Below are 121,896 nucleotides of genomic sequence, written 5' to 3'. Positions count from 1 at the left end.
AAGTTGCACATCACTGAGCCATCAGAAGAGGGTGGAGCAAATGTTCTGGAGGAAAGCATGGATTCAGGACCCGGAAATACCTGATGCAGATCAGGATTCATCCAGTGCTGTTTATTCCAGGTATATACCAGGAAGCCCATTTCCAAATATTTTTAAATTTTTTTTTAAAAAAATATTTTTATTTTATAATTAATTTAATTTTACCTATCAGCCAAGGATTCCCCTGTCCTCCCTCCTCCCATCCCCCAGCCTTTCTTCCCAATCCATCCCCCATTCCCACCTCCTCCAAGGCAAGGTCTCCCCTGGGGAGTCAGCCCAGCCTGGTAGATTCAGTTGAGGCAGGTCCAGTCCCCTCCTTCCTACACCAAGACTGAGCAAAGTGTCTCAGCATAGGCCCTAGATTCCAAAAAAGCCAGCTAATGCACCAAGGACAGGTCCCAGTCCCACTGCCTGGGGGGTCCAATCAGTGAGGGGGGGGGAGGCAGGCAGGGAGGGAGGGAGGGAGGGAGGGAGGATTATATGAGCAAGAGACATTGATTGGAAAAAGCACAGGGACAAATAGCCAACCTAGTGGAAACACATAAAATGTGAACCGATAGCTGAGGAGCCCCCATGGAACTGGACCAGGCCCTCTGTGTAAGTGAGACAGTTGGTTAGCATTTCCAAGTTTTTAAACGCAGGGACAAGGCTGGAGAGAGGACCCAGCTGGTAAGAACCCTTGCCGTTCTTCCGGAGAACCTAAGTTTGGATATAGACCTTTCTGTGGTAGCATGGCATGCCATGTCTCCAGTGTCTAGGACCTGGGAATGTAATACACTTGGTACTTTTTCTAAGACCCCTTTATGTCTCCTTTCATGTTGTCGTCTGCCTGACGATCGTATAGGAGAACCCAGAATGATATTTGTGAAATGATTTCTGTGGTGCCTCGTCGCGCTGCGTGGTGCCTGCCTGGGGCCAATGGAAAGCAAGCTTATCCTATCTAATCTCATCTGCCCTGTATCACACGCCGAGAGGGTGTTACTCCGAAACTATAACCACTCACCTGTGTTGTGAAACTGAGGTCATGATGTTGTCATAAAGGAAAGGGCTGTTTGGAATCTAGAAAAAGTATTGACAGAGGGGAACACTATCGTGTGGCAGTTACTAAGTGTCCTACAAATGGTGACATATAATTCATTTGCTACTCAGAGCTGGCCTGTGAGGTTTGCATGATGAAAGTCTTTTTTTGTGGAAATGGGGAGACTGAGAGGCAAAGATGGGATTCCCAACTGAAAGTTCCATACCTACTAAATGGTAGAAGAGAAATAGAAACCCAAGGTCCTTGACTCTGGGGTTTTCAAGCTCAACCATGACCTCTAATCTCTCTCAAGAATAAGAAATAGGTTTCCATCATTGCTTGCCTTGAGTGCCAAGTCATGACCAGGGAACTGGTTCCTTCTGTGGGTAGGTCCCGGAAGTCAACACAGGTACCTCAATCAAGCCAATGTCTGCATTTCCCCCAAAAACAAGGTGATGAGGGGGAGGATATTGGGCTTTGAGTACAAAAAGTTTCTTGGTTACATATGTAAAGGCATAGGAACTGCCAAGATTGATCTGGAAGACAAGTGTGAGGACCAGGACCATCTAAAGCAAGAGCAGACACATGGGGTGAAAACCTGATTGAGGAAAGGGGATATGAAATGGAGTCCCAAGATGGAAGGCATCAACTTTGGGAAGATGTATCTAGAACCAGGAAGGAGAAGCCACGGTATAGAATATGAAGTAATTCATTTTTGAGGGGAGTAGCCTTTAGGTAGAAGAAGTTTGGTTATGGGGTTTTGAGGAACTGATAAAGGCACCAGTTCTCGGTTCCAGACTGTGTTTTCTAAGATTCCTCCACTGTAGGATTCCCTGCCCAGGAGGCATGCACACGTGCCAGCAGGAGCGAAACAACCACCCTTCACTGTAAACTAAAGAGGAGGCATTTGCTTAGAAGCCAGAGTGAACTTGGAATGTGAGTCATCTTCCAGGACCTTTGTTTTCTTCCTCCCTTCTTCCTCCTCCTCTTCTCTTCTCTCCTCTCCTCTCTCTTCCCTTCAGTTCCCTCCCTTCCCCCTTTTCCTATTTTTACTTTGAGTCAGGGTCTCACTGTGGTCCCCAAGCTGTCTTGGAACTTAATCTGTAACCTGAGTTGGCCTTGACTTTTCATTACCTTCTTTAGATGGGCCTGTCTCAGACTTTTGAGAGTCAGAATTACTGATGTGCCATCTTCTCAAGCATGAAGACAACCTATTGAGTCTCAACCAATTCTCCTTGATCACAAACTTACTTTCAGAGAAGAGTCATTTTTAGTATTCTTTTCTTTTTTATTTTCTTTTGAAAAATCTTTTTATTTATTTTTTTCGAGACAAGGTTTCTCTGTGTAGCTTTGCGCCTTTCCTGGAACTCACTTTGTAGCCCAGGCTGGCCTCGAACTGACAGAGATCCACCTGCCTCTGCCTCCCAAGTGCTGGGATTAAAGGTGTGCGCCACCACTGCCTGGCGTATACAATAGTTCTATTTATTCTTTGATGTCAGTTTAATTTTGTTTGATGTAAATGTAAATTCCATACACTTTGATCACATCCAACCTTTCCCATCCTTCCCCCAAACCCTCCCCTACCAATCCCCTCAACTTCATCTCTCCACACACACCCCTCCTTTTCCACCCACTGAATCTGGGTAGTGCAGCTTGTATGTGAATAGTTGAGGGGCCATCCACTGGAACCTGGGCAACCTACTAGTGGCCACACCCCGACTCTCCCTTCCCCAGGAGCCATCAACTAGCACTAGGTCCTCAGGTGGGGTTGGGACCTTCTGAGCCCCTCTCCATCCATGCTGGAATACTGACTGGCTTGATGGTGCTCAGGTAACCACAGCTGTTGTGAGTTAATGGTGCAATGGCCACGTCATGTGCAGAAGTCCGAATTTCATGCAATACTCCTCTCCATCCTTCGTCTCTTACATTCTTTCTGCCCCCTCTTTCCTGAGGTTTCCTTAGCCTTGAGTATATGTGATGACATAGATGTCCTACTCAGGGCTGAGAGCTGATTGTCACTTCTTCCATAAGACTTAAGACTTTAGACTTTCATTACCATCTTTATATGAGCCCAACGTTGCAGGACTTCTGTATACTAAGACTTACTTTACTCACTCATAACTTAATAATATTATATTCCTTAACATTCTAGAAATCTTCTAATCTTCGCTTTCTTCAAGTCTCCCCAAGTTTCACTACTATTTTTGATGTAAGATATCCTGACAAAACACTTTGTTCTATTTTTCTTTATCATATGTACAAATACAAAAGCCACCTTCCAGCTCTTCTTCCAACTAGACCTTTGGCCCTGACCTGCCTACTGTACTTCAATGAAACCAACAGACAAGCACATCCAAGAGGGGAGAGAGAGAGCAGGGATTTGTGTTCAGGCCTTGACCTCACCACAAGATGACTGGGAGGCACTGGGGCTTTCATGCCTTATTATGGCCAAGCAGGTAGGTTATATATACACAGAACCACCACCTTTCCCACACCCAATTCTGTGACCCTATTTATCTATAAGAAAAATGGGAGTGTTACTAAGTTAATTTCTTTGACAACAGCTTGCCAAATGAAGCGATTGGTACTTAGCTAGTCCTCAGCTCTGCTTCAATTTCACCCTAAGCTACTTGATAATACAGACCTTGTGTGCATTCACCAAATTTGCCAAGACTATGTTCAGGAAAATGCTAAGTGGTAGAAGAGAAATATGTGTCTTGGGTTCCAGGGCTGTTTTTCTTTAATCTTCCTGTGTCCAGGACCAAGTGCTAAGTACATAGTCACTCAAAAACGTTTAGTAAGTCCAATGTGGTGGCACACATCTGTAATCTTAGTACTAGGGAAGCTGAGACAGAAGGATTTTTAAATTTAAGACCATGTAATTAAACTGTACTTTGAAATGTTTATCAAATGTTAGCTAAACTGAACAAAATCAATGGAAAAAAACAAAAAGAATAAATCACACTCTATAAGCAACATAGGCAATATATCCAGTCAATATGTTTCAAGAAAGCAGGTCAGACCACTTTCAAGGTATTCTTTACAATTTTCCATGTACCAAATATAAAACATATTTAAAGTTACAGAAAAATGCTCATATGAGGGTATTTTGGTTACCATTTTGAAGCAAATCAATTATGTTTTTCTTATTGTCCTTCAAAAACATGCCAAATGTCAACAGTCAAGAAGGCTTTGATATCATGGAACAAACATGCACTGGAGAGCCTTGCTTCATTTGGTCAACACACTTTCCCTTAAACAAATTCTCTCTGAGCAAATGTTTATCATCTTTGGACCCACAAGATCAATGACTAAAGCTTGGGGGAGGACATGAAAGGCCTGGGTCCAAGGATGCCCTGTCAGTACATACACAGTAGCTCTGACTGTGTTCCATTCAGATGCCTCAGTCAAAGTGAGCTGACCAAATAACTTCCTACCTGCTTATGTGATCATTGATTGATGACTTTTCTTTTCACCATTCCGGCTAGGAAAGCTACTTAGCTAAGTGAGGGTTTGATTAATCATTTAGAAATAAATCTATCTGGGGTCAGCAGATTAAAAATTCCAGCAGCTGAAATCCTCAAGCCTGAGATCTGAGTCCAATCCCCAAGACCCACATGGAAAGAACTGATGCTTGAAAGTTGTCCTCTGGGGCTGGAGAGGTGGCTCAGTGGTTAAGAGCACTGGCTGCTCTTCCAGAGGACCCAGGTTCAATTCCCAGCACCCACATGACAACTCACAACTGTCTGTAACTCCTGTTCCAAGGGATCTGATTCCCACATACAGACATACTTGCAGCCAAAACACCAGTTTATAAAAAGTAAAAAATAAATAAATTATTTAAAAAAAATAAAGGTGTCCTCTGACCTCCACATGAGCATCATGGCACGTGCACATGTACTCACATGCACATGCACACCAAACAAATGTTTAAAGAAAAGAAAGAATGAAAAAAAACTGTATGAGTAGACAGAGCTGGAATCTCCAGAGTCTGTGGACTAAATGGGAAGACATGCAGAGGTGCTTTACACGACGTGTCCATCAGAAATACAGCGTTTGAAGACACACCTTTGGCTCAGAGACAAAGGTTTTGCTGTGGTGTGCTGTGCACTGACTTTCTGTGTCATGGTCCATTCAAAACTACATTTTGTTTTAGGTTCCTAGAGGCCATTGAACTGTACTTTCCACTCACTAGTTAAGTTAATGTTTTGATTTGTCAAATCACCCTCTGGAATTTCAGAAGATGAGTAACACTTGCCTGCATTTGTATCTCAGTGTCTTCTGGAAGGCAATGGAGAGCCTCAGAATGGTCCTCAGGAGAAAAGATGCCAGGTCTTCTCTGAGGACAAAGTAAGGAGTCACCTACCTGAGAAATAAGTGGGTGATCTCTACTGCTTGCTTCTGTCCATGATTTCACAACAAATAAGCCATTAGGAGAAGAGCTCTAAACACTGGTCCTCTGTGTGTAATGGCCCCACAAGAATTATGATTTGTGTAGAAACTTCTAGAAGAAATGTATTCCACTGTGGCACTTTTATTGGCCTGATTGGTGATATATATGATTGATGGAAGGACTGGAAAGATAGCCCAGGGGTTAAAACCACTTCCCGCTCTTGCAGAAGACCTGGATTCTGTTTCCAGCACCCATATGGTAGCTCACAACTACCCATAAATTCAAGTCTAGAAGATCTGATGCCCTTTTCTGGCCTCTGAGAGTGCTGCATGCATATGTACATACACTCAACACACTCAAATATACACATAAAGACATAAATAAAAATAATAAAGAATTTAAAAAATGATTGGCCAGGTGGCAGTTACTTACTAGAACAAGGAGTTCCCAGGCTCTTGCGCTTGGATGGAGGGTAACTAACACACAATAGCCAGCAGAGATTGAGGGGGGATCTCCCCATTGGCAGAGCTCAGAAAGCAAGCAATGAACTCATGTTCCATTTGCTGAGCAATCAGGAATGCTGTGTTCAGCTTCCTTGCTAGTGAGAGGCATTGGGCTGGGAGATACATGGAAATACTGGGGAACAAAAGTCTTACTCAGATCCTGTCTAGTTCACTGTTAAAATGTGGGGCACGTGCACTCTATCTTGTCTCTCCAACCTAGTAAATAATTTGGGCTCCTGTCATAACAACATCACAATCACAGTACTAACTGCCTTGCCACTAACATTGACTGCTGTTGGCAGGGCACCATGGTCCAGCCATGTGCCTTTGTTATTTTGGAGATGGGATGCAATGGTTCACTCCTGGCCGGTGTGACCAGCTGCATGTCATGTGGAGAAGCACGTGATTGGGACTGTGGAATCAATCCAGGTCCGGTGGCATGTACGGGACAAGTCTGTGACCACAGTCTTTCTCTCACAGTAAACTTCAACTCTACTCATGGACTCTTTCCCCAATTGTGCGCATTTATTCTACAAATAGCATATTTATAAAGAAACTCTGAAAGCCCGAGCTAAACTCCATTTATAATCCCAAATTTCCTTTCAGTTTTTGCTAAGTGGGATTTCCTCATGTGCTTGAGCAACAAATAGTAGTAAGTTATTGGGACCCGGGGTCCGAAGGTTGACATTGGGATCCTCACTTATTCATTTGCCTATAGCAAATGTCCTTGGGCAGGCCACTGCTCATGCCTGATGGTCAGTTTCCTCACCCTTGAATAGAGGGGTCTCTTCTCTAACTCAGCACATACTTGTGGAACTCCTGTGTACCATGGGTATACTCGATCCCAATGCAGATTCTAACCTTCAGACACTGCAGTATAGCAGGAGACGTGGACAAATAAGTCATTGCCACTTTTGCATGCCTTTTGTACTTTAGAGGGTTGTTTTGGAGTCTTAACAAGATACTTCTTGCAAATGTATGAACTATTTTGTGTGTGCATGCATATGTATGTGTGCCTATGTGTGCATATTTATGTGAGTGCATGAGTGTGGTGGAGTATGTGAGGCCAGAGAACAACTTCTGATGCCTAACTTGTGTGTGTGTGCGTGTGTGTGTGTGTGTGTGTGTGTGTGTGTGTGTGTGTGTGTGTGTCTTTTTTGAGGCAAGGACTCTGACTGGCCTAGAGCTCACCAATTAGTCTAGACTGACTGGACAGTGAGCCCGAGGGATTCACTCCATGTCTCCCTCCCCAAGGCTGATTAAAAGCTTATACTACTGGGGCTGGGGATTTAGCTCAGTGGTAGAGTGCTTGCCTAGCAAGCGCAAGGCCCTGGGTTTAGTCCTCAGCTCTGGAAAAAAAAAAAAAAAAAGCTTATACTACCATATGTGGCTTATTTTTTTAGATGTAGGTTTGGGGAATTGAATTCATATTTTCATGCTTGTGTGTCAAGTACTTTATCCATGGAGCTGTTACCCCACTGATGAAGAGCTATTTTTAGAAAAATACTTTCAAATTCGTCTTCTATGAGATAATTTCCTTGTGAGATGGCCTGTGTCTTTCCTATAGAGAAAAGATCTGTAGTTCTTTTTTTTTTAGTGTATAGTTTATGGGCTTACAGTAAAGTGAGGTAGTATTCCTGATGCAGAATATTTGGCATAGCTCTGTAGAAATGTTCAGTGTTCTGTCTTTTGCCTCTTCTCAAAGGCATGCCCATCTCTCATCTGTGGTGAAATTTTGTATATGCTCTAACAAATAAAGCTTGTCTGAAGATCAGAGGGCTAACTTACCCAGAAGATCACTGGTTAGACATAGAGGCCAGGTAGTGGTGGCACACACCTTTAATCCAAGCACTTGGGAAGCAGAGGCAGATCACTATGAGTTCAAGGCCAGCCTGGACTACATGAGATTAATCTAGTCTAAAAGAGAAACAGAGCCAGGTGGTGATGGCTCACACCTTTAATCCCAACACTTGGGAGCCTTTAATCCCAGTACTTGAGATCTCATGCCTTTAATCCCAGCACTAGGAAGGTTGAGATAGGAAGTGTTATGGCTGGGCGGGAGGAAATAGGAGTTCACCCCCTTTTTGGCTGAGGACTCAGGAGCATTCAGTCTGAGGATTTTTGGAGACAGAATCTTCCCCTTTCGGCTAAGGAGTTGGCAAGATGAGAAGTGGCTGTGGCTTGTTTCCTCTGATCTTTTAGCATTTACCCCAATATCTGACTCTAGGTTTTTATTATAAGACCAATTAGGATTCAGCCTCAAAGGGACACCATTCCTCATCTTGTGCCTAAATTCCTGACCAGAAGTATAGACAGGAGGGCCTCAGGACAAAGAAAGGATGGGATATTGTTGACAAAATTCCTCCCTGGAGCAGATGTGAACAATCCCCTCCTCCTAAGGTCACAGTGACAAACCAACACACCAAAGTCCACTCTAGGGAACCAGTCAGTTCATTGGCTTTCTTACAAAGCATGGTGTGAGGGGTTACATACAGAAGTGTGGGCAATCCCAGAGGAGAGACTCAGCATGGACAATGGCTTCCCTATAGTTGCACAGCTGGAAACATCTGCCTCTGCTCTTCCCCATGTACACTCTAGCCTTTCCCCAAGACACCAGGGCTTTGTACAATTAGGAAAGAATTGCATACAGTTGATTGAGAGGAGAGGCCAGATACTCAGATGAGGGTCCCATGACCCTCCTCACGCCCCTCTGCTAGAAGGGAATTCCATAGTCAACAAACTCAACTGAGAGGATCTTTTACAAGCAGGCACAGCTGAATTCATGGTGTAGCTTTGTCTGTGAGTACAGTGCTGGGCAGCAAGTCTCTGCTGTCAGTGTTATTGATGTGTTTTGTTTTGTTTTGTTTTGTTTAACCCAAGCTAATATCTAAACGCTTATTTCTGGGATCTTATAAATATGCCTGTGCCAGGGTTCTTGGGTAAAATAGGCTGCATCAGACTACCCCACAGCTGAGGAGATCTTGAAGAGGGACAGTCTCTGGAAAATGTCACAGCACCTGTCATAAGCCACATTCACACCAAAATCTTATCAAAAGTTGACTTCAAAAACCATTCCCAAGACTGAGAGTTCTCCTGAAGGAAAGCTGAGTGACATGGGGGACCTGGTTGTGGTAACAATGGGTTTTCTTGGAGGCTTTTTTGGTCCTATTTGTGAGATTGATGTTGCCCGTAATGATGGGGAAACCAGGAGATGGCAGAAATGAAAATTGAAGCTGGCCAAACAGAACAGCACTGTCTCCTCTTTAATGGAAACTGTTTCAGGGAAGATACACCTAGTCTTTAAGCAGCCCACAAAGAGGCTAGAGCATCAAGGAATTATAATTGAATTTGTAGGTCAAATTGAACTTTTCAATGACAAGAGGAATACTCATGAATCTGTAAACCTCCTGAAAGAACTAGACTTACCCAGAAAACTGACTCGGGACAGAAGTTAGGATTTTGAATTTATGCAAGCTGAAAAGCCATGTGAGTCATACATCACATCTGTGCCCATGTCAGCCTGGAGTTTTTTCTTTTCTTTTTTTTTCTTTATTAAGAAATTTTCTGGCCGCCCGCCGCGCGGACCAGCGAGCCGGGTAGCAGCCGTGAGCCTGCCCGCCCGCCCGCCCGCCCGCCCGCGTGCTGGGGCTGCGGTGGGCCAGGATGTCGGTCTTCCTAGAGGAGCTGCTGGGCGACAAGCTGGTGACGGGCGGCGGCGAGGAGGTGGACGTGCACTCGCTGGGAGCCCGCGGCATCGCGCTGCTGGGGCTCTACTTCGGGTGCAGCCTGAGCGCCCCCTGCGCTCAGCTCAGCGCCAGCCTGGCCGCCTTCTACGGCCGCCTGCGAGGGGACACGGCCGCCGGGCCGGGGGCCGGGGCAGGGGCGGGCGCGGCCGCTGAGCCAGAGCCCCCGCACCGCCTGGAGATCGTCTTCGTGTCCTCGGACCAGGACCAGCGGCAGTGGCAGGACTTCGTGCGGGACATGCCATGGCTGGCGCTGCCCTACAAGGAGAAGCACCGGAAGATCAGAACATTTCACACGCAAGCATCCGTTGTCCTGCCTCACACAACACATCCTGGCTGCTGTGCTGTTTAAGCAGGTGAGACAGACCACGGACCACCAATTTGCATGCCGATGTTTTGATGGCGTGTCACAAGCATCCCTAACGTCTGCTCGCCATTTCGGTACTTTACCTCTTTGTGGACCAGTGGCAAACAACACTCGGAGAAGTGAGTGCTAGAACTCTGCTACCGCCCTGAGCAGGACTTCTCTACGGCCTTCCAGAATGGAGTGATAAGTTCAGAAATACAGTTCTGGGCTGGAGCTGTGTAGCTTACCTGATGACATTCACGAGGCTCTGGGCTCAACCCCCAGGACCCTCACATTCCCTGAAGAAAGAAACAGCTTCACAACTCCTAATCACCCTCCTGATGAAGAAGAACTCTTCGGTTCTTGGACGCTTTTGCAGTCAAGTCCAAAGTCCGGCTGCTCGCCTCTCACTGTGGTACCACAGGACTCTATCACTTGCATTTCTGGGCTGTGCCATGTTTTTCTCCGACCTGCCTGGTTTGGAGCTTCCTGCAGTCCCTCTTTTAGAAGCTTTCCTATCTCTATCAAGTTGTTTTAATTAATTAATATCTTTGGGTGCACTGTGTGGCATGTGGAAGACAACTTGTACCAGTTGGCTCTTGCCATCCACCATGTGGGCCCTGGGGATGGGGCTCAGGTCGTCAGGCTTGATGGTGATGGCCGTTACCCAGGGAGACAGCCTGCCAACCTTTGTTGTGTTTTATAAGGTTTTCTCAGTTCGGTTGATTTAGGAAATGACTTTTACAGGTTTCCCCTTCACTTCACTCAGAATTTCACTTAAGGTTCCACGTGAAAGGCTATCATCTTGAATGGACTCCAGCCTTCACAAGATGGACTGCAAGTCCTGGGTTTTCTGTGAGTGTCTCCAGAGACCTGTGGTAGCAGCACACATCTATAGGTGTGGTACACGGTTTCCTGTCACTTTTCCCTCTAGGTAGACTGTTCTCCTGGAACTCCCTAGACCAGGCTGGCTTCGAACTCACAGAGATTCACCTGCCTCTGCCTCCTGAGTGCTGTGAGTCAAGGCGTGCGCCACCACACTGAGGCTCCCATAGATCTTGTGCATGGACTTTTGGAAGATTTCCTAGTGTTTTCCATCGGACTATAAGCTCCGTGAAGACAGAATCCAAATGATGGAAGGGGAAAGTGATCTGTGCCAGGTGCTGGGAAACAGGATGATGTCACAGAAAGCAGGTCTGTGACTTTCAGATTGACAACTCTCGGTGCTTTCCAGATCACGTGGATTGAAATATGCACTTTCTCCAGGTGTGGTGGCGCATACCTTTAGTCCCAGTACTCTGGATGCAGAGACATATGAATCTCTGTGAGTTTGAGGCCTGTCTGGTCTACAGAGCAAGTTCCAGGACAGCCAAAACAAAAACAGCAAAACAAGAACAAAAAAAAAAATGCATTTTTGCTATTATGTAGCTTAATTTTTAGTATTTGATGTTAGCAACTGGGCCTTAACTGAACAAAAGTAAATTGTATATACCCTGAAAAAAAAAAAAAAAAAAAAAAGAAATTTTCTACTCACTCCTCATGCTATCCACAGACCCCCCCTCCTTCCTTCTTCCATCCCCCAGTCCTCTTTCCCAAGCCACCCCACATCCCCCAAATCAAGGTCTCCCATGGGGAGTCAGCAGAGCCCAGCTCACTGAGCCTAGGCAGGTCCAAGCCCCTTCCCACTGCACCAAGGCTGTGCAAGGTGTCACACCACAGGCACCAGATTCCCAGAAGCCTGCCCATGCACCAGGGACAGATTCCGATCCCCCTGCCTGGGTGCCCCCCAAACAGTTTGAGCCAAACAACCATCTTCCGTGTCCAGAGGGCCTAGTCTGGGGTATTATTTTAAGGTGATGGTTGTGAGAAGGCTGACAGACTTAGTGAAGGAGTATTATCTTATTGTTGACCGGCTTGCTGCCTATCCTGATGTCAACAACTCTATTAAAATGGGAGTGGGCATTGAAGACTGTCTGCACATAGAGTCTGAATATAATAAGTCAAAGTAGCATTTAAAGGATGTGACTATCAGAAAATTTACTTCTTATTAGCAAGAATAAAGCACAACACACGGAGTTACAACTGATCAAGAAAGATCACAGGAATTGGACCCAGCACCGCAACAGAAACATTCGCTAAGTATGAAATCATGGATGGTGCGCTAGCAGAAGGGAGAATCTATTCCCATAAGGCTGTTCTTAGCAGGGCATGACCCAACTCCCACCATGAGGGACCTGAACAAGAAGTTTTCGGTAAGGTCCTCTTTGCATCTGCTTGCTGATGAGGAAGACAGAAGGGACTTCAAGCAGCAGGAGGTCATCATGTGGAGAAAAAAAAACCAAGAAAGCAGAGGACAAACTCTTCACCAGCAATTTGAATCTCTGGGATCCCGGCCTGAGATGTAAGCAGACTAGGACAAAGGAGCAAGACCAAGACTGTAGCCCAGAGGTGAAGCTCAGCAGGTCAGAGATGGCCACAGCCTGGGGAAAGGCCACCTCCATGTCTGCCAGCCTTCCTCACCCCAAAGTGCTGCATCTATTTTACAGTATGATCAAAGGGACTCTGTGTGTGCGTGGAGGGAAACCTTCCCGAATCTGATTTGGGTCCCAGTTATTATCAAAGTATCTCCTGCTGGGAAAGAGTTGTGGTCAAGTTCATGAACCCACAGAGTACAGGTTCGCCTGAGCCCATTGGGCCACACTAAAAAATATGAAACAGCACTGTTAGTTCTGAAGGAACTGTGACCTGAGTACACTATACACAGTGCCTGTATGAACATGTGCACGCATGGGGAAGATAAGAAGCTGGACCTAAGGGCTACATGAGTCATTCTACTCAAATGAGACTCGGGTCTCAGCATCCATGTCAGGTAGCTCCTGACCCTCTGTCCCTCTAGCTCCAGGGCATCAGACCCTCTCTTTTGTCCTCCATGGGCCCTGCACACACATCCCAACACACACAGAGACATACTTAAAAATAACCAAATTTTAAAAAGGAAGAAAAGGGCGTTCGTTATCAAAAGGCAAGGTGAATAGCGTTTAGACAGGAAGACTACACAAAAATAACGTTCTAGATGAAAAGATACAGCACAGGCAGGAGCTTGCAGGCAGAAGTGAGCAAGGCATGTTGTGAAATCCATATGAGTCCCCTCAAGGGAAGTAAAATTTCATGCCGAGAATATTGAGGTGCATATTTGGGCAGTTACGGAGAACTCACACTTGTTGGCTGCCTCGGTCCATTTTCTGCTGCTGTAACAAAGTCTCTGAGAATGGACAGTATATAACGAAAAGAGGTGTATTTAGCTCTGCTCACAGGGGCTGTGTCTTGCATGATAAAACAAAGCAGGTATGCCACTCTCACCATAGCCCCTTAATCTACAGATTCATTCATTCAGTCATAGATTCATTCATCGTCCATAGATGGATCCGTTCATTCACCAGGGAAGCTCTTCCATGAACCAGATGCCAGACCCAGCTCTCAGCACTGCTGCACTGGGGACCAAGTTCCCAGTGAATGAACCTTTTAGGGACCATACCAGTGGAAAACCCTAAGTATGGATGTAGGAATTCTAGTCTTTACCTTATAGACAATGGGGAACCACTGATTTTTTGCTAAAGGAAAAGGTATAAAACAATGTCCTTTCAAGCGATATGATCTACAAGGTGACTCTGAGTGGGGGTGGGGGCTCATTTAGACCAACTCAATATTGTTTTTTCTTTTCAATTCAAAACTAAGAGGCTAGAGAGATGACTCGGTTTTTTGTTTTGTTTTGTTTTGTTTTTTCGAGACAGGGTTTCTCTGTGTAGCTTTGCACCTTTCCTGGAACTCACTTTGGAGACCAGGCTGGCCTCGAACTCCCAGAGATCCGCCTACCTCTGCCTCCCGAGTGCTGGGATTAAAGGCATGCGCCACCACTGCCCAGTGATGACTCAGTTTTTAAGAGCACTTGCTGTCCTTGCCGAGGATCAGAGTTCTCTCCCAGCTCCCAGCCACCTGGAACTCTAGCTATAAGGAAATCTGATGCCCTTTGCTGACCTCCATGGGCACCTGCATGACTGTGCACATACCCACACACTGACATGCACACATGTACATAAATTAAGTTTTAAAAGTAAATCCTAAAAGTTTTTTTATTATTCAAATAAATACTGACATTTCAAAAGTTGACTTTGTTTACTAAAAAGAACAAAACCTTTCTTGTAATGTTGAGAAGCCACTTAACTTTCAAGATCTGTTGGCTTGTTACATTGACAACATGAATCATTATGAAAAGGTAAGAATTTACTAAAATATTTGTGTGTGCATGTGTGCGTGTGTGCATGTGTGTGCAAACCTGTCCTTACCAATTAAAGCTGTAAATTATAATGGCAACAAGAGGGTCTTATTTACTGTGTGCTGGTTAATCTGCTTACCAGAACTCATACACCTACCTCTATTCAAACTTAGCCTGAGGCACAGATTCACTGAGAGTATGGAACATCCCAAATGCATCTGTGCTTGTCAAATGACCTTGTACTGGTAAAATAAATAACTCTACAAGACTGACCACAAGCATATAATGTCGATCTAATTTTGTTGTTGTTGTTGTTGTTGTTGTTGTTTTCGAGACAGGGTTTCTCTTGTGTAGCTTTGCGCCTTTCCTGGAACTCACTTGGTAGCCCAGGCTGGCCTCGAACTCATAGAGATCCACCTGGCTCTGCCTCCCGAGTGCTGGGATTAAAGGCATGTGCCACCACCGCCCGGCTAATCTTTGTCGATCTAATTTTTATTCAACAGATTGAAAACTGAGGGGCAAGCAAAAATAGTGAACAAACACAAAAATGGGAGTGATGATTATTATTTAAATTAGAAGACATAAACTATTTAATGTTCAAAGGGAAAATTTTACTTCGACAAAAAGCATAGCTCACTGGGAAAGCTGTAATGCTGGTGAAAATTCATACAAAAACTGCTTAGGGTGCAGAGAAGCAAAACTACATACAGCAGTTGTATAATCACATATATATCTACACCATATATCTCTATGTATAATCTGCATAAATAATACATACACATAGACATGTGTATGTATTACCTATGTGTCTATATGAGGAAATATATTTCAGGAATCAGCCTTGTGCAGTTCTAGGAGCTGTTTGGCTGCCTCTGACAGATTTATTGCTTCATACCTGAAACTTGAAGTTCATAAGAAGATCAGGAAGAGAAGATGGTGGGCGGTCACCAAGAGAGGGACATCAAGAGTACTCAGGAACCTGCCATCGTCATCGGGGGTTTATGAGAACAAACTGATACTGAAATTCATCAGTTCCAATGACCTCTGACCTTGGATGACACGGATGGGCTGCAGAAGCTAGGAGGCTTCGTTGTGGAGTTCAATATGTTCACACCTCGTGTGGGAGTTGAAGGAGCTGAGGGAAGAGCCAGGCAAGGTGGAGAGGCTGCAGGTGTGGATGTGGCCTCATGCCAGCAAGGTGAGCCATCCGATGAGTGACAACATGTGGACTATAAACAGATGCTGTTTCAGTCCTGACCTCAGGAGCTGTCGCAAGAGTCTCTTCTTGGGACGCACCCTAACAAGAGAGACAGAGGAAGGAGAAATGTAGGAAACACACAGGGCTTACCAGTGTCGCAGGCAACACAGTGCTGATACAGAGAGCAAAACTTTCCACTGAAGCCGGAAGCACTTTACACAGCCGCCATCTTGGAGGCTTTGAGTAGTCTTTCCCCAGAATTGGGAAATACCAGATAGGTAAAGAGGAGCAAGCAGAATTCTAGGATGGCCTCTGGGTTTCCCACTCTAGTGCACATACATACTATAGTCCACCTGAGTATGAGCCAGATTTTCTTTGTGAATACAATGAGAGCTTGCCTATGCTGCGATCAAGTTATACTAGAAGGCATGGGGGGGGGGTATCCAGATGCAAGATCCCCAAATCAGTTGACTTTCACTTGATAAGAGGATAATTATTCCCAATGGCTATAGCTGATTAGGTGAGCCCTTAAAGTGTACTGAAATCCCCTTAAAGTAAATGATTTCAGTTTGAAAAGATCTGTGGAGGGGGTCGCATTATAAGAACCAAAGGACAGTGGCTAGCAACCTACAGCCAATTGCTGGCCACACAATGAAACCTTAGTCTTCCAACAAGGAAAGTCTGCCAACACCCTGAGGGTACCTACATACTGACCTTCTGCTGTCCAAGCCTCCAATTGATGATGTAGTGGCCAGCACCTTGATCTCAGCCTCATGAGGTCCTGAGCAGAGAAGCATCTACACTAGGCTGGATTATTGGTCCCTTGAATCTGTGCCACAACACATTTGTGTTGATTGGAATCAAGCTTGGGATAATGCCCATTGCTGGTAATTTGTTATGCAACATAAGAAACTACTACACTAATTATAATAAAGCAGCACAAGTTTAAATAATCATTAACCTTGACTACATGAATATATACGCAAAGATAGACTTTGGAAGTTTCCAGAACTTTAAAAGCTTTGATCATATATTGACCCCAATGACTTTTTAAAGATATTCCAAAGCTGAAATCTTAGATAACATATTCCCTAAATATTCAAAAATAAAGCTAGATACTAGCAATAAAACTTTCCTGAATGAATGTTCATGAAATCACATTATGGGGAGCCGTTTGGTCTTATCCATTTACATGTGTGATATACAAAGCTATTCAAGAGCGAAACATTTAACAATGTAATTAGCTAATAACATAAAAATGGAAGAACTTATTCAACATAAACTCATTCAGTATTCTAAAGCCATTTGATGAAATTCAATGACCATCCATGTTTAATATTGCCTCTTAGCAGGGCTGGAGCCATGGCTTGGAGGTTAAAAGTTCATTCTGGAAGAATAACAAAATAAGAGTTTTCTAAGAAAGCAGATGAGTTGTTACTTGTTTTTATAGCTGATTTCTCAACTTCTTTATGTGTTTTCTTTTTAGAATAATTTCAGAGGTTAAATGCTGCTTTAAACTATAATACTTTGATTTTGTTAGATTGACAAATATGTTAATGTAGTTAAATTAGTTTTTAAAATAAATATTTGTGCCTGGAGCTGAAAATGATTTAATGACCACATGTTGAGACTAGTTTGACATTTGAAATGAGCTTCTTACTTTACAATCATGTGCAGTGAAACAATGTTAGTTAGCTTTAAAATGTATATAGTGCTAATTAGTAAAATATTGTGGCCAATATTTTACTGCTAACTTGAAATTTTTTAAGTGTTTTTAAATAATAAAGTACATAAAATATGCTTTTTTTTAAAGGAAAGAATTTGTTCTGCTTTTTCAGAGGACCTGAGTTTGGTTTCCAAAACCGGTAACAAGCAGCTCACAACTGCTTATTAACTTCCTGACACTTTCTTCTGGCTTTTCAGGGCATCCTCATACATGTAGCAGAGAGAGAGAGAGAGAGAGAGAGAGAGAGAGAGAGAGAGAGAGAGAGAGAGAGAGAGAGAGAGAGAGAGAGAAATGGAAAATATATAAATATATTTATTTAAATGTCTTCGGTGTCTTCGGTTTCAAGCATGCTGGTGTACAACACACCCTTAATCCCAGTACTCAAGAGGCAGAGGCAGGCAGAGCTCTGTGAGTTCCCAACTATACTACATATTGAGATCCAGGTCAACCAGAGCTGAATAGTGAAACTTATCTGGATAAATAAATGAGTGTATGTCTTAGAAATTAACAAAAACTCTTAGCATGCTAATAGAAGTATGAATGGTGGATGTACCAGAGACATTGTGTTTAAACTAAGGAACCATATAAGGATGTTGGTTTAATTATTGATTTATTACTTCTGTAATGATTTCAAATAAAACAATAAGAAAAGGAAATAAGAAAAATGTTCATATTGTAAGATAAGAGATATAATGGGTATTGTTCAGACCATATTAATATGCTACATCAAAAACATCAGTAATTGTGTTTGCAATGAGCTGTGGCTACCTAAGTACTGCAGTCATCTGTTTTTATAAGTAGTCTTGTTCACTCTGTAGGGAAAAACAACACTACAATGAAATCCTATAATGCATTCCTATCTACCTTTACAGGACTCTGTAGAGGTTTGTATTATTGCTTAATATGCATATGTACAAAGTGTTTGTTTTTAAGTGTGTGTTTGCCTATACCCAAGGAGCGTACATGGAGGGCAGAAGAAAGCCTCAGATCTTCTGTCATATGTGTGTGTGTGTGAATATATAACATTTATATAAACACATATACATATGTATATATATGTATTATATTTATACATATACACCCACACATATACAACCCAGAATTTAAACTGTGATTTTAGATACACATTTTATATTTTTAATGTCTTTCCCAATATGATTTGTTTCTCATTATTATTATTTTTGTTTTTTGTTTTTCCAGACAAGGTTTGTGTAACCCTGGCTGTCCTGAAACTAGCTCTGTAGCCCAGGCTGGCCCAGACTCACAGAGATCACTTGCCTCTACCTCCCAGGTGCTGAGATTAAAGGTGTGTGCCACAAATGAACTTTAGAATTAAGTTCAGTCTTTTCCCAAGTATAACTAGTGAAACAGCATTAGCTTTATGATAAAGTAATGGTATGACATTTTCCTCATCAGAAGCTTGGTCTCTCCAACACTCAGGTCAACGCCTTTGCCTGTCTGGTGCACGGCTCAAGGCAGCATTATCTGGAGATAGAGGATTTGTTATTGTCGTGGCTTTTCTCCCGACAAAGATGAAAGGAAGATGGAGTCGCTGGAGTGAGGAGTCCACCAGAGCAGAGCCTTCTGCCACAGGATGACTGAATGACAGATGACTTCAGCAGTTTGCAGCTTCCCACATCTGGCCAAGTCCTGCAGCTGGAGCAGGGTGGTCTATATCCCACAGGGCATTTCACATGCCCAGCCGACACAGGTTCCGTTCAAAGAGCCAGCTGAGGCCTTCAGTGTTGTAGGTCAGTTGAGTTATTGTAGAGAGGATAGGGCATCTGGCCAAGGCAGTGGAAACGGAGACCAGTTGCTACGTGCAGGGCACCTGCGCCCAAATGTATCTTCTTTGGGATACAAGAAAGATGGCTGGAATCGTGCCCTTCCTATCCTGGCTGGTCAGGAGCCCACAGTCAGCATAGGTGGAGGGGGTGGAGAGGGTGGGAGAAGGTGATGTCACGTAGTAACTGTTAACAGCTCCTGTTCTTCCTAGCACCAGGGGCGCGGGAGGGGGATGGCACTGTGGGCACTTAGAAAACCACCCACCCATCCACTGCGGTTGCCTGGTAAGGGTCTGCTATTGACTTTTTACGGTGGTGATGTCCCAAATGGAGCTGGGAGGTCTGGGGCTCTGTTTGAATAGAAGTAGAAATAACCAACTTTCTGCTAAAAGGAGCTTGCTTAAATATGGCACATTTGTACAAGAGAATATTGCACAGTCATTAGACAGATGAATTATACATTGGCATAGAAAGGAACAGAATTGATTCTAAGGGAGCAAAGCCAGTTTGATCAAGTAAATGTCTCACTTTTTTAGGAGGAAAACTATTTATACATATCTACTAATGAGAATCCTATAGGGGTCCTATTCTAATTCTGGTTATTTCTGAGGCCAGGGGTTATGAGATTTTGATGTTTTACTTTAAATGTTTATAGCTTTTTTGAGTTAATATGATTTTATATTCAGAAAAGTTTATCTCTCCCTCAAAAAAAAAATGAGGGGGAAAAATGGAACAGCCAGATGAAATGGTAATTTGAAGTAAAACAACTTTGAAAGAATGTTTTCATCATAAGAGAAACTCGGGTTTGTTTTGGACCCTGGGATAAGAGCCAGTTTAGGAAATAAAGGAGGTGAGGGGAATATTAACTGGCCAGAGTCCCTGGAGGCTGGATCAGAGTGCCAAAAGGGGGTTCACTGCAAGAAGAAAGGGAGAGGACACAGAAACAGAACTGGGGCACATGTTGAAGAAGGAGGGACACGAAAAGAATCATAGCCGATGAGCCGCACCTGTTTTCCTATGGGATCCCGGGGAAGAAATCAGCTGTGCTGGAAGGCTGGCAGTGGGAGCTGGAGGGGCCTAGGGGGGCATGTGCCTGCTGTGGAGAAGGAATCATGGTGGGATCCAGATGATCAAGTGTATTCAGAGTCCTTGGGGGTCCAGCCCCAAAAAGATGGATGATTATAATTCATGGTAAAATCTGGAGCCAAGGACATGACCGGTTAACTGAGGCCACAATAGCAATGCTGATGCTGTGCCTTGATTACCTGCCATGGGGACAATCCATACATCATATGAGTTTCCTGAGTATCGTCCAGATGTCTGGGGAGAGCACACTTGAGAAAAAGCCACGGCCAAGCACACTCACAGTTGGGCTTGGGCAACGAGGATGTAGACGAGGGTCAACAGGTCAGTGGAACCCGAGATGCAGGTAAGTACATCATGAAGCCAGGCAAGCCCATGGTAAGGACTCGGTGGGAGGGGAGGCTGGCTTTCTGAGAATGATGCCAAGCAGATTTCAGAAAGAGTATGGATGAAAGAAAATGAGGAATGGACATTTCAATCAGTGAAATGAATCTTAGTGTTAAAGATTTTGAAGGAGGAACAGCCCTGGGATGGATTGACTGATGACTGCATGGATGGAGATTACCAGTAGTCTCGTGTATCCACTTAGAGCATGGAAGGGGAGGGTATTTCCACAAAGGTCCCTCCAAGGTGGAGAAAGGGCAGGGTGATGTTCTCTGCTTACTTTCTTAGGGTACTTGGGAGGTTTTGCTTGGTGTCTGGGGACAGAAGTGAGGCATTGTGTTTGATGATGAGTCACGGTGATAAATAGTCAACAGCAGATGCTAACCTTCACCTAAGCATAAACTACATTTGCTCAATCTCTATTTCTAGGATCTTCACACTCTCTCTCTCCTGATCAGTCCTAATGGCTTCATTTGTCACCTCCCTGAACACACCCTTTTCAAGTGGGCCCACATTGCTTCCCACGTCTTATCTCTCTATGCACCTGTGGTTCCTTTTCACATAGGTCCAGTTCACTGTCCTCACTACAGTTCTGGTCTTCTCCAGGGCTCTTCCCCAAAGACTTTGTGCGGCTTTCCCCAGTCAGCTAAGTACCCAGCAAAATACCTTGACGGGTCCTTTTGTTTGCCAGGTCCCACTAACCCTCTCCATTACAGAATGCAAAGGGCCCTTCAGCAGCTTCCACTTTTTCCTTGTGAAAGCTGCCACTCAGCTCTAGAATAATGTGACACCCCCACATGGATCTATGGATGGCTGTTTTAGGCTCCTTTTGATCCCTTCTCCAACTCACAGCTAGGCTTATCAGATTTTGTTTTGTTTTGTTTTTTGTTTTTCGAGACAGGGTTTCTTTGTGTAGCTTTGGAGCCTGTCCTGGAACTCTTTGTACTCCAGGTTGGCCTTGAACTCACAGAGATCCGCCTGCCTCTGCCTCCTGAGTGCTGGGATTAAAGGCGTGCGCCACCACCGCTGGCTTATCAGATTTTAATTGGCTAAATTTGTTCATTGATGTGTGCTTAGGGCATTCTGTTGACTTCCAGCCCCCACCCTTTGTTATCTCCCTCCCCCACCCTGTCATTCTTTCTCCTCCTCCCCAGAGGACCCCTTCTCACAAACATGTCTTTTTGTGTTGTTCTTTTCGAGCAAGGTTTCTCTGCCTAGTCCCGACTGTCCTGGAACTCGCTCTTGTAGACAGGGCTGGCCTTGAACTCATAGATCTTTCCTGCCTCTACTTCCTTCTGTGTGGGGATCAAAGGCACGCACCACCACCACTTGGCTTGTGACCCACTGATTTTATCCAGGACTGTCTGTGTGGCCAGGGGGTTGGAGATACTCCCTGGAGCCTGGTGGGCTCCCCACTTGTTACACTGGTCACAGAATTCATCAGTTACCAGTAGTTCATCAGGGCCGGTTAGCAGAGGGTGATCTTTTCATCCGCTTAAAGGTCTAATGATCTCATTTGCCTGCCTCATCTGCTCCAGTAATTTATGACACTTCTACCCCGACATACAGTTCCCAAGGCTCACTAGAGTCTGGTTCCCTGACTCTAGCTCGTCCTGCACCCTGCTCCTTCGTTCTCCCCGGAGGCTAACCGCACTGGGTGTGTCTCTCATTCTCTGATAGGCACCTTGCTGCCCCTACTCCACCCCTCAGAGCCTTTCACATCCACTTCCTTCCCCATTTCACGTGAGTAACCCTTGGCCTCCTGATCTCAGCTCAGACGTGGCTTCCTGGGAGACACTACAGAGATCTCTCCAACAAGGTGAACTTCCCTTGTACTTGCACATAGGAATACAGCCCCCCCCCCACCCGTGGGTCATGTGTCTCGGCTACATGTTGTCTATTTGTGCCCGTGTGAGTGTTTCCCTTATGTTGGTCTCCGTCATGTTCAGCCCTGTGACAGGCAAGGAAGACTGCCCTGCACTCTTTTGCTAAGGGCTGTGCTTGGCACACAGCAAGTATGCCATAAATATTTGTCAGGTGAGTGAATGAAGACTCCGAAGAACACCCTTTGTCTTGTTAGCTGAAGTCAGAACAATCAAGTCCTGTTCCTCTGGTCTAGCCACCAGGACTTGGGCATAGTGTGGTCACAGGAAACTCTCCAAGACTGTGCTATCCACGATCACCTAGCCAGGAGTTAAAGCAAATTTCTGGGTTCTATCCATCTTCTCCATGACCAGGTAATCAGGAGCTAAGGCCCAAATGCTAGGTTTTACCCTGGTTTTGTTATAATGTGACCTCTCTGGTCTGAACTATGAAATTTAGGTGCGGCTTAGGTGTGTTTGGTCCTGCCATTGGTCTCTCCCCAGCTGCCTTCCTCAGATCCTCTCCTCACTCCTTCCTGCCTGCCTCCTCAACTGGAAAAGATTGGAGGCCTCCCGCAAAGAAAGGGAGGGGAGAGCCCCAATGAGAAGCAAAACTGGGCTGGCTGCTCTGTGGGAGGGAGGGAGCCCAGTGTGGGTCTGAATTCAGTGGGACTGCCTGGGGTTATTGAGAGACAATAGCTGAATTTCCATCTTTTCAGACAAACCAGCTCTGGAAATCAGGGCTTGCTTATTGGGCAGGACAAGAAGCTATTTTCAAATGTAGTCTGTTGCCTGCAAGGATCTTAATTCATCAGATTTGAACTAGCCGCCTTAGTGGGCCAGAGTCACCCCTTTCTTTAACTGGGATGGCAGAGTTGGACTGCCCTCCCTGCTCAAGGGGCTGGAATCTCGGCTCTCTGGTGTGTATTGCTGCTTTCTCTGTCTTTCTGAGTCTTGAATCCTAAAGCTGCTCAGCAGATAGGGAGACCAGTTCTGTAAACAAGAGGGAGTTCCCATCTTGTCCCATAAACTCACACTGTGAAGCCTTCCAGCTGCCTGCCCATCCCCTTGTGTTAGTTTACCTGTCTTTAGAGCAGTCCTTAGCAGCTCTGGAGTGGTTTCCTGAAATCCAGGAGGCACTGCTAGATTGTGACAAGGAGGCTCCTTTCCCTTACACCCTCCAGTTTAAATGCAAACCTTCTGTAGAGAGTGTTCCCAGTGACGAGATCCATACCTGACTTGACAATTCTAAATTACACCCCAACTGCCCGCCCACTTCCGAATAGGAGAAAACAAATCATCAGAAGGCAGAAATTGTGTAACATAAATCTCTTCTGGACTAAGGCCCATCTCTGTGGTTTGGCAACACAACCCACACAAGCATCTCTTTTCTCATCTCCTGGAAAAAAAAAAAATTAAAAAGCCAACAAATAAAAGGAAGCCAGTGAATAAAGGTAATGATTAATCTGCCAGGATCATTTTGAGGATTTGGGGTTATAACTCACTAATTCAAGCAAATAGCAGCGGGCAGGGACGGACTGCCGGCCCGAAGCAGACAAGGATTAAGTCACAGCCTCCAATTGGGCCGGCCTTTGCATAGTCAGTATCTCCCCAGCCATCTCCAGGAATCCACCAGGAGCTAAGTGTTCCTCTCTTTATGTGGTAGTGAGGACAAGGACCAGAGCAAGCAGGCCTTGGTGGAAGGCGCACCTCTGGCAGAAACCCCGAGATGCCTTCTGAGAAGGAACGCACCAAGAGGAGCCTCACACAGAGGCTGGCCCTGAAAAGCCGGCTAGCTAAGGAGACAATCTCTGAGTTCCTGGGCACCTTTATAATGATTGTGAGTATTTCCCGATTTCCCCAGTTCTGATCCAACGCCGCCGCCACCTGCCTGGCTGCCAAGCCGCTGGAACAGGCATTTGTTTTTCTTTTGTCTTCTTTGATTATCAGATCCAGCCACTTCCAGGAAGCTGCAAGTGACTGTCTTGGTGGTTTGGCTGTTTGGTGACCATACCATGAGAATTTTGCTTGCTCTTAACGCTTCCCCCAGGCGGTGGATGGGAGTGGGGGTGGGGAGAGCGGAGTACTCTCTTCGTTTCAGTGTCTGAAACGGCTGTGTGATGAAAGAGTGAGTTGCTAGAAATTTCTTCTAGAGGAGGAACTGATCTGTGTGCTCTGCTTGCTCCCCATCAGGTGACAGAGTCACCTGGAATAAGCATTAATGGTCAATAAATATGAACAGCATATTTATTGGTTACCAAGAAAGGTGCCTGGCAAGGGCAGTGTTGTCAGATCATTTAACTTTAAAAACAAGGTTGGGGATTTAGCTTAGTGGTGGAACGTAAGGGCAAGGCCCTGGGTTTGATCCTCGGCTCTGGAAAAAAAAAAACAAAAACAAAACACTACACATCTATTTATTTATTTAGACTCTCTCTCTCTTTCTCACTGTGTGTGCGTGTGTGTGTGTGTGTGTGTGTGTGTGTGTGTGTGTGTGTGCGTGCGTGCGTGCGTGCGTGTGTGTGTGTGTGTGTGTGTGTGTAAACAACCTGCTGGGGTTGGCGCTCCTTCCACCATGTGGGCTCAAGGGATGGCAGTCAGGTCATCAGACTTGGTGCTTTCATCCACTGACCCATCTTACCATGTGGGGTGGGGTGGTGTATATGTCGTCCTGTGTGGGTTTCGTATCATTTTCCCCCTTTGATCTAACTTGGCCTCAGCAAATCTCTGAAGATCTTTAAGTAGACAGTTACAAGAACTTTGTAGATATAAACAAGGACTGGGTCTAAGAATATCTGCAAAGATTTGTTCAGCTATGAGAGAGAGAGGGTTGTGTAGTTGCTAATGTGGTGTGAGCCCTGGCCCCAGGCTCTTACTGCATCACAGAAGTCATCAGACACTAAATTGCTAGCTGGACTCCCACCCTTTGTAAAGAGAAAATTATTGTCATGGGACAACTATTTATTTTGTTTTAATTTTTCTTTAAGCACAAAAACCCTAATTCAGGCACAATTTCATTTTTTCAAGATTCTAGAAAATTGCCAGCAAGTTTTACACATTAGAAAGTTCTTGCCGGGCGGTGGTGGCGCACGCCTTTAATCCCAGCACTCGGGAGGCAGAGCCAGGTGGATCTCTGTGAGTTCGAGGCCAGCCTGGGCTACCAAGTGAGTTCCAGGAAAGGCGCAAAGCTACACAGAGAAACCCTGTCTCGAAAAACCAAAAAAAAAAAAAAAAAAAAAAAAAAAAAAAAAAAAAGAAAGTTCTTGGCTTTGGATTGTTAAGGATAGGGATAGAATGTCAAGACAGGGAGAGGTAAAAAGACCGGTTTTGACTTCTTACCTTTCCCTGGAGGGAAGCTCCTACTTATTCTCACCAAAGCCAAGCTCAGAACTTAGGTCAGGGCAGTTAGAGGAAAAAAGAGAAAAGAAAAAAGGCCCTGAGTCTTCTCATTCCAGCCAGAGCTTCGTGGAAAATTGCCCTCCACCAGATATAGAGATGCTTAGATTTTTTTTTTTGTTTGTTTTTTTTTGTTTTTTTAGAAAAGGTCTCGTTATGTAGCTCTAGCTGGCCTAAAACTCACTATATAGACCAAGCTGGCTTCAAACTCATAAAAATCTGCCTACCTCTGCTTCCAGAGTGCTGGGGTTAAAGGTGTAAGCCCCCATGTCCATCTTGGGTCATGATATCTGACAGTCTGACTCTAAAAAACCATTGTCACCACAGGCTGACTTCAGCCTCCGGTGACTTATGCAGAAAAATGAAGCAAGGCCTATATCAAGTCTTAAGGTAGAAAACAAAGAAGAAGTGAGCTCAACTTCCTTTTTGCAACTGAAGAAGTTTAAAGCCCTTCCTTGTTTCTTAAGATTTGGTTTCATAATTCCATTACACATCGAGGAGATGAAGTTGCATCCAGCCACTCACCATTGAGATCATGCAGCCATGTACCATCCTCTCCTATCCCGATATCCTCCTGCTTTCATCCCCGACGCCAGCCTTGAATTAGTAGGGCTTGCTGTCCCCAAGGCCAGAAATTCTCAACCTCCACCCCTGCGCTCTCCAAGCTGGCCATAAAATAATTCCCTGGAACTACCCCAGTGATTATAGGCTATAAGACTCCCATTTCAGAAGGAGTCAGCATCATCCCCTGGAGGAAGGAATGTCATTACAGAGATGGGAAGAGAAGAATCTGGACAGACGATCCTGGCTGGCTCTACATGCAGTGACTTCTATTAGCTTGGTTTTTAGGTGCCTGGAATGAACCCGGAAGTCTTGTACATGATAGGCATCCACTCTCCCTCTGAGCAAAGCCTCCCAGCCACAACCTGGTTGTGTAGCCTTAGACAACGCTTTCACCTCTTCCTCACTGGGCCCCTTCAAGCTTTAGTCTGGTCTATGTTGTGAAGTCTCCAAAAACGCCGAAGAGGTCATTGAACTGAGCAATCCAGACAATAACTGAAGGAGGTTCCTAGAGGGTAGGTGTGGAATATACACCCCTCCTCTTACCCTTCATTCTTCTCTTCCTCGGCACCCCTCACAGAATCCTTTATAATCTGTAAATTCAGGGTTTCTCTGAGTTCTGGGAGATGCACAAGCCAACCAGTGGTACCCCAAGGAAGGGCTTGTGGGAACCTCAAATTAGAATCGATCAATCAGAAACATAGTTCAAGCACACTGAAGTTTACCAGTGGTATGTGAAGTGGGGCAGGTCACTCTTGAGGCCCAAGGCCTCACCCTGTAGGATCTCATGCGGTCTCCAGGTGGACGGTATCAGTATAAGTTGGAGGGCATCTCCTTGATGTCTCCTGCAGACTGGACCACTTGGTGGCTGATGGGGAGTAATCCCACGCCTTTGGTGGTCACCGTGTTCTTCTGTGTTGACTTCTATGGTGTGAGAGCAGTTTCACCCGCACAGACCAATTATTCCAGGCAGAAGCTAGACATAGACTATATGAATGTTGCATGGGAGAAAACCGAACTTTATGTCTTCTGACTAAAGGTAATTCTGTCATGAATGACTAATTCCTATTTACGCCATATAGTTATTTACTAAAGGAGAGCTTGGCATAATCTAAAACTTTGATTGTCATGTTCTGTTTTGCTAAAGCCTGAAGGAGAGGTGCAAATAAGAAGTGTGATTTTTTTATTTTGTTTTGTTTTGTTTTTCGAGACAGGGTTTCTCTGTGTAGCTTTGTGCCTTTCCTGGGACTCACTTGGTAGCCCAGGCTGGCCTTGAACTCACAGAGATCCGCCTGCCTCTGCCTCCCAAGTGCTGGGATTAAAGGCGTGCACCACCACCGCCCAGCAGAAGTGTGTTTTTTTAAACAACAAATCCTCATACAGCTGGAGGACAGACGCCGCCCCTGGAGTGGGGATCAGCCTCATCCACATTGGATCTAATACTCCTCTCAAGTTACTAAACTCCCAGCACATAGCAGCACCAAGGTAGGGTCATGCAGTGGATCAGCTTCCAGAATTACAGGCTCACATGCTACTACCTTCACTGGTCTGCTAAAGTCAGGCACCCCTCGCTCCAAGCTCAGCCACCCTTCCCTCCAAGTTCAGAGAGCCCTCCACTCTGTTATGCATGGAAGGCAGATCTGTGGGTTGCTGCTGCTTTCTCAGCTTCTGTCCGTAGTGGCTTCTGTCCATAGTGGCTTCCGTCCGTCCGTAGTGGCTGGCATTGTCAGGAGACATTTCACTGAAATTCATCTCTGCTCATTTCTCTATCAAACCTGGACGGGGTCCTTGTTATTTGAAACACACACTTCTGCACAAGTTCATCCCACTACATTAATCCTGGTCTACTGGTGAATGCAAATCTTGCCTGGCTTTTTCTAGTAAAGATTTCCCTCTTGACAAGGCCTGAGAGGAGCACATTGGAAAGACGGCGGAGGCTGGTGAGGACCACTCCTGGCTCCTTAGATCCCAGGAGTCTGACATCATCTTAAAATCTGCTTCTGTCAGAGTCCCCTCAAACTCATTCATGCCATGGCTGAGATGGCCAAGGAGGCCCATTGGTAGCCTTTGAGAAAGAAAAGGTCCATTAAAAAATTTTCTTGTAAACTATGGCTCAAAACAAAAATAACTAAGTCATAAGCTGAAGAATGAACTGGAATTTGGCCTGTTAGACACTGCGACCTTTTAGCCATTGGCCTTTTATCCTCACTGGCATTAGAGAAAGGTTGGCAATGTATCTGCCTTCGTGTGGAGGGAAGGTTTGTCATTTTGACAGGGAGCGTGTGGCAAGTTCCCAACATGTATCAGGCTCTGTAGTTGTTTAATCACCAAGATAGCCACATTCATTGCTGCTGTGAGTTAATAGTTGTATCAGTAGTAACAAGCTGCAACTAACAGTTAGCTTCTGTATTATCGTTCGTAAACAGTTGGGGGGGAGAGAAGGGAGAGACCTCAAAGAAATAAAGGCCCACACCCGGAAGGTGCACAGTGGATTTCTTTCTAATTCCAGATCTTATGCCTGCCATTTCACTTCTTACAGTTCCTTTGGGGAGACTGTATGGTAGATCAGGCCCCCTGCCCCTACCTCCCCACAAACCCACTTCAGCATTTCTGTAGCTGGAAGCCATGCGCTGGTGGCCATAAGAATTGAATGGTGAATGGATAGCCAGGCTGATGAGGCATGGCACCCAGGACCCAGTGTCTTTGCCTCTCCTGTGTAAAAAATAAAAAGACTGTTTATATGGGTGGACACACATGAAATGCAGATATGAGGGAGCCAAAGACTGGAAACACTCACACCTGGACTTGCAGCCTGGGAACAGCCAACTGCCGGGGTTGCATTAGCCCTGAGATTCCCAGGAAGCTGCACTTCTTAGCTCTTTTATGGTCTTCCACGATGAGTTTGGTCTCCTTGAGTCCCAGACCCCTTGAAAGGAGTTAACACATCACAGAGGTGAAAAGTCAATGTACATGTCACGGAAAGTCCCTGGCATCAGAAATGGTCATAGCAATTTTGGGGGGGGCTCCCTTTCCCCTTTTTCTGCCTGGGAGTCCCCACCCCCATCTGTCTCCTCCTGGGAATCTCAAGATGGCTTTCCTCTGTATCTTCCACAAAGCTATATACTAACTCAAATGGGACCCCATAAGTACACACAGAATCAAAATCTCTTCCTCCACTGAACTGCTCAGGACCTGTCATGATGTTGTGATATAGAAATATGTTGGCCTTTCTTTGTTCTGTGTGTTTGCATACTTTCCATACCTTTTAGGATTCTTTGATACAAAGCTCCTCTTAACCTTGATGCTGAGGGGAATATCCCAGCAAGCTTCCTACTCAGGAAGGGCATCCTTCTGAGGTGAGAGCTATGGGCGATGAGGAAGATCCTCAATTCTTCTTACTACCAAAGCTTCTTCTGTACGAGAGAACTATCGTTCGGCATCTCAAGAGTAAAAAAACAAACAAAAAAAAGAACAAATAATTAACTGCTTTAAATAAATGCAATGCCCTTGATCTGTGCCCTGGAAAGAAATCAAAAGAAATTGTCCTGGAACACAGAACCCTGAGGGGTAGGGATGTGGGCAGTGTGAGGAAGGGAGGAAGCAGACACGGTAGACCACAGATATCACAGACCCTGAAGAGCACAGGGTCCTGTATTCCTTGTTATTGCCCTCCTCCATGACTGGCACCTCTCTGTGGGTGTCACCAGATTCCTAGTTCCGATCTAGGCAGAATCTAGGTCAGACATACCAGTCGGAAATGTTGTTACCATAAAGTGCATGTGTTTCAGTCTGCAAGTACGTTTCCTACCAGGGAGATGTTTCAAATGAGAACACGTGGTCGGCATTTCAAACAGTTAAATTGTGAAAAAAACCTAGCCTCCTGATTAAAGGGAACACCCACTTCATAGGGCTTAATCCACGGCAATTTTGATCTACTACATTATTCAGAAACACTGAGTACTAAGATAAGGGTGGATAGGCACATGTCACTGACCCTTCTTGTTGAAAGAGGAGCTGGTGTCCAGGCTGATGCAATTCTGTGTCCTTTGAATCAGCCCAGAGCCAGCAGGCCTGCCTTAGGCACCCGGGCTTCACGTCTGCTTTGCCTCCCGTGAACACAGAGTGTTCTCATCTGGACTCTTCCTTGTTTCTACCTTTCCTGGAATACAGAGAAAGAAAAGTGACCAGATCAGTGCTGGCCTTTGACTACAAGAGCTGGTCTTGACATGCTGACTGCAGCCATTCCTAAAACACCATCATTTGACAAGAATTAACCCCTTCCCCCTGAAAACCAGGTTAATTTTTATAGCTTACAAGACATTATTAGACATTAGAGATGTCAAATGATGACAACTCAGAGCAGATATGATTGTGGTTGGGACATTTACTAGAAGGTCTACTAGCAGTTTGGGAATCTTTGTTTCCTACAAACATACTCAAAGCAACACTTGGGTCCTGAGGTGTTCAGCCTACCGACCCTACTGACCATGCGGTGCATAACTCTCTTTTAGGTTGTCTGTTTTCTGGATTCCCTTGGAGACCTCTTCCCACTCTGCACCCCCACCCCCCACTCCCACCCCCACCCCCACCCCCAGGACAGGGTCTCATTATATAGTTCTAGTTGGCCTGAAACTTGCTATGTAGACCAGGCTGGGCTCGAACTCACAGAGTTCTGCCTGCCCCTGCCTCTTGAGTGTTGAGATTAAAAGTGTGCACCATCACTCCTGGTATGAGATATCTCTTTTGTCTCATGACAAAGGACCTTCTGAGAACTGGGTCTCAAGAGACCCCTTACTCAACTCCTCTCTTTATGGTTCAGTCATAGCCTTTCTCTTTCCTCCCCCAAATACTCTTCTAGCTCATTGCTTTGCAAAACCACCTCCAACTTGAAGCCTTGAATGATGAAGATGGAGGGTCACAGGAAGCCAGAACTTCCAGTTGGCCTGTGGTGGTGAGTTAGAAGTGTCTGCAGTCAGCAGTGCCCTGGCTCCTTGTGGCCAAAGACGGTGCTACAGTTTAGATCCTACATCTGCCAAAAGCCTGTGTGTTAAGGGCATGGTCCACAGCCTGGGGTGCTACTGAGAAGCATGGGCTCCGCTGAGGAAGTTAAGTCACCGAGGACTGGTCTCTCCCTTTCTCATTTTGCTTCCTTCACCATGTGACTCCCTGACAGGCTATATCCCACACCAAAAACCCTAAGGCAAATGTCCAAACCATCAACTTAAACCTCTCAAGCTATGAGCCAAAAATAAATCTTTCTTCGTCTTCATCTTTCTCTCCCTCTACTCTCTTTCTTGTTTTGTTTTTGAGACAAGGTTTCACGTAGTCCAGGCTGCCCACTATCTTACTGTGTAGGTGAGTTGGTTGGCCTTGAACTGATCTTTCTGCTTCCAGCTCTCACATGTTAGGATCATAGGCATATATCACCACGTCCAGCCAATCTTTCCTTCTTACGTGCTGTTTTGTCTAGATGCTTTGTTCGAGCAGCACACAGCTAACCCAGACGGGTAGTTCGTCAGGGCTGTCAGGGTCTTCTCAGTCTGATGTGCTCTCTGTTGTCTGATGCCATCCTTTGTCCCCAACCAGAACCTCAGTAAAAACTCTCAATCCTACCAACTTCTTGCCGTGTTGTTAATTATTTATGATCTGTATGTGAGGAGAAGCCCTTCATGCTTCTGCCCTTGGGTGTTTTGTAGCTTAAGAAAGCCTAAGGTTTGAACTCAGATCCTGTGGAAGAGCTAAACCCCTGGAGTTCCACAGAGGCTTGAGATGCAGAGGGTAGCAGGCCCTCCTCTGACAAGTATGATAAAGACAAGAAAAGGGGGCATGAATGGGTCATCACTTATCCAACACAACTTTCACAACCAGATGCTCTCCTTTACAAAGTCTCCTGAGGTGAGGGGATTGCTCTCTTGCTACAGATAAGGAAATTAAGGCCTAGTGTGAGTAAGTGACTTGTCCAAGCATGCAAACCGCAGAGCCAGGATTAGAATCTGCTTTCTTCCCACTATGCTAAAGTGAACATTCCTGGAGATGCTTTTGAATTTGTGCTTCTGACTCTTCATGTAACCATGTATTACTGTTTCGGCAGATTCATACATGGCTTTGTAGTCTTCGTATCTTCTACCACTTCAGATTTCACCTCAAAGACCCCTTTTTGGATTAACATATTGGGATATAAGCGTATTAATTCCTCTGTACCATGTCCTCATGAACTGGTGTACTCAGAGCTGTGGACCACTACAGTCCGAGTTCCTGTAGTGGACGTCTTCGAACAGGTCCCCTGTACATGCTTGCAATGGTCCTCTTGGGTGTGTGTCTAGGTTTGTTGGCCCCACAGTACCTACTTCATCAACTTTGTGTGTGTTTTTAGACTTCTTTCCAAAGTGATTTCAAATTTGTGCTTCCAGTAGCAACCTATGATTTTTTTCCATTTTCTGTATATTCAAGTATGTGCATTAACATCCTATTTTCATATTTTTTGCTCACTCACTTGAAAGATAGGACAGAGAATCTCAGTAGTAATTTTCATCATGCCTGGTATGATGATCCCCTCTGCACACATTTCTCGAACCATCAGGTTTTCCTCTCCTGTGAAAACACGTGCATTTAGAACATGGTCTGCTCCCTGCTCTTGTCTTCCACATCAAATCTCTTTGGGAATTCAAACTTTTACTTCATAACTATAGGATATGGATACTTATTTTAGAACCAGACACTAAAGACACTTTGTGGCTTATCATGGTTAACTGCTTTGCTTTTCATATTTAGAGCTCCAAGTCATTAGACTTTGGATGTATGTGTGTTGTAGAGTAGGTGTCTGCCATCCCTGTCTGGAAAGACAGCTGGCCTAGCCCCATTTCAGAGCAGACTTTCTGTTCCCCATGTATTTTGATGACATCTTTGTCATATTCCAGTTCATATATGTGTGTGTGTGTGTTTCATTTCTGTGTCTAGACCAATCAGATCCAATGATATGACTAATGTCCAGACTTGTACTAATGTCACGTATTTTTTGTTACTATCACTTTCTAATTATCTTTCATTTTTAAAATTGTCCCTATTTTTCAATATCGTCAACCTTTTATTCCTCTATATGAATTTCAGTATTAATTAACTTATCAAATTCTTTAAGAGAAAATATGGGCAGGATTAGATATCTTGTCTTGACTTTATGCGACATTCTTGTTACAACTGATACTTTCAGAATGTTGAATTTTCTCATCCATGAATGTGAAAGTGGATCGTTAGTTGGCTTTTTACTAGAATTTTATACTTTGTATCAGTCATATAGATTTTAAAATTGCTTTCTTGTTATTGTCAAGGATTTCTTTTTCTGAGGATAATGAAGACTTTGCCATTTTCTGTTCCTTCAGCATTTGATTTCTTCTGCTGTCATTTTCGTGGCTTAAATCTCTTGTGTGGTGTCAGTAGAAGCCATAATCGTGTTATCATTTTATAGTCAACTTCATGATATTTTGTCATTAAATGTGATAATCCCTAGGAGATACTGAGGAATACTGTAGCTTCAAGAGAATTCTTATTTAGGGCTGATTTTTTAATATTTTAGAATACTATTTCTGCATCAATGAAATGTAGCATGAATTCTAATTGATCTTAATAATAAAAACTTGGAGTCAGATATCAGGGTAAATGCTGACAGATCAGAGAAGGAAAGGAGGAGCCAAAGTCACCTCTTACCTCCATGACCCCTCAGACCAAAAAGGGGGCCAAGCTCCTGTCTCTGCCTGCCTTACATCCCTCTTTCCACCCAGCCATATCATTTCCTGTCTGTCTGTACAGACCTCCAGACCTCTATGGTTAACTAATGGCTAACTCCACCCTCTGATCTTTAGGTAAGCTTTATTTGTTAGAGCACAAACAAAATATCACCACATTTCCCCCTTTTTGTCTAAAATTTAAAAAAGGCTATAACTAATATAAGAGAAACTATATACAATAAGTACAATAACTATATACAATATATACAGGCAATAAATACATCAACAATGTCTAAGTCCATGAACATTTGACAAATTCAGAGAAAATATGCCATTACCTATCCTATCTTGGTGAGTCCAAAAGGTTGTACCTAATTCACTTTCTATTCTAACTTGCATTACCAAAACTATCTTTTATGTCTCTCAACCCTATACACCTTACATCTCTTTAGTGAATTTCTTTTCTGAATCCTGTAACAAGGAAAACTATAACTATAAAGTCTTCAACTCCATCAGAAACCCAAGAAGGAAATAATATTACCTGAGTAAGCAGGAAGTGCAAGCAAGTGACTTTCAAAATACGTGAGAAATGACAGAAACAGCTGGCTGCATCATCAGTCACCCAAGGTTTCTCTGCAATGTTGGGCATCCATCTTTGGCCTACAGGCCTAAAATGTCTGACAGACTTTTCTGTGAAGCAAGGTATTCTAAAGGGCCTTCCTACCTTGTATTGGCAAAGTTCAGCAGCCACTTTCTTTTGTGTCCTGCTTCTCCAATTTGGACAGCATATTGTCAGTAGTCAAGGCAAGGGCAGTTTCTTGCCCAGTGGCTAACTTTTGCCTCTCTCTGCCAAGCAATATCACTTCCTGTCTGTCTGTACAGGCCTCCAGACCTCTATGGTTAACTAATGGCTAGCTCTACCCTCTGATCTTTAGGCAAGCTTTGTTTGTTAGAACACAAACAAAGTATCACCACAATGAAACACATAGATTTCTGTAAACATTTGAAATAAACATGTGAGTCCCCTTTATCTGTTCATGCAATCAATTCTGTTGATAAACAATGTTAGCATCAAATAAGCCCTACATTCTTGGTACTAATCCCTAATTATACTACAGTTAATACGTAATGCTTTATTAAATATTTAGATCATATTTTTTTTTAAGATTTATTTCTGTTTCTTTTATATGTATAAATGTTTTACCTACATGTATGCATGTGTATCATGTTCATTCATGGTATCTGCAGAGACCAAAAGAGGGCATTGAATCCCCTGGAACCAGAGTTACAGATGGTTGTGAGCTGCCACATAGGTGCTGGGATCCGAACCTGGGACCTCTGGAAGAAGAGACAGAGCTCTTTACTGCTGAGCCAGCTCTCCAGCCCCCAACATCATAATTTTTATATATTGTCTTTGTCTAGTTTTGTTCTAAGGTTGCATTAGCCTCCTGAAATGGGTTGGAATTATTTCTCTCAGATCCATTTTGTAGAATACTTAATTTTTTTAAAATTTAATTTTATTTCTTTATTTTGTATTTATGTGGTCATGTGCACATGTGGAGGTCAGAGAATCTTTTGTCAGTTTTGCCTTCCACCATGGGGGTCCTGGGGATCCAATTTGGGTTGTCAGGCTTGGCAGCAAGCACCTTTACCTGCTGAGCCATCTCACTGGTCCAAGAACACTTTCTATATGGTGAGAATTATCTAACTCCTTAAAGATTACTTAGTACATACATTGAAGGAAGGTGGGGAATAAAAAAAACAAGGAGAGGGAAGATTTATTTAAGTCATAGGTCCAGTTTAGATTTTTCTGTGCTTGATTCCATTTTGGAAATTGATGTATTTATCTAAGAAATTCAGCCAAGCATACACATGTATTGGGGAGGTGGAGTCAAGAGGATCCAGATTCATGGCCAACCTCAGCTACATGGGTAGCTTGAAGCTAACCTGGGCTACATGCGACATTTCTCAACAAACAACCCCAATAAATTAAGACAGAAAGGGAAAGATAAAGACATTGTGTTTCATTTGCAGTTTCACACATACTTTTTCAAAATTGTTAATACTTTCAAAACTAACGTTTTGAAAGCCCTAATTTTGAACTGCGTCTACATAGCCTTCTCTGGCTCTTGAAGTCTCCACTGAACCTTGTAGCTGTGCCCTCTTCACAGTTTTGAACAAGAGGTTTCTTTGCTTTCCACTCCAGCGGTTTCTGCTTTGATCAGTCTGTCTTCCCACAGCCTCCACCAGCTCTCCTCACCCCAGGTCCACTTCACTTGCCCCCTGCGTGGGCCCTGAGTATTCAGCCTTGTGTTTTTGAGGAGTTTGCAAGTCCACATGACAAAGCTCTTTCCGATCTTTAGCTGACCAGCTAGTCCATCTCCTCAGTCTTGTTTCATGTCTCAGTTCACTGTCAGTATCAGCATTCCTGGTTTTAAAAAGACAGAACAAGGTTATCTATCCTTTGACAACCTTGTACCCGTCAACAATGCATCTTTATCATATGCATTCCAGTTTCCCACCTCTTCCCCGGGACTCCTCCCCTCCACTCCCTACAGACACCTCCCTTCAAGCCCTCTCCTTTGATTTTGTTGAGAATATGACAGTGCAGACGTAAATTTACTTCCACTTTTGGGAAGCCTTTGCAAAGGTGAACTCTTTGTCCTGTCCTTGCTGTTTCCAAGCAGGTAGACGTGGAACAAATGTTCTTCCACTTTTGCCTGACTGTGCTCCTTGCTAAGAGATCAACTAGAAACTGCAACTTTTTAATAGGCAATTTGCAGGCATTATCCCAAGTCTCTCTTATTTCTGTTTCAGGTCTGTTAGCAGCCTTTAGTCCTTATAAATCTGTATTTCTTTGGTAGATAATATGAGAATTAAAAAAAATTAATTCTAAGATTTTTTCTATCACATGATTGAGGGGAAATATTCATGGTTTGTCTTCAATGTAAATATTTCCTATTTTTGCCAATTGTGAATTATTACCTTTGTCACCTTGCCGTTCTTGTGGTCTGGTTTTGGAAATTGACTGTGTGACTTTCTCCATCTCTTTTGTTTGTTTGTTTGTTTGTTTGTTTTGGGTCAGGTTTTCTCTAGACTAGGCTGGCCTCAAACTCACAAAAATCCACCTGCCTCTGCCTCCCAAGTACTGGGATTAAAGGCGGGTCCCACCATGCCTGGCCTTCTCCACCTTTCCTGATTGTCTCTTAGCCATTGTTTTCTATTTCTCACCACTCTTCCCTTCATCCCTGGGCTGCATGTGTTTATCTCACATCTACTTGGCAATTCACTAATTCCCTATGGCACTGTGTCTAAACCAGTCGGTCAACACCAGCCACTGAATCTCCGGTTTTCATATTGTATTTTTATACCTTTCTCTTCCCCAGTGTTTATTTCTTTTATAACTGTGTCCTACTAAAGCCCAGTACATTTATAACATTTTAGGTCTGTGCCATCCTCTCGAGATTTTGGGAGCTAGTCATTCTGATTGTTTTATCTGTTGACCTTCGTCCATGGAGGAGCTCTTATATGTGTTTGGGGGGGATGGGGATCATAAATGTGTATTGTAAATGGCATAGGGAATTTTTTTCTCTGTGGGAATTCCACAGACCCACACTGTGGACTGCTTGCTCTGAAGCAGATTATCACGAGCTGAGGCTAGGGCTCAGCCAGAGAGTTCCTGCTTAGCAGGCAGGACTCCTGGGTCCACTCTATTCCTAGCACCTCATAAATTGGGCATGGTGGTGTACACCGGTAATTCGAGCACTGTGGAGGTGTGGAGGTAGCGGGGATCAGAAGTCCAAGGTCGACTTTGGCTATCCAGTGAGTTCAAGGCCAGCCTGGACTGCCTGAAACTCTGTCTCAAAAATAATTTCTTTAAAAATATATCAAATATGACTGTGAAGTAGACAAAATCAAAATGGACAGTGGATGGATGAAGGGACCTGCTGCAGAACACTGTCCCCTAAAGAACAGCTCTTTGTTTCTTCTCCTCTCTCAGGATGGGATGGGTCCATGGATATAAAGCCACCTCTTGTCCTGTCAAGTCCTTAGCAGTCAGCAACTGCTCTGGTCCGTTTTCCCTTGCCAGCTGCTGACTTGAGGGCCAGACTTGCCTGGGAAGTTCACAGTTTTGGAGAGCTTAGGAAGAAAAGTCTGCTGGGGGCCATGGGTCCAGAAGCTGCAGCCCCCAGAACTCTGGAGTCAGCCAACAGAACACTGCTTTTGATCCCTGTGTTTTCACTTGGACTCAGAAAACTTCCTATTTTTATTGACTCTACTTTCCAGAAGTGGGTTTGGCTGGTTTTTCTTTAGAGACTGGGTTCATTGCATCATGATCCCATCACTTGTGAAGAAAGGAGAAGCCAGGGATAAGCAGAGATATGGCTCCTCCTTACCCTGCATCTTGTGATGAAGATGCAGGGTTTTTGTTTTTTGTTTTTGTTTTTCGGGACAGGGTTTCTCTGTGTAGCTTTGGTGCCTGTCCTGGATCTCACTCTGTTGCCCAGGCTGGCCTCGAACTCACAGAGATTCGCCTGCCTCTGTGTCCTGAGTGCTGGGATTAAAGGCCTGTGCCACCACCGCGTAGCAAAGATGCAGCTTGTATGAAGACACGTTTTTTCTTTTTTAAAGGTATATTTTAGATTGTGTGTGTGTGTGTGTGTGTGTGTGTGTGTGTGCGCGCGCGCACGCGTGCAAGCATGCCACAACAAGCTTGTGGAGGATGAGATGACAACTCATTTCTCTCCTTCTGTCACATGGGTCCCTAGAACTGAACTCAGATCATCACCAGGCTTGGCAGCAAGTCCCTTCACCTGCTAAGCTATCTCACTGGCCCCAAAGAAAACATTATAAGTTAATATGGAGAATAAAATTTGGAGTGTGGCAAAGAAAAGAGGCGAATTTCTTATATTTATACTTTGAAACTCTTCATCTGCTCCTGTGCATTCTCTGACCACTTTCCTCCCCCATGAAAGAGCTGACCCAGTGAAATGTGGTTCTTCAAATGTTATAGAAAATTGCTCAAGAAACGCTACGAAGAGCAGTCGTCCATGCGTGCTGGTCTTTCCAGATGTGAGAGTGGAAGTTAAACCAACTCAAGCAGGAATTGTCCAAAGCCTTCAGGTTCACTATAAAGAGGAAAAGAGGATATACTTCCCAGGCTGGCTGGACCACAGACTCTCCCTTGTTTGAGGAGCATCTTCACGGGTCTGGTGATTTGAACCTAGGAGGCCCATCAGCCTCCAAGCTCCTTCGTCTTGGAGGATCTTCCAGGTTGAGAGTTCCCGAGGAGGTTGTGGTTGACACTGTAAGGTGCTGTGCACGCAGGGAGAACTGTTCTCACCAGCCAGCATCCTTATCTTACACAGCACAGGGAACCATGCTCATCTCAACACAACACATGTGCCTTTACAAACTAACGCCTAATTAGTTTATTATTCTGGCCTCTGGAATCAGGATCAAGTTCTCATCCGGCTGAGCATCTGGGAGGAGTAGAGGGATGTAGATGCCGGCTGTGGGTCAGAATAGGAGTACGCTGTTCTTCAGCCCAGTCGAGATGATGGAGTTTTAGTCATCTCTCCTTTCTGGGGCCTGAGTTAGTTGGTGAAAGTCTTTTCTACTTTGAGGGCACTAGGGCTAGCCCATTTGTCTGCCCATCTGACTCCAGGTTGAGGATTCCTGTCCCTTTACAAGCCTGCCTTACTGTGGGTACTTTCCAAATGTGGCCCATTCTCTCAGGATACAAGCTTTCTAACCAGAATGTCCACATGGAAGTCTTAGTTCTTTCTGACTATTTTTGTTACGGCTGAGAAAGTTTTCTTTTTGCAATTGGAAAACGTACTGTCTAGAAAGCCGAGTGTAAATACATATCGCATCTTTAGAAAGAGAATCCAGAGAAGCAGTAGGCTGAGAAAGCACTCAGGGCAGGGAACCAGAGGGCCTGGCTTTGCCTCTGACCCTCACACACCAGCTTTTGTTTTCCATTGTTTACCTATTTACATTTTTATTTTATTTTTTAACTATGTGGAGAGAGAGAGAGAGAAAGGGAGAGAGAGAGAGAGAGAGAGAGAGAGAGAGAGAGAGAGAGAGAGAGAGAGAGAGAAAGAGAGAGAGAGAGAATGTGTGTGTGTGTGTGTGTGTGTGTGTGTGTGTGTGTGTGTGTGTGTGTGTGTGTGTGTGTGTGAATCTGTGCACATTAATGCAGGTTCCCTGAGAGACCAGAAGAGAGCATCAGATTTCCAGAAGCTGAAGTCACAGGTGATTGTGAGCTATCTGACATGGGTGCTGGGAATCGAACCCTGGTCTTCTGCAAGAACAGTCCGTGCTCTGTTCAGCTCTCTCTCCAGCCATGGACTTTCTTTTTAAATGAGAGGAAGTCATGACCTTGTCTGACTCACAGCGTAAGGTTCAAGACTGTTCCTCTTTCACCCATCCAGTAAAAAGTAGGAAGAAGTCAAACCTGATCAAGGTGCTCCCTCTTCTTGTGAACCTGCAGAGTGCTTCTAGCTTGTCTTAGCTTTGGTCTCCCTATTTATAAAACGGTGACAGTGAAAGAAAGGATCCAACACACAGTTACAGGGGAGACCAAGGAGCAAATGTATGGTCCTTAGCTCACAAGAAGTCTCATCGCTATGGAGTCTCCCTCCGTAACTGTCCATAATTTGCTTTTAGTCATGGCATTTGATCACAGCAATGAAAAGTAAGTAATACAGATATTAATCCTGAATAGCTCCCCCCAAGTGCTGGCCAGTGCCATGGCTTCTGACGTAGCTGGTACTGTAGTGTTGTTGGTGTGTGTGCAGATCAGAGGACAGCCTCAGGTGTGTCCTCCCCTTTCACTTTGTTTAAGGCACATCTATCTCTCTGTTCCTCTCTTTGGTGTGTACCAGGCTAGCTGATCCTCAAGCTTCAAGGGATTTTCTTGTCTTTACCTCCCATCTGGAGACAGAAGCCCTGGACACAGGGCTCAGTTTTCTGTGGTTTCTGGGGATCAGAACTCAGGCCCTCACACTTGGGTGGCAAGGGCTTTAAACACAGAGCCATCTCCCCAGCCCTGGGACATCTTGACACTTTAAAGAAAGTGATAAATAGGTGAGACCCTTGAGAAGAGTGAAAACATTCACAAAACCATGCAGGCTGAGTTTTCCCTCTTTCTTTTTATTGCCCTCAGCAATTCATAAAAATCACTTCATCATTTTGGGTTCCACGTTGCATCCAGTAAAGGGTGTGTCACAAGGTTGTGACTCAATTTGTAACTTTCGGAACTTCCAAATATTTCTTAGAAATCACATCTCTTTTTTCCTAATCCTCTTACCCAAACTTACTTTCCCCTCTTTCTACACTCATGAGTACAAGAAAAAAGTTTTATTCTTTTTTTTGCTTGGGCTTCAATATCTTAATCTTTCACCAAGCATTGTTTTAGTGTGAGTATTAGAGGAATAAGCTGTGCTGGCGGACATTGAAGCATTATGGTCTTCTGGGGAGGGCGTTGAGATGTTGTCTCATGTAGGCTAGAACTTGAGAGGTAAATGAGAACTTGAGAGGTAAATGAGAACCTCCTCCAATTCTGATCTTCCTACTTCTGCCCCCCAAGTGCTGGGATTACATGTGGGCAGCACCCTGCCTTTATGTGGTGCTGAAGACTGTGTGCAGTACTTCGTGCACACTGAGTCATCCCTCTACCAACTGGGCTCTGTATCCAGGTGGCCAATAGTCTTGAAGGAATGCCACAAGGTAATGTGACCTGTAAAGACTGCAGCATTTAGAAATGTCTCAAAAGGCCAATGGGAGGAGCTCGGTGTGTGTGTTGTGGGGGGGGGGGCATGCTTGAATGCTTGAAGCAAGCAGAGTTTTAGTTAAAAATGAAGAATCGACTAGGTTTGGAGGAGCAAGTGAAGAGAAAGGCCCCCTGTGAGGAGGCATGTAGAGACTGGAGTGGCAGCTGTCAGTTCAAAGGGCTCAAAGTAGCTGCCATGCAGTGCTGTAGATCTGTGATGGGCAGAAGGGAGCTGGGCTCCACAGAACAAGGTAATGCAGAGCCTGGATGTGTAGTGATACTTCTTGGGCAGCAGGGAGACTTTCATCTGTACAAGTACATCTGTAGCATGGCAGCTCGCTCCATCACTGGATGGTAAGAAGTTGGAGGTGGGGCTCTGGCCAGAGGCTGTAGACAGAAGGTTAAGCAAGGCATAGGGACATCTTATGGATGTTCAAGGAGGGAAGAAGGAAGGCCAGATGGTTCCAGAGTGTTTGGCTTAGTGGCTAGTAATAGAGGGGCATACCTCACCTTCCAATTAGCCACCTGTTCTACCCTTCTGAATGTTTCCTGTCTTTCCTATTGAAACTTTCTCCTGTCCTCATAGCCATAAAATCTACTAATGAAGACAGAACTTATTCTGCTCTTATAACTTTCCTACCCTACACACACACACACACACACACACACACACACACACACCTCACTCACTGTAAAATGACCAGTCTTTGGAAAGTCATTGAAAACAAGCAAAACCACTTGCAGTTTTGCAGTCCGTCCCGTCCCGTCCCCCCCCCCACCCCCCCACCCCCCCGCCCACATTTGATTGTGATTGGCACAGCAACTGTTCCTCCTGCCTGTCCTAAGTGTAGCCTCTCCCTGCTGGGTATTGCCAGGAAGTGCGCTCATGGTTACGGCTACATTCATGGATCCAATCATTTGAATCCACCGACTCTTAGCTTTCCTTTTGCGTTTACACTTAAAACAACAATATCCTGCGTTTCCATTTATGAACACCCTTTGCTGTTTAAATAGAGCTTTCATTAGTGTTATCTCATTTGAACCTTTATTGAAAAATCCCATGAAGCAAGCCTGAGCTAAGGCTTTTGTTGTGTTCATTTACACAATCATGAAGAGTGCTCTCTTACCCAGCAGAAAAAGCAACACTCTGATTATTTGACATGAATATATTGGAAACTGTTACAGAGACCAGGAAATTTAACACATGGATCTTTTCTTTCTCTGTGTATGTATGTGTAGTGTAGGAATAATGCCTATAGCAGATTCCCCCCCCCCCCCCCCGTCTGCTGTAAGTTCAGAATTATCAAAATAGTATAGACTGCAAGGGACATGGGATAGGAATTAAGAACATAGACTCTGGGGCTATGTGATGCTCACTTTTTAAACCCAACCAGCATGCTATGCAGAAGCCAAGACACCATGCAGTAGACACTTGTAAGCACTCTGGTCTGCACTCCAGAAAGACTCAGTGGGTAGGTAGCCAATACCACTCACAAGGCAGACATGAATGTAGGAACAATTCATGTCTTCAGACAATTTCAGTGGAGAAAAAATGAAATGTCCTGCCAAACCCTGCCTGAATTTAGGATTCATACCCAAAAGAAATATAATCTTAAATTTGAGGTGTTGTTGTGGAGGTGGAACTCAGCACTCATATGATCTTCTGACCTTCCAGTCTATTAACAGGGACTGAGTCCAGTAGGAGATGGTGTTATTTGTAGAAAGGCAGTTGAGTAGGTTGAACTGATGAGAGAGCGCCTGGTAAAGATAGTTCAGGAATATAAGTAAAAGGTGAAAGAGAGTTTGGGGGCAAAGGACACAATGAGGAGCAGATCCATGGCTTTGTCATGCCTTCCATCTCCTACATGGCTGGGGGACTTGTCCAGCTCCCCTGGTGAAGGAGCTAGGTTGAGCACATGCTAGGTCTTGTCAAGAAAGTGAAAGACAAAACATTGTGTGTTTCTTCTCAGGAACTTAATCCACCTATCATCTGTCTGTCTGTCTATTTATCTTCATTCATCATCCTTCTTCCTACCTCTGACCTTAAAGCAGAGGGAGATTGTCTGAGGGGAAGAGGAGACAGTGGGTGGCAAAGTAAAATGGTATATTATGAAACTGTAATAATGAAACCCACTGTTTGGTATGCTAACTAAAATTTTGAATTAGAAAATTTAAAATTTACTTTCGTGTGTGTGTGTGTGTGTGTGTGTGTGTGTGTGTGTGTGTGTGTGTGTGTGCTTGCCTATATATGTACCATGTGCATGTTGGTAGTCAGGGAGATGAGAAGAGGGTGGCAGATCCTCTGGGATTGGAGTTATATGTGTTGTGAACTTGCCTAATTCAGGTGCTGGGAACTGAGCACAGATCTCCTGCAAGAGCAGCAAGTGTTCTTCACCATTGAGCCATCTTTCTAGCCTCTTAGGTTTTTCTCTTGTTTGTTTTTGTTTTTAAAGAATGAGGAAGTGACCTTGTGGATCTATGAGATCTGCAGAGAAGTATTGGAAACAGAACATTAAGGACAGATATTGGCATATGCTTGGATGTTGGTGTGGAAAGAAACCTTAAATACTGTTTTCTAGGTACTGTAGGGTTCAAGGAAATGCTGAAGGAGACCCCAGACTCAAATAGTATGTAAGATCGAAGAGTGTTTAATACTATACCTGTACAAAATGGTGATAACCCTGAGAGGAGCCTGTAGGCTCTTTTTAAGAACAGCTAAGGGGAGTTTCAGGGACACTGAGGTCATCTCAAATGTAACTGGTTAAACAAACATCGGTTACATTAGTATACTTTTAATCGGCTGAGGTTTTATCTTTGGGTATATTTGCACAAGCTTGGGCAAGTCCAGAAGTGACCCAGAAGCAGGGCTGTAGGACTTGTCCTTGAGATATCATGTGGCTGGCTTCAGGCCTTGTTCGTGTTCTCTCTCTTGCCCTTGATGTAGTTTGTTGATAAATGACCCTTTGCTGGGAGAGACACCTGTTTGCCCCTCTCAGAGAACTGAAACCTAAATTCAGTTGTAAAAGTGGGAGAGTTTAACCCCTTCAGCACAGAAACTAAGGCCAACACAGAACTGATTATCAATTGCACACAGTATAATTGAATGTTAGAGAATTGAATCTCGGGTTAGGTTTGGCATGAAGAATCCAAATAGGTAATGTAATCCAATAGGGTTTCCTCCTAGACTAGAAAAAAAAAACCAAGGTAAATACAAGCAACAGCTCCTTTCTGGGCGTGAGAACAGGAAAGGTGTTGTTCTTACAAGTCAGACAACCTACACCACCACACAGGACCATGCTCTTCTTTTTGGAGGTTAAAATAACACACTGAGTATGTACTGTACTCTTCATTGTTTTTCCGGCTACATGGAGACACACACCTTTAATCTCAATACCAACCATAGAAGACCTGGAGGTCTGTATAGATGGACAATGATGAGGACGTCATGTGGCTGGGTTTAACAACCAATGAGAAGGCAGAACAGAAAGTCTATATGAAGACAGACACACAGGAAGTAGCGCTCTTACAGAGAGGTAGGACAGCAGCGGCAGTGAAGGGTAAGAAAGGATTTCTTAGCTCTTAACTACTGCTCTGACCTCTTGGCTTTTAACTCTGAATTTGGCTGTGTTTCTTATTTAATAAGATTGTTCATCTATATCTGGCGCCCAACATGGGGCTTGAACCCACAACCCTGAGATTAAGAGTCTCATGTTCTACCGACTGATCAAGCTGTAATCACAATGTGCTCTTTTCTATTTTAGATCACCCTGGCTCCATTTTCACCCTAGAGTCCCTATTCTCAAGACTGTCAGAATTAAACCTCCATTCCTGGCTTTATTTTTCCTTTGTAATCTGAAGCCAGTTAAATACTGAGGATAACTTCTGAACTAAGCAAGTAGCACTGAGTCACATTCTCAGAAAGTAGGGTTGGATATTACTGTCATCTGAGATGAGCTACTCTAAACTGCCAGGGCAGAGATGGCTGCTAACTCTCCAAACAAGAGTCTTCCCCTGGTCATGACTCTGCTGCAGAACTCCTAGTGTGGGGCCAGAGGGAACAGAAAAGCTTGAACTGGCTTGTCCCCAGGGAGGCCTCTAACCTGCCTGATTTCACTCTGGTAAACAGCTCCCTTTCTATCTATCCTAGATGCTGAAATCACCTTGGGGGCAGGAGGTGTATGGGGTGGGTATAAATCACACTGTAGGCTGGGGGGGGGGAGTTGAGCCATTAGGGGTTCATATGACCCTCCTTAGAGCCACCACCCAGAAAACAGCAGCACAGATCTGTATGAAGCATTGCAGGGTTTTTGTTTGTTTGTTTGTTTGTATGTGTGTGGTGTATGTGCATGTATGTACACGCATATGCATGTGTGTGCAGGTATACACTCCTGTATATGTCTGTGAGGACATCAGAGGAGGACACGTGTCTAGCATCTGCTCTATTCCTTTCTACCTTACTCTTTTGAGAGAACGTCTCCCACACTGAACCTGAGCTCATCATTCCCACTAAGCTGGCTAGCAAGCTCTTAGGTCTGCTTGTCTCTGCTCCTCAACACGGGGGTTCTTAGCATGGATGCTGGGACTTTGAATTCAGGTCTTCCTGCTTTCTCACAAGCACTCTCACCACTGAGCCATCTGCCCAGCCTCAGCATTGTGTCTTGTTAGGTATTTTTGTTGTAGCCGTGTAGATGAACAATCTTATTAAATAAGAAACACAGAGCCAAATTCAGAGTTAAAAGCCAAGAGGTCAGAGCAGTAGTTAAGAGCTAGGAAACCCTTTCTTACCCTTCACTGCCGCTGCTGTCCTACCTCTCCATAAGAGCACTACTTCCTGTGTGTCTGTCTTTACATAGACTTTCTGTTCTGCCTTCTCATTGGTTGTTAAACCCAGCCACATGACCTCCTCGTCACTGCCCATCTACACAGACCTCCAGATCTTCTATGGTTGGTATTGAGATTAAAGGCGTGTGTCTCCATGCTGGTGGTATCCTTGAACACACAGAGATCTGCCTGTCATGTGACCAGGATTAAGGGCGTGTGCTACCACTTCCAGACTTCTGCTATGGCTTGCCATTAGCTCTGACCCCCAGGCAACTTTATTTATTAACATACAAATAAAATCACATTTCAGTACAAATAAAGTATCACCATATACCACTTAATGTAGAGTATGGCACCAAGATGGTGGATAAAGTCAAAGGCTTCAATGTGGCGTGCATATCGAGGGCTTCCCTCCAGAAGCCAGGCTCTTCTACATCTCCTAAGTCTAGCAATTTGCAAATAAAATGGGTAGGTATATTCTTGAACTGGGGACAGTGGGACATCCAAAGGTCACCTGTATATCACCTGTCTTCTGCCTTTGAGGAGGTGGTAAGCTGAAATCACTCTTTCTAATATACAAATAAATGTCTAATATACAAATTATATTTCTCCACGGGGCCTCCTAGGACAACCTTATAGAGGTTACATAGAATCAATTCATCACCATCAAGAAGATATTTGAGGACAATTTTTACACTTCCAACTTGGAATCTTTCATTTTTTCACCCCTTTGAGAAGAGGAATCTAGACCACGGTGTAAACTTACATAATTTATAAGTTGTAGGCAAGATGTTCACATTGCACACCCATAGTAAGATTCATCTGCAACTTAGATGTAGCCATGGAGACAGCCAAAGCATTATAATTTGAATTGTTTGATATCTAAGGAAGCTGAATTCATGACTTCACTTAAAACATGCACACCATGAATGCATTTTGCATTAGACAGTGGTCATCCCCACTTCCTTTATTTTTATGAGTTGTTTTGTCCTTTCTTTCTAGGTCCTTGGATGTGGCTCTGTTGCCCAAGCGGTTCTCAGTCGAGGACATCTTGGTGGAATTGTCACCATCAATGTTGGATTTGCCATGGCAGTTGTGATGGCTATTTACGTCACTGGAGGTGTCTCTGGTACGCAGTAGAAGTCATTATTACAACTATTAAGTCAACAGTCCCAATGTGCTAGCAGGGTTGGCTGCTTTACACACATTATTTATTATGTCTCTACAATCCTGCAAGAGTATGTATTGATATCTTTTTATGGATGATAAAATTTAAATACCAACAAATGGTAAGTGGCTTATGTAAAAGCAACATTGAACAAGGACTGGACGGGGTTAGCACTCACACCTGAGCCCTCCCTGGCTGCTGTAGTGTGTCTTCTGGTAACCAGTACTTCTTATTTTATGAATTTCATGCTTGGAAGCATTTCCCAGAGAAGGTTGTAGATAGCTCAGCGAAGGCCACACCAGCAGAGGCAAGTCCCTGGATCTTTATCAGCTACAACCAGAGAAGCTAGGTCTTATGCAATGTCAATGCCATCTTTACGACAGAAATGCCTGAGCTAGGAAACGTTAACCTAGTTCCTCCTTGGTGGCTAGGCTGATGATGGCCATTTACAGGGCTCTGCAAAGCAAAATGATAGGATGCTATTGAATGCAGTGAGGAAACTTAGGAAGAGACCCAGGGCAGGGCTAGGTATTCTGAGTCATGGAGCTACTGTTATGAACTGTAATGTAACAAACTGATATGCAGGATATCTGTATGGGATCCCTGTGAAAGGGTCCTTAAACCCTGAAAGGTCTTGACTCACAGGTTTGAGAACCACCAGTTCAGAGTATTTTGCCTTCATGATCTCCTGAGCTGAACATTGTCAAGCCATTGTATGGTACTAATTCCCCTCAGATTCTCTTAGTGTAACTGACCCTTGTCCCGGCCACTGTGGGTCATGAATCTTTGCATTCATTGTTATATTTGGGGACTTGGGGGGTCACTGTAGGGGGAAAGGGTTGGAAGGAGCAGCAGGAAGGATAAAAGGTTGCAGAAAGATGGCCAAGAGCTGTCCCCTCTGGCCTGGGTACTGAGTCCAAGTTCTTGGGAGTGAGAATCAGAAACGATGAGAGGTTGCATTCAGCCTAGGCTCTGACCGAGTTGTTTCTGGGAGGCTGTGAGAGCACCCAACCCTGACTGGCGAATTACAGTGTTGAGCTGGAGTGGGAGCACCTATCATGCCTCTGTTTGGAACTAGCACAGTTCAGGCACTGAGGACTGACGACTTGGAAATGTGCAGGGACAGCGCATGTGCTCTCCATGACAGCTACACAGCCCACGGCATCAATCTTGGCATCAGTGGCCACAGGAATAAGAGAAGACAATTGTGTGGGAGGTGTCTCTAGCAAGGTGGCTCTGCCTAACATGGTTTGTAGCCTCATGGGAAGCCCTTCTTGAGGACTCCAAGAACAACCTGTACCTGCTAGACATGAATATAAATGTTATCCCATTTTGTAGCCACAGACTGGTGAAGTCAGTGGCCTTTCACTTTTAAATATAAAGAATCAATTTGCTATAAAGAAAGGAGTTTTAGCATCCTGCTCCACTATGAATATGCCATTCAACCAATCAGAGCTTATTGTTACACACACCCAATTATTATACACACGTAATTATGTAATACGCTATTCAAAGCATGTAGGCTGCCTGGTGGTAACTATTTTTTAAAGTTACATTTGTGTGTGTGTGTGTGTGTGTGTGTGTGTGTGTGTGTGTGTGTACATGTGGAGGCCATAAATTCTCTCCTCTTACCGTATGGGTCTTGGGGATTGCATTCAGGTTGTTAGGTTTGGTGGCAAGTGCCTTTACCTTATCATCTTAGGCATCTCAGTGGATCCTGTTGGTAATTGTTTTTGATGTAGCATTTTGTAAATGAATTAACTGAAAAAGCAGAAAAGCCTTGCTCAGTGACAGGAGAATTGTAAGGTACCTAATCACAGAATTGTGCGAGGGTGGTAGGGAGTTTCCTAGAACAGAATCTTTGAAGGGTTCACTTGGCTCACCCAAGACCCACGTCTTGGGCCTGTTGGGCTCCAGCTGTTCCCTGAGGGGGTTCTTTATGTGAATAATACAGTCATCAAAGCAACCTTCGAAGAGCCGATATGTGAGGGCAGGACTCTCTGACCCTGGTGCCCATGTTCTTTCCATTACACTGCTCTGGCCTTGGCCTTGCCGTGAGCCATGCAGGTCCGTACAGAGGAAGTTCTACAGCCCTCTGGACTCCAGCCATTGCTCCCCCTCCCTTTCTGAACCCTCTGTCACCCCTTAGCCCCTTCTCCTCATTCATTTTCAAAGCTTCCTTCCAGGTCGACCCTCTCTGACTCCCAAGGAACTGTCCCCAGACTTCCATTGTGTACATCATCTAAACAAAGCCCCTTGATTCTTTCATCAGCTTTCTCATCTAAAATGCCTACAAAGTGGCTGATATCGCATGAGATCCAAAGCTAATTAGGCTTCCAGGGTGCTTGCCAGAGACTGCAAAATGTAAACCTACCTGCCACAGGTTTTAATCTTAGAAGAGAGCTTGTTCTAGAAGCCTCACTCCGTAATGCCCTCCTGAGGGCTGGTTTTGATCAGAGGTGACTTTTTATGGCCCCTTTGTCCTTTCACAGTGAGTGCCTCCAGGCTGGCTGTCTTAGATCTAGATTCTGCCCTGTTAGAGGGGATTAGCCCTGGTTTTGTTTGTTTTGTTTTTTGTTTTTTAATTGTATCTAGTACCTTCCCTCATTTGCTGTGCACAAAGACCCCTCTTCTCTAGGCTCAGACCCTCCTCCCCTCTGAAGTCGATAAATGTAATTTGTTCTGTGGGCTGCTGTTGGATGCTCTGTCCCTGCATCCCTGGCCAGGCCTGTGTTAAGTGAAGGACTCTTCATGCAGCCATGAAGAGAAGAGGAACAGATGCAGTCTGGCTCCAGGAATTTCCCATCAGTCCATGTCAGTTCAAATTCATGTTTCCAACATTCCTATGAATCTGGCTTTGGGAGCCCATAAAAAAGCAAGACCCCACAGCTGAAACACTCAAAAGGATCTGGGAGATCACCCACGCTTTGACATACTGGAATGTTCTAGCTCATAGTCACTGGAGTTGAATGGCAGGGGAGGCTACCTTAGTAGGTTAGCAGCCAAAAGCCCACTGTCAGCCTTGGACAGGAGACTTGGGAAAAGCATGGCTCCCTTCATGGTGGTGGACTTCTAGAATTAGGCTTGCCCATGGTTCTGATGAGGGCCAGGCTTCAGGATTATCCTCATCCTCATAATCACCATTGCCATCAGGATTGCTTGTCGTCTCTCTTGTTCACATCTAACCTGAATGTCCACCTTCCAGTGTGCTCCTTTTGAGAATGAACTTGATCCCCCTTCCATGCGAAATGCCCGGCCACCGTGCAAGCTCAGATGTGCATATGTGTGCACATACTTTGTTTTCAAGGCAGATACATCGTGCTTTGAGATATAGTTTTAATTATGTGTATTTGCGGGGGTGGGGAAGCGTGTGCAGGCACATGCAGAGTCCAGAGGAGGGCATCGGATCTGCTAGAGCTGGAGTCACAGATGGTTTTGAGCTACCTGGTGTGGGTGCTGGGAACCAAACTTGAGTCCTAACCAGGTTGGGTTGGGTTGAGGGAGTTGTTGCCACATTTCTGTGTGAGATAACACATTGTTTATGCAGAGGGACCTAGAAGATTCCATCCAGACATGGCAATCACCTCCAATAAAACCTTTCTGCCTCAGGGAAAGGCACAGAGTGTCCACCAGGACAGCATTCCTTCCCGGTGTGAAGAATAGCTTTACAGCCTGTGGGCATGTGCTGAAGAAGTGTTAGCTATGGACGTAAGCCTCAGCTGCCTTAAATATATATTCACAGTAATAATTTTCATCAATCCACTTGTGGTACTCCTTAAGTGGTGGCTAAAATTCTCCCTTAAAGATTGATCTCCTTACCCACACCAGGTTTGTAGTGTCTGGGTCCCTTTTCATACAGGGAAATATTCTAAACTGTGTTTAATTGTGCCGTGGGTTATTAGATTTCCCCCTGCCAGCACTCATCTGTGTTTCTATTTCCCTCTCCCCAGCCCTGCCCTCTGACCTCTAACCCCTGACAGTCTCCTCTTCCTCACAGGAGGCCACATCAACCCAGCTGTGTCTTTTGCAATGTGCGTCTTTGGAAGGATGGAATGGTTCAAGTTACCATTTTATGTGGGAGCCCAGTTTTTAGGAGCCTTTGTGGGGGCCGCAGCTGTCTTTGGTGTTTACTATGGTGAGTATTGACCTGGAGTCCAAAGATTTGGAGGGCTAGAGGGGCATCCTATGGAAGCTTAAATTTCATGGTAGGAAGCGGTGAGACTGAGCCAGAACAGGAAGCATGTGACAATGAGGCCCATGTTATAAACTGGGCCAATTTATAAAGCCTTTTAATGACATCTATGAATTGTTTTTTTTTTTAGTCTAAAGATGTTTATCTGTGTGGGGGTTTGGGGTTTTTGTTGTTGTTTGTTTGTTTTTTGTTTTTGCCTGTATACATGTCTGGGCACCACCTGTGTGTCTGATTATCACGGAGGCCAGAAGAGGGTATCAGATTCTCTGGAACTGGAGTTATAGAGCACAGTGAGACACCATGTGGGTTCTGGGACTCAAACTCGGGTCTTCTCTGGAAGAGCAGCTAGAGTTCTTAACTGATGAGCCACCTCTCTAGACCCCAAGATACAAATCTTAAAATGGGAGGGTACAACTTTTGAGAGCCTAATTTCGGGTCCACCCCACACTACAATATGAGCATAGGCGAAATGCCAGTGAGCTCTCTGCTGCTTTCTCTGACTTGACTACAAAAGAGATCATGCCTGATCACGAAAACTGTGGCCCAGGAAATATTGAGAGTAGGAATCCGAGAATATGCCATTAAGGAAGAAGCACAGCTGAGAAACAGGCTGGGTCTCTGCCCCTTCTAGAGAACAGCCAGGGTATCTATCTGCTCAGGAGCTATCCTCAGGAAAATGTGGTCCTGGTGATCACAGACCTAGGGCTGAGCTAAGACTGTGACGGTCTTAGTCTGTGATTTAAATAAATTGGGAATGAAGTATGGTAGCACACTCCCATAATCCTAGCACCTGTGAGGAAGGATGGATGATTGGGAATTCAAAGTCATTCTCAGCTACGAAGCAAATTCAAGGCCAGTCTTGGTGACTTGAAACCTTGTCTCAGAAGAAATAATAAGTGAATAAATAAGTCATCAGACATTGTAGGGCCCAGTTTTCTTCTCTGGAAAACAAGGGACTCCCCAAGTCCTTAAGGCTAAGGAATCCTAGATTCTGTGGCGCCAGCTGTTAAAATAGTTCTTTGCCTACAACCCAAGTAGAGTCTCAGAGCATTCTGGGAGGCAAACTGAAGACATGGATCATTCAAATCCTAGGGAAACATGTTATACAAAGGGGCCTCTCCCCACAGTCTCTCTCTGAGAATTAAACGTCTAAGGAAGATTCAAGGTCCAACCAGAAACTCAGGGTTCCAGCAGCAAAGCATAGGGTAGGTGTTGCCAGTATCGGCCGCAGCCAGTTTCCCGGCTCTGAGGGCTCTCCAGGTCATCCACAGCATCTTCATTATCCAGGTACACCTTCAAGTTCTGAAGTAAAGTTTTAGGGACACTAGAGAGCATTCTAGGAGCTATGACTTCCACTTAGTTAAAGTCACGCTTTGATTTTAGATCCATCTTGAAAATTCCAAGAATTCCACCCACACCCCCAAAAGAAGGTTGGTCCCAAAGACTCCACTGACTAAGAATTGGGTCCAAGTTTAGAGATGTTCTATTTTGACTTCTGTGGCTGTGATAAAAACACTCTGACCAAAAGTAGTTTAGAAGAGGAGAGGGTTTATTTCAGCTTCCAGGTCATGGTCTATCATGGAAGGAAGTCAAAGCAGGAACTCAAACAGGAGCTTGAAGCAGACAACATGGAGGGATGGTGCTGGCTTATAAGCTCAGGCATACACTGTAGCATGAATCTTAAAAGTTCTTATTAATAAAATCAAACCTAAGCCAGGATTGGGGTGAACGCTGGAAGATCAGAGAGACAGAACAGGCCACAGCCACCTCACCTCGCCAGTTCCTCAGCGGATCCTGTTTCCTCAGACTGGAAGCCTCTGAGTCCTCATCCAGAATGGGTCTCAGCTGAACTGCTGCTCCAAAGCCTGAAACCTTAACCAGCTAAAAGCTTCTAGTCTCTGGTCTTCACGCCTTATATATCTTTCTGTTTTTGCCATCACTCCCTGGGATTAAAGGCTCACTTCTTGGGATTAAAGGCATGTATCACCATGCCTAGCTGTTTCCAATGTGGCCTTGAACTCACAGAGATCCAGAGGGATTTCTCCCTCTGGAGTGCTAGGATTAAAGATGTGAATGCCACCATTTTCTAGCCTTTGTATCTAGTGACTGTTCTGTCTCTGACCCCAGATTAGTTTATTGGGGTGCACAATATTTTGGGGAACACAATACCACCACAATACACAGCTTTGTTATACAGCCTAGAACCATCTCCTTGAAGAGTGGCTCCACCCATCGTGGGATGGACCCATCTTCATCATCAGTTAAGAAGCAAGACAAACCCTCATATACATATCCACAGGCCAACCTAGTCAGGGCAATCTCCTAGTTGAGAATCCCTTCCAGGTTACCCTAGGCTATGCCACAGTTTAATGAAAGCCAACTAGAACAGCCTCTCTCAGCCCTTTCCAGAAAACACTAATGTCCCTGAGCTCTGTCTTCCATAGATGGACTCATGGCCTTTGCTGATGGACAATTGCTCATCGTGGGAGAAAACGCAACAGCGTTCATTTTTGCAACCTACCCAGCTCCATTCATATCCCTGCCAAACGCCTTTGTAGACCAAGTAAGTGGAGAATCAACAAGGACCCGCTTTTGGTGGAAAGACATGACAGAAAGTAGGGACGGGGATGGGGTGTGTGTTGGAACATTGTATGCCTGTCAAAAGGAAGGATTGCATTTCCAAGTCAGAGGTCCTTATACGAACTGAGCTTTCTTGACAATGATTTGCCCTTGAAGATGCTGATACCATTAGAAGAGTTCTCAGCTTCCTTTTCAATACACATAGTTGCTTCCTATTAGTTGAGACCAAGACAAAGAGTGGCTGCATGGACCAGAGGCAAATGAGGCCCATTTCACTTCTAGTGTCTCTTTTGTGCTAAGGGTGATAGCTACAAGAGATGGCATCTCTATCTACCTCCAAGGACTGTGAAATATGGTGGTAAGCATGGGGTGTCATGAATCTGCCCTATCCCTCCATGAGGCCTAGGTTTATCTGACTCTCAAGGGAGATAAATGTCTCAACTAGATTGATATTTGAAGTAGCTTCTGCTGGATGTGGTGGCCCACATTTATAATCCCAGCATTTGGGAGATGGAGGCACCGCAAGTTTTGGGCCAGACTGGTCCACATTAGAAGCTTTGGGTCAGCCAGGGCTGCCCAATGAGACCCTATCATAAAGGGCCACAGCTGTATTGGTTGGTTTGTGAAAAGATCCCCATACTCTCACCATTTTCTTTTCCGTTTTGATCACAAAGTAAAGCAGAACACAAATGTTTATTGATATAGCTCCCTGGGTGCTCAGCAAAAATGTCTGGGGCTTGAAGAACTTGTAACTGAATGTGAGCTGCAAAATTCCAAGATCCCGAGTCTGAGTCCTCAAACTGAAATAACATTCCGGTCCCCAATGCTGTGAGTGGCTTCAGGGAATTGCACAACTTTTCTTAAGTTTCTAATTATAAGAGCACTGGCTGCTCTTAACAGAGGACCTATGTGATTGCTCATAACTATCTGCAACTCCAGGTTCAGGTGATCTGATGCTGTTCTGGACTCCACAAGCACTGCATGCATGTAGCACACATACATTTATGCAAACACACATACACATAAAATAAAATAAATATATCATTTTTTTAACTTGTACCATGTGGATAAATATTAGCCTTTGTCAAGTTCATTGTAAGAGTTAAAAAAAATAACATGAGAAAAATGTGTTGTGGGCAGTGTCTGTGGAGAAATGTAGAATGTAGCTGAACAGAATGACCACAGAAGAACAAGGAGACAGGCAAATGTGATGAGTATGCCTGTAATCCCAGCACACCCTCTCCGAAATTATTTTTAAAAGAACATTCTAAACAGTTAATAGTAAAGGAGGCTATAGCATCACATTAGTAACTTGGAGAAGGGAACCTCTAGGTCCTAGGACTAGAGGAAGAATTTTAGTGAGAAAGACACAGAGCAGTGAAGCCGCCTGAAGAAGGAATGTTGTTGCCATGGGTGATAATGTATATATGGTAAGCAAGTGAAGTCATTGAGTTTTAGGTTTGTTTCCAGGTGTCCCACATCCAGGGCCATGCTTCTGTGAAGGGAAGCCAAAGGTCCTCTATATCATACGGGCAGTGAGTAGAAGTCAGGGACCCGGGGTCTGGATAAGGTTTGGGGACAGGGTGTGGGGGAAGGACATAAGAGAGTCCTTCAAGGAGCCCAAGGGCCATCAAGGGGGGAAACAGAACAGATTTGACGAGCACAGTCCCTTATCCTCCAGAGAAGCTTGATGGGAGCACAAGTACATAATAGGTGATAAAACTGTTTCTTGAGGCCTGATTCTGTATTTGTTATTCTTCAAGATTTATTTTTGCCTGGTGCCGGTGGCTGTGTCAGAGGAGCAGCAGGGGGCAATTGAAGTTCAAGGTGTCAGCCCACCTGGAGGAAACTCTCTGATGGGTCAATCTTGGTTAGGCAAGGCCCTGAGACCACAGACCCCAGAATGTCTTTTGCTTGTGCTGTGCCTTTACATGTTTGCCGCTGCTAATCTTTCTCTGGTATCTGGCATGGTGTGAATGGGTGTGGGGAGATCCCCATTGCCTGTAATGTAGTGTGCTTATCTCATGGAAACATCCTGTTCTATTGGGCATTTTTTACCTGTGGATTTTTAAGAAGATTATCTCTTCCTAAGCTGTACTGTCTAAATGATGATAATAATGTTAGTTTAAATAGAGTTTGGATGATTAGAAATATAAACAAGGAAGTGTCACACTGCTACAACGCATGAGTTTCTATTGAGGAGCCACATAGACTGTTGCTTAGGTTAATAATTAAGAAAAACAACTGAGTCCCAATTAGCCCAGCTAGCTTAAATTCTTATAACATTAATGTTGGGAGATGTGTTCACAGGTTTTGGAGTGCATCACAGCTGAAACAAAGCTTTGAAAATAACTTAAAATTAGACTAAGATGTTTTTATCAAATAGGCTTCAGGTGAAATATCCAAGAAGATAGTCTAAAGTTTCAGAAAGGCACATAGCTGAATGTGGAACTCTTTAAGGTCAGGGAACAAAAACAAAGCAGCCCAATTATTACTAGCTGATGCACTTTTCTTGCTAGGATTGGTTGATGACCAAATGTGATGATTAATTCCTTGTACCCATTCTTGCTTTTAATCTCCTAATATAAAAAATATTAGGAGATTAAAAGCAAGAATGGTGAGTGGCTATGCACCCCAAAGATTTAAACTAAAACTGACTGATTTTTTTTCATATATAAAAGTTTAGGTTTGTAATTCCTTTAAGATTCCTTATAAGATTACCTTTCTAGAGAAGTAATAAAGTAATTGGTCCTTTCTTTGTAAGAGCAAAACTGCAGCCAGCCAGTAAAAGACCTGATTGAGAAAAATACTATGCTTGCCCACACAGCTAATCTATAGAAAGTTGCTTGGGTATGAGTGTATGTGGGTTCTTGGGATAATTTGTTTTTCACCTGTAATACATAAAATGTTTAATCATGTAAGGGAGATGGAAAACATGTTTCTACTTGCATTCATTGTAATCATTCATTTGAAAACCAAAATGTAATCACATTGTAATTTTTATTTTACCTATAAGAAGGTGTATAAGATGTAAGGGAAGGAATAGAGATAGAGTTAAAATGGGCTAGGAGGAAAATATCAAGAATGACAGAGTTAAAATAAGTTAGAAGGGAAACATCAGGAATGAGAGAGTTAGAAGGAAAACATCAGGAATGAGAGAGGGAGAGCTGTAGGATAGCAGGGAAGAGTCCTCCAGGTAGGCAGCTACCACCCCCAACACTCATTGGACTCTGTAACCTGCAAGACCCCCTCCACCACCCAAACCCACCAAATCCATCATGCTCCCCCTGGCCAACCATCCCCCACAAAATCAGCAGCCCCTAAAGACACAAGCACCACCTGCACCATTTGGAGGAAGAAGTGAGTGACTGGTCTCCCAGCTGAACTGCCCCAGTCTCTAGAGCCTAGGGCTTAAAACACATCCTGTGACCTGCCCCTCTCATCTCAGCTCCAGCAGTCAGCAAGCAGGTAAGAGTCCTGCAGGCAGGCTGTGCCACCACTGCTGCCACCCATTGGACCCTGTAACCTGCAAGACCCACTTTACCACCCAAGCCCACTGAGGCCATCATCCTCCCCCTGGCCAACCATCCTCAGCAAAGTCAGCAGCCGCTAGAGGCACAAGCACCACCTACACCCAAGGTGTAGAAGAGCGGCCTCCCTGTGAACAGTCCTCTCCAGCAATATCAGCAGATCCTATAGGCACAAACCCCACCCACACCAGTTGGAAGAACAAGCACAGGCAAAATCTATACTAGTTGGAAGAACAGACCCCATAGGCACAGGAACAACCCACACCAGGTGGAAAAACAGAGCTCATAGGCACAAGTAAAGCTCACACCAGCCAGAAGAACTCATTGATATACTGGATCTAGGCACCCAAACCCCCATGAACCTCAACTGAGACAACTCTGCTCCACCTGACAACCAGCCAATCACCAGAACTCTTGGATATTCAGGGCAAAAGACAATAAAGAAAACAGACAATAGAGAAACGAAAGACCAATCCAACAAAGACATAACAAGAATCAAAACCTGCACCTATAGTTATCCCAAACCCAGATGGGTAAACAGCAGTGTAAGAATACATTCAACTATGTAAAGAGCAATATGGTACCACCAGAACCTAGTAATTCTACAACAGCTAGATTAGAACATGCCAATGCAGATGAAAAAGAAAATGACCTTAAAAAATAGCTTTATGAAGATTACAGAGCCCCTTAAAGAGGAAATGAAAAATTCTATTAAAGAAATAGAGGAAACGACAAACAAAAGTTGGAAGAAATCAGTAAATTCCTTAAAGAAAGCCAAGAAAAAACAATCAAACTGGTGAAAGAAATAGTTCAAGACTTGAAAATTGAAATACAGGCAAAGAAAATACAAACCAAGGGAATGCTGAAAAAGGAAAATCTGGGTAAATGAACAGGAAGTGCAGATGTAAGCATAACCAACAGAATACAAGAGATGGAAGAGAGAATTTCAGACATTGAAGATATGATAGAGAAAATAGATTCATTGGTCAAAGGAAATGTTAACTCCAACAAATTCTTAACACAAAACAACCAGGAAATCTGGGATATCATGAAAAGACCAAACCTAAGAATAATAGGGATAGTGGTAGTAGTAGTAGTAGTAGTAGTAATAGAAGAAGAAGAAGAAGAAGAAGAAGAAGAAGAAGAAGAAGAAGAAGAAGAAGAAGAAGAAGAAGAAGAATTCCAGCTCAAAGGCACAGAAAATACATTCAATAAAATCATAGAAGAAAACTTTCCCAACTTAAAGAAAGACATGCCTGTGAAGAAACATGAAGCTTACAGAACACCAAATAGACTGGACGAAAAAACAAAGTCCCTTTGCCACATATAATTAAAGACACCAAACATACAGAATAAAGAAAGAATGTTAAGAACTGCAAATGAAAAAGGTCAAGTAACATATAAAAGCAGACCTATCAGAATTACACCCGCTTCTCAATGGAGACTCTGAAGTCAGAAGGTCCTGGACAGACATTTTGAAGACACTAGGAGACCACGAATGCCAGCCCAGACTACTATATGCAGCAAAACTTCAATCACCATAGATGTAGAGAACATATTCCATGACAAAACCAGATTTAAACAATACCTATCCACAAATGCAGCCCTACAGAAAGTACTAGGAAGAAAACTCCAACCCAAGAAAGTTTGCTGCACCCACAAAAACACAGGCATAGATAATCTCACAACAGTAAATCCCAAAGAAGGGAAACACACACAATACCATCATCACCAACAAAACCAAAAAAATAACAGGAATTAACAATCACTGGTCATTAATATCCCTTCATATCAAGGACCTCAATTCCCCTATAAAAAGGCACAGGCTAACAGAATGGATATGAAAACAGGATCTATCCTTCTGCTGCATACAAGAAACACATCTTCTCTTCAAAGACAAGCATTATCTCAGAGTAAAGGGCTGGGAAAAGATTTTCCAATCAAATGGACCAAAGAAAGAAGCAGGTGTAGCTATGCTAATCTCTACAAAATAGACTTCACACTAAAGTCAGTCAAAAGAGATGGAGAAGGCCGTTTCATATTCATCACAGGAAAAAGTCCATCAAGATGAGTCTCAATTCTGAACATTTATGCCCCAAATATAAGGGCATCCACATTTGTAAAAGAAACATTACTAAAGCTTAAGTCACACATAAAGCCCACATGTTAATAGTGGGAGACTTCAACACCCCATTCTCACTGATGGACGGGTCTGCCAGACAGCAACTTAACAGAGAAACAAGGGAGCCAACAGCTGTTATGACTCAAATGGACTTAACAAACATCTATAGAACATTTCACCCAAACACAAAAGAATATACCGTCTTCTCAGCACCTCATGGAACCTTCTCTAAAATTGACCACATCCTTGGTCATAAAACAAATCTCAACAGATTAAAAAAAATTGAAATAACCCTTTAAATCTTATCATGGCTTAAAGTTAGAATTCAACAACAACACAAATTGCAGAAAGCCTACAAACTCATGGAAACTGAACAACACTCATATGAGTCACCACTGAGTCAAGAAAGAAATAAAGAAATTAAAGACTTCCAAGAATTAGCTGAGTGGTGGTGGCGCATGACTTTAATCCCAGCACTCGGGAGGCAGAGGCAGGTGGATTTCTGTGAGTTCGAGGCCAGCCTGGTCTACAGAGTGAGTTCCAGGAAAGGCACAAAGCTACACAGAGAAACCCTGTCTCGAAAAAAACAAAAACAAACAAAAAACAAAAAACAACAACAACAAAAACCAAAGACTTCATAGAATTCAATGAAAATGAATGTACAACATACCCAAACTTATGGGACACTATGAAAGCAGTGCTAAGAGGAAAGTTCATAGCACTGAGTGCCTACATAAAGAAGATGGAGAAATTTCACACTAGTGACTTAATAGCACACTTGAAAGCTCTAGAACAAAAAGAAGCAAACTCATCCAGGAGGAGTAGACAAGAAAATAATCAAACTGAGGGCTGAAATCAATAAAATAGAAACAAAGAGAACAATACAATACAAAGAATCAATGAAACAAAGAGTTGGTTCTTTGAGAAAATCAACAAGATAGACAAACTCTTATCCAAACTAACCAAAAGGTAGAGAGAGAATATCCAAATTAACAAAATCAGAAAGGAAAAGGAGGATGTAACAACAGATACTGAGGGAATCCAGAGAATCATTAGGTCATATTTCAAAAACCTGTACTCTACTAAATTTGAAAATCTAAAAGAAAAGGACAATTTTCTGGATAGGTACCACATACCAAAATTAAATCAAAACCAGATAAACTATTTAAATAGACCTATAAACCCTAAGGAAATAGAAGTAGTTATTAAAAGTCTCCCAACCAAAAAATGCCCAAGGCAAGATGGTTTTAGCACAGAATTATACCAGAATTTCAAAGAAGAACTAATACCAATACTCCTCAAATTGTTCCACACAATAGACACAGAAGGAACATTGCCAAATTCTTTTTATGATGCTACAGTTACCCTGATATCCAAACCACACAAAAATGCTGCAAAGAAAGAGAATTACAGACCAGTCTCCCTCATGAACATTGATGCAAAAATACAATAAAATACTGGCAAATTGAATCCAAGAACACATCATAAAAATCATCCACCATGAGCAAGTAGGCTTTACCCCAGAGATGCAGGGGTGGTTCAACATATGAAAAATCTTTCAATGTAATACACCATATAAACAAAGTAAAAGAAAAAACCACATGATCATCTCATTAGATGCTGAAAAAGCCTTTGACAAAATACAACACCCCTTCATGATTATAAAGTTCTTGGAGAGATCACGGATACAAGGAACATTACTAAACATAATAAAAGCAATATACAGCAAGCCCACAGCCAACATCAAATAAAATTGAAGAGGATTTCAAAGTGATTTCACTAAAATCAGGAACAAGACAAGGCTGTCCACTCTCTCCATACCTATTCAGTATAGTACTCAAAGTTCTAGCTGGAACAATAAAACAACAAAAGGAGATCAAAGGGATACAACTTGGAAAGCGAGAAGTCAAACTTTTGCTATTTGCAGATGATATGATAGTATACAAAAATGACCCCAAAGATTCTACTAGGGAACTACTATTGTTGATAAACACCTTCAGTAATGAGGCAGGATACAAGATTCACCCCCCCCCCCAAATCAGTAGCCCTCCTATATACAAATTATAAATGAGCTGAGAAAGAAATCAAGGTAACATCACTCTTTACAATAGCCACAAATAACATAAAATATCTTGGGGTGACTCTAACCAAACAAATGAAAGACCTGTATAACAAGAACTTTAAGTCTTTGAAGAAAGAAACTGAAGAAGATAACAGAAAGTGGAATGCTCCCCCATGCTCGTGGATAGGTAGGATCAACATAGTAAAAATAGCAATTTTATCAAAAGCGATCTACAGATTCAATGCAATACCCAACAAAATCCCAACACACTTCTTCACAGACCTCAAAAGAACAATACTCAACTTCATATAGAACAAAAAACCCAGGATAGCCAAAACAATCCTGTACCATAAAGGAACCTCCAGAGGCATCACCATCCCTGACTTTAATCTCTACTATAGAGCTATAGTAATTAACGGCTTGGTATTGGCATAAAACAGACATGTGGATCAATGGAATCAAATTGAAGACAGTGACATTAATCCACATATCTACAAACACCTGATTTTTGACAAAGAAGCCAAAACTGTACAATGGAAAAAAGAAGAAAGTATCTTCAACAAATGGTGCTGACATAACTGGATGTTGACATGCAGAAGATTGCAAATAGTTTAATATCTATCACCCTGCACAAAACTCAAGTCCAAGTGGATCAAAGACCTAAGCATAAACCTAGTTACACTGAACCTAATAGAACAGAGAGGACAGCCCAGGTCTCTTGGCAATCTCCTCCTTAGCTTTCTTCTTTCCTTCCTTCCTTTCTTCCCTCCTTCCCTCCCTCCCTCCTTCCTTCCTTCCTTCCTTCCTTCCTTCCTTCCTTCCTTCCTTCCTTCCTTCCTTCCTTCCTTCCTTCCTTCCTTTTTTTTTTAAATTGAGACAGGATTTCTCTGTGTAACAGCCTTGTCTATCCTAGAACTTACTCTGTAGATCAGGCTGGCCTTGAACTTACAGAGATCCTCCTGCCTCTGACTCCAAGTGCTGGGATTAAAGGCGTGCACCACCGCTGCCGCCGCCGCCGCCGCCGCCGCCGCCGCCGCCGCCGCCACCACCACCCGCCTGGCTTCTCTTCAGCTTTCTTGGTGTATTATTTCCTTAGATTACTGTCAGCATTTGTGATTCAGGACATGTGGAGTAACAAGATACTGAATCTTGGGTGCTCTGATCTTGGACTTCTCTTCTCTGTTTAATGGCTTTCTGACAACATATTGGTGAACATCATCTTCTTTAGAGAAACTGAAAAGCTTGAAGAGTTGGCTAGCTCTTTCTGGCCTCCAACAGCTGAAACACAGTAGTATCTGTCAGTCCAGGAATATCCCTCTCTCCTTTTTGTCTTTTTTACAACATCCAAGTTGAGAACACTCCAATTAGCATCCACAATGCACCCTAAACAGACTTCTGTTTCCTCGATTCAGCTTTTCTTGGTCTATAGCAAGGATGCCCCTGACTCAACAGTAGCCCCACTCTGCTTCAGGTCAAAACACCATGCTTTATGGGAAAATCTTATCATTCCTAACACTGATTCAGTCTACATGTTCCTCCGCTCTCAACCCAGAACATTGGCAGCACCTTTTGAAGCCATGTGCTTCTCATAGAAAAGTCTAACTGTGCATTCATCATCAATGGGTTTCATAGCTGGGAAGGATATATTGAGCTGCCTCTTGACAGAGCCCATCACCTGGGTGCATCACAAAAAAGAGCTCCAAAATTTTGTTTGCAGCACTAGGGATTCAACCTGGGGCACTGGACATGAAAGGCAGGCTTCCCATCACTGAACACCAAAGAATGTCTATTAATGAATGACTGAGTATAAATTAGTGAGATTATAATTATGCCAAGTTATATCCCATAAAAAGAAGACTTCAAGAAATTTGGCCCACACTAAGTAAAGACCTTGTCTCCCAGGAACAGGAGTCACTGAAGGTAGTTGTTGGAGGCCAGTCTGGTGGCCTCTAAATGGTAGACTATAGGAACTGTGGGAATGATAAACTCTGGATGGTGGGCAGGTTGGGACACATTACCTATCAGGGTCTTCCCATCTCTGATACTAGATGAACTGATTGGAAACAGAAGTTTAACAAGTAGGGGGAAGTGGAGCTGTCTGAAGAGAAGGGGGTCACAGGAGGGTTGTTTAGGCAGCAGTATGCAAATAGGTATGAGGAGAGAAGGTACAGAGCACGTTGCTGAAGGCAGGATGTGGTCCAGATTTGAGGTTCTTACATCTCTGATATTAGCTACTGCACAGAGTGAGATGAACAAAATTAATCTTTCTAGCTCCAAAGCACCAGGAGTCTATTGCTGCAGCCCCATCTGGATGCCCTTGGGCGGTGGGAATTGTTAAGCATGCAGTGCCCACAAAAACCCAGAGCAGTTAGCCATTTATCTGCCGAGTCACCAAGGCAACTGGGGTACCTTTGGGGATGGGCAAAACCTTCAGAGTTTCTTGAAGCTGACTCACCTCTCCATCCAGCCAAATGTATCTTCTAAGGAAGACTGGAATCAAGCAGAGCTCTGGAAGGACATTCACAGAACTCTCCCGTGAATGTGGACCTATCCCACTATAGGCAAGAGATGAAGAATGCTGACCTTCCGGGCTTGGACTCGCACTGGCACTGGCCTGTCCCTTGTTCTTTCTGCCCAGGGGCTTGTTCTCCCAGCTACTCTGAGGATCTGAGGAACAAAGTTGACCTCTGGTCCCATAGACTTTGGTGCCACAATTCATCATTCTCCACTGAGTCCTGGAGTGACACTCTTCCTGCTTCTCCCAGACACATCCCTCTTCCATTCCCTCACTGGTCCCAGAGGCATCCCTGACATAGCACCCCAATGACAAGAGGGCAACCCAAGCCTCTCTAGAAACTCTGCACTCTACTGGGGAGACCTAGTTGTGCTTCTTGCTGCTGACCTCCTGTTTGTCCTTGTACAAGTAACTCAGAGCTTTTTGAGGTCTTGGCTTAGCCTCCCGGTAAATGGCATATACTTGAGATTGTTAACATTTTTATATGTCACTCACTATTACTTTTTGTGTGTATTTTTCAAAAAAGTGTATTTGCAATGTTTAATTTCTCAATGCTATAAGCACTTAAAATGTTACCATGTAGTTTTATGTTTTTGGTTCTTTTTTTTTTTTCAAAAAAAAAATTTGATGTGTATTTAGTGTGTATGTGTATATGCACACATGTGCATGCCATAGCACACATGCAGAAGCCAGAGCACAACTTTTGGGTGCTGGCTCTGTCCTTCAACCAGGTGGGCTCAGAGGTTGAACTTAACTTGGCAGCAAACAGCCTTATCCACTGAGCCACCCCACTTGGTGCTGTTGATAGGTCTTAGTGTCTCTAGAGTCAGTCGTGGGATAGACACCCTGTAACACAGTTCTCCTAGACATTATTAATGTTTGCTTAAATGGCTTCCAGTTTCCAGTACGACAAACCATGCTTAAGTAAATGTATATATTTTAAAGTAATTTTCCATAGTTTGGATTATGTCTATGATGTGAGTTTGGCCTGTCGAATTGCTCGCCTGAACTTGGGTTTTTAAATGCACATTGGTAAGTCATTGCGGGATTTCCTTTCAAGAGTCTAGCGTGTGTTAAGTTGCACTAGAGGACCCCGGGAACTTTGCTCCCATTGGCATTTCTTTTGTTTGCAACGCGGGTTTACCCACTCATTTCATCAGCCTGATTCTCCCGATGAGAAGCGTCTGTCCATCCCCTTCGTGTGTTCATCTATTGCTCTCTTGCCTGCTGTCTTTACATCCAGTCTGAACCAGCCCGCCTTCACTTTCTGACCTTGCCACTTGCCCCTCACTTGCCCTGACTAGCAGCTTAGCAGAAAGTGTGATAGTTGAGGACCAGTCTCCTCCGGAGCTGGACCAACTGTGTGACCTTTAGCAGGGAACCAGTCTGCAGTGGGTGACTCCGTCAGCATCTGCTTCTAGCATGTCTGTGGAAGAGCCACTCTTGTCCCCTGTGTCAGCTGCCACTAGTGTCATTTTTTAAAGATTTATTTACTTTAGGTGGATGTGTTTTGCCTCTATATCTGTGCACCAGGTGCTTGTAGGGCCTGTGGAAGTCAGAAGAGGGCATCGGATTCCCAGGAACTGCAGTTACAGCTGAGCTTCTGTGTAGGTGCCGAGAACTGAACCCATGTCCTCTGCAAGTGCTCTCAACTGTGCTGGCTCTCGGTGTCAGCCCCGGGTGTTTGAATGTCTTCACAGAAGGGCTGGCTTTGGGTGAGCAGGTGCACAGGACAGACTGAGCTCTGAAACCCTTTCTCCTGCTCCAGGTGCTGTCTACCATGTTCCTCCTTCTGATTGTCTTCGCCATTTTTGACTCCAGAAACATGGGGGTCCCCAGAGGCCTAGAGCCCGTTATCATTGGCCTCCTGATCATTGCCCTTTCTTGTTCTCTGGGCCTCAACACCGGCTGCGCCATGAACCCAGCTCGAGACCTGAGCCCCAGGCTCTTCACCGCTCTGGCAGGATGGGGGTTTGAGGTCTTCACGTAAGTACCAATGGTAGGGAGGCAAGAAAAAGGGTGGCTGCCATGCTTGAGCAGGGAGGACTGAGCCCTGACTCGGAGATGCAGGGGGAGCATGTGGACCAGAGAGCAGAGGCTATGGGCCTCTGGTTAAACATGAACCATTTCTATTCTATAACTTGTCTACAGATTGACTTTGTGACCAAATCAAGACTAGATTTGACATCTGATGCTGCCAAGGGGCTCCTGAGTCCTTCACTCTCTCAGTAGAGCAGCTTTAGTGGGTGTTAGAAAGGCAGAAGTCACTGGGTGGTTGGTGGCGCATGCCTTTAATCCCAGCACTTGGGAGGCAGAGCCAGGCGGATCTCTGAGTTCAAGGCCAGAGAGGCTAGCTTAGTCTCCAAAGCGAGTTCCAGGAAAGGCGCAAAGCTACACAGAGAAACCCTGTCTCGAAAAACAAAAACAAAAACAAAAAAAAAAAAAAAGAAAGAAAAAAGAAAAGAAAAAGAAAAAAAAAAGAAATGCAGAAGTCCCTGTGATAGAGAAGGACATCTCCAAATCAGCTCACACACTAGCATTTGGGGCAGAAGTTTGGCCTGTTTAATAGGCCGACTGATCAAAGTTAATCTGACGTACCATATAAGATGAGATGAGGAGAGAGTAGAAGGGCAGAATCCATGCAGAAGGCGGACCTGTGCCTGTAATTCCAGAGCCGGGATAGAGAGGCAGAGGCAACATACAGATCCTGAGAGCGCACTGGCCAGCCGGCCTACTTGAAAGGGGAGCTTCCACTTCAGTGAGACACCATCTCAGCTCAATAGAGCAGAGAACAATAGAGGGAAACTATATGGGAGTACCTAATAGGAATGCGGGCTCCAGATGTACATGCACGGACATTCACATCTTCACACTCAAGTACACACACACACACACACACACACACACACACACACACACACACACACGTTCCTGTGGCAATCCTAGGAACATAGAGTAAATGATGTCTAACCCCGCGTGTGTGCTAAGACAGGACCCTGCATGTAGTCACACCTAGGCACTTCCCCTCAGAATTGTTTCTGGCACAATGTGTCCAGCTTCAGATAAAGCAGGCAGGGTCCAGCCCATGACAGGGAGATGCTCCAGAAAGGAAACTGTGGGACAACTAAAATGGCTGCTATGGGGATGGCACTCTTATCTCCAGACAAGGCTTCCAGAACAGTTTTTAAACCCAGAGGAGAAAACCTCTCACAGCAGGGTGCGTCCAGATTTGGGATTTGGCGGTGTGGGAAAGGACAGGGCAGTCCAGCGACCTCTTGCATAAAGTAAGAGTGACATCTGGTGGCTGCCCTGCTGAGTCTCAGTGCTCTCCCATCCAATCCATGCAGCGCCCCTCCCTTCCTGCTCCCTGTGAAGGAAGGAACTGGAGTTCAGAGAGGGCACTTCCTCAGAGACCTTCTAGACTGCCCCGGGGTTGAGACCAGGTCTTCTGGAGTCCAGGACAGGGCTCCCGTTTTCTGCTTATATCCTCTATTGTCCTCTCAGATCAAAATCTGCTGTGCACAAAACAGGTGTGAAGACTGTAACCCCAGCACTCGGGAGGCTGAGGCAGGTGAAGTCAGGAAAGTCTGAGGGAAGCCTGAGCTGCATAATGAGTTCTAGGCCACCTGGACTGCAGAGTTATCTCAGATAGACTGCAGACCCTATCTCAGACAGACAACCTCTGCTCTAGACAAAAGGCCACAAGGAACAGTCTGTGGCTATCAAGTGTAATCATGCAAAGAACAGGCACATGTTCTTCCATGATCAGCATATTTATTCTCCGTTACACCAGGAAGGAAGGTTTTTGATTTCTTATGGTTCTGGGGGAATCAAACCCAAAACCTTGTGCACCGTGAACAAGGGCTTTCCCACTGAAATGCTCTCCAAGCCTTTTCCTGTTAGTTCACTCTAGGACGCCAGAACCTAGTCAGAGCACAGCGAAACCCTCGCAGGCACCTGCTGTCTCTTCCTCCTGTTCGCCTGCTTTCCCTGTATTATTCTGAATGTTTGTCGTTCTCCCGGTTTTTAGGAATAGTTTTCCTCAACTGTCTACATCCCTACACAATATATTTTCTGCCTCATTTTGCCTAAGCAACCATAGAAGTTATTCCTATGGAGCCACTTCATAAATAAACAAACAACCTCACGAAGTGACCTGCTGCCTCCCAGACTGCATCTTTACTAGAGTGTACAGACCCTGGCGGTTTCTGCAGAGAAAGGGGGATGGTAGTACGAAAGCCTTACAGAGTGAGGACTTGCAGAGTGCCCTGTGGGCTGTGTCTCCAAGGAGAAGCACTGGCTCTAATGCTATTTGGTAGATGATTTAGCAGATAATTCACATACTGCTTTAGATTTTCTTCAGTCACTCTCTGGCTGTCAGCATCAACTGTGAGTCCCTGGAATCTGCTCCTGTTCTGAATCCCCTCTTCTGTTTGTTTCTCTCACAACCCCCAAGCTCCATCGTTTCCCAATCTAAGAAAGACAGCTACTGAACAGCCTCTCTAAAGGTCCTCAAATTTGGCCATGGATTCATGGAACCATATATTTTTTTAATATATTACATTTTATTGGAGGGGTGGATAGGATGGGTGGTATACATACATTACCATGCACATGTGGAGGCCATAAGACAGCTTGTAATAATTAGTTCTCTCCTTCCAACGTGTGAGTCCTGGGGATGAAACCCAGGGTATCAGGCTGGCAGCAAGCACCTTTACCCACGGAACCATCTCACTTGCCCAAGTACCACGTTTTCTAAAAGGAAAATAAACAGGGTGCAATCATTCGCTGGTGTCATTAGGGTACTGGAATGGGTTCCTGATATCAGGTACACAGGAAAGTTCAGGGTGGGGATGGCCATGCTGTGGTGAATGTGCTTATACTTCATACTCTCCAAGTTCAAGAGAGGGATGGACACAAGAAAGCTTCACTAGTGAATAACAAGGTAGAGATAGCGGGGTGGCCGAGACATGTCTCACTGATTTCCTGTTTGCTTTCAGAGTTGGAAATAACTTCTGGTGGATTCCTGTTGTGGGTCCTATGGTTGGTGCCGTCCTTGGAGGCCTCTTCTACATTCTTTTAATCCAAATGCATCACTCAGACCCCAGCTCAGAAGCGAAGGCAGAGCCATATGAGAACAAGCTAGAGAAACATGAACTCAGCGTCATCATGTAGTGGTGTGACCAGGTCTAGATTTACTATTCATTTGGTTCTCTCTTCAGAAAAGATGGCATCTGTGTGGTATACTTTGGTGAGAACTGGGGACGGGGTAGGGGGAGATCTACCCAGTTTTCTCTAGCTATTGGGGACAAACCATCGCAAAGGCAGTCATGAAAAGCCCCACCCTCCCAAGAATAGCACTGTCTCCTACTTTATTGCATCTTTGATGGAAGTCCTTCCTCCCAGGTGATTGCTAAAAATTTGGAAACTTGACCATGGACTTGGCTGGACGGCCTCAGAGTTCTTTATTACCCTGTATGAAACAGTGTCACCGAAGGCTCTGTCCTCACAATCTACAAATGCAATGTTCTGAAACGCAAAGGCCTAACAGTGGCTGTGCTTAACACCTACAGAAATGGGGAGCAAAGAGTTAACACTCCACCAAGCTGAGCGCAGTCTCTGCATAGGAGCTGGTATCCTCCCAACCTAGGGCTATAGAAAACACCAGAAAGCAGCTGGAAAGAGTGCTGTGGCATTTAGAAACCTCAAGACACATGATAAATTTGGGAAACTGAATGATTTTTTTTTAAATGGAAACCATTTGTCAGATTAATCTCTTGCTCTTCTGCATCTTAGATGGTCTCAATTAATTTCCAAGTCTTTAAGTATGTAATAACCTAAAATATGATTGTAACCTTGGTGGTGAAAAATCCGTCACTCGATCTTTTTGGCACAAATGTGTTTTCCTAATGGCTCAGTCGAGGACAGACCTCTGGAGTAGGCCGTGGCTGCAGTCATCTGTGTCCCCAGAAGCCCAAACTAAAAGCTAGTGGGAGCTGGCCAAGCAGACTGAAGTTGAAGGTAGAAAAAGTCCCTGGGATACAAGCATGAACGACAAGCCTTATCGATCACAAGACACTCATAGGTGTCATCACAGTTGATCCCAACGTCGATCGCCTGAGGTAAATAACCACAGCAGCCATTTTCCAAATGAAATTCTCATGTGAACTCAGCAAGTTGCCCTCTGTTTTGCAGGGTGCCTTATGCCTCCCAGAAGCTCGCTAGCTGACTGAGGGTGTTAGACATCCCAGTCAGGCTTATGTGAAAGGGGGCATCAGTGGCTTCCATCTGATCATTTTCATTTCATTTCTCTGAGAGAAACACTCTCAGAGGTCTTTCTTCCTCAGCCACTCTTGATTTCCTCCCCAGCCAGTCCTCCCCAGCCTCCTGGAGACAGTTTTCTAACTAATGCTGCTTTCAACTGGAATGAGAAATGCTCCACATCGGGGGACACACCTTCATCACAACTGGTAAAAGACCAGCATTCCTAGAGACAACAGCTTCCCCAGGCATTTTGCAAGGACAACAGAACAGGACATGAATAAGAAATGTCTCCAACGCTCTGTGCTGTGCAGCCTGTGGACATATGGACTCACTTTCTAACTCTGAAATTACCTACATATTTTTTTAGTTTAAATGCATTTGGGGGGATATTATTGTGTTTAGGGTTTTTTTCCCCCATTTGATGGCTACCAAACATCCTTCATTCAGAGTTTGTTGATACTGTCTAGGAATTTGATTTCTTGTGAGGATTTTAGAAAATATTAATGCCCAGTTAGTCCTCTACAGATAGCTCAGGTGGTTCAGGCATGCATCAAGGACGGGAAACATGGACCGGATTGAATCCTATGGGTCTAAGTTTTCCTTGAAAGCCATGTACAGTTGTCAGAATGGACTTGCTGGTAGTGCCTTTGGTTCCTGGTGGATTACAGCATGGTACTGGCAATCTTGCTCTCTCTTCCCCCTGCTCAGAACATCTGGAAACATCTGGAGACACTGATGGCTGTCACAACTAGGAATAGGGGAAAGAGTTAATGGATAGAGATGCTGCCACAACAAGGCAATATCAAACGCATGTCAATCATTGCCAGACTGAGAGACCCTGGAGTTTTGGAAGGTGAGGAGATAATCGAGAGACTGAGGCCCTGTACCCTGGATTCAAGTTCTGTAGTGAGCAGAGATGTTGAACAAGCCAGAACAGAGCCTTATGGTAGATTCTAATTCTTAGAGCAGGAGGCAATCCAAACTTTGAGGTTTTTTTTTTTTTGGGGGGGGGTAGATTGTGCAATAGATGATCCATGCAGTTGCTCATTAAATACCACCAGATGAGCAATGATCAAGAAAATGAAGAGAAAGTGTGCGGTGCTGGAAGTCCACCCTGGGAAGGACATCTTAACAGGAAAAAAGCTCCCTTGTTCTATGCTCAGATCCACTCCTGTCCCAGATCTACAGTGAACATATTTGCCTCTGTTGGATTCTTCACCAAGAGAATGTCTGTGAAGTTACTTGGTCCTGCACCAGCATCACCAGCAGAGCCAAGACTCTCCTTTGAAAAGAACTCCTTTAGGAATTATAGTTACAACATTCCTCCCCCTGCCCCCCATCAGTTGCAAAGTTCCTAGGAGCATTTATCTTAATGTCAAAAACCAGAATTTTCTGTGATTTCCCTGACCAGTTGAGGTCTCAAAGCATGGTTCTACCCAGCAAATACCTCAGCAATTATTTAGTTGTTAGATAGGATTACTGAAGCTAAAAATATTTTTTAATTTAATCCTTAAGACATAATTATAATTTAAGTTGCGTGCACGTACACACACACACACACACACACACACACACACATCTTGTTATATAAGTTATTTCAGCATTCAGCAATATCATGGGAAAAGAATTGGAATTTCTGATTACAGAGAATGGTTTCTAAGCTTTGTTTAGCCATAAAAAATGATTGTTCAAATAAAATTTTGTGTGGTATCCACAAACGAAGTGGGGCTGTTATAAATACAAAGGGGAGAGAGGGTTAAGGAAAGTTGACCCAAGAATAGCTGTACTGGGGATTTGGGGGCATCTTCAGAACACCACATCATGGTTTAAAAACCACTGACAGAACATCTCAATGAAAGTTTCAAGGACAGAAACTGGCTGCATTTCATTCAACCTCAGGCCATCTTCCATGGCCACCTTAAGAAGTGAATTTGGGTAAATAGAATTCTCCACCACCCCCGCCCCAAAAACACCACAATGAGATGTTGTATGTCAGTTCTCAAACTGAGAATCTAAATTCTCTGAGGAAAGGAGTTTACTAATTACAGCCCATGGGCATAAATTATGATAGCCCTGGTCAGGGTTACTGTGTGGACCCTCTAGGTCTCCATGAAAACAAAAAGATAGCTGATGAAAGATTACTGCAGATAGACAGACAACTAAGCAACTGAGGTCTAACCTCGTGTGTCATGAATGGAGTCGCTCTTACGTAAGAGAGGACTCTTTGCTGTGGCAGAGGGCACATAGCAAATGACCATGAATAGGCTGCAGTTGTTGAGAGAATCCACCAAGCTATGAGTAGATGTGCAGTCGGGCCCCCTAGAGGGCTATGTTTTGTTTTGCCTTGATGAGTTTCACCCACAAAAAAAGAAACAAATGTTGAAGACGGCTGGCGACCTGATGGATTGTATTCTTTATCTACATAGGATTTTAGGGAAGATTCAAACATTTGGTTATATCCTAAAAACAAAATAACAACAACAACAAACCATGGGTGAGGTGGGGGAGGAGCTGGAGAGATGGCTCAGTGGTTAGGGGTACCAGCAGTTCTTGTGGAGGCCAGAAGTTCTGTTTCCATCATGTAAAGCAGCTCACAACTGCCTTTAACTCCAGCTTCAGAGGAAACCCATGCCTGCCCTCTGCTTGTCCCCACAGGCATCTGCATGAATGGGCCAAGACACACACACACACACACACACACACACACACACACACACAAATCTCAAAAGGGTCTTGAGCACTCCGCACTGAGCCCGATGAAAACTAAGGTGCTGGTGTGGCCTCTTGCTTCCTCCCTAGGCTAGTCCCTGGTGTCGCTAGCCTGGTCTCACGCAGGCAGTCCCTCTCAGTGCTCAACACTATGCTTGCTGGGGGCATCTTTGGGTTTCTGGAGGTTGAGAACACTTCAAGAGTCCAGGCCCTCAGCCATGGTGATCCTCATGGCATGGCCTCTCATCAGTGTCCCAGCAGGAAATGAGTGTGTAAAGTCCAACCTCACTAGGGAGCCGGTAATGTGTTTGTATTTGTCACTTGGTGTCGTTATGATGCAATGCCCGGCAAAGGCAACTGAAGGGTGTGCTGTGGTTCACTTTAAGGGATGCGGTCCATTGTGGTGAAGAAGGTACAGCTGCAGGACTGTGACGTAGCTGCTCACACTACATCTACAATTAAGAAGCAGAAAGTGGGGGCAGCTACCACCGCCCCCACCACCCATGGGACCCTGTAACCTACAAGACCTATTCTGCCCAACAAACCCACCATGGCCCCCCCTGGCCAACCATCCCCAGCAAAATCAGCAGTCCCCAGAAGCACAAGCACCACCTGTACCATTTGGAGGAGGAAGTGAGTGACTGGTCTCCTAGTTGAACTTTCTCAGTCTCTTAGGTCTTAAAGCCTTAGGTCCTGGAACACATCCTGTGACCTGCCCCTCCCATCTCAGCCCCAGCAACCAGCCAGCAGGTAAGAGTCCTGCAGGCAGGCAGCGCCACCACTGCTGCCACCCATTGGACCCTGTAACCTGCAAGACCCACTTCACTACCCACGCCCACCAAGGCCATCATCCTCCCCCGGCCAACCATCCTCAGCAAAGTCAGCAGCCCCTAGAGGCACAAGCACCACCTACACCCAAGGTGTAGAAGAGCGGCCTCCCTGTGAACAGTCCTCTCCAGCAACATCAGCAAATACTATAGGCACAAACCCCACCCACACCAGCTGGAAGAACAAGCACAGGCACAACCCACACCAGTTGGAAGAACAGAGCTCATAGGCACAAGAAAAGCCCAAACCAGCCAGGAGAATTAGTTGATACACTGGACTTATGCACCCAAACCCCCACAAATCTCAAATGAGACAACTCCACTCGACCCAACAACCAGCCAATCACCAGAACCCTTGGACATTCAGGGCAAAAGACCATAAAGAAAACAGACAATAAAGGAACAAAAGACCCACCCAACAAAGACATCACAAGAGTCAACACCAGTACCTATAGTTATCCCAAACCAGGATGGGTAAACAGCAGTGTAAGAATACATTCAACAATTTAAAGAGCAATAAGGCACCACCAGAACCTAGTGATTCTACAACAGCAAGACTAGACCATCCCAATACAGATGAAAAAGAAAATGACCTTAAAAATAGCTTTATGAAGATTACAGAGGTCCTTAAAAAGGAAATGAAAAATTCCCTTAAAGAAATCAAGGTAGCCGGGCGGTGGTGGCGCATGCCTTTAATCCCAGCACTCGGGAGGCAGAGGCAGGCGGATCTCTGTGAGTTCGAGGCCAGCCTGGACTACCAAGTGAGTCCCAGGAAAGGCGCAAAGCTACACAAAGAAACACTGTCTCGAAAAACCAAAAAAAAAAAAAAAAAAAAAAAAGAAATCAAGGAAAAGACAAACAAAAGTTGGAAGAAATCAGTAAATCCCTTAAAGAAAGCCAAGAAAAAACAATCAAACTGGTGAAGGAAACAGTTCAAAACTTGACAATTGAAATAAAGGCAAAGAAAACACAAACCAAGGGAATGCTGAAAATGGAAAATCTGGGTAAACAAACAGGAAGTACAGGTGTAAGCATAACCAACAGAATACAAGAGATGGAAGAGAGAATTTCAGGCAATGAAGATATGATAGCGAAAATAGATTCATTTGTCAAAGAAAATGTTAACTCCAATAAATTCTTAACACAAAACAACCAGCAAATCTGGGATATCATGAAAAGACCAAACCTAAGAATAATAGGGATAGAAAGAGAAGACTTCCAGCTCAAAGGCACAGAAAATATATTCAACAAAATCATAGAAGAAAACTTTCCCAACTTAAAGAAAGTCATGCCTGTGATGATACATGAAGCTTACAGAACACCAAATAGACTGGACCAAAAAACAAAGTCCCTTTGCCACATAATAATTAAAGACATCAAACATATAGAATAAAGAAAGAATGTTAAGAACTGCAAATGGAAAAAGGCCAAGTAACATATAAAAGCAGACATATCAAAATTACACACAATTCTCAATGGAGACTCTGAAGTCAGAAGGTCCTAGACAGACATTTTGAAGACACTAGGAGACCACGAATGCCAGCACAGACTACTATATGCAGCAAAACTTCAATCACCATAGATGTAGAGAACATATTCCATGACAAAACCAGATTTAAACAATACCTATCCACAAATCCAGCCCTACAGAAAGTACTAGAAAGAAAACTCCAACCCAAAAAGTTAGTTGCATCCACAAAAACACAGGCATAATCTCACACCAGCAAATCCCAAATAAGGATTTGCAACACACACACACACACACACACACACACACACACACACACACACACTATACCACCACCACCAACAACAAACCCAAAAAATAACAGGAATTAATAATCACTGGTCATTAATATCCCTTCATATCAAGGACCTCAATTCCCCAATAAAAAGGCACAGGCTAAGAGAATGGATATGAAATCAGGATCCATCTTTCTGCTGCATACAAGAAACACACCTTCACTTCAAAGATAAGCATTATCTCAGAGTAAAGGATTGAGAAAAGATTTTCCAATCAAATGAAGCTATGAAACAAGCTGGTGTAGCTATCCTAATTTCTAACAAAAAAGACTTCAAATTAAAATCAATCAAAAGAGATGGAGAAGTCCACTTTACATTTATCACAGGAAAAATCCATCAAGATGAGTCTCAATTCTGAACATTTATGCCCCAAATATAAGGGCGTTCACATTTGTAAAAGAAACATTACTAAAGCTTGAATCACACATCTAAGTCCACACACTAATAGCGGGAGACTTCAACATCCTACTCTCATCAATGGACAGGTCGGCCAGACAGAAACCTAACAGAAATAAGAAACTGGCCAAGGTTATGACTCAAGTGGACTTAACAGATACCTATAGAGCATTTCACCCAACCATAAAAGAATATACCTTCTCAGCACCTCATGGAACCTTTTCTAAAATTGACCACATATCATTCACAAAGCAAATCTGAACAGATTTTTAAAAAATGAAATAACCTCTGAATCTTATTAGATCACCATGGCTTAAAGTTAGAATTCTAAAATTCAACAACCACACAAATTACAAAAAGCCTACAAACTCATGGAAACTGAACAACATTCAAATGAATCACCACTGGGTCAAGAAAGAAAGAAATTAAAGACTTCATAGAATTCAATGAAAATGAATGCAAAACATACCCAAACTTATGGGACACCATGAAAGCAGTGCTAAGAGGAAAGTTCATAGCACCAAGTGCCTACATAAAGAATTTGGAGAAATTTCACACTAGTGATTTAACAGCACACCTGAAAGCTCTAGAACAAAAAGAAACAAACTCACCCAGGAGGAGTAGACAAGAAAATAATCAAACTGAGGGCTGAAATCAATAAAATAGAGACAAAGAGAACAATACAAAAAAAAAAAAAAACCAATGAAACAAAGAGTTGGTTCTTTGAGAAAATCAACAAGATAGACAAACTCTTATCCAAACTAACCAAAAGGTAGAGAGAAAGCATCCAAATTAACAAAATCAGAAAGGAAAAGGGAGACATAACAACTGACACTGAGGGAATCCAGATAATCATCAGGTCATACTTCAAAATCCTGTGCTCCACAAAATTTGAAAATCTAAAAGAAAGGGACAATTTTCTGGATAGGTACCACATACTAAAATTAAATCAAGACCAGAAAAACAATTTAAATAGACCTATAAACCCTAAGGAAATAGAAGCAGTTATTAAAAGTCTCCCAACCAAAAAAAGGCCAGGGCTAGATGGTTTCAGCACAGAATTTCACTAGAATTTAAAGAAGAGCTAATATCAATCTCCTCAAATTGTTCCACATAATAGAAACAGAAGGAACATTGCCAAACTCTCTTTATGAGGCTATAGTTACCCTGATACCCAAACCACAAAGATGCAACAAAGAGAATTACAGACCAATCTCCCTCATGAACATTGATACAAAAATACTCAATAAAATACTGGCAAACCGCCGGGCGGTGGTGGCGCACGCCTTTAATCCCAGCACTGGGGAGGCAGAGCCAGGCGGATCTCTGTGAGTTCGAGGCCAGCCTGGGCTACCAAGTGAGCTCCAGGAAAGGCACAAAGCTACGCAGAGAAACCCTGTCTCGAAAAACAAAAAAAACAAAAAAAACAACAACAAAAAAAAAATACTGGCAAACCGAATCCAAGAACACATCAAAAAAAAAAAAAAATCATCCACATGGTAGCTCACAATCATCTGTAACCCCAGTTCCTGGGGATCCAACACCTTGCAGCTAAGACAAACTGATTTTCCTTATTTGTGTTTATTTGTTTTACATCCCAACCAAAGTATCTCCTCCTGCCTCTCTTCCCAGTTCCTCCTCCACTCCTCTTCCTTTGTTTCTCTTCAGATACCATGGTATATCAAGTTGCAGTGAAACTAGGCACCTCCTCTTCCATTAAGGCTGGATGAGGCACTCCAGTAGGAGGAACAAGTCCCCAAAGCAGGCATCAGAGTCAGAGATAACCCCTACTCCCACTGCCAGGAGTCTCACAAGATGGCCAAACTACACAATGGTAATATATATGCAGAGGGCCTAGGTCAGTCTCATGCAGGCTCCCTGGTAATCGGTTCAGTCTCTGTGAGCCTCTATGAACCCAGGTTACTTGGTTCTGTAGGTGCTTTGTGGTGTCCTTGACCCTTCTGGCTCCTACAAGCCTTCCTCCCCATCTTCCACAGAATTCCTCCAGGTCCATTTAATGTTTGGCTGTGAGTCTGCATCTGTTTCCATCAGTTGCTAGATAAAGCCTCTCAGATGACAGTTGGGCTAGGCACCAATCTACTACAGCAGAGTATCATTAGGAATCATTTCATTGACTTTTTGTTGCCATTCATGTTTGATTCTGCCCTAGGTCTCTGGGATGTCCTGCCTCCGGTTCCTGGCCCTAAGGCGTGAGCTCCCTTTCAGGGTATAGTTCTCCAGCTGGGCCAGTCATTAGTTGACCACTCATACAATTTCTGTGCCATCTTTACCCAGGCACATCTTACAGACAGGACAAATTGTAGGTCAAAGGGTTTGTGTCTCAGTCCCTTCATTGGAAGTCTGGCTAGTTATAGGAGATGGCCAGTCCAGGCTCCATATCCATCATTCCTAGGAGTCTTAGCTTGGGTCACCCCCATAGATTCCTGGGAGTTTTCATTGCTCAAGGTTTCTGGCTTATCCCAGAGATACCCCTGATTCCAGTTGTCTCTCCTAGTACTCTCTCTCTCCATCCTCCCTCCACCTGATCCCTCCTGTTCCCATCCCACCCCTCTCCCAGCCCCCCCCCCTTATCCACTGGCAGTGTCCACTCTATTTCCCCCTCACAGTGAGATGCATGCACCACCACTACCCCTTGAACCCTCCTTGTGACTTAGCTTCTCTAGGTCTGTGGGTTGTAGCATGGTTATCCTTTACTCTATGGCTAATTTCTACTTATGAATGAGCACATACCATGTTTGACACATCAATTTTTTAAAATTAATTTTTAGTGATTTATTTATTTTATTTTATGTGTACTGGTGTTTTGCCTACATGTATATCTGTGTGAGGATGTCAGGTCCCTTGGAACTGGAGTTACAGACAGTTGTGAGCTGCCATTTGGGTACTGGGAACTGAACTCAGGACCTCTGGAAGAGCAGCCAGTGCTCTTAACTGTGGAGCCATCTCTTCAGCCCCAGACAAACCGATTTTTAAAATGGACCATAGAGTTGATGCCTCATTAAAGTATGTATGTGAATATTCAATATACATATCAAAGAAGTTCACATTAAACTTAGCACTGTAGCTTGTTATTTTAGCTTAAAAATCTGTGTCAAGAACCAAAACACATCAACAACTCCAAACTGCAAGATCCAGAGCAACTGTAGCTGGTGATGCAAGGCTAGCAAACATGTCCAATGGTATAAGTGGGTTTTTAAAATGTCATAAAGTTAAACACAGGCTCGCTCTGTCATCTCTGAATTCTACTCCCAGGTATTTATCCAAGAGAGTGTATATGATCTACACACAAGCGTTATTGTACAAAAATGTTCATGGCATCTTTATTCAGTAATGCTCCAACCAGGACAGAGTCTAAATGTCCATGAACAGGGAAAAAGACACACAATTTTTGATATACCATGGCAAGAGAAGACTCAACAACAGAAAATAACATGCTGTTCATATCACAGTGTGAAAAATATTAAAAGATGCTGGGCAAAATGAGTCAAATATGGGAAGTGCACCATGATTCAACTTTTACAGAATTCAAGAAAAATAAAGTACCCCATGGTGACGGAAACTGTAGCAATCAGTCATGTCAGAGATGGGAGGGTGCAATGTTTGTAATGGAGCTTGGGAAAATGGAAATGTTATATATTTTGATTGGGTGTGAGGATTATATAGATACACACACATGTCAAAATTCAGCAAACCTTATACTTGAAATAGACTGTATAAAATATCTTCAAAATGATTACGGCTGATTTCTCATCCAAGACTGTAGGACTTGCTGGATGTGGTGTCTCACACCTATAATCTCAGCTGCTGGGAGGCAGAAGCAAGAAGATCCAAAGTTCAAGATAATCTTTTTTTTTTTTTTTTTTTTTTTTTTTTTTTTTTTTTTTTTGAGACAGGGTTTCTCTGTGTAGCTTTGCGCCTTTCCTGGAACTCACTTGGTAGCCCAGGCTGACCTCGAACTCACAGAGATCCGCCTGGCACTGACTCCCGAGTGCTGGGATTAAAGGCATGCGCCACTACCTCCCAGGCCCTCAAGATAATCTTAGACTCCCCAGCAAGACCCTGTCTCAAAAAAATAGATCAATCTATAGAATGATGGATAGATAAGTAGAGCTAACACCGTGTTTTCTGTAGGTTGGATGCTGTCGATTGGAAGCCACAGACAGACTGAGTGTAGGACAGATGGCAGGCAAACAGTGTCCAAGAAACTGCTGTGTTCATGTCTGCGTCAGATAAAATAGGCCTTAAAAAACAACTATGAGACAAAGAACATATATGTACATAAGAACAGAGCCTCAAAATACATGAAGAAAACCATGAAAGAATTGAAGGACAGATTAAAAATATTCAGATACAGTAGTTGGAAGACTTAACTATTTCATTTATAATATGTTTTTTCTTTGAGAATTCCACACATGCACACAATGTACTTTGACCACAGTCACCCTCCATTTCTCCCCATTACCAACTTCACACCACACTTTTTGTTCTTTATAACCTATTGAGTTCAACTTGTTCTACCTATACATGCATGGACGTGGGACCACACCCAGGGGCAAGGCTGACCTACCAGGGACCACACCTCTGAAGAATAAATATTTCATTTGTGGTAAAGGTAGAACAGTTGCACAGAACATCAACATGGAGAAGAAGACTTGGAGAACTTGGTGAGCAGACAACGATAAGAAACTTTCAGGGGACGCCAGAGCCAGTGATAACAGGATACACATTCTCTTCAAAAGAACACAGAACTCTAGGAGAGACCACATACCAGGCACAGTTGATCTGAAATGGTGAGACTCCAACCACAGTTCAACAATTAAAAAAATATATATAGTACCTAGCAATTCTATTCCTATGTTTACATTAAAAGAACCCCAAACACATGTTGTATACAAATGCTTGGCATTGTAGCATGATAGTTGAGAAATAACATCATTCATAGTCCTCAAAAACCTGAAAGCAGTCCAAACATCCATCAACTGATAGGTTCATATAATTTAATATCTCCCCACAATGGAATACTACTCAACTCTAAAATGATGGAAGCACAGGTATACATACAACGTGGATAACTTTGGGGAACATGGTTGTATTTAAAATTCTTATGACATTTATCTGTTGTTTGTATGAGTGTGTACCTGTGTGCCATAGCACATATAGAAATCCTTTTTCTCCTTCCACCACGTGAGTTCTGGGGATTGAACTCAGGTCCTCAGGTTTGGCAGCAAGCACCTTTACCCACTGGGCCTTCTTGCTGGCCCCAACACTGTTAAGTGAGAAAACAAGGCAGATACCCAAGATTGTGTCTAGTATGACCATGCTTACACGAAATGTCCATAACAGGCAAGTGGCAGAGACAGAAGGGAGATGAATGGTTTCCAGAGTCCAGGGGAAGCGGAAAATGGGAAGCCACACTGATAGAACCCGAGGTGACAGAATGCTGTGGAGTTAGGAGTTAAATAGTCTAAAAGACACGAACTGTACTCTATAAGGGGGAACGTTTATATTTTGAGAATCTTTTCGTAATTATAAAGAAAATAATTATGTCCATCTGAAGAACAATCTGGAAGCACTTAGTGATATAAAGATGTATTCCCCTGTGAGTCAGAAATCTCATCCTTCTCCGTATACTTCTGAAAATCAGGTCCATATGGGTGTATCCGTGGGGATATATATAGTGTTGTTCTTGGCAGTGGGGAGTAAGAAGCCACTTAGTCTAGATAAATACAATGTGGGGAATGAACATTCTCCATGAGCGTGCAGCAACTAGCCACACTCAGTCAGATGAACTAACTATAATATAAATGGGTGTGTGTACATTTTCCTGGATATTTATTCATATATAGGCATACACATACATATTAGTATATATTCATATATATGTATATATGAATGTATACATCCTAGATTAACTTTCTTTGCAGTAATAAAATACTCTGATAAAAATTAACAAGGGGGAATGAGTTTATTTTGACTCAAAATTTCAGATTATAGTTTATCTCAAGAAAGTTAACAGTGGCTTGAGCTTGAAGCAGCTGGTCATATCATAACATCATACCCACAGTCAAGAGCAGATAAAAAAAATAAACGCATGTGTTCCTTGTGCTCACCTAGCTTCCTCTACTTTTATATAGTCCAGGACTCAAACTCAGAGAATAGTGTCACCTGACTTCAGGATGGTTCTTCTCATATAAATTAAGGCAATCAAGATAATCCCCCACAAACATAAGCCAACCTGCTTTAGACCATCCCTCATTGAAACTCTCCAGGTGATTGTGTGTGTGTGTGTGTGTGTGTGTGTGTGTGTGTGAGAGAGAGAGAGAGAGAGAGAGAGAGAGAGAGAGAGAGAGAGAGAATGAAGTGTATAGCAAGTATTGTTTATGTAAGTTAAAAATATGTAAGTACAGCAGATTCTACAGTGATGAGTATAAATTCAGCATCTGAGGGCGGCTGCCCGCGGTGGGGGAGGAGATGGGAGGGAAAAGCTCAGCGTGAAGGGGGACAACATAATGGAAGCAAACTAAGCATGAACACTTGCTGATACCATGCCAGGAGTGAGAACTGGAAATGACCCTCTGCCCTGGAATCTGCAGTGGGAGTGAGTAGGAAGAGAAGAGTGAAGGAAGGAAGGACAGACGGAAGAGTGACTCTAGCTCAGATATCCTCTGAAATGTACACAGAGATAATCTCCAGGAAGTGAGATGGAGTTGGGTTTATTCACATGTAACTTTAGTTTAATGGGGCTTAGAAATGGCAAAGTCTTACATATGCTTTTAAGGTTTATTGATTTTTAGTTTATATGAGTGAGTATTCGTGTATGTCTGTGTATCACGTGTGCAGTGCCCATGGAGGCCAGAGAGGGCATCTGGTTGCCTGGAATTGAAGTTACAGATGATTATGAGCCTCTATGTGGGTGCTGGGAACTGAACCCACACCTTCTGTAAGAGCAGCAAGTGCTCTTAACCATTGAGCCATCTCTCCAGCCCTCTTAGGTGGTTTTGATTGATACTTAAGGATACCTTGGTGCTATGGATGGCCAAATCTATAACCAGCCTTAGGCCATTAAAGTTGTTGGAAAATGGTTGATTTGTAGCATGTGACCCATCCCTCTAGTCTCATGAGATTTGCTCTCCTCTTAGCTGACATTTTGGATACGCAGGGTCACTGATGACCCATACCCTACTCAGGATAGTCAAATAATGCCATCTGGATCAAAGGCATATTCAATAGGTTGCTGACCAGCCTTAAAATAAGGTTGTATCTCAACAGGCTCAGAACCAACAAGAGAATGTGTGTCCAGGACTGAACTTAGGACCAGTGGAAGAATGGGGGGACAGCAGCATGCTCTGGGGATCTTGGAGAACGTCTTAGCACCCCACCTAGTTCTCTCTGTGACAACACAGTGACATCAGTGGTTGGGGCCACGTGTGATTACTTAGAGATCCACTGAGCCACTGAGACTGGCGCCACATGTTTTAGAAGGGAAACATAAGGAACCTTGGGTTTCTTTTCAAAAAAGATTTTTCTAAAAGTATGTGTTTCTCTCCCCCACAGTGTGTGTGTGTGTGTGTGTGTGTGTGTGTGTGTGTGTGTGTGTGTGTGTGTGTGTGTGCAGTGCCCACAGAGTCCAGAAAAGGACATTGGGTTCCCTGGAGCTGAAGTTACAAGTAGTCATGAGCTGCCTGCCATGGGTACTAGGAACGGAACTCAGTCCTTCTGCAAGAGCAGTACATGCTCTTAACCCCCGAGTTTCTTAGATGTGGAGCTCACACATGAGTTTCCCAGTCTGGATTTGCCAGGTTCTATTCAACTACATATCCGGTGTTTTGAATAAAAATGTGTGTGGCCTGTTTATAAAATTACAGGGGATAAAAGGATAATTACCATGTGGGTAGGACTTGCACGGTTTATTTTTAGCCGAAATGACCATTTTCCTCCAAGTTACTTGGTTTCTCTTGTTTCTAGGATTTATTTCCCTTCATTAACTCCTGTTCCCTGTTTCCTTTTCTTTCATCACTCATGTTCCTAGGTACTTCCCACACATCACATCACATCAAACCCAGACAGGAAGTGTGATCATTCTTGTTGTGTAAACGAGGAAACCGAGTCTCAGAGAAGCTGAATACCCGGCCTTAGTTCAGTGAAGAGCCAGGATTTCACCCCAGGTGTGTCGGATTACCAAATCTGAGCTCTCCAGATCCTAAGATGAATTATTCATGCTCATGTAGGGAACAAATTAGTGTTCATTAGGAAACTACACAAGTTGATAACACAACAGCCGGCCACATCAGACTAAATTTAAATCATTTCATCAGAGAGTTCTTTCCCAAAAAGACAAGGAAAGGACAAATATATCTCAACTCCAAATTCCCTGCAATGTCATCATGAACCAAAGGAAAAATAAAAGCAGTGTGGGGAGCAACTGATTATCCAGGTTTGTAGCTAGAATAATTCTCTTATATTTTTGGTTGTGAGCCTAGCCTTTAACGGCTGAGCCATCTCTCCCGCCCTAGAATAATTCTCAAGTGTCTCTCAGAGGATGGAAGAGAACCTACTCCATTGGCTTGAGTGTCCTCCCAGAGGACTCTGAGCTGGCCAGGTCCATTCAAACATCTAAGCAATGTTTCGAATAAAACATGCATGGCATGTTTGTAAAATTGCAGAGGACAAAAGAGTAATTATTTTATGGATGGCCGACTTGGATGGATTTTCTTTTTTAGCTGGAACGACCATTCACTAAATGTCGTTCCATTAATGTATCAAAGCCTACTCAGAAGGATATTGAAAGCACCCTGCTGGAAGATGAACTGTGAGGGGCTGGAGAGACGGCTCAGCAGTTAAGAGCATGCACTGCTCTTGCAGAGGACCAGCCTTTGGGCCCAACACCTATGTGAGATGGATGACAGCTGCCTGTAACACCAGTTCCAGGAGACTGGATGCCCTCTTCTGACATTTTCTGGCACCTGCACAAGTGTACAACCCCACCCCGTCCCCAGAAAAACACCTGCAAACACATATTTAAAAATAAAATAAATCTTAAAAAAAAAAAGACTAAATGTGCCAGGTCCTACTCATCAATTTTTATCAAAGACTTTGATAAAATATGCATGACATAAAATATGTACATCAAATTGCAGGTGATACAAAGGATGATTATTAAATGATAAATTATTCTGTTAGATATGAGGTAATATGTCACAAAAGACAATAAGGGAAAATTATAAAATCTTTCCTAAGTCCATGACACCATTCAGGAAGAGACTGGAGCAATAGCCTAACAATAGTCCCATGATAAACACCAGCTGATCTGACCACCAAGTAAAAGTTAAACCCAGGAGCGGGTGACATGCACAGATAAACAGAGGCACCACACTTTCGTCTTCAACATTACACACACCCATTTTGGTTCTAGAGACTTTTGGGGGGGGAGGGTTGTTTTGATTATTTATTACCAGATATTAAATTCCCCAACTAAAACCCCCTATGCGATCCTCACTCATGATTCTGTGAGATGACTTGGTAACTCTCCTGTCTCGCTCTTAGTTCCTCTTGCTGTTGGAGGTAAGGCAGAAGCACTCTGGGGACTGACCACTGGACCTGAGCATCCAAGATGGCTTCCTCACTCACATACCCAATGCCTCTACACTTCCCTGTGTGAATCTATTATCTATCCCGGGGCCTTTTCTTCCCAGTATGGCCAGGCTTCTTACAAGGGGGTTAGCTTTTATCAGCACAAAGATACACAGTGTAAGACCTTCTCAAGACTTAAGATAGGAGCTGACAGACCCCAGACACATCAGTACTAGAAGACATCTTATCATTTATTAGAAGCTATCTTTGGAATTTATGGGCAAGGATAGCCAGGACCTTAAAGAGTTTTTTCGAAACCACATACAACATGAAAGATTTAAAAAAAAAATCTTTTGTATTTTAGCCCAAGCACTATATTTATTTTCAAATTCTTGAAAGGAGGACTGTACACAAAAGAAGGCACACTGCTCTCTGCCTCCAACCAGTGGATCAGATGTAAGCTCTCAGCTGCTGCTCCAGTGCCATGGCTGCCTGCCTGCCACCCTGCTTCCCTCCATGATGCTCTCTGAAACGGTAAAAAGCTACTGTTCAACAGGGCAACCTAAACAAGACCAAAACAATAGTGGTACCAATAGACATGCTAACATGGAAGCGGGGAACTCATGATGCCCCAACCCTAGACGAAGAACTACAGGAAACTAAGGAATTCTGAAAGTGGGGGGAAGGGTCTTCCCCAGGGCAGAGCCCCCCAGTTGGTTATCCAATACCAAATGGTAAGCCCTGAGATCATACACATACAAATAACACACAGACTGAGCAGGTTGGCAGCAAAGGTGTTATCTCCTCCATGGCCAGCAGAGGGAGCAAAAGGAAAGGAAGATGCCTTTCTTCAGATTGGACACCAAATAGAAAAGCAAGGGAGGCCTTCCAGGCGTCCTTACTCACAGACCCCTCTTGCTTCGCTTATGGATAGCGAAACTGAGGCTAAGTGGGGAAGTGGGTTCCCCGAGGTTCCCCACAAATATATAGTAAGCTCTCAGAATTCCTAGTCCCGGGGTCTTTGACCCTTGGTCCTTCTAACACTCCTGTGGTACTGGGCTGCTCTTCAAGAAAATGAGCAGCCGATGGCTGTCTCAGTGGCATCCAACTCCTTTGTTTAGCTATTATGAAGTGTGGATCTATTGAATCCTAGCTCTATTGTTTGCTAATTGTGTAAACTTGGACAAGTCCACGAGTCAAGACTGAGAAATGGACCTCAAAATCTTAGAACGGTCACATTTCTTTCAAAGAGTTAGTTGTCTGAGGAGTAAACAAAATCACGTAAAGTAGGAATGTCATGTGCGGCCTCGGATGCTGGAGGTGTCATCCTTAACATGAAGAGAAAACATTTTATATAAGTGAACTGAAGCTGGAAAGCAGTCCTCAAACTCAGATGTGTCCAGCGTCAGCCCTTTCAATAAACTGGACATAGCCCGTCAGGGACGGTGGGGAAAATCAGAGTCCGCAGCCACCGGAGAGCATCAGTCTGTGCCAGGGAGGAACTCAAGCCCACGCTCTCAAGTCTTCCAAGGTTTTCATGTGTAAATTCTTACTTGAAAAAAAAGTACTATACAGAGCAAATAATGCCTCAGCTCCCAGCTCGTGAGTCTGGCTTTGAAAGCTGGTGTTAGAGCTTCCTGTGCAGATGCACAGACTGAGAATAAGGGACTCAGTTCTGGACTGGGGAGTTGGCTCAGTCTGTATAAAGCGCTTGTCTTCTAAGCATGAGGACCTGAGTTCAATCCCTAAGGCACACCCCACCCCTGCCCCACCCCACCCATGGTATTGTGCACTTTTAACCTCAGTGTTGGGAAGACAGAGACTGGAAGATCCCTAGGCCAGCCAGCCTGGCCTACTGAGGGAATTCCAAGCCAATGAAAGACCCTGTTTCCATGAGCAAAACAAATAGTTCCTGAGGAATGACTCTCAGAGTTGACCTCTGGCCTCCACACTCTTAAGCACACAAAGATTCGTTCATGTGCACACGCGCGCGCACACACACACACACACACACACACACACACACACCCCACATGCCAAAACAAACAAACAAATAAATAAATGAAATCCAATCTAATAAATGTAAGAGCAGAAATTATAGCTCTCATTTGGAGGGATTGTGCCAATAATATACAACCCCCCAGCCGGTCTTCTGACTGGAGACACACAGTGAGCCTCTGGAGTTATTTTCGATCTGTAGAAAGCCTTCCAGCTTTCCTTCATGACTTTAGACTTTCTGCCCACTCCATGCCCCATGTCATTTGAGTTACTGTGATCTTCTGGCTGGACTATGAATTATACATTCCACTGACATATTTTTTTCTTTGCAGAGGAGAAAAATAAGATTTCACAAATTTATGTCTAGCACTCATTTTTATTTAATGGCTGTGCTCATAAAATATCCATCGAGAAGCGGCTCTTTGTAACCAAGAATGAGGTAGGGGAACAGAGCCAGGGTCTAGAACTTTTTACACCAAACACCCCAATACATATGATGAATAAAAACCATTTCATTCCAGTCAATGGGGGAAAAAGAAACTATCGCCATGTTAGAATAAAAGAGAAAAGATGGAACATAAAATTAAAATGAAAAGAAAGGGGTGAATAGAGAGAGATGGGGAGACAACAGAAAGTTCTACTTTTGTGGGAGGTATGGTTAAGTGTGCGTTGTGCATATGTGTGTGTGTGCAAATATGTATGTGCATGTGCAAGAGCACATATGAGTACTACTGAGGCCAGAGAACAGCCTTGGGTATCATTCCTCAAGTGCCTCCCACTGTCTTGCCAAACAGGCTAGGCTGGCTGGCCAGTGAGCCCAGGGATCCGGATGTCTCTGCCTGCCCAGCACTGGGATTACAAGCATGTGCCACCATGCCCAGGCTTTTTAAAAATGTAGGTTCTGGGGTATCCAACTCAGGTCCTCGTGTTTGCATGGTAAGTACCTTACTAAGGGAGCCATCTCCCTGGCCGCACTCCAGACTCCTTACAAGGCCTTGAGAGTCTCCATTTCTCCAGCCAGGGAGGCAAAAGCCTAGGCTCTTGCTTGTCTTCCTTTGGGCATCTCCTCCTCCCGGAGAAGAAACGCGGGTTAGGAAACACCCATTTTGTACTGTTTACCCACTTCGTAAAAACTTCTTATGCAAGCTCAGCATGGTGATTAATTTATAGGTTCGTGTTTTTCAGGCATCTGCAGGAGAGGCTGTCCCTCTGGAGACCGGAGCTGTCCCTGCCTTAAGGATAGCAGTTGGCTTAAAACTAATGACCTTAATTAAGATAGCCAGCATACTGTCATAGTGACTTATCTGGTTACGTTTTATCTCAGCAATGCCAAGGACCTTTGCAAAAGCAGCCCGTGAGTAGAAGGGCCTTGAGGGACACTGTTACCCAAGCAGGGACGGAGTAAAAGGCCTGGAGTCAGGGCACACAGAAGCCCCCCGAAGTCCAGGCACAGCGGTCTAATGAGCAGCCAAGGGAGTCGGCGATCCTGAGGGGAGAGAGATGCACCGTCCAGGAAAAGTCAGTGCAGTGCTAGGAAACATTAAAAATAATTTTACATGTCAAAAAGAGAGTTTGGGCTTTGATGAGAGCAGCTAGGCAGAGAAGCAGTGAAGGCCAGACCTGCAGCTTGTTTGGGGCGGCAGCCTCAGCAAGCACCTCAAGCTCTGGGTTTTAGCTCTTTGGGTTTGCTCTCTTCCAATTTACAGAGTGGAAACTCCAAAGATAAAAATTTGAAGTCTTCCATATCTTATGTTATGCAGCTGGGTGTCTATTCCCCTGAACTTTTATTTGGAAAAAGAAAATGTTGTCTGTAGAAAAGATAGATCCACCATGCTAACAATAACCCCTCACCCGGACTCACCAGGGTCTAACATTTTATCCCTTCCGCTTCCTCTTCCTCACTCTTTCAGCTATCAATTGATGAAATGCAGGAGGAAACACATGCACATATAATTTTACTTCATTAAATCACAGACATTCATGGCATTTCATCACTAAATATCACGCCGCACACCTCCTCAGACGAACATTCTTCTACGTCCACCACAGCACAGCAACCACGCCCAACCAGTCACAGCAACTTAGGATGGAACTCTACTCACAGCCAGACCTCCACAACTCTGCCATAGCTTTGGCAATAGCTTAAAACTTTAGCCTTTGAGCCCACGAGGCCTCAACCCTACACAAAGACTAGAGGCCCGCGAGGAAAGCTGGGAAAGGGAGAAGGGGCCCCTCCCCAGGGACGAACACACCAAGCGGTTGTGCTTTGCCAAGTGGCCAGTCCTGAAAACCTACATCCGGGTAACATGCAGAAGCACACATGCACACATGCATGCATGCAATAACCCTTAGTTGAAAAAGAAAAAGCAAAGAACTGGGAACAAAAGGAGAGTGAAGAAGGGTGTATGGGAGGCTTGAGAGGAAGGAAACGGAAGGGAGAAATGATGTAATTAAACCATAATCTCAAAACAACATTTAAAAAGTGCCGTCTTTGACATTCATTTGGCCTTTACTATTTAAAAACATTAACCGGGGCTGGACCGATGGCTCAGCAGTTAAGAGGACTTTCTTCTCTTGCAGAGAGGACCCAGGTTCAGTTCCCAGCACCCACACGCTGGTGCGCAGCCATCTAGAACTCCAGGTCCAGGGGATCCAGCGCTCTATTCTGGCTTCCACGGACACCAGGCACGAATGTGGTACCCAGACGTACATGCAAGCAAAACACCCATATACATAAAAATAAATAAACCCTTAAAAGGCAGCTCCCTTGCACCTGGGCTCCAGACATCCCTGTTATTGAAGGTCTTTGGGAATCTCATCCGGGTTGTGTCAGAACAAGAGTACAGCTTCCAGTTGGGGAATTGACAACCGAGACGTGAACATGGATGTCTGCCCAGCGACCAAATCCCAAAATCCTTTAGAATTTGAGATGAATCCTTGACCCTGCTGCCTGTACCAGGCTCCCAGAGAAGCAGAGAATGCCGTCTGAAATACCAGATGCTAGATTCTAATGTTTACTTTCCTAACTTATGTTCCCCAAGCTTCCATTTCTGCATCCATAAAATAAAGACAAATAACGCCTACCTCACAGGGTGTTTTGCTCAGGAAATGGTAGTTGAGTGAGTGAATCACTGAGCTAATTAATTTGCTGGGTAGATGAGTCAGAGTTCTTGGTTGCTAGTACTAGAAACTTGAGATAATGAGCTGGGGTGGGAAGAGAATGTATGGGCCAAGCAGCCGTGAACTCACAGCACGGATCAGGAGGCCTGAGAGCAGGTCCAGGCCTGTGGCTGCAGCCTGGGCTCACACCAAGGTCTGACTGCAGGAAGAGAGAGTTAGAACACAGTGGCTCTGTACTGCCAGACACATCTGACCCCAGGGCTCTGAATGTCCCTGCATTCCCCTGCTAAAGAGAGGAGAAACTGGGCCTGATCTGCAGGGTGGGTCTCCTGGTTGGAACAATTTGTGCAGGCACCGATGTGAAGAAACTGCTGTGGCTTTGAACCGACTGTGTCTTCCACAACCCAAGGAATCAGTTCTAAGCTTTTAAGCTTAGTAACGGTTTCTACCAAGAACTTGAGCCCTAACATACACCAGAACTCAGTGCATCCCCCAAAGATGAATAAATGGGTGGGTGGGTGGATGGATGGACAGATGGACAAATAGCCCAACAGAAAAAGGAGGATGGGGAGAAGTGAGAGGTGAGTGGAGGAATGGAAGAGAGAGAGGAGAAAAAGGAGGAAGAAGGGAGGTAGAGAAAGGTAGGGGGAAAGGAAAGAGAGAGCGGAAGAGGAGAAGGTGGAGAAGACTATAACTCAGGCGACGGACTTGGGATGAGTGTATTTGAACAAAGAATTCAACCTCAAGCTGTCTAGCACCCGAATCTGGCAGAAAGTGAGATAGATGAGGTAATTTCAATTTTCCTCTTTGTGCCAGAATCTTATCTACAGAGACAACATGTTTCTTGGCAATGATCTCATAGGGGGAGCTTCAGCTAGGTTTGTAGGGAAGGTGCTGCATGAGGCTTCGATAGCAGCGTAGATGATTTCTTAGCCCTGGAAAAGAAAATCCTTGCCTGAAACACTTGTGTAGACAGCATTTTGCTATACTTCAGGGCAAGATTCCTATGGAGTTGTGGGAGCTGGAGACAGGTACTTCAAAGCCTCCCCTGTTGTTTGGCACACTATGCCAGGAGAACGTGGGCATGCTCTGGAAGATACCTGCAGCTGGCCACTCTCCAAAGCCAGCCGTGTGGTTAGGTTAGGCCTTCGAGGATGGAGGACGAGGGCTTCTGCTACTTTCCCGCAGCACCACACGTTCTGAAGGCAGGTGTACTGAGGGGTTGCACTCCAGGCGGGAGGGTGAGCTGGCATTTTGTTCTGGAAGGTGCAAACCCAGCGTGGGCTTTTGGCAGATAGCAGCCTGGAAGCCTCAGCAGCAGGAGTATGGGCAGAGGAAAGCGACTTCTCTTTTTTCTGGAAAAACAACTGAAAAGCCAGTCCAGCTCCAGCACAGTGATGGAGCCTCCGTTCTCTGGTAGGTTGCCCCCCAGCCGCCTAGGGCCTCCTGAAAAGCAGCTTCACTGGAGAGAACAGTGGATAAACACACACCAGGAGCGAAGGAAGCGAATTCTAACCTTAAACAGAAGAAGGTTAACAGAAGTAGTCAGAGCACTGACTTGAAAGCCCTCAACTTCCTTCTAAAAGATTGGAAAGAGTGTGTGTGTGTGTGTGTGTGTGTGTGTGTGTGTGTGTGTGTAAGAATGTGCACGTGTTTCTCATTTAGTAAGAAATACTCCTGAAGACCAAAATAAAAATCAGTTTGGAAGGCGAAGTGTGGCATCAGAGTGAGAATTCCAGAAATGTAGCTGCTCCATAATGTTCAAAACAGACCAGCTCAGTTGTTGACCTCCGTGCGCAGAGGCCTGGCCCAGTGCAAGTGAAAAAATGGTGTGTCCTTGGGTACAGCATCACACCCTTCACCATCTCAGACAGGGTCCCATCTTCCCAGACTCCCTTTCTGCTCACCTAACTCTATCTTCTCAGGACTCAGCTGGGACCACTCAGCTTCCGGGACACTCTCCCTACTTAGCTCTGCCTCTCCCACCCTCTCCCATACCTCCCCCAAAGACCATATGAGCTTCCAACCCAACTCACCCCTTTAGCTCAGCTGTCCAGAGGGCCTGGCTCTTCTTCAGGGAGCATCATGCAGCCTGATGGAAGAGATGGTCGCAGTGCATGTAGGTTCCATGGAGGCCGGAGTTAGACCCTGTTAAGATGGGCCCGGGGACATCAGCACTTTGCTCAGAAGAGCAATATCTCTCTTCTTCTTGCACCCTCCCATCTCACTGATATCCCTGAAGTACCTGCTCCTCCAAGGAGCACTCAGGGGTCTGCATCCCATTCCAATGGTAGAGAACCCACATTCAGGCCAGCCTGGTGCCCAAGGACAGTGAAGAAAGAGGCTGGGGATGTAAGAAATGGGGGAGGGGCTTGGGATGCATTCTGGAAAAGTTAAGAACCAGAGGATTAAGGGGGAATTAAAATATCTAGGTATGATCCAGAGAATTTGACTTGGGATCTTCACGAAAGGAAAGCACTGGGTAGCTGAGGCCCAAAGGGCAGATTTGGAATCTTCCCTTTCAGTGGCCAGACATTAACGATGCCTCAGATATATGGCATATTGACATGCATCCCCAGCGCCTCTGTGTACCCCAGAATAGAAGAGGATAGGATAGGATAGGATAGGATAGGATAGGATAGGATAGGATAGGATAGGATAGGATAGGATAGGATAGGATAGGATAGCATAGGATAGGATAGGATAGGATAGGATAGGATAGGATAGGATAGGATAGGATAGCATAGGATAGGATAGGATAGGATAGGATAGGATAGGATAGGATAGGATAGGATAGCATAGGATAGCATAGCATAGCATAGGATAGGATAGCATAGGATAGGATAGGATAGGATAGGATAGGATAGGATAGGATAGGATAGCATAGGATAGGATAGGATAGGATAGGATAGGATAGGATAGGATAGGATAGGATAGGATAGGATAGGATAGGATAGGGTAGGATAGCATAGGATAGGATAGGATAGCATAGGATAGGATAGCATAGGATAGGATAGGATAGGATAGCATAGGATAGCATAGGATAGGATAGCATAGGATAGGATAGGATAGCATAGGATAGGATAGGATAGGATAGGATAGGATAGCATAGGATAGGATAGCATAGGATAGGATAGGATAGGATAGCATAGGATAGGATAGGATAGGATAGGATAGGATAGGATAGGATAGGATAGGATAGGATAGGATAGGATAGCATAGGATAGGATAGCATAGGATAGGATAGCATAGGATAGGATAGCATAGGATAGGATAGGATAGGATAGGATAGGATAGGATAGCATAGGATAGGATAGCATAGGATAGCATAGGATAGGATAGCATAGGATAGGATAGGATAGCATAGGATAGGATAGCATAGGATAGGATAGGATAGGATAGGATAGGATAGGATAGGATAGGATAGGATAGGATAGGATAGGATAGGATAGCATAGGATAGGATAGGATAGGATAGGATAGGATAGGATAGGATAGGATAGGATAGGATAGGATAGGATAGCATAGGATAGGATAGCATAGGATAGGATAGGATAGGATAGGATAGGATAGGATAGGATAGGATAGGATAGGATAGCATAGGATAGCATAGGATAGGATAGGATAGGATAGGATAGGATAGGATAGGATAGGATAGGATAGGATAGCATAGGATAGGATAGGATAGCATAGGATAGCATAGCATAGGATAGCATAGGATAGGATAGGATAGGATAGGATAGGATAGGATAGGATAGGATAGGATAGGATAGGATAGGATAGCATAGGATAGGATAGGATAGGATAGGATAGGATAGGATAGGATAGCATAGGATAGGATAGGATAGGATAGGATAGGATAGGATAGGATAGGATAGGATAGGATAGGATAGGATAGCATAGGATAGCATAGCATAGCATAGGATAGGATAGCATAGGATAGGATAGGATAGGATAGGATAGGATAGGATAGGATAGGATAGGATAGCATAGGATAGGATAGGATAGGATAGGATAGGATAGGATAGGATAGGATAGGATAGGGTAGGATAGCATAGGATAGGATAGGATAGCATAGGATAGGATAGCATAGGATAGGATAGGATAGGATAGCATAGGATAGCATAGGATAGGATAGCATAGGATAGGATAGGATAGCATAGGATAGGATAGGATAGGATAGGATAGGATAGCATAGGATAGGATAGCATAGGATAGGATAGGATAGGATAGCATAGGATAGGATAGGATAGGATAGGATAGGATAGGATAGGATAGGATAGGATAGGATAGGATAGGATAGCATAGGATAGGATAGCATAGGATAGGATAGCATAGGATAGGATAGCATAGGATAGGATAGGATAGGATAGGATAGGATAGGATAGCATAGGATAGCATAGGATAGGATAGCATAGGATAGGATAGGATAGCATAGGATAGGATAGCATAGGATAGGATAGGATAGGATAGGATAGGATAGGATAGGATAGGATAGGATAGGATAGGATAGGATAGCATAGGATAGGATAGGATAGGATAGGATAGGATAGGATAGGATAGGATAGGATAGGATAGGATAGGATAGCATAGGATAGGATAGCATAGGATAGGATAGGATAGGATAGGATAGGATAGGATAGGATAGGATAGGATAGGATAGGATAGGATAGGATAGCATAGGATAGCATAGGATAGGATAGGATAGGATAGGATAGGATAGGATAGGATAGGATAGGATAGGATAGGATAGCATAGGATAGGATAGGATAGCATAGGATAGCATAGCATAGGATAGCATAGGATAGGATAGGATAGGATAGGATAGGATAGGATAGGATAGGATAGGATAGGATAGGATAGCATAGGATAGGATAGGATAGGATAGCATAGGATAGGATAGGATAGGATAGCATAGGATAGGATAGGATAGGATAGGATAGGATAGGATAGGATAGGATAGGATAGGATAGCATAGGATAGGATAGGATAGGATAGGATAGGATAGGATAGGATAGCATAGGATAGGATAGGATAGCATAGGATAGCATAGCATAGGATAGCATAGGATAGGATAGGATAGGATAGGATAGGATAGGATAGGATAGGATAGGATAGCATAGGATAGGATAGGATAGGATAGGATAGGATAGGATAGGATAGGATAGGATAGGATAGCATAGGATAGGATAGGATAGCATAGGATAGCATAGCATAGGATAGCATAGGATAGGATAGGATAGGATAGGATAGGATAGGATAGGATAGGATAGGATAGGATAGGATAGCATAGGATAGCATAGGATAGCATAGGATAGGATAGGATAGCATAGGATAGCATAGGATAGCATAGGATAGCATAGGATAGGATAGGATAGGATAGGATAGGATAGGATAGGATAGGATAGCATAGGATAGGATAGGATAGCATAGGATAGCATAGGATAGCATAGCATAGGATAGGATAGCATAGGATAGCATAGGATAGCATAGGATAGGATAGGATAGGATAGCATAGGATAGCATAGGATAGCATAGGATAGGATAGGATAGGATAGGATAGGATAGGATAGGATAGGATAGCATAGGATAGCATAGGATAGGATAGCATAGGATAGGATAATAGACTAGAACTGATTTTCACAGACCCAGCTCAAGAAGTGAAACTTGGGAAAGTAAAATTACACACACACACACACGCACACGCACACGCACACGCACACGCACACGCACACACAGCAGAAAATTGCTCAATAGACTGGAGCTTTACTCCCACCAAGCATTCCCACATTCAAAGCAAATGCCGATTGCTTCATATGCTTAAGAAGTACGAAAATAAGAAGAAAAAAATAAAAATATATGAGAAAGCAGGGCTTGGTGATACATTCATGCAATTCCCAATATTCAGGAAGCTGAGGCAGGAGGATCACTGTAAGTTTGAGACCAGGCTAGGCTGCACAGGGAGTCTTTGCCTCCAAAACATGGGAGGAGCTGAACTTTGGCTCAGTGGTGAAGAGCACTTGCTGCTCCCAGGAGAACCTGAGCTCGGCTCCCAGCACCCACATCAGGTGGTTCAGAACCACCTGTAACTCCAGCTGCAATGACCTGATGCCCCTTTCTGGCCTCCTTGTACATCTGCAAGAATATATACTAACAAACAAGCAAGCACATATAAAAATAAATCTTGAAAATATATCCCACAAGGTGACTAATCACAAGGCCTACCAAGGGGAACTCAATATTATAATGGACATAATGGACATGTTGTATTTGATTATTACAATATAATAAAATATATACATGGACTTTTTTTAAAAACCGTGTTCGTTCTGGTGTCTGCTTATAACATTCATAGCCTCTCTAAGAGATTAAAATCTTCAATTACTTTTTGAGACTCATTTCCCTGAGATGGGGTGTAATATAACATAAAACACAGTTTTTGCCCCAGACTGATCATATATCCCAGGTAAGGGCAATAGGATCCTATGAAGCAAATTTATGTCTTTATGATTTGGTTTCTAAGATTCGATTCCTTTTCATGCTCATGTGTATTATGAGTCCCTATGTTTGTCCTGCTCCTCATTACCTGTTCATCACACACACACAAAGGGCACACACGGTGGGAGGAGCCTACACTGCCACCAGGTGGAGACAGAGTGCTGTGGGACCGTGATGGATTCAAATGCCACACATTTTTAATTCTTATTTCTTGTGTCATGGGAGCGCTTACTGAAACAGCGTGATGCAAGCAAGCTTTACATACAAACATCTAAAAGGGAATTTTTGCAAGGGTTTCACAAATAAGAAGTGTTGGGGACACTTTCCCGTTGATCGCTCTATGTTCCCTTTTTCCACAAATACCTTTGGGAGAAAAAAAAAATTGCTGGCTCTGTAGGCTGCTTAAGTGTGAAACTCTCAAAATCTCCCAGTTGTGTCTGGAAAAAAGTTCCAAAGCCCAGTTTTAGGCTAGGACTCTCTCCAGACCTGTCTTCCCACCATGAGAATGGTGAGAGGTAAGGATGTGTTTCCATTGACAGAGTGCTTGCCTGGCTGCACAAAGCCCTGGGGTCCATCCCAGCTCCAGATAAAGAGAACATAAAGGTCAGAAATTCAAGGTCACCTGCAGTTTGAGGCCAGCTGGGGCTGCAGGAGACCCTGCCTTGAAGTAAAATGAAATAAAATCAAGAGCAATGAACGGAACTGGAAGGCCGCTGATAGGGAGGTTACAGAGAGGAGGCTGTCTGTCCCGGGACGCCCAACGCTGTTCCACTTCCGGGCAGAGAAAACAAGGACTGTTTCCTCCAGACCTTCTTTTCTTTCCACTGGACGGAGAAACGCAAGGGCCACTCCATCCGAGGAGCCTCACAATCCACATGCAGGAGTCCCCACCCCCATCCCCAGGGCGAGTCTTCGCTGCTCTGCAAGAGGCAGGGAGCCTGGGGGTGGCCTGGGCTGGTGCAGTGACCATGGGAGCAGGTGGCTCATCACGCCAGGAGACAGACAGGACCACTCAGCAGCCTCTGGTTCATCCTGTCAACCCCCTGAGAAGCTGAAGCTGTCTAGGTCTCCTCCACCTCCCAACTGAGGCTCCCTAGAGACAAAGACTGAGAGAGACTCAGCCCCACCTGGTTGGTAGAGGTTTGACTGTGAGCCCAAGCAGCAGCAGCTGAAGCTTCTGGAAGGATCCATGAGCCTAGCTGAAGAAATAGCTCACTTCTCACGTCTCCTCAAGAAGGCACAGAGTTTGTGACTTCGAATCAGGAGCGGAATAACCATACAGGCTCATAACTCTCTCATAACTGAGAGAGAAATAAGATAACTAAAAAAGGGCACTCCCTGGGGGAAGATGAGAACGTTAACATACTTTTTGGAATTGCTTCCCCAAGCAGTCTATACTCATTCTATCCGTTTCCTGTGCCCTTTCCCATAGTCGGGCTCAATCATAATCAAGCTTTTCTTCAGGACAAGTATTCTTTCTCGAGTCTCTGCTGTCAGGCACAGTGGTGCTCACACATCCTGCACTGCACACCTGCCACCTGCTTGTGATGGAGGAAACAGGAGGACACATGACATCCTGAAAAGCCAAGACTGGCTTTGAGTCACCTCCAAACTCTCCAGGCACACAGCGGATGCTGGTCGCGCAGGCATGCGGCACTGCCCTGGTGGGGCCTATCTCAGGCGCTTCAAGGAGACTGGGGCAGGCGGAGGGGCAGTACTGAAGCCAGGAGAGGGTACGGACAACAAATAAAGGCCACAGCGTGGCATGGGCAAGGACAGCACCTGTATTTACCGCAGTGGACGCAGGGGCCTCAGGACAGCTGAGACCTATGGTTGACGTGGAATGAGCAAGCTCTAACTTACCATCGTACCGTGGAGGAGATGTATGTTAAGTGAACTGCTGAGCCTCTTTAAGAACAGGAGTCTTCGGACATCAAGACCATTCTGTGCTCCTGACAGACTCTCTGGCTCAGACCTATCTTGGCAGACCATAAAGCAAAGGCCACCTGGATAGGATGGCTCAAAGGCCAGGCATTCTGAGCACAGGAGAATTCAGTATTAAGTCTGTACCAAATTTCCAGTAGAAATCTACAGCCTTGAAGTCATTCTCTAGCATCCAGCTGGTGACCTTTGGCATGGAGACTAGGGTGGTTCTCCGTGGAGAAAGAGGGGTGGAGGCGTTGTTCTGGGGAGTCTTGGGCACAGGAGAGCACAGAGCCAGTGGGTTCAAAGGCAAACGTTTACTGTCTAGCCCTTCTGAGGAGAAAGAGTGAGACAGAGGAGGAGGGGAGAGCCATCTGAGAGAAGGCTCAGAGCCTGGCCATGGGTCTGTAGTGAGCAGGAGGGAATGGAGAGCTTTTAACTTCTGACCCCTTGTCTCCATACGTTCAAGTAACGCTACAGGATTAGACTTCCCACTACCTCGTGCTTCTTGGCTGTTCTGTCTGGCTCATGGGAAACCAGATCCCCTCCCAACAGTGTTCAAGCAAGTGGGAATGGATAGGACACTTCTGTATTCCTGAGTGACTGTTCACAGTGTCTCCGGCTAAACCTGGGAGTCAACAGTCATGTGTGGGTGCTGGGTCAACTCACAGAGGCTCATGCCTCTGTAGGACCTGGGAATCCCCGGGGATGAAGGACGCGAAGTCACGAGGCAGACCAGAGAGAAGCTGTCTGTGAATGACGGAAGGATCAGGGTGCTGCCACAGTGCGCCTGGCTGGTGAGATGGTCAGAGCTCAGGGCCTCGGTCAGAACCTGGCAAGGAGGAAAGCTTCCCTGGCAGCCTCCAAGAAGGGGGTTAGTGACCAGTGGTCTCGGTCAGAAGTGGGAACCAGGGCAGTCAGGGCAGACACATAGTCAGAAATGGAGTGCTGTCTTCCAAGTCCACAGAACGGAGAGCTGGGATGACTGTGCCAGCGCAGCAAGAATTTGTCCTGGGTTGCCCCCATAAGTCAGACACACTTCAACACTCTATATTTAGAGTATTTATTTTAACACTCACAGAAATGTCATGAAGTTCCTCATGAATTTAAAATATACGAGCACCGAGAAGATGAGGGTCTCAGCCAGTGTCAATGCTGGTAAAGAAAAGAATCGGGGTTGGGTAGGGGTGTCTGGCCCCAATATTGCCACACTTAACTGTGGGAGGGCTGATGAATGATCAGACTTTAAGGTGTAAAAAGCTGTAAAAGCTTTCAGGGTGAGGGGGATCAAAGCAAGAGTGAGAAAGAAGGTGTGTGTGTGTGTGTGTGTGTGTGTGTTGAGCTTGGCGGGGCCATCCTTACACACTGAGCCATCAAGCTGTCCCTGGCATCAGTCTTTTTAAAGTGTTTTAAGTATTTCCTTACGTGCATATGTTGTGTATTAAATGAGGTCCCCTCATACTTGCCTGCTCTCTCTTGTTTCAGCTTCCCTCACTCCCATCAGTCCATAATGATGCCGGAAGAGATGGAGTTTTCTTAAGGAGTATCCATGGAGAAATGGGCCCCACAGGTAAGTAGTATGATGGATCGTCCAGAAAGATCTAGAAAGAGGATGCCTTTGGGCAATTATAAACAAGGAAGAACAAAGGTCTGAGCACTAGAGGACAAGCAGTCACATTAGAATAGATTCCAAGAAGACAATGGTTACCTTGTCATTGTGGTATAAATGTTATCAGTGTTGTAGTTTGAAGTGTGGGAGAGGATGAGAGGACTCAGCAGGTAAAGGTACTTGCCATCACACCTGGCAACCTGATGTCAACCCCAGGGCCCATGTTGTGGAAGAAGAGAATTCATCCCTGCAACCGGTCCTCTGACCTCCACACAGGCACGGGGCAGGCACACATGTGTACACATACACAGAACATAAATGAATGTACACACACACAGAACATAAATGAAATACAAGTCTGGTAAGATTTTCAAAGACAGGATAAGGAAGAAGAGGTAGAGATATTAAATCTCCATCTCTAATATCATGTATATTTAAAATTGTGATATGTGCATATTGCTCACTCATGTCAAGGTCAGTGTGAGGAAGAGCCCCAGCAAGTTCAGCCTGCTGCCCTCTGGCCAGGGTCAGCAACTGGTGTGGGGCTGTTCAAGGAACAATTGCTGCTATGGTGAGCTTCTTAGCATGGTTTGATCTCCTCACGGTACACCCATAACTTTGTAAAACTATAAACTGCGAATAAGAGTGTGAGGGGAATTTGTGAAGTTGACGGCAGAGCTCTATGGACCCCCAGGTTGGTTCCATGAGTTCCCACGAGTCTCCAGCCTTCGGCCCCACATCTGTGCCGTCTACTTCCACCCCCCCCCCTTTGCCACTATCTGACTTGGATTTCTACACAATGTCTCAATTTACTTTCTGTCACTGACCATGATGTCTCGAATCTTCTCCTCCCCTCTGAACTTTTCTTAGACAAGTAACTCAAGTGATCCCAGATACATGACTTTAAACCAATAATTAAATGACACAGACTCTGTCACAACCACCAGTGTGCCTCTGTGACTTTGGTAAACTGCCTCGTCATTCATAGTTTTCCTGTTTGCAAAGCCAGACCTTGAACTGGATGGCCTTCAAGCTCCTTCCGTTTCTGACCTTCTATTGTTTGTACTTTGATCCTAAGGCTGAGCTGACAGAAGTAAATAGAAATAATCATACAGGAAGTGATATCATTTTCTCAATGGTTATAGAAAATAATTTACTGAAGGTTTGTATTGGACTCCATTCATTGAGTGAAGACATTTGAAACTCTACCTGAAACGGGAAGAATCAATGGTTCAGAGGTGAACTGAGGTGACTGAAAGCTAAGGAGGAGCTGAGGGCTCTGAAGTCATTGGATAAGCCAGTCCTGATCCAATGTGCCTTATGAATGAGAGATTCAAGTCTAGGAATAATGTTGGAGGGATGTCTTAACTCAAAGGAGGGAGTTTAGTTTAAATCTCCTACATTCTAGGAGAGATACAAAGTAGGTACAAATGAACAGAGGCAAAAGTTTCCATTAAGAAATAAGGGGTCCCGGGCCCAAAAATAGCTCAATGGGTAAAGGAACCAGCACCCACATGTTGGAAGGAGAGAAGTGACCTCTACATGCATGTTGTGACATATGAAGCCACACATAATAAATATGATCTTTTAAAAAGATGATCCAGTGATACAACAGTGGAATGAAAACTGAAGGTATGCAGACTTTCCTGGTAAGGGGAAAGACTATTGCAGTCAATAACAAAAGAAGCAGGGCCACGAGGTCATTTCATCTACCTGGACCAGAGGCTCGGATGTTGGTCAAAGAGGTAGTGACTGTCGCTCCATGACTGGGTGTGCTCCACGTCTGATGTGTGAGTGGGTGGGCACAAATGTAGAAATCAAAGACATTCTCCACAAGCCCCAAATGGTATAGAGTTCTCAAATTCTACCAGTTCTGTCTTAGGTCTCTGGGCTATCCAGCCTCTGGGTCCTGGCCGTCTGGGGGCATGGGTCTCAAGCTGAACGAGTCATTGGTTGGCCACTCCCAATTTCTGTGCCACCCATACCCTAGCACATTTTGTAGGCAGGGCAAATTGTAGGTTGAAGGTTATATGGCTGGTTTGGCATCCCAGTCCCTCCACTGGAAGCCTTGCCTGGTTACAGGAGATGGCCGGTGCAGGCTCCATATCCCCCACTGCTAGGAGCCTTAGCTAGGGTCACCCTCATAGATTCCTGGGAATTTCCATTACACTAGTTTTCTAGTTCATCCCCAAGATGCTCCCCCTCCATTCCAGTTGTCTCTCCCAGTACTCTGTCCCTCTATCCTTCCCACAACCTGTTCCCTCCTGTTCCAAACCCTCTCCCATCTCACCCCTCCTCCACTCATGATGTCTATTCTATTTTTATTTTTTAAAATTGGGCTGATTCTCAACTCTTATTTGTAGCAGATTGATCCTCATTTTAATACAAAATTTCTATCCTAAAACACTACTTAACTGTTACACTGTGTAGAGATGTCTCATGATTATTCCAAGCTTAGAAACTCCCATCTCAAGGGCAAGTCTGGTCCCACAGGCATACTTGTTCCTCGGATGATAAGCAGGGCACGTGGGAAGGACACTCCCACCAGAAGAGAGGTTGTGCCCTGTGTGTCCACAGCGCTGGGAAACGGGACACTCAGCACGTGTCAGATGAGAACATGAATGCAGGCAGGAACAGATGAACCAAGATGTTGGTGACTACCGAGTGGCGGTGTCTGAGAGGTTAGGCAATGCCCATGACAACCCACCTGTGTCAGCAGCAGAAGGTGGGCCATTCCCACTGGTAGCTAATGGTACATGCCAAGAATGTCCACTCAGGACAGACAAGACAGGTGGGGCATTCAGTATGCCAAACTATTGGACACGGTGTTAAAATCCCTTCTCTATGAAGTGGGAGAATGAATCCTGTTGCTGGCAGTGACTTGTAGGCAAAGGGATGTTAAGAAGAACAAGGGTGACAGGCAGGAAACACAGACAGTCTCTGGTAGGAAAGGACCTCACAGCACTCAGGACTCACGGAACATAGAGAAAGGGTCCCACTAGGTGACCCAAAGGCAGTACAGGAACCAGTTTAAAAACAAAACAGAGGCAAGACATCAGGGTCCAACTGTAGCTCTGGCTGGCCTGGGACTTGATACATAGACCAGGATAGCCTCCAGCTCACACAGATCTGCCTGCCTCTGCCTCCCAAGTGCTGGAATTAAAGGTGGGCACCACCAGTCCCTGGTAAGTGGTCTCCTCTGACCTCTGCTTCCTCATCTGTGACATTTGATGACTCATGATGCTCCAGGTCTCCTACGGAGTCTTCTCAGGGAGATCATGCATGGAAGAGGTCTAACTGGATCAGTGTCTCGCCCTTGGTAGAAATGCAGTCACTGTCAGCTCTCTATCCGTTTGTCACAGCAGAACCCAAGGAATACACTTTAATGGTGAGTCAATTTAGAGGAATGATTCCCTCTTTTGGGAACCTCAGGGCTCCACTGAGCCTAGAACATGTTCATCCAGGTCCCGATTTCCTGCAGAAACCCTCCCTAAACCCTCAGTCATTGGAGAGCCAGCCTACTGGAAGTATTGTGTTTTCAAGCTTAGGACTAGAATTAATTAACACAGCACACGGTCATCTGCCAATTGGAAGTGCAGTCTGGGTTTGGTAACTGGAGAAGACTTTGGTAAATTAATTTGTTATTACTTAGTAAACACTGGTCATTTGGCAGACAAATTGTTTAAAACAGAGGCCAGGAAGCAAACTCATCATAAGGCTTTTGCTGGCAAAAAGATTGAAAACCACAGAACCAGGGCAGCTGACCTCCTTCCAGATCCAGTATCTGGGATGTTTTTTTTTTTTTCCAAAAACACGGGAGAGGGACAGTGTGAGTTGCTGGGATGGCAGCTGGAGTGCTAGCTTGGAGCTGGCAAGACTTGGAGTGTTTGAAGGGGAGAAATGTCCAGGACTCCCTCCTGACACCTCAGCTCCTAAGACCTAGTTTACGGACAGGCTCTCCAGCATTCAAAGCCCGGAAGAAGAATGGGGCTTAAACTCCTTTGCTTAAATGGGGCTTAAACAGTCACTTTGCTGTCTTTTCTTTGGTGCCTTTGCTGGGGTAAAAGCCTTGGCCCTAGTCATTGTGAGTCCAGGAGGCACAGAGGCTCATGGGACTTGCTTTGCCTCTAATATCAACTCCAACCAGGAACTCTGAGGCTCATCAATAGTGCTTATTGATGCTCAGAGTAAAGTGACCCCTGGGACTTTCCTGCTTGGGACACGCAGTGGCCTCATTGGCAGTGCACATGGGTATACCGTGTACTGGTACTTTCCCGGATGTCGTAAATAAGATAGCTGCCCAAAGCAGGTCTGGAGGCCAACAAGCCACAGCCGGTGGGCTTCCCTACCGATTCCACCTTCCGGGAAAGAATGGCTGAGAGAGGGAGAGTTGTGGCACTTTGCAGTAGGAGGCATGACTGGCTGGCGGCGGCGGCGGTGGTGTTTCACTGCGGGCAGGTCCATGAGGGTTATAGGTTAGCCTGCTTCCGGTCTGACCTGTGCTCTTAGGACAGACCAAAGCAATGTGACTCATGCACCAAGGCCTTCTCTCCCTGAAGAAGGGCTTTGTAGGGAAGCCTGCTTCTGTCCTAAGCTCGGTCTCTAACTCCTAGCCCATCGGAGGAACAAGCCGTGTGCGAGTTTTACCGCACAGACGGACCCGTGCTGCCACGCCTTCCCCACTGTGATGGACTGTTCTCTCCGTGGGAGCTAATGAGACCTCTGGTCCCTTGCACTGCTTCTGTCAGGTGTCGGCTCACAGAGAGGAGGCAGCGCTCAGGCAGTTCACAGACCCAGTTCTGATCTTTGTGCCTCTCTCTGGGCTAAAATGCGAGTGTTTTCCGAGGGAGACAGAAGAGCCAGAGGCAAGCCTTCCCATCATCTGCAGTGGTGCCCAGGACGCCCGAGGCCATGGCTGGGCTAGGAAGACCAAGGATGCCTTTGGGAGACTGAGGGAAACCAGAGCCGAGGCAGGCTGTGGCCCCTTCGCTCTGTACACCCCACACCCATCTCTCGGCGTGGGCGCCACCAGCCACGCCGATGAATTCCACAGGTGCGGTCTTCCCGTGTTAGCAGCCATCGACTATTGTCACCCTCCTTCTCCCGGCCATCTGCCCTGGCATGTCAGATCAAAATAAATCAACAAACACGAAGTGGCAGGCAGCTGCTACCTCGGGGATGTTGCAGCCAGCGCTAGACTGATTTAATTTTTGTTGTTGTTGTTTTGAGACGGGGTCTCATGTAGGCCAGCTTGGCCTTGAACTTGCTACGTAGTCAAGGACAATCCTGCATTCCCGATCCTCCTGCCTCCTCAAGTGCTGGGAGCGCAAGCGTGTGCCACCACACTCAGCTCACGTAGCTGGATAGAGTACAGGAAATGTGTAGTTTTACAAGCACAGAGAACGTATTAGAGGGTATGAGGGTTCTTGGGGGGTTCAGAGCTACTAGAACTAAACGTCCCATTTGAAGGAACCGGAAACAGGCAGGTTCAACCTGCAACCCGCAGGCCACGTGCAGTCAAGCATAGCCATGAATATGCTCAACACGAAGTCATACATTTTTCCTACGTTGGCCCACGCCAGCGTGCACAGTCTATGCTCTGTGGACTTCAAAGCCTCTTGCTCTTTCCCTTTCCTCCTTGCCTCTGACAGCTCTCCACAGAGGCCACTCACCATCTCCCAAAGCCCTTTCTCCCCTGAGTCAAAACCCATTAAACGGCCCCACGCCTGGAGCCACGGTTAAAAGCCACACCAATGGCTTGGTGGTGGGGTGTGCCACCCTCGCACAGAGTGCCTGAGGAGGCGCAGAGGGATGCATTTCGCTGGCCTGCTCATTTTTAAAAGCCATTTCTAGCGCTTTTCCCCTCCACTGCATCCCACCCTGTGACGGGAACGCTTAAGGATTAATTGGCTGTGGCATCCCTAACATCTGCTCCCTGTCCCTGTGGAGGGCTCCTGACTAACTTTAGGCTTAGCCTTAAGTTCTCTGACTTAGAAAGTGAAGACAAGGGCCGGTCGGAGTGGGAGCAATTTCAGCGGTTTGTCCTCGCCAGCGTCTGCCGCTGACGTCGGAAGCCACAGTCAGTCGCCCGCTCGCTCGCTCTTGCTGGCTTCTCGGCTGGCCTTCCCGTGACACAAGGACATTTTCAAAAGCAGCTCGAGGCTGGTGAGCAGCTGCTTGCTGCTCCTTCAAGAGCATGCTAACAACAGTGTTGCATTGGCTTGCGGTTTGTGCTCTTCTGAGGGGTGTGTTTCACGGAGCCAAGTGGCCTTGTGCCCTCACCTCTTCCTGTCTTCCAGGTTCCGTGAAGGACCACCATTCCCCTACCCCAGGCAGCTTTATACACTTCCTTCAGCTGAGACATGGAGGCCACAGCCTGACTCACACCTTCAAAAATCAGAAGCAAGGTGGCTACACTTGAAGACAGTGGAGAATAGATATCCCCCAAAGCCAACAAGAACTACTACAGGCCCTAAGCAATGAGACATCTTGGGGAGCAGGAAACTGGCTTTGAGCCCCTGAAGAGTGCAGGGAGGGGTCCCCAACAACCACCAGGAGGCAGGCATTTCCTCTAAGACATGGGATCTGGGAGAAAGCTCCCAACAGGAAGACTCTTGGAGAAGCCCAAGAAAATGCCTCACAAAACAAACAGACTTCAATATATACGGACCTGAAGGACACAAGGCCAGCTCAGAATCCTGGCTGGCTCCACCTTTACCATTCTTTCTCACCCTTCTCCATCCACAGGTCAGACATACCAAGTGAGAAAAGAGGTATAGTACAGCAGGAATCTTAAAAAGTTCTTATTAATAAAATCAAACCTGAGGCAGGTATTGGGGTGAACGCTGGAAGATCAGAGAGACAGAACAGGCCACAGCCACCTCACCTCGACAGTTCCTCAGCTGACCCTGTTTCCTCAGATCGGAAGCCTCTGTGTCCTCATCCAGAATGGATTTCAGCTGAACTGCTGCTCCAAAGCCTGAAACCTTAACCAGCTAAAAGCTTCTAGTTTCTGGTCTTCACACCTTTATATCTTTCTGTTTTTTCCATCACTCCCTGGGATTAAAGGCTCACTTCTTGGGATTAAAGGCGTGTGTCACCATGCCTGGCTGTTTCCAATGTGGTTTTGAACTCACAGAGATCCAGAGGGATTTGTACCTCTGGAATGCTAGGATTAAAGGTGTGAGTGCCACCATTTTTTAGCCTCTGTATCTAGTGACTGTTCTGTCTCTGACCCCAGATAAGTTTATTAGGATGCACAATATTTTGGGGAACACAATACCACCACAGTATAGCTCTACCATGAATTTCTTAAAGTGGACAAAATTGAACTGAGACTGTTTTGTGAATTCAAGTGGCCACATCAACAGACAGTGAGCTGGTACATTACGGGCCTGTTGGCATTCTTACCTGGGATGGAGAGTACATTTCCATCTAATATACTTAAAGTTGGAAGAGAAAGTGAACTTGTGGACTGATCATCCCAGAGGTTATGCTGTGGCCTTGCCAGTCACAGACATGATAGCAAGGAGTTCAGACCCTGTGGCCCTCACTTTCTTGTGGACCCTCAGAGAAAGCTGGAGGTGTAGGATTGGGGCAAGGGGTTGTCCCCTCTGCAAACAAAACTTTCTCTGCTTTCCTAGGAGAGTTCCAGCTAAGCCTCCATTTGAAGGGGAGATGGAATCTCATTTCATTTGAAAGATCGGAAAGCTCATGTTCTGTCTAGCCTCAGCTACTCAGTGGAGGAACAAAAGTCCCAGGGGACTAGTGAGCCACCAACATAGAGGAAGCAAGAGCCACAGTTCTGACGTGGAGCCCCGGGTCCTCTCCATAGCAACCTTGACCGCCCATCTAGGGACCCTCTGTGTCATCAATCAGATTTCTGAGGAACTATTCCACTTTAGATTTGGCAAGTCAAAGTAAAAAATCAATGTAAGGGTGGGAAAAATGAGACTGGATCAGTGAGCAGAGGGTGGAGAGGGAGGGCCTGGGAGGCATGGGAGGTCTCAGTGTTTGCAACAAGCTCGGCTAAGAGGCTCTCCTGACCTTCTCAGTGCCTGGTCTCCGGGAAGTCTATGAAAAAATGGATTCTCAGTGCCCATGGATACAACCCCGACTCGGAACATTCAGCAAGGGTCTTTGTGGTCTAGTTGCCAGGCTAAGTCTGGACCCACACAGTGAGCATATTTATTGGGCCAAGAATGTTTGGCATGTGGTAGATTTTGGTCCTCGTTGCTCCCACTGACTGAAGGCCATTCTGGAGGGATCTAACAAGGCAGCCTGCAGGCTGGGTGGTGACTCACAGCTTTCAGCTAGAAAGGGCAACTTCCAGGCTGTGGAAAATACCATTAAGAAATGACAGCTGAGGGGACCCAGGACATAGCCCATTTCTAGAAGACCATCAGAAAGACAGGACAGGGGTGGAGAGATGGCTCCATGGTAAGGAGCAGACTCACAATTGCATAAGCACATACTCACGTACTTAAAAATTAAGTCTAAAAGCGAGACAGGACATTTGCCTGCACAAGAGACGGCCCCCAGCATGAGCTGGCCAAGGAAAGTCCCAAGAAATGGGTGCTCTATAACCTGAAACACAGAAAGGTCAAAGTTCAGGGGATGACGCTACTGAGGTAAGGGTCTAACTCATCATTCTGGGGGCAATGGTCTCAAAGAACAAAGGGGAAGCTGTGCTCACTTGAGAATCTCCGGGTTCTCCAGCACAGACCCTTACAAGGAGGTGCTAGGACTTCAAGAGCGGTCCAATTCTCAGGACATCTAAATCTAGGGCACACTACCTGTGTGCTCCTACATGAACGTGGTTCACAACCGGGGTCAATTTCAGCTCCTAGGGGTTGATTGACAGCATACAGAGATGGTCTGGTTGTCACCTCAAGGAGTAGGTATGTGGGTGCTATGAGCACCCAACAGACCAAGGAAACCACTAAACGTCACACCACAACAACGAGCTAGCCAGCCCCAAAATGTCAACAAAGCCAAAGTTGAGAGACTTGATCCACATGATAGGGCTTGCCCAATGTCCTTGGTGAAACATGTCCAAGTGCACAAGACAGGAGACACCAACCGGCACGTGTTGCAGTGCTCACAGCCTGGAGGACAGTCCGACCATGGAACTGGATACTGCTATGTAAGCGTGCACAGTCACTGTGCATCATAGCACAGTCTATTAAGAGGAAAGGCAGTGATCATCAATCCATTGTGTAACAAGCTAATAATAGCAAAATGTGCTCACACCTTGCACACCTGCTGCCATCCATCCTGGTATCTCTTACTGTCCCTAGGGGACTATTTTGCAGTTGCAAAGCATGGAAGAATCTTTGCATCCTCAGCCCCAGACTCTAAGATTCTCTTCATATGGCTCCTAATATGCAATTCCGATTTCTCTTGTAAACCACCAAGCTTATGGAGCCATGTCTGGATCATTGTTTTTTTTAATTAATTAGCATATATTAATTGTACGAAACAATAGATTTCATTATGACTTTTTCTCACATGCATCTCATTCTCACCACCTCTCTGATGGCTAATCTTGGTTGTCAAAGTGACAAGCAAGGGAGAGGGAATCTCAACTGAAGAGCTGACTCCATCAGAATGGCCTGTGGGCATGTCTGTGGGGCAGGGTCTTGATCTTGAATGGATGTAAAAAGCTCCAGCCACTGTGGGTGGCACCATCCCTCAGTAAGTGGACCTGAGTTATATAAGAAAGGCAACTGAACATAAGCCACCAAGCAGCATTCCTCCTGTGTTCCTGTGGTGTGCTGCCTCGGATTATTTCAGGTTCATCCCCAGGAGCAGGACAGCCAGGTCATCTGGTCATTCTCTTCTTAGTGTTTCATTTTGTTTTTATTGAGGAAACTCCATATCGACTGTCATTGTGATAACACTAACTTCAATTCTCTCCAGCAGTAGAGAAGGCTCCCCTCAACCCTATGTCCACACCAGCATTCGTTGCTTGTTTCCTGAAGACAGCTGTTTGGACACGGTTTTTCAGGTGTAACCACCAGTGGATACAGGAGAGGCTCAGAAAAACCAGAAGCACACCATTCTCAAGGGTCCTAGAGAGAGAAGGCACAGCAGACATACAGATATTGCGAGAGAAAAACCCAAGGCGGGGGAGGGACTTACTTGGGCCATCACCTATATTGGGGTTCTCGGAGAAAAAGCGAGGCAAGACGGGCGCTCAGGCTCACAAGCATGGAGGATTCTCGAAGTTGTCTTCAAACTCTGATAGTAGTCCTTTATTGCCCAGCAAGTGTCTTGCAACAGCTGAAGCAATATGCAATATTCTTTTCGTTTCAGAGAGTCCCCTCACGAGGCTGCAGAGGGAGCTCAGTGGTTAAGTGTGCTTGCCACACAAGTGTGATATCAGATCCCCAGAACTCACGTAAAAGCTGGACACATAGTGTGAGCATCTGTTATGGCAGCACTCCTAATGGGAGATGGGAGGTGGAAAGAGAATTCCTGGAAGCTCCCGGGACAGCTATCCTGGTGTACACAGTGGAAACATAACAAAACCCTGTCTCCAACACACTAGAAGGCAAAGACTGACACCTGACGTTATTTTCTGATCTCCATTCATGTATTAGTTCACCCTCGTGCATGTATTCACACACATGATTGTGTGCATGCACACACCCATTGTACACACTCATGCAAAAACAGTGAAACAAGAACGAGACAGAAACATGGGTTTTAACCTTTCACCTTCTGACTACTTGTTTACAAAGAGGTGACTATCACCCCACTCTGACCTGGCATCATAGTCCTACCTCTCAACTCTAAGTGTGAGCACATGTATCCCCAAGAAACCGCTCCCAACCTGTTCAAATTGCAGTTCCCACTTCTGTTTATTCTTACTCAGTTCCATGCACTCAGAAATTAGACACACACACACACACACACACACACACACACACACACACACACCAAATACTAGCAGAGAGAGCACACCCCAGCATTCTCACTGTCTAAGCCGGGTGCCGCCAGCTTGCTTTCCACACTGGAGACAGATCTATTTGTTATTTTGAGCAGTGCCCGAGACTACACTTCTGACACATAGCAAAGCGGGAATTATCTTTAGGAGCAGAAAGACAAGGGCACACTGCCAGTCTGATAAGATAAAAGCAGTGGCAGATAAAAGCATTTATAAAGGGGGATGATGGCTGTCTGCCAGGCACAAGGAAAGCATGCCCACCCAATAGAAAGAGGGATGAGAAGTCAAGCCCGTTCTGGGATGGATGAATGTCCATAGCCTTCCCAGCAAGAATGTTCAGTTCAAAGAGAACAAAGCAGAATGCTGGTAGTTTAGGGACATTGTGTGGCCTTGAATGGTATACTTAACTCTTGAGAAACAGCTCCTGTGTAGAAAAAAAGGGGGCATCCCTGTTTTCTCTTGAAATCATATAGTGACTTTGGGATGGGGGTTCCTTATGTGTTTGTTTTAAGATTTACTAGTTTTACTTATGTGTCTGAGGGAATGCCATGTGTGTTCACGTTCCCATGGAGGCCAGAAGAAGGCATCAGATTCCCTAGAGCTGGAATTAATGGAGGCAGCTGGTGTGGGTCCTCTGGAAGAGCAGCAAGCACTCTTAATCCCCTGAGCCTTCTCTCTGGTCCTATAGTGACTTTCAAGTGTTCACACGGGTTAAGCGCTGTGTGAGCTGAGACATCCTTCATATGAGATTGCATTCCCAAACTAGATCCTGGAAGGGTGGCTGGGTGTGGTGCCAGTTCTCAGGAGGCAGAGACAAGAGGATCAATCACAGTGAATGGGAGGCAGCCTTTCTACATAATGAGTTCTAAACCAGTCAGGGCCACAGAGTGACACCCCACCTCAAAACAATAACAGCAGTAACAATAAAAACCCTAGCAAACAAACACCTTCTAGGGCTGGAGAGATGGCTCAGTGCTCTTGAGACTCTTGCACAATGGCCTGAGGATCTGAGTTCGATCCCCAGATCCCATAAGGTGACAGGAAAGAACCAAATCCTGAGAGCTACCCTCTGACTTCCACACTTGTGCCATGGCATGTACACACACACACACACACACACACACACACACACACGAAAGGAAAAGTAAAAAAGAATATAGTAACAGACAGCTCATATTTCAAAAGGCAATAAGGAGGGTTATAAACACAGAGACATTGGTTATTGGAGTTGATGTGTGACCCCAAGGGTTATCTTGATTGGTCCTTTGATATGACAGGTATAGAAACTGGAGTCTTGGTAAGTTAAGTGCCAAGGTCAGAGGGCAAAGCCCAATTTAGGCTTTCTGTCCTGCCACACCAAAATGATGTCTTTGATACAGGTTTCCTTCAAAGCTTTCCTTAGCCCATCTCAGCCTTGGTTGGACCCATGGCTGAAGGAAGACTGGAAGATAAGCGGACAAGCCTGCTCATCAGCTGATCCAGAAGGTGGGAGAGGGTCTCAAACATTAAGGAGAGTATTGACAGATCTCAATTCTTTATCTCACCTGGCAACATTGAACAAGAACAGATAGGTGACGGGGCGGGGGGGTACTCCAAAGAAAACCCTGCAGGCTACCCAGGTAGGCTCCACTGGGAATGAAGACCTTGGAGACCCAGGATGCAGTGGCTGGAAGTAGAGGTAGATCTGCAGGGCAAGGCTTCACGCCTAGCTCAACACCCTGCTTAGAGCTCTTGGCCAGGAATGCAGGTCAGAGGTGGTTGGGTTGCACTCTGCCCCATTCAGTTTCATTTTCAATCATTGATTTGATCACAGGGCACATTGGGATCTGTCTTACAGAGATCGATCTGAGCAGCCGATACCTTAAGACGGATACTGTGTTATGATGGGATTAATTTGGAGACTGAAGAGAGAAGGTGACCAGACTGTGGAAACAGCATGGAGTAGGGTCCTTTGGGGCCCCTGAACTGTATCCTGCTCCCTCTATGGGCACTCTCCCCACACACATGGTCCAGTCCCAGCTTCTGCATCCCCCAGTGGCCAGTCCTGGAGCAGTCCTCTAGCCTGGATTTGACAAGAGGAGTATGTGGCAGCAGAGGGCGTGATGGAAGGATCTGCCATGGACTTAAAGAAGCCTGGAGAGGAAGGGGGGTTGTGACGGTGAAAACGACAGGATTTCAGTGGTGACCTGTGAGAGAGGCCTGAGAAGGTGTTCTAAACTATCCGGTGACACAGGAATAATCTTGAGTTTGAAGGCTGTGTTGGTTACTTTTTGTGTTGCTATGATAAAAATACCGGACAAAAGCAACTGAAGGAGGGAAGGAGGAAGAAAGGGAGGAGGGGAAGAGAGGGAGGGGGATGGAGGAGAGGGGGGGAGGGAGGAAGGAAGGGAGAGAAGGAAGGAAGGAGGGAGAGAGAGGGAAAGAGGGAGGGAGGGGAGAGGGAGGAGAGGGGAGGGAGGGAGGGAGGGAAGCTGGGCTTATTTGGGTGCATACTGTAAGGATGCAGTCCATCACGGCAGGAAGGCATGGCGGCAGTGACTTGAGGCGGCTGGTCACATTGCATCCACAGTCAGGAAGCAGAGAGCAATGAGTGCTGGTGCTCAGCTCACTCCTTTTTATTCAGTATGGAACCTCAGTCTGTAGAATGATGCTGCTCACAGTTTAGGGTAGGTCTTACCATCTCAACTAACCCAATCTAGGAACTCCCTAGCGTTTTTCTAGATACCCATAGGTATGTTTCCATGGTGATTCTAAATTCCATCAGGTTAACCGTCAAGATGAACCATCAGAAGAGCATAGCTACCCACTCACAGGCTTTGAGACCAATTGTAAAATAAGCCCACAAAAGACATGGAAGGGATAATGTACAGTGTCTACGAAATGGCTCACTGGGAAGCCCACTAAGCCTCATGTCAGTTTTCCAAAAAAGAAGTCCAAATCTGCTTGGGGCACCACGCAAGAACACTTGCTCTGCCAGCCCTGAATGTCCAGAAGAGCCGCCGTGAATCCTCTCTTCCTATTTATCTCAGTGATGAGTTCTCGGAGCCCTTGGTCTGCCAGTTCCATTATCTTTACCCGTCTCTGACAAAAGCGTAGCTGTGGGGAGAGATAATATTTTCTTAATCAAATGAGCATCAGTGAGCTCCATGCGGCAGCTCCTGACACGTTTTTAATGACTTGATTCTTTGGTAGTTTCTCTTAGGAGAAAGCCTTCGGGTGTGATATGAATATGAAGGACTGTGCTGCATTTATTCATCTTCTATTTTCTTTTAACTTTAAGGGGTAGCTGTAGAAACTCCTGAACCTTTCGGCTTCCTACATAGACAACAGAGAGAAGGAATTTTAATTATTAAGATGGTTTGATCCATTTCAACTTCCAATTTGGAGCTTCAGGCATAAAAACGTAAGATATTTTAGAACCTAAGTCAGAGTCTGTGCTCTGCTCCCTGGCTGCTCTCTTGTGGTCTCCAGTCTTATAATACAGAGATTATTGTGGGACCTTCCTCATAAGGGCACTGTGAGAATTATATAGAATAATGGGCACAAATATTTGATACAGAGCCTGTTGGAAACATGTTGGGTTTTGTTTGTTTGTCTGGGTCTGTTTTGTTATCTATAAAAACCAAAGAACTGTCACAAACTTCCATTCTACGTCTCCTCTGTAGAAACAGCCCAGTGACATTTTTGGTGTCACCAGGGCCGCTGCAGTACTGAAGCTCCGCTTGCGTCCATGGCCTTGTGAAAGCAACTCGGAGGAAAGGACAGAATTGCAAAAGGAAAATGTCAACCACAAAATCTGCCACAGCAGCCTCAGAGAAATAAGGTAGTGCTTTGGAGAGAGAGAGTTGGATGCGCTGCAGGAGGACTTCTCGGGAGCGCGGAAGGGATGGCTGGCTTGGCCGTTATGAGCAACTGCTGCTCTTGCAGAGGACCCGAGTTCAGTTCCCAACATCCACGTCAGACGTCTCACAATCAGCTAGTGACTGCAGCTCCGGGGCCTCAGATAGCTTAAGTAATTTACTCAAGATAATGTAATTGAGAAGGATCTGACTGGACCTCAGCTCCAAGACATAGTCACATTGCCAGAGACAGCCAGGTCCGTAGACGAGTGATTCCAAGCCGTGTCCACTGACTGGCCACCAGGACTTACGTAGCCGGAAGGTAAGTCTATTCTGCTCTGCAAATGTGGGGCTTTCGATTTATTTGTATTTTCTTGGTACAGAGAAACATTGAGCGAATAAATGAAACCCCTCCGCTAATGACGCACCTTCAGGGTAGTGCAGGTCCATCTGTTTGCATTGCTTTCCTCCTTGATTTATTCATTCCACAGTGATGTAGTGTCAGCTATGAGCTGCTCTTCTGGGAATGAAACAAATAGGCTCGTGCAGAACTGTATGCTCAGTCACAGGAGACAGACAATGAGCGAGCGAGAGACGAATGTGCCAGCCGGTAAATAAACGCAATCATGAAAACATAAAGACATTTTTAGACATTTTAAGTGTGTGTGCACACCGTGCATGCAAGTGCATGCCCACCCCTGCAGAGGCCAGAAGACGGCATTGGAAGCCCTGGAACTGGGGTTACAGGTAGTTGTGAGGTACCCAAGATGGGTGCTGAGAACCTAACTCAGGTCTCCCATGAGAGCGACACATGCTCTTAACCATGAGCCGTCTCTCCAGTCCCAAAGCTGTGTTTTGTTTTTGGAAGAGAGAAGGGGAAGACAAAAGTTAAAGGAAGCACTACAGCTACTGTGCAGACAAGGCATGCTGGGAAACAGCGGTTTAAGGCGGAAGCAAAGAGAGCAGCAGCAGTCCCTGCAAGGAGGGTGGCTGGTGGGCATGCAGGAGGCGACAGCTAGTCAATTCTTGCTTTGAGAATTGAAACAACGTAGTTTGCTGAGAAGTTGGTGAGAAACGTATGTGCTGGGAACTGGACTCAGGCCCTTTGCAAGGGCAGCAAGTGCTCTTAACCACCAAGCCATCGCTAAGCCCCCTAGTAAGAAAAGGAGAGGTGAGCGTCGGTTATCTGAGTGGATTCTAAGCGTAGCCACTTGCATTTAATGAAATCTCACCCACGGAGTTGACGAAGACACAATGAAACAGTGAGGTTTGAAGATGCTGGCCTGGAAGGTAGAAAGATACAGCCACAAGTCAAAGCCTGTGGGCAGCTAACCAAAGCTGAAGGAAGTCAGAACACATTTTCCCCTGGAGACCTCCCCTGCCACGGCGGGAGGCACAGTTCTGCTAACACCCCGATATCAGCCCATTGTTATTTGCCCCAAACCCATGGCCTCCAGAACAATGAGAAGATCTGTTGTTTTGAGCTGCCTGGGTTGTATCTAGCCACAAGAAATTAATACAGATTTCTTCTCACATAGTTTCTTATCCCACACAAGATACTTCCAGTTACACGGCTGATATGGCCCCTGAACACGGGTATGTGTACGGGTGTTTTGCAAAAGATGCTGTGGTTTTTACCTGTGTTATTTGTGCTATGCTGTAGCTCTTACCCAATTTTGGTGCACAAGTCCATGTTACGAGTGTCCACACTGTCACGTGGAAACACATCTGGTCTGATGGTCCACCTGCTGCAGAACATTCTGTACCATGCCTCTGCCAGATATCTCTTGTCCATTCCCAGAAACTCTCTGTTGCCAAAACATCAGATTTGAATCAAATCCAAAGTTTTGCTTCACCAAGAAGTAGATAACAGCTAATGTGCTAACGTAATCCTTTTAGGATCGTGTTAAAACAGATAAGACAGCTGGGTCCAAAATTTGATTAGAGCGTAATCCATCAGCCCTGGGCATGCATAAGTGGATGGCAAAGTTGCTTCCCAGGTCCCCGGCCATCTTTCCTCACAGGTCTCTGTCCTGGCCTCTCCTCTCCCCCAACTGATCTGAGGGAGCCAACGGCCTAACAATTCCAGCTGTCCAGTGTGACAGATTGCAGCAGAAGTCAGCAAGTGTTTTCCCTCCAGCACCCTCTGGGAAATCCATGCAACTCCATGTTCGTTGTCCGCCCTTGTTTTCAAAGCTGCAGTGTACAAATACCAATTGACACATGCCATGTCTCAAGTGTTAGTGTCAAAAAGCAGTGTGAGGATGGAGAAGGGCAGAGGCAGACCCTGGGAGGGGAAGGAGCCAATGCTATTTAACCAGAAGAAATGTGGGTGTGATGGTTTAGATCCCAGCAAGGGAAGACAGGCTGGTGAGGGACAATGTCAGGGTCAAGGGACAGACCCAGGGGACTCCTCTGGTAGGAAACCCCTGACTCAGGCTGGAATGGGATTTTTGTTTTGTTTTGTTGTTGGTTTGTTTGTTTTAACAAGTGAGGAGAGAGGCAATTCTTGCACAGCCTTGGAGATGGAGAAGGGGATGGGAATGGACTCCATCGGCCTTCCCCAGCAGACTCCAGCCATCATCTGTTTCATTCTCTCCACTAGTTGAGCACCCGATCCACATGCCTTCACTCTCCTCTTTGGTCAGGATAAAGATTCAAAAGCTATAACCACCCAGGGGCTGGAGAAATGGCCCATGGTTAAGGGCACTTGCTGCTCTTACAGAGGACCAGAGTTCGGTTCCTAGCACCCACGTTGGGCAGCTCACAGCCATCTGCAATTCCAGTTCCAGAGGTTCCAACACCCTCTGCCAACCTCCAAGGGACCTGCACTCATGTCCTCATGTACACGTGTATACACACACACACACACACAGAGAGAGAGAGAGAGAGAGAGAGAGAGAGAGAGAGAGAGAGAGAGAGAGAGAAAGAGCCACACACATGAGCATTTAATTAAAAACAAGAAAAAAATCTTTTTTTAAAAAAGTACCTGCCACAAATTAACTTAAAATAGATCATAGAACTAAGTGTAAGAGCTAAATGTAAAACTTTCAAGGAGAAAAATTTTGTGACCTTGGATTAGACAAAGATTTCTTAAATATAACATCAAAGCATGAGTCACAAAAGGGGAAAAATTGACTTTATCACAATTAAACAACTTTTGCTCCTCAGAGGATACTATTAAGAAACGCAGATACAAGCCACAGACTGGCAAAGTGTTTTAACCCTTACCTGATAATGGCTTACATCCAAAACATGTAAAGAATCCTTATGAGTCCATGAGATAAGACATGAATAACTATTTATCAATGACATAATGGCCAACGTCCTCATTTTATTTCTTTGCTATGATTAAAATGCCCTAACAAAAGGCAACTTGAGTGAGAGAGAATTTATTTTAGCTCACAGTTCTAGGTTAACAGTTCACCACTGCAAGTAAGTCAAAACGGCAAGATCAGCCGGGTGGTAGTGGCGCACGCCTTTAATCCCAGCACTCTGGAGGCAGAGCCAGGCAGATCTCTGTGAGTTCGAGGTCAGCCTGGGTTGGGCTACCAAGTGAGCTCTAGGAAAGGCGCAAAGCTACACAGAGAAACCCTGTCTCGAAAAACCAAAAAAAAAAAAAAAAAAAAAAAAAAATGGCAAGATCTTAAACCGCCTAGCCTTGTCACATCCACAGCCCAGGAAGGAGGGAGAATGAACGCAGGCGTGTGTACTTGTTTGCTTGTGCTCAGCTTGGTGGCTCTACTCATATACAACTATGGACTCCATGCCTAAGGAATGGGGCCACCCACAGTGGCCACACCTTCCCACATCAATTGTTTATCAGGACAATGCAACACAGATGTGTCCACAAGCCAACCCAATGCTGAGAGTTCCTCATTGAGACTTTCTGAGTGATTCTAGGGTGTGTCAAGGCGACAAAACTAACATCACAGTCAGTGTATACGTAAAACCCAGACATTAAGGAATTGCAGAATGACACTACAGTGAGGGATTGCCATACAGCTACCAAAATGGCTAATGACCAGTAAACCACATACCCAATGTTTGCAATGGCATTGAAAAACTGGAATATTAACATATTATTGACAAAAAATATGAAATGACTACATTAGAAAAAAGCTTGGTACTTTCATTAAAAGGTAAGCATACATCTGTCATATAACCCAGAATTCCACTCCTTGGTATATACACAAAAGAAATAGAAACTGATGTAGACACAAAGACTCATTCATGAGCATGGTCCATCATGGAATGGAAGGCAGGAACATGAGGCAGCTGGTCACACCACAGCCACATGATGAATACTGTGCTTAGCTCACTTTTTTCTTTATGCAGTCTGGGATGCCAGCCCACGAGACAGTGTCAACCTCAATTAATCCAACCTAGATAAACCTTCACAGACATGCTAGTCTAGATCCCGTCAAGCTGACAACTGACATAAGCCATCATAAATATAAAAAGTCTGTAGCTGAAAGTTTTCCTGTGTCCCACCTGGTTCATAGCCCAAGTCCTCTCAGACCCAAGTAAACGCACAGAGGCTTATCTTAATTAAAACTGCTCGGCCATTAGCTCAGGTTTTCTACTGACTAGCTTTTACACTTGAACTCAGACCATTTCTATTCATCTATATGTTGCCACATGTTCCGTGGCTTTACCTGTGTGCCATTACATGCTGCTCCCTGGACGGTGGACTGGCGTCTCCTGCTCAGCCTTCCTCTCCCAGAATTCTCCTTGTCTGCTTATCCCACCTATACTTCCTGCCTGGCTACTGGCCAATCAGCATTTTATTTATCAACCAATCAGAGCAACACATTCACAGCATACAGAGCAACATCACCCATCAAAAGTCCCCTTCCCAAGGGCTCATGTTTTGAACACTTGGTCTCTAGCTGGTGCCGCTATTTTGGAAAGTTCTAGAAAGTTTAGGAGGTGAGGCTTGCCGGAAGAAATATGTTGCCATAGGTGGGACATTGAAGGCACCTCTTTCTGTCTGCTAAGAAGTAGAGAACAGCCCTGCGTGTGCTCCTGCTGCCCTGACATCCTGCCTTCAGTGCGCGGGGCCAGTTATGGTGGACTGAAGCCTCCAAGCCCCTCCTCCTTCCAAGTTGTTCTCTTGGGTATTTTTGTCACAGCAACATGAAAGCAACTCATATACCAATGCTCACACGTCTGAAATAAAAGTTCAAACAGTATCTACACTTAGCTCATATGACACTCTATCCTATACTATTCACACATATGTATGTGTCATGGCGCTGCCGTTTGAAAAACAGTGTATGCACCTTCCCAGGTTTATCTTCAATAATCTGCTGTGTAGCAGCCAGAAAGTCATGCAGCAGTCAGAGTCAAGGGGATCTACCTCCATATACAGCAGCACTCAGAGCAAAGAGAATCCACAGGCACAGACTGAGGCTTGGCAGTTATCCCAAGGCTGAGCCCCCAGGGCCCGGTCTTCCCAGTGCTGAGAGGGCCTTGGCCTCCCTTTATTCTCACCTTCTTCTCAAAATTTCAGTTCCTTTGCTGTTTCAATAGGAAATGTAGGTTCCAGGGATATGGAACAGTTTTTGATGAC

At 44.8% G+C, this 121,896-nt stretch overlaps 1 protein-coding gene, 1 long non-coding RNA gene and 1 pseudogene across 2 annotated transcripts; all 3 read left to right on the top strand.

Moving 5' to 3' along the window:
• The first annotated feature begins 9,090 nt into the window (after window positions 1-9,090).
• On the top strand, window positions 9,091-12,828 carry LOC102908143 (vacuolar protein sorting-associated protein 26A-like; annotated as a pseudogene).
• Window positions 12,829-23,839: 11,011 nt separating this feature from the next.
• Aqp9 (aquaporin 9) lies at window positions 23,840-72,776 on the top strand. The gene is made up of 6 exons (XM_042281222.2): window positions 23,840-24,192; window positions 47,628-47,754; window positions 51,791-51,928; window positions 54,430-54,548; window positions 66,563-66,780; window positions 69,795-72,776. Exons 1-6 carry the CDS (start codon window positions 24,082-24,084, stop codon window positions 69,967-69,969), a joined length of 888 nt encoding a protein of 295 aa, XP_042137156.1. The 5' UTR covers window positions 23,840-24,081; the 3' UTR covers window positions 69,970-72,776.
• Window positions 72,777-101,014: 28,238 nt separating this feature from the next.
• Window positions 101,015-108,606, top strand: LOC107401466 (uncharacterized). The gene is made up of 3 exons (XR_001578302.3): window positions 101,015-101,080; window positions 101,408-101,492; window positions 107,831-108,606. It is a non-coding gene; the product is annotated as an uncharacterized LOC107401466 (long non-coding RNA).
• The last annotated feature ends 13,290 nt before the right edge of the window (window positions 108,607-121,896 follow it).

This window comes from Peromyscus maniculatus, chromosome 7 (genome assembly GCF_049852395.1).
Source record: "Peromyscus maniculatus bairdii isolate BWxNUB_F1_BW_parent chromosome 7, HU_Pman_BW_mat_3.1, whole genome shotgun sequence".
Taxonomy (NCBI): domain Eukaryota; kingdom Metazoa; phylum Chordata; class Mammalia; order Rodentia; family Cricetidae; genus Peromyscus; species Peromyscus maniculatus.
This window is presented reverse-complemented; position numbering and strand designations above follow the sequence as displayed.

Bases quoted from the DNA above. Each gene is read 5' to 3' on its own strand.
- Aqp9 (XM_042281222.2), top strand. From the start codon at position 24,082: ATGCCTTCTGAGAAGGAACGCACCAAGAGGAGCCTCACACAGAGGCTG. The intron at 51,929-54,429 runs GTGAGTATTGAC...TGTCTTCCATAG, and splicing joins TGTCTTTGGTGTTTACTATG to ATGGACTCATGGCCTTTGCT. The intron at 66,781-69,794 runs GTAAGTACCAAT...GTTTGCTTTCAG, and splicing joins TGGGGGTTTGAGGTCTTCAC to AGTTGGAAATAACTTCTGGT.